Source organism: Acipenser ruthenus, chromosome 28 (assembly GCF_902713425.1).
Source record: "Acipenser ruthenus chromosome 28, fAciRut3.2 maternal haplotype, whole genome shotgun sequence".
Classification (NCBI taxonomy): Eukaryota; Metazoa; Chordata; class Actinopteri; order Acipenseriformes; family Acipenseridae; genus Acipenser; species Acipenser ruthenus.
The window spans coordinates 22,560,797-22,686,185 of NC_081216.1; the positions used below are offsets into that span (position 1 = coordinate 22,560,797).

Consider the following 125,389-nt stretch of genomic DNA (forward strand, 5'->3'; position numbering starts at 1 on the left):
CCATGCCTGCAATTACATTATTCCTTCCTCATAATCTCTTAAATCAAGTTATACTTCAGAAGTTTGCATGAACTCCCCCTCCCCCAGTGCTTCAGCAGTACTGAACTAACCTAGATTAATACCTATGAAGAGTGGATCAACTTCTCTCTTCTCCTTTATAGACTGAAGAACAACGTTGACCTCTCTTGCTAGATGCCCATCAAGAATCACTGTGCATCCAGAAGGGCCACGGGCTCTGCAGAGAGCCGTGAAGGGCAGGGGCTTCTTCCCACTGCAGACCTGGCCTGTTCCGCACTGCTGCCAGCGGGTGTGCATGCCTCCCTGGATGGACGGAGCGACCCCTGCCATCCACCAGGTCCAAGCTCTGGACACAGAGCGCTATGTTAGCGTCCGGTTCAAGGATGGCACCTGGAGCCTGTATCCATACGTGTGGCTTTGGGATAACTGCCAGTGGGCACACTGCTTCTTCCACTTGGCCAAGGCACGCAAGCTTCTCCTGGCAGACCTGGATGTAACCACAGCGATGGAAAGAGTGACGCACACGGAACCCACAAAGGTAAGCAGACGCAGGGGCCAGACATGTGTGGCTTGGTCATTGGTTAGACAAGCGATTTGCCTTGGCGCTGGGTCTGCACTTGGCTGTCTCGCTGTCTGCCCAGTATGTACATTTATTTTAAATTTCTATTTGGCACATTTAAGTCCTTTCATATTGCATGAGAAATGATAACGTTTTACAGTTTTAAAAACCACTCACCAAGCTTGAAAGTCTACAGTCTAATCACAAAGTGTGATGTAATTAATATCTTTGAAATGATGTGGAAACCTGATACAATTATGCTAAATATTGTAGAATGATATTAAGACCACATGATTGTTTAATCGCATAAATAAATAGTAACACTGAGAGATAATGAAAGACCAGCTACACATTAATGGGCTAACCTTTGGAAAATAATGGGGTTTATTCAATTGACCCAAACAGAAGCAGATTGAAATACTGTACAGCTACTGTTTAGACAGTTAGAAATATGTCTCTTAGTGTAACAAAATCAAATGTCAAACCGTGCATATTTCTTCCTGGAAAAAATATGTAAAACATCTGGGTCGGGTCCTAGACCCATAGACCCAAATAAGTGAAAAAGAACTAACCCTCTGAGCCTAGGTAAGCGTGGCATGGCCGGACCAGCACACCAGCGAGTTTGATGCTGAATGGTTAAAGAAAAAGTGCTTTTCCCAGTCAGCCAGACAGCAGCAGCAGGAGGAGCTTTTCCTCAATGGTAGGAATCTGTCATTGAAATTTAAAATGTCGAAAGTAAGCTATATTGCATGCAGATGGTAATGCAACTTTTTTTTAAATATATATATATATATATATATATATATATATATATATATATATATATATATATATATATATATATATAACAAAAAGTGTCCAAGATGAACTTTTCCCTCGGAAAAGGGTCAGGGCTTTTCAGCTTGTATTATGAATTGTCTGTATTCCCACGTACAGACAGTGCCACAATAGACTGGTGCAGTTAAGTCTTGGATCCTTCATCATGCAATTTCCTACAGTTCACACTTTACATTATGCAGGTAACATGATAAAACGACTGTGTTTAATCTAAACTGCATTTAAGAAGTTAGTGTGAAATGAAATCCAGTATGTTTTTAAATGTCTGTAACTAATTAGATTTATTCCTGTTACTGTCGTCGCATGGGACCAGAGTGTAGGAAACACATTTCTAATTACAATGTAGCTAAGTCAGCGTGAGATGCAGTCAGAGGAGAGCTGTAACCTGGATTATGTCATTCAAGTCTCAGTTCAAGTGCCATTGCTAATTTTGTTGAATGATTCAATGTGGTTAGTTGTAAGTATATATACATTTGATGACAGAGAGACTGTATTTGACCTCCCATTTTTAATTAGAACAAAGAGGCCTGCACGAAGCAAACTAAAACAGCTGCAGATGGGATCTGTAAGCTTTTGCAGTTATGTTTTTTGTTATGTTGAGTGGTTTTTAAAACCTGTCCCTACTCCTGGCATTGTACTGTTTAATTAAACAGCATAAGGAGTAAAATGAATCCTGCATGAAGAAAATCCACATACAATACTAATTGTATGCTGTACATATAATCTTTTTTTTTTTTTTTGTAAAAAAAGAATATGATTTAATGTAATATATAAACTCATAAAGCTTTAATTTGTGAGCTGATTAAATGTTTTTGGCTACATCAACAACATTAGATCGGTTTTATAAATATTATTTTATGCATAAAAACAACCATTGAAAAAGATATTCCTTTGAAGCTTCGATGAAAACACATTGAAGGAGTAAGGACTGTCACCAAACCTGCAGGGGAAACATTAGGGTTCTGAAGAAAACTTAACCATTCACTGTATTTCCAGCTTTGCCAAGTGTACTAAACATTGTGATGAAACTGAAAGTTAGTAAAACAATATCACCCTGGGACCATAAAGAGACTGTAAACATCAATAAATAAAACTTATCTGCAGGCAGGAGCAGTTACAGTTTTTTTTTTTTTTTTCAAAATCATGCCTAACGTATTACTGGGAGAAAAACAAATGAACTGGTTGTCGATTTAAAATTCTGCACTGCTACTTAGCTGAAAAACCAGGACATGGTCAGCTGTACAAAAACACAGGCAGGCTAAGGCCCGCAAGCCCGGTGGAGCCTGAGCGACTGAAGACCATTCAAGGTAAGTTTAGACAAGCAGCAGGACCAGTTTACGTACTGAAGGTGATTGACGTGCAGTGCATACAGCAGCTTCTTTGTTGGTGTGCTAGCATTCCCCACAGCTCGCTCCTTCGCCAGTTTTTGCTTGTTTGGGAGACATCGAGAATGCATCCTTTCACTCACGATCGAATAGTGGGGCTTTGTGAACAGTGCGGTAGGGCAGGACATCTTGTATTCCCTTGGACGGCTTCATTTAGTGGACAAATGGAAATTTGCATCTGGGAGAATAATGCTCCTTTCACATGGATGCTAAACCTTGGATCGCATTGATTGCAAGATTTTAAAACAAGTGACTTCTAAAAGACTACAGAGCTTTCGCATTCAGTGATCCCTTGTAACCTTTTCAAAGTATCCCAGAAAGCAAGTTCTTGAGATGTTTGTTGAAACTCATTTTCTCCTAACTGAGTAAGAAATGCAGACGAGTACCTTAGAGTACACCCTTCTACAAACAGTAAGCTGTGATTGACCGTTGCAGGGGTCGTGGGGCTGGGGGTGTAAAATGAATGTTAAACATAAAACAAAACAGGAACTTGGGTCTGTTGCTTCATCTAAGCTTGATCTTCCAAGTTCCAAGCTGTTTCGGTAAGCAATCCATTTCTTATAATGGCACCGGCATTTTGGAATGAACTGCACACCATGTGCAACTATTGTAAAGCAAATTATTTATTGCTGTTGTTATTTTAACTATGTAGATTTTTGTTCACATGGTTATTGGTGCTTTTAATTCGTGTGTATGCTGCAAGGTGTGATAATGTTGCTTCTGTCTTCATTCAAAAGCTGAACAAAACCCCTTAGCTGGAAATCTTCCTCTGAACATCATGCGAGCAATACCGTGGAAAGAATTATTCAGTTTCCTTTGGCTGACACATGCAGGGCTGATTTAGTACAGCGAGGGCCACAGAGGAAATAAGCAAGCTAACCCCTCTCGTCTAGCCTGCCTTGAGGCGAGCAGCTAAGGATTTAAGTGTGCAGTCTGCAGGAGATGGGGATACTTTACTTTACGACAAATCCCAGTCATCCTTCATCGAGAAGGGTTGACGCACATGAAGTGAGCTTGGCAAGCCAGCATATTAGTGAACCTCTGATAACTGGGAGGTCAAACATCTGTTATCCTGCTTTATGCATTAATTCTTCTAAAATATCTGCTCCGCCCATACATTTATTTTTACATCACTGCCAGTACGGTGTGCACCCAGACGTCTCACCGACAGAGGAGTTTGAGGTTCGGTTTTGGGTTAGCAGAAGCCTGAATTGTTTCAACCTTTAGCTTATTTTATAATTATACTGGGTGTTTGTTTGCATTTGAAGTTTCACTCCCAGAGTTTCATTCACTGGACTCCTCCATTTGGATCTGTGAATGAACTTGCTGTATTTATGTTGGCTTGAAGCTTAAGCAAAGCCCTTTTCTGCCAGTAAGGCATTACCACTGTGTTGCAATACTAGAGGCAAAAGCCAGGCTTGTGTTGGTGCAACAGAGATGAAAGTGCTCTGGCTGTCAGTACAGATCTGGTGTAGGAAGGACGGTCACGGTGGAAACAGTGGAACAGGCATGGTTCCTGCATTACCACACATTCCCATTGTGAGAAAGAGATCAGCTTTGACTGCAGTTATTCTACTTTGTGCCAAATAAAAGGACAGCCTGCAGTGTGTTGGCCAAGGCACTTCATAAAAAGGGTTTTGTGTTACTCTTGACAAATTTAGTTTCTTACATTGATTGCTTTCATTTTGTTTTGTTTTTACTGTTTGTTGGGGATCTAAGACTGGTGACTTAATGAATTGACCACAGGTGCTCTCGGTTACCCTCTGGCCTCTTTAGGGGGTCTGTCATTCCAATCTTGGATTCTTCATGTGGAAACCGAATATTCACGTCAGCATGGTGACTGGACTGTTGGGAGCTGCGGCTTAAAATAAACTCATTCTTTCTTACCATCACTGCTTCCATCACAGTTTGTTTTGTTATAAAATTAGGTTTCTTTATATTAATATGTTCTGTGTCATTGATCTAGCCCTGGACCAGCCATCTGAAGGAATTGCTTCTATATCTCACCTGGTAGCGCTTTACAGCTATGTCTAATAAGACACACCTGAACTTGTTACTCTACCTATACACTGTAGCTAAGCAAAAACCTGGAATGGGTGAAACTGCTCATCCCTAGCACTGTATTTAATAAATGTGTTCAGCCTTTGTGTGCAGGAGCTGAAAAGCAAGATACCAGTGACTTCTTCCAATTTCCTTGAGTTAGAAGCAGATGGGATTATTTGGGGTTATCGTGTTTGCTACCTCGGTTTTGCAGATCAGCAGTTTCAGGACTGTGTGGTGTTACTACAAAATGCCTTGGCAAGAACAGCACAAGCTCCTTTCACGAGATAAGACTCTCCCCTTTGCTTTTTATTAATTCACTCAAGGCTGTCAGATGAGTGATTGGACGGCAGTATTTCAGTAAAGTGCAAGACTGTCTAATCGCTGCATTGCTCTATGGTAGCAGAAGTTACTGATCAAGCAGATTGAAAAAAATAATAAATAATACATAAAATGTATTTAATTTTCCTAGTGCATCTTCAATAGTGTTAATAAACACTGAGTGTGTTTACAATGAAACAAATAACATCTTTCTGGATTTATTGAAAAAAAGCTTTGTAAACTACATTGGAAGCCAGAACATATTGCTCAAGGATCTTTTGGCGCTTTGATACACACCAAGTTGAGGCTTTCTGTTACTGCATATTGGCTTGTTCAGTAAAATATCACTTAGTGATTTTTTTTTTTCGTTTTGGGAAGGGGTCACTTTCAATTCACTGTTATTGTTTTCTACTTTTCCATGTATTATCCCTACACCTCTAACTCAATGGGGTAAAAAATATTTTAAAAACTCTCATTAGCATTACAACTTTGCACTTCACAGTATGCTGGCATTTTTATTTTAAGCTTCAAATACACTAAGCCTGTTCATGGAGGGGTTTTTACATCAATAGCAGATGCAAGGCTTCAGCTGTGTTGGCTCTTTCCTGTAGTAAAGAGCCAACAGGGACTAATTTAAGACAAATTGTGGTCCATAATAACCTTAATAAATACAACACAGTGAAGTAATGAGGAATGCTTACCTGCCAGTTACAGCTGTGGCTACTATAATCAGATTGTTCTGTAGAAATCAGTAATACTGTTTTTCTTTTTAGGAGCACACCAGCACTGTGATTCTACTGTTTAAGTCACGCACCTTCCCTTCGTGGTCATGTTTTAAACCGATCTGTCTATGTTTGATACCAGTACATTCAGATACATTTTTTTCGTGGCTACAAGCTCCCAACAATGTGATATCTTATCCACAGAAGCCCACACAATTCCAGATATACAGTAGAACAGCACTGGGTTTAAGGTTCACATTCGAATAGGACAACTTTGAGCCTGCACTTGTGTTGTAACGGTCACACACAGTTTAACATGGGAAGCGTCACATGGAATCTCCTGTGTGAACTGGCAGAAGTAAACGAGCCATAACCTTGGCTCTAGAAACCTGATAGTGTACTTCTATGAATACTGATCTGATGACAGGGTTGTGATGACAGCACACGTAAAGATGCTGTCTAGTTAAATGCAAAGCGTTAGTGACCTGAGCAAGATAAGGAGGATTGCCTGTTGGGTACACTATAGACTATAGTGGTTCCTCTCTCTCTCTCTCTCTCTCTCTCTCTCTCTCTCTCTCTCTCTCTCTCTCTCTCTCTCTCTCTCTCTCTCTCTCGCTCTATCTCTCCAGTTGCAGTGAAGGATTGGATTGACTGATTATTTCATAATACTTCCTGAACAAAAAAAGAAGGACTGGTTGACATAAGGTCGGTTTAAATTAGAAACATTAAAATGTTAGCAAAATTGGTATTGTAACATTCTTATTAACTAGAATTTTCTTGCCGATCCAAAGTGTTTCACACTTTAAGCCCTCTTGCGACAAATGCTGTACATCACCTACAGTATAGCAAAAAGAAATGGATGCGTCCATCTACAGTATAGATTTTATAAGCTCTGGTTGTGAAAGGCGCAGCATTCTTTTAAATAGGTTTTCAGCTGCATCAAGTTCATTAATAGTGGGAGTGAGTTAACAGTGTCATTACAACGATCCGGTTCTGAATAGAGCGTTTGTTTTCGCTTGATCAGTTACAAATGCAGCACGTTTCCTTGGGCGCGTTAAAGTCCACATCCGACTCCATGTTAGTTACTATGTGACTCTGGCTTGCGTGAGGTGGGAAGCAACATTAACCCTTTACGCTGCTGGAGCCCAAGGTTAAATGCAGTCCCGCGAATCGGAGGTGCGTTGATAAGCAAGTTTTCAATAATTCTGCCCTTTTATTCTACTGTAAAACCTTCTTTAAAAGGAGCCCTTTTCACTGATACGATCCAGTCAACTCTTGTTTGTGTAGCGCTTTGGGAAGGTTGGCAAGAGTATCTAAGCCGTTTTCCTGCAGCATTCAGTCGCTGTTTTTGGTGAGAAGCTGCATGTTTGACAAGACATTAAGCATTCTCTGCGCTACGGTAGCCATGCCAACATTTAAACAGCCTTGCATCATTGTAAATGGAGTGTACAGGGAATGTAAACTGTATCTCAGTTATTTCATATTTATTGGTCGGTTGTCCTTTTAGTCCTAACTTAGCCTGTGATGCACTTCCATACGTCATCTATATCTCGCATGTCCAGTTTTGAAAGAAGAAAATATATATATATATTTTGCACCATAGTTGATTAAAGGAAATTCTCCGTTTTGCAAGTGTTACTTCCAGGTAGTCTGTTGTACTTGCACCCATGAGATTTCACCTTAGCCATGCCTTGGATGTCAAAGCATGTTACTGTCTGCATGTTACTGTCTGCATGTTACTGTCTGCATGTTACTGTCTGCAGTCTTTTTTAGGGTGAGCACCTGATTAGTTACTGACAGGTAAGAAATCATTGAAGGGTTGGCATTTCCCCAGGTGAAACAATCTGAAAGTAAGGCATTCATTTCTACCCATGCATGAGTAGCAAGGAATACAATAAATAGACATAAGCTTACTGAAATGCCCCTCTGGCATGCTGGTTTTCTCCACCCCCATGTGTAATGGTGTGGACTTCAGACAAGATGTACCACAGTTTGGAATAACAGCTTCTCCGTGTGGCTGACTTTGTAATTTGTATACTAACTGTAGAAGCTACCCTTTAATCTGATCCAGATGTTAGGCACTCAGTTTGAATCGCAGGCCTTGTTTCTCAGTGGAGCCTGCATTACACTACATTTCCTGCCTATTAATGCCATTGATGTCTATTCTCTATAGGGTTGATGAAATATTCATAACTATGAATAGGATCATAGATAGGATCATGCTGTTCCAAGCCTGTGAGAGCACAGGGTATTGTTCTTGGGGCGATCGTCATGATAGCGTGTGTCTCAAACACGTCCACTGCCAGCTTTAGAGTTGAACTCCTTTAGAAATGACTTGCGCTCCAATAAAAATCCTTTCCTTTTTTTTTATTCCTGTTGACGTTTCTAGTAGCTTTCATTTTTTTTAAATTAGTTTTAAGGAGAGAAAAAATGGTTGCGCACACTGCTCATCTTGAGAACATGTACAGTAATTGTGAGCGTTTTTTACATCATTCATACTGTAACGTCGGGTCCCGCAGGTTGGTGAGTGGGATTTTCTGGTGCTGCATTGAACTGTTGGTGTTCACTGTCTGTCTGTCTGTGTAGCTGCTGCAGACTGGCCCGCTGACTCTATATAAGGTGCAGCCTGGAGAGAGAGAGAGAGAGTTTAGTGAATCATTAAAAATAAATCCAATAACACTTAAAACACTTAAAGATCCTTTTAACACACCATTTTAACTATACAAATAAATTACACTAAGAAGAACTATTTTTTTTTTTTTTTTTGCTTAACACACACTGGATCCCATAAAATAAAATTAAAATAAAATGTTGAGCTCCCCCCTGGAGTCACTGAGCACAGAGTCTCCCACACACCACCGCTCTTGGAAACCTACCGGATTCCTGACCATCATAAAATAATTAAAATCAACCAGGACCCTACTGACCAGCAGCACCTGAAACAACCTCACCAGGTCAGTCAGCCCCATCCCCAACAATTCATTTTTCCTTGTGTTCAAAATGGCCAGTTTGGCCTGTCCATCAATAACATTCATTAAAAGGCTCCTGCCTCTTGTTCTGACACTGTAGGGGATGCCGAAAATAAACAACTCTTTGCTGAATGCCACTCCTAGAGACTGCAGGAGATCCTGCAGCAGATGGAATAGTGGCTCCAGCCTTCCACAATCACTGTAGGCGTGAAAGATTGTCTCCTCCTGCCCATAGAAACAGCACTCGCTACTAATACTGGGGTCAGCTCTGTGAAGAAACCTTCCTGTACTCACTATACAGTGAAGAAGTCTCCACTGAAGATCCCCACCTCTCTTAGACAGTGGTAATTTATACAAAATTCTCCAGACAGGCCTTATGTCTCCCTCAACAGAGAGATGGGCCCTCCACTTAGTGTCAGTCAGCCCCTGCAGCTGTCTGAAATGGGCAGTCTTGACATGGAGGCGATAAAGCTTTTTGCTCTCAATCCTGTGGAGGCCTGATCTTTCTCCCTTTCAATATTCAGCAGACCACAGCTGCTGCTTTCTGGCTCTATTGTTCCAATAGGAGAGATGAGTACTGAAGGGAAGATGGGCTCCCTTTCCTGCTCTGCTCTCCTGGACATCCCCTCTCTCAGAGCCTCTCTGAGCAGCGGAGAGAGAGAATCCCTCAGCCCACTCATAATCCCCCTAGCCAACCTCTCTGAATGCCAGCCTAGCCTCCCAGCTAGCTGAGCTGCACACGACCTGCGAGAGGAACAGGCTCAAACAAATGAACTAGACGGGTCAGGCCTGCCCTGCAAAAAACATCACACAGTGACTTGGACTGAAAGAAACAAACTGGAAAAAAAGGATTGAAGAAAAATTTAAGAAGTTCTTAAGAAGAATTTAACTTAATAACAATCTTAGGAAGATCGTAACTATTTTCTTATGTACGTTCAAGAATATAGTCCCAGGATGGTTGTGATTTTGCAATCCCACTGAAACCTTTTCTACAAACAGCCCCCGTTTCCAGAATTGTTGCATAAAGTACAATACACACATATGCAACTTACGAGTAACTATAGCCAAAAAAGAGTGATTAATGAAGTGCAGTACCCATTACATAGGGTTGCAAACTTAACATTTTTCCAAAACCAGCAGTAAGAGCAAAGTGATGAGAGGAGGGGGGTCGCGGTCGTGGTCGGGCTCGTGCTGATCACAAAACCTGAGAATGCCAGAATGCAAGCTAAGCGATCCGGGGGGGTGGGGGTGGGGGTGGGGGGGGCTGTGTGTAACTTTTTTTTTTTTTTTTTTTTAAATAATAGATGCTCAGTAATCTGATCCCGCTGAGCAGTGAATGGCAAAATACAGAATACATTTCAGTGTAGTTATCAAACTTAACAAACCGATTGAAAAAAAAACAACAAAAAAAAAAGGTTTCTACAGGCAATGAACAGTAACTAAGCAAGATTCACAAGAACCTTTTGCTGTCGGGTCAGTGGTTCTGACCGTATACAATACAAATTCCCTTACAATGGCAACCCTACCATTACAACGTACAGTGTAGTAAAATGCAGTACTTAGTAACTTTTTAATTGAAGCTCCCATTTACAGTACCCATGCATCATTCTGCTGATTAGTGTATGTTTCACTCTGCAGGATCTTAGGAAAAAGTTGGTTTCCTGATAATATTGGGTATTACATCTTACAAGTTCCTAACTACTAGCTTTTAACTTGAAGCATTTATTTAAAAAGCTCCCATCAGTGTCATAGCTAATCTTCATTAAGGTTTTCAAGTCTGGTGTTTGGTTTACTGGGTTTTGAAATGTTGTGCCACACTGAGTTAATGAGAGAGACTCTGAAAATGGCTTATAAAGCTGGATTCCACCTCAGCTCTGTGTAGAAGGGATGGTGTAAAAAGTTAAACTGTAATTCAAAAGGTCAAATTTAATTGGAGATTGTTAGTCATGACTACCTACAAGACATGTAGTAATTACTAAGCAATTATTTGGTAACTGAAGTGTAAATTATAAAGGTACTTAACTGTATAAACTTGTGAACTTTGGCTGATCAATGGAGTATATCGGTGTGGTACAGCTGTTTTACGTGACCTAAGTCTTCCACTGCTATTGTCAAAAGGACTTTTCAAGGACCATTAAATTGGAATTGTCGTATTATGTCCAGTATGCATTTCTTTGATACATACATACATACTAGAATACAGGGATACACCAAGAATTAGTCACCTTTACTATACTGAAACTATTCTAGCTGTAATCTAAACTTTTGCCTGATTTTATTAGTTTTTTTTACTGCTGTCTACCAAGTCTTCATTAATAATACCTTTAAGCTATATTTATATGAGTGTCAGATGTAATGAAGATCTCACAGCAAGCCACAAGTCTCAGTAGGGAAATCTTCCTTGTTTAAGTTTGAATTTCTGATGGCTTTCATTGCAATGGAGTTATTTGAATCATTTTTATATCTGCCCACAGTTCCGCTTTTGAGGCTTAATTGTTTCAATCAGAGCCAGGAGATCTGCACGACCAACTCTCTTCCAAAAAGTGTTTATATGCAATCTGATTTTTATTTATGGTGAAAGGGCAACACCAAACAGTTGGGAATTCATTTCAGCAGGGCTTTCCCTGTGTGTCAGTAAGCAGAAACAGACGTGGTCAGAGTATATCCAGACATTGCTTCATGTCTAACAATGTAGAGCGGGGTGGGGGTAGCAGATCAGTGAGAGAGACATTACCATAGTTACTGCCAGTGTCATCTGCTATCACTGCAGACAGGAGAGGACAGGTGTACAACACAATCCCATAGTGCTTCTCAAAGTAAAAAAAAAAATGTCTGACGGGACTATGGGGTGCATCTGGAATTCTGGTTTTTGGTTCAGTACACACTAGGAAGCACCCACAAACACCAGAACCAAGGGTGCGTTTTCGCAATATGACCAGGTCGTCAGGTCATCTGGTTTTGTGTTTTCATGATGCGATCACTGGACCTAGAGGTCATGGGTCCACGGAACCAGTGAAGAGGGTTTGAGACACGGTTCATGGTTGTAACCAGAGGTATTGTGGGATAGAGGTTTCCTGTCAAGATGGCGACGCAAGTTTTATAACTTGTTTCTGTAACCTTTTCTGAATTATTATGTAGATTATTTAGTTTTTTCTCTAAATAATAAAATCGACACAATTGTGTAAATGTGTTTAATATTTTAATGCAAGATGGTTTGTGTAGATTAAAGTCATGAATAATAATGGGGATGATTATATATATAAGAACATAATAACATAAGAAAGTTTACAAACGAGAGGAGGCCATTCAGCCCATCTTGCTCGTTTGGTTGTTAGTAGCTTATTGATCCCAGAATCTCATCAAGCAGCTTCTTGAAGGATCCCAGGGTGTCAGCTTCAACAACATTACTGGGGAGTTGGTTCCAGACCCTCACAATTCTCTGTGTAAAAAAGTGCCTCCTATTTTCTGTTCTGAATGCCCCTTTATCTAATCTCCATTTGTGATCCCTGGTTCTTGTTTCTTTTTTCAGGTCAAAGAAGTCCCCTGGGTCGACATTGTCTATACCTTTTAGGATTTTGAATGTTTGAATCAGATCGCCGCGTAGTCTCCTTTGTTCAAGACTGAATAGATTCAATTCTTTTAGCCTGTCTGCATACGACATACCTTTTAAACCCGGGATAATTCTGGTTGCTCTTCTTTGCACTCTTTCTAGAGCAGCAATATCCTTTTTGTAACGAGGTGACCAGAACTGAACACGATATTCTAGGTGAGGTCTTACTAATGCATTGTAAAGTTTTAATATTACTTGCCTTGATTTAAATTCGACACTCCTCACAATATATCCAAGGATCTTGCTGGCCTTTTTTATAGCTTCCCCACATTGTCTAGAGGAAGACATTTCTGAGTCAACATAAATTCCTAGGTCTTTTTCATAGTTCCCTTCTTCAAGAGGCAAGAGGCTGTCAGTAACAGAACAAGGTACTGTGTAAACCTTGTGTGTGTAAAATAACATGTAAAAAGTGTTTTGTGATCGGAAAACGGCTTAGCCATCCGATGTAGTGAGAAATGGGAGAGAAAAAGTATAGTTAGATCTCCGTGGGAAGTTAGGTTTTTGTTTATTTTTGTTTTTCTGTAAATAATAAAAATGGCATGAAAGTGCTTAAAATTCAAATTCTGTGTCTGGATCTGCTGAAAAAGGGCAATCAAACCTTAGAATCAAGTGAAATGTTTCACAATATGTGTGTGTGTGTATATATATACATACACACACATTAGGCTCAAACGATTGATTGCTTGAAGTAATTCAGGAAATGTATTTGCTTACGATTGTAAGTCGCCCTGTATAAGGGCGTCTGCTAATAAATAAATAATAATAATAATAAAGTAGATGTTGATCACCAATTAAAAAAAAAGGTTTCACATTACTAACATGAAATACAATTAAAGCACTTGGAACAAACAACCTATAATCCTTATACATAGCAATTCAGTGTAACACATTTGCCTAGAGACGTCTAGAGATATATTTTGCATTATGTACTGGTATAGAACTTCTGACAGACATATCTGTGACATTATATACATAACCAACCTGTTGGTTCATCAATAATACTCATAACTGATGCGACTACATTTTCATCCTCCGCCATTTTTAATGACCGGGTCCTTTCTTGCGTTGTGGTCATGTTCACCGGTTCTTGGTTAAAGGTCGCTTAACCCGGTTCTGTTGTGGTCAAAACGAAAATGCACCCCAAGTAGCACAGAGCAGAATGGAACCGGCGTGTGCAAGTCAGGTTCTCAGTACTTTCAGTGTGCTGTACTTGCTTACTTTCGGGATTATATTTCTAACTGAACTGAACTGTAGAAAATGTATAAATAATACCGGAAACTTGGCAAATTCAACGACAATATCTTCAAATAAGACATTTTATAGTTTGTCGAAATGTTTGTCGTTGAATTTAGTATTTTCTTTTAGTATTACTGCTTTCAGGATTGTTATTATTTATTTAGTAATTAATTAATTCAGGAAGTAGGTGCTCTCACTCCATGATTGTCCTCTAGTGTGAAGACAAAGTTTTAGTAGTCGTATATTTAAGAAAAGTAATGTTTTGGTTTTTTTTGCATATTAACATTTATGAGAAATAACATCTTGCGTGGTCCCCACATAGGGTAACTTATCTAAACTCTTATAACTGTGTGATTTACTGGAGTAGGACGACAATACAATGAGTACTCTTTCAGCGCTGCTATACAAGATCAGGCCATGTTATACCAGGGCCTCTTATAAAAGAGCAGTCTGTCTTCCTGACAGCCGCAATGTCTGAGAGGGAAATAGCAGCTGCTGGCCAGGCCTGCCCCTTCCGATGTTTTCCAATGAAGAATCTGAGCTGGGATAATAAAGTGAACATCAGCTAAAGAAATCCAGATGTGCAGGAAAAAGGTATTACACTGTCAGCTCCCCAGTGTAAACAAGCACTCACGTAGGTCCTGACAGAGATTAAATCATTACAGAGTGGAGACTGAGCTGGGTAGATACACTTACTCCTCCCAGATTAAACTGTACTGGAAAAAAATAAAACGTCTGCAGCGTGGAATGAATCGAGTTACTGCAAGACTGATTAAGACGAGAAGTGGATTGAAAACCCATCTCACACTGTGATCACAAACTGCACCCTTCGGACCCTGATATCATGAAAGCACTCTGCATGCAAAGCACAATTGGCTGGTTTTTTTTTTCATATCCTCGTGGTACAAAATGGATGTCAAATAAAAATAAAAAAAAGTTTTGGGTCCACGGACAGGAAATAACACAAGCAGTCTCCTGTAGCTCCTCATAAATCTGCTGCTAAACTTGAGAGTTCTGTACTGCTCTTGGAGTTGCAGTACAGTTTGTCTGAACTCAAGCACTGGCCCTGAACATTCAATCATCTCCCTCCAGGGCACAGTTAGATCTACTGTGGTTTTTATTTTTCCTCTTAGTGCTATCTCTGCATGCTGGATGTCGTACACCATATGGAAAGACAAAAAAACCCACTGCTCTTTAGATGAAGATATTTAAACAAGATATAATACAGCATCTTATTTACAGAGATGTCTTGTCAGGACAATACAGTCAGCACTTTGATATCCGTTACCCAGATACATGTCAGTCGCATTTTACCACCCTTACATATATGTAACAGATTAATGCAATTATCAGTCACACGCGATTTCCGACTTCGTCACCAGTTTTCTGATACAAAGCCCATTTCTCTTGTTTATCTGTCACAGCCCACAGTTATTTTTTTTTTTTTTTTTTCTCGCATGCCAAATCAGTCTTTCTTTGTTGTGCAATTACACAGCACTTCCTCCAGTTTCACATGACGAAAATGCAGCAAAAACAAAGTGAACGAGACAAGCTATGGTAATGTAAAACAGTTCATCATTAAACAGTTTTAGATACTGTGATGCATTTTTTTAAATCTGTGATCTTTAGTTGCTTTTGTGCATTTTCATTTGCAGCTGAATTCTGACATTAGGGCCTTATCGACCACTATATTCTGCAATTTTCAATACTGACTTTGGATACTGTTTTAATTCTGGAAACTGGTGCTGTTGTTTTTTTTTTAGTGTTTTGCTAAATTGCATTGCCTTTTACGTTTTACATAGTTCTGTGCTTGGGTAACATTTTGATTTCATTTTGCTTTTGGGTCGTTAATGGGGAATTTTACATACTGCTACAATACATACCGGATTTAAAAGTATGTTCTGTATTACAGTCCATGTGTCGTCTCTTTTGGCAAGTGATATTTTCAGAATCATATCGTTCTGAATTAAAATACTGTTGAAAATATAGTACTGTACCAACAAAACCAACTACAGTACATCTAAATGGAAGCCTACTTACTTTAAAACACAGTCCTTTCAGCTATGTATTTTTGACATTGTACCTTTTTTTGTGTTCCCCAAAATGAAATAATCAGATATGCATCACACTCGTTTAACCGTCACTGAAGTCAAAATCTTATGACGTCGGATATGTGAGTGCTGACTGTAGAACCCTAATAGCAAAAAGGATCGCTCCTCTTCAGAATTGTGTTACAGATTTTTTTGTTCATAAAGCAGACAAAGATCTTGGTTGACCTCTTGCTTGGGCATGGGTTCAATCTTATCCCAAGTGCCATCTGCATCGGATAAAATCAAAAGCACAACTTGTTATGACTGCAGACTTTCTTCTCTCAGAAATGATTTAACAGCCTTTCCATGCTAAGGTTTCCCTGAAGGTTTGGGTAATTTGGTAGCACTTTAGACTACAGGGCATGAATATATTACAGCTGTGTAATTAATTTGTAATAATGGGGTAGTTACCAATGGTCTGTGCTCTCACATGATAAGTACAGAGTAATTACTTGTGTAAATGGCATTGTGAACAACATTGTTATATTAAGTTGTTACATTCCATGTAATTACACACTTATTCCACCAGTGCTTTCCATATAAAAGCAGAAATCAATGGTAGTTACCCCGTTATTGCCATCTTATTACATGGTTATGAATGCCCCGTAATCTATGCTACCGTAGATGTTACATACAGCCGTACACCTTGAGTTTGTTCCGCCCGTTAAGAAATTAAGACCAGACTAGCTACGATACATTAGGCAGGAAAGAAGTTTTAACAGAATTGGGTAATAGTCATCATTTTCACTCACAATCCAGTTAAACCATGTGGATAGAAACAATGATCTCCCAATTATTGCTTTTTAATAGAAGTAGGAAAAAACCCACAAGAGATTTCAAATAAATAGAAAAGTACTTGGCTTGAGAAATGCATTCCTTCCAGATTAGTACATCATCTTCAGCTTAGTGCTGCTTTGGACCTGCATGTAATTCATTTCAAACAGAATGAAGGACAACCCAAATGGGAGATTGATTGGAAAAATATGGTTTGGATTAATAGTGTTTTTTCATTAGGTGCAATAAGCTCACTTTGTTTATTTTATTTTATTTTATTTTATTTAAAATAGTGTTAGTAAAAATAAATCTAAAAAAGGTTCTAAACGGAAGAGTGTTTAAAACTAAACAATACAATTCAAATCCTCTTCAGAATCATTTATAGTTGAGAAAACAATATCTATTACCAAACCTACAAATAATAATAACAAATAAAAATAAATTAATTTAGGGCAGGTTACAATCTTGTGAAACCTTTCTTTTAAAGAGATTTTATATATCTTGACAACAATTTGTCCGATGTTTATGAAACTGCATGGGCATTTGTTATGAGATGACAATTCTCATTCTATGGGTACCTGCTGTACTTCTCATGGTACTGACTGAGTCATTGAAGGCTGGCACTTGAATGCTTTGAGCTCATTGGCTGTGCTGGAATACGTTAAGGTATAATGTGTCTGTGATCAGATTTTAGAAAGTTGCCTTTAAGTATCCCAAAATCTCTTTGGATATCTCAGTCACAGAGGATTTGCATTTTCATTAAAAAAGAGCATCACAGTAAGTCTCAGCTATTTCGTGATGTATTCAGCACAGTCCTGTAACAATAGCCCTGGGAAAGCCCTTGGGGACGTGGGGACCTAATGAGACATTTCTGTTAAGGTTGCTACTTTGACTTTGTTTGTTTCTACAACAGACGGCAAATCTGTTTCTAAAACCTCTGGAACAAATCTGTCTTTCTTTCGAGCTCCCATAACATTCAGAAAGGAAGAAATGGGATATGTTCCTTTTTTATCAAAATAAAATGTCAGTAGCTCAGTCACGTGCAGTACGGAGTGATTTGTAGTAAAACTCATGGCATGTTAGTACTGTCTTCTGGCCAACATAAAAAGGGAATTACTGAGATGCAGAAGCTTAAATCTGTTTTCTGGATCTTCTCTCTTCTTTATTCCAAAGGCACACCTGGCAAGTGCAGGACAAAGCAGATGCCAACAACGTGGCATACACCTCCGAGAAGCTGAGTCTTCACTCCGACTACCCTGCCCTGCACAATCCACCTGGGGTAAGACAACCTGGCACTGCAGCCCAGCTGGCTAGCAAACCTGGCACCCCCTTCCCTAAACACACCATGGTGGCACTTGCCTAACCTTTAGTTCAGCACGAGAAGTATAAACGTGCTTTTCTTGAACAGCTTGCAAAGTGAGTGAGTTGTCTTGCTATCAAATACGCTGGATTCAGCCTTCTGAAGTTTAAATGTCAAATATTGTCTCAATACTGCTATAGTTTTAAAATAATTTAAAAACCAAAAAGTTTTAGATCAATAAACAGGCCGATAGATCAGTAAACAGTTATATAAAAATGTTTTGTATCACGCAGATGTTTGTGGTGCTGTGTGTTGTCGATGTATTGTTCTTGCATTGTGCTGTAATTACTGTAGGACTCTATGTCTTTGAAGTTCACGCTGTTTCTTAGGCTCATGCAGGTCCAGTTTCTGCACTACATCAAGCAGGCTGCTGAGGGGGGCGGGAGTGAGATTGTGGACGGCTTCCACACGGCCAACCAGCTGAGGATGGAGAACCCTGAAGCCTTTCGACTCCTCTCCTCCCCCGAGACTACTGTGACTTCCAAGTGCAGTCCAAGAACATAATCATTGAGTACACATTTCAGTGTTTATCCATTGCTTATGTTTCACATTCATGTTTTTGCATTGATATATAGTTTTATTCATTTTGTCTTGATAGCTGTCTAATTCACATTCCTTTTAAAGTGGTTTTGTCTTTGGTGGTTCATCCAAAAACTGAATTTTTCCATTTGATTTGAGGACAGTGAGTGCCATCTAGGGTTGAAGCAGCAACACTGCACCAGACACAAACTTTGGAGTTGATCTAAGCATTTCTGCATACTGTACACTGTCTTTCATTTCTACCGAATGACCCAAGATACTGGATTATTGTGCATTGTTTCTATGAATGAGTAAACGATTAGGAATAATTTGTGATTGTATTAGTAGGATACTGACTCTTGGGGATGAGTCTTGTCATTTAGCATTACACATGTCGCTGTGCTAACATCAAACTGAGTATAGAAGTGCTTCTCTGATTCCTCCTGTAGTGTAGACTGCAATGGCCAGGTGGTGAGGATTAACTACAAGAATGCAACCCAGGACTCCACACTGGACTTGCTCCTCGAACAGGTCCAGCACTTCTACTCCGCTCTCAGAGCCTACGTGGATCTCATGAGCAGGCCGGAGAAAGTGGTCACTTACAAAATGGAGCCAGGTGGGTAGCTGCCCATGGCATGTGTAATGTATTAGGCAAGGGGTGACCAACCCTACTCCTGCTGGAAAGTTTTGATTAGATATTGCACATACTGTACCAGTACTGTACAGTTGGATTTATTGACATTCCATTACTATTATGGTGAATAATTGCATTTGTTTTTTTGCATAGTTTTAGAAATGGCTTACTCATTACATTGTGAATGAAAGATGTGTACATGCAATTAGTAAACATTAGAGTGTAGAAAAATAGGAAGGTAGACTATTGCCTATCAATATTAATAGATTTTTCTGCTTGAATGTTTTATACTTTCATTTTTTTTGGAGGGCTCGAACATCGAATTATGGATTGGTTAACATGCATTGATATATACTGATATATACTGTATATATACAACTCTGGAAAAAATTAAGAGACCACTGCAAAATTATCAGTTTCTCTGGTTTTACTATTTATAGGTATGTGTTTGGATAAAATGAACATTTTTGTTTTATTCTATAAACTACTGACAACATTTCTCCCAAATTCCAAATAAAAATATTGTCATTTAGAGCATTTCTTTGCAGAAAATGACAACTGGTCAAAATAACAAAAAAGATGCAGTGTTGTCAGACCTCGAATAATGCAAAGAAAATAAGTTCATATTCATTTTTAAACAACACAATACTAATGTTTTAACTTAGGAAGAGTTCAGAAATCAATATTTGGTGGAATAACCCTGATTTTCAAGCACAGCTTTCATGCGTCTTGGCATGCTCTCCACCAGTCTTTCACATTGATGTTGGGTGACTTTATGCCACTCCTGGCGCAAAAATTCAAGCAGCTCAGCTTTGTTTGATGGCTTGTGACCATCCATCTTCCTCATGATCACATTCCAGAGGTTTTTAATGGGGTTCAGGTCTGGAGATTGGGCTGGCCATGACAGGGTCTTGATCTGGTGGTCCTCCACCTTGATTGACCTGGCTGTGTGGCATGGAGGAAAAAGTCCTGCTGGAAAAACCAATCCTCAGAGTTGGGGAACATTGTCAGAGCAGAAGGAAGCAAGTTTTCTTCCAGGACAACCTTGTACTTGGCTTGATTCATGCGTCCTTCACAAAGACAAATCTGCCCGATTCCAGCCTTGCTGAAGCACCCCCAGATGAGTCCAATTTTCAGCTTTGCCCAACACCTGGTCGTCTAATGGTTAGACGGAGACCTGGAGAGGCCTACAAGCCACAGTGTCTCGCACCCACTGTGAAATGTGGTGGAGGATCGGTGATGATCTCTGGGTACTTCAGCAAGGCTGGAATCGGGCAGCTTTGGCATGAATCAAGCCAAGTACAAGGTTGTCCTGGAAGAAAACTTGCTTCCTTCTGCTCTGACAATGTTCCCCAACTCTGAGGATTGGTTTTTCCAGCAGGACAATGCTCCATGCCACACAGCCAGGTCAATCAAGGTGTGGATGGAGGACCACCAGATCAAGACCCTGTCATGGCCAGCCCAATCTCCAGACCTGAACCCCATTGAAAACCTCTGGAATGTGATCAAGAGGAAGATGGATGGTCACAAGCCATCAAACAAAGCCGAGCTGCTTGAATTTTTGCGCCAGGAGTGGCATAAAGTCACCCAACATCAATGTGAAAGACTGGCGGAGAGCATGCCAAGACGCATGAAAGCTGTGCTTGAAAATCAGGGTTATTCCACCAAATATTGATTTCTGAACTCTTCCTAAGTTAAAACATTAGTATTTTGTTGTTTAAAAATGAATATGAACTTATTTTCTTTGCATTATTCGAGGTCTGACAATACTGCATCTTTTTTGTTATTTTGACCAGTTGTCATTTTCTGCAAAGAAATGCTCTAAATGACAATATTTTTATTTGGAATTTGGGAGAAATGTTGTCAGTAGTTTATAGAATAAAACAAAAATGTTCATTTTACCCAAACACATACCTATAAATAGTAAAACCAGAGAAACTGATAATTTTGCAGTGGTCTCTTAATTTTTTCCAGAGCTGTATATATATATATATATATATATATATATATATATATATATAGTTTTTTTCAAAAGCAACGTTCTATTATTTATGTGACTTACTTAAAAGCAAAGTATTTAACAAATGCAAGCTATTTTCCTCTTTTACCAGACATATAAATATTACGTATAAAACGTCATACACAGTTTAGTGAGCACTTGTAGATGGGATGCTGATCAGCATGGTTAGAGCCATGTACTAAACACCAGGCACATAGAGAAGCCTGCTTTTGTGATCTCGCAATAGAATGAATAAATAATCACGGGGAAACAGTTAACAAATGAATCAGGGGCAACAGACTCGAGTGCTCTTCAAGTCTGATAGCGTTCTGGCTCCAGCAATGTGGCTGTCATAGTTTCTAGAATAATGTTATACCACTTACTGTGTGTTTCCTGCCATGTGGCTCTGCAGCAATTCAAGCCCTACCCTGCAGGTGTGATTCTGTTCTTCAAAAACTATTATGGTGACCCCTGCATTCCCCTCATTCTGTAAATAGTGACTCTCAAAACATATATTGAAGGTGTGCCGGACTGTGACTGCCAGGGTTTGGATTAGCGAGAGCCCCAGTTCACACTCTAAGGAGATGCCACCTGTATGTGAAAGAAGGGGTTTTGAAGCAAAAAAAATCTCTGCTGTAGTTGGTGCTGCCTAACTTCTTAACATAGCTCTTGCATGACGTTTAGTGTTTGTACAGCTGTACAGCTGTGTAACACTTACTTACCTGTAAAGGGACTTTTTGTTTGTAGACAGGTGATGTTTTAAACCTTAAATAAGGTTGTTAATACCTTTTCACAATGAGACTCTGGTTGGGGCTTCGCTAAGCTGACATCATGAAATGAAAGGGAAGGAAATGAAAGGAATATTTACCTGAACGCTCTTCCTTTGATCTCCAGCATCTCACATAAAAGAAAGTGACTGATACTGCTATTTGCAAACAGGATTCCAGCTGACAGATTTGTTACAATTCAGTCAGTCCCCCCCTCCCTTTATTCACAGCAAAGCAAGAATTTGCTCTCGGGGATCCATTGATGCATATAATCTTTTCTGACATCAGGTGATCAGCATTAGACAGCATACATTTTATTAATGAATGACAAATGGTAAAGCTTTCTATTGTAAAGTATACGGGTGCTGCATAGACACTGCAGAATCAGCTAACATGAATGGCACACAGAGTTATTAATCAACATTGGGTTAATTGCTGCTACGACCTGTTAACTTTCACTGTAATTGTGTCTATTCTGCAGATACAGTTTATCTAGTAGAAACAAATTCAATCCGATACTTTTACCATTAATGTTGTATGAACTGGCAATGGTGTCTTGCCTTGCTGCTATTTTTCTCTGCTTTGATAAAGATATTTAATCTTAATACATATAACGTGTGGAGGAAACAATGCAAATGTTATTTTTTGTATCTGTGCACATCCATGCAGTTCAATGTATAGATTTGTTGTAATGTTGTGATGTAAGCCAGGAATTACAGATGCATTTAAATTTGCAAACATTTGAATAAATAATCTTTTTTGTTAATTTGTTCTGTATGTGCGCTTTAATAAGGGCCCTCAAAGCAAAAAAAAAACAAAAAAAAAACCTTTTTCAAACTTTGAACTTTCAGACTTTCATCTGACAGCCTCTATGCTAACTGATCTCTTGCTAAGTCACCCTCCTCCCCATTTCAATTTCTCTCTGACTGTAAGGCTCAATTACAAGAGGATATCTGGGTTGAGCTGTAATTCCTCAGGCATCTCTACTGGTCCTGGGCTAGTGCAGCACAACGTTGATTGTCCAAACTTCTATTTTACAGAAACCTCCGTAACCCAAACGGCCCCTCAGTGGACTTTCATCTTTTGTGCAATTCTTTTCCCTGCATTCTCCAACCAGCTGTGTATCTCTGGAGGGTAAAAGTAAGATCAGAAGCACTTTTCTGCATAAAAAGTAGTGACATCATGGGCACTTACACATAATTACAATGTTATTATGCACAGTTACAATGTACTTAACGTGTAAATCTTTTTGCATGATATAACCCTCACCCTTTTCTGATGCATTGTGTACTTGCATATATGGTGCAAAAAGATTTACACATTAAGTACATTGTAACTATGCATAATAACATTGTAATTATGTTTAAGTACACATGTATTTACTAAATAACTACTATGTACATGCACAGTATTTAGAAACACTTTGTGCAAAGTGTTACCCAAAACAGAACCTACAGTAAATACAAGTTGTCTTAAAGTAAGTAAATCAGTAGCTTTAAACACCACAAGGGGGCATAAGGGAGAAAAGTCAAGAAGTAACATTAACAATCTAAATGAAAACTGGATTTAATTAGATTGTTCTTAGGGAAATAATCAGTCCATGTTAACTTCCAAGAAGTGCACTAAAATAACCCCTTTCTTAATCCCACAAAAAATACCTGTATGAAAAATATTATTATATAATCATTATTACTATAAGATGTCAATTGTACCGAATATATGAAAATCTGGATCTCCAAAACACATTGAATAGTACCTAGGAGGTTCAGTCAATGTTGGGCAAGTACACACAATATGTCTGCTTGACATACAGTCTCACAAGAAAGAAGAGATGTTGATGTATAAGTGCTGGGTTTATTTGTAGTTCAGAACACATTTCTATGTGAAGAGCTGCTGTTTCCTTTGCAGCAGACCTGTGAGAGAGTGCTGATGGATTTATCTCCCGGTGTATTTTCAATGTCAGCTTGAAAAGGGGATCTTTAGCGTCCTCTGGTTTGGACCACCTCGGAGAACTGTTTGTGCTGCGGTGAAAATACCAAAGAAATGATTCACACAGGACCTCCATGGGAGACTGAAAAGTGTACTCATCAAGGTTGCCTTGAGTGTTTATTTATATGGTTTTGAAATTTGTAGTTTTTTTTTTTTTTTTACCTCTACGCTTTGGTTTTGTGTTACTTTATCATTCGTTTTTAAAACCTGGAAGCTGGGTTGTTGATGGGGTTATGGTTTGCCTAAAGCCAAAGATCAATAACATAAGATTCCCTCAAGCTCCTTGAAATAAAGAAAGTACACAGCATATCATATGCTGATATATATATATATATATATATATATATATATATATATATATATATATATATATACACTATTTTTTACAGAGATATTGTTCTCAATTAGAATATCCATTTTATTGTTGTTCAATTAGAATGTCCATTTTCTGAAAAATACGCTTTTTTTTGTGTGATTTGGAACCAATAATCCAATATCAATACTGAGTATTCCTAGGAAAAAAAAACACACTACTAACATTAGTTTAGTAATCTGAAAAACTACCCAAATTCGTGTAGTAACTACACTGATTGAGTAAAACCAAGACCGATGATAATGCATTTAACTTCAACATCAGGCTTTAAACTAAATAATAGCATTTCACTTCACTGTAACAAAAAGGGTAAGAATTACATACTAATTTGTCACTCAAGGGATCAAGCCTGTGCATGACACAATGGGGCCCACAGAAATCAGGAAATAAGTTAATTTCTTAATGAGCCGCTTAACTAATTGTGATGACGACTAATTGCTAGTCTGACAGCCATAGAGCTGAAGCTCAGCGAAACAGCAGGAGCATGTCTGGTTGGCTGTCTGTCTTTCGCAGTAAGTGACCAGTTTGTTTTTGTGTTAGGTTCTTAATTCCAGAATGCTTTTGTAAATATGTTGTACTAGCAGACTGTTATACCTCACACACGTGCAGTCTCCCACTCATGTGCTTAACGCAGCAGTACACAAAATTGAATTGATGTTGTTTATTTCTGTTTACATTTAGGCGCAGGGACAGTTTTTAATGTTTTTTGAGTTAGTCAATGAGCTGCAAATCTGCATCAGTCGCTCAAGCCACATGTGAGTGAATCTGTTTTTGAAGCCTTTGTTAGATGTTACCTCAGATGAGGTTGTTCAAGATTTGTGATGATCAGGGTTTGTTTAAACAGCCGATGGTGCCACTTGAATCTCTGTTCTTTTGAACTGTATACTGTATTCTGTGAGCGAAAGTTCAACATCCGAGTGCAGTCCTCTCCTTCAGACTATTTGAACCTCCCCCTGCTTTATTTGATGAGCACAGCAAGCATCTTTCCATTTAGAACTCCTCTTGTTGTCCTGTGCCATCCTGCTTTACTGAAACTGCACTGTCTAATTAGTGCAGACCAATACCTTCAGGGTACCTGGCTTTTCCTAGTATGTGAAAATGTGTGTGTGTTTTTCTGAACTGCCTGGTCCCAGGTGCCACACTGGCTACGACATATAGAAGCTTCTGCTGCTTTATTACCTGCAGGTGATGTATTGCTTTAATTGGACACTTGTGTTAAGCTGCAAGGTTAAGGTCCTGCTGTAAGATTGGGTGCCTGTTTACACAAGGTCACTGGGTTTTATTGGACTACAAAATAAACCATTCTCTATTAAGAAGGCTTCTGCACCATGCATATAAACAGCAGCAGACGCTTTGACACAAATACCCTTTAGTGTTTAGCAAAGGAAATCTGCCTGAAATCCATGTTGGCACAACGTTTTATTTCAAAGGCTGTAATTTAAAAACAAACAAAAAAATGTTGTGCAGTCTTTTCAGCTGGCACCCAGGGCTGGTTCAAGTCTTAACAAGGTAGTGACTGTGTACCTGTCACATTCCATTGATGGTTTTATTGTAGCTGAAACCACATGGGGTGGAGCACTTGATCTGCCGTTCTCTTCTCCCCAGATACATTCTTCAGGGAGCGCTGGGTATTTGACACATTGCCATCTATCCTGGGGAGCCTTCTGGCAAGTATTTCTCTCCCACAACCTTCACCATTTTGAATAGGCTTTGTCCAAGAGACCTGAAACCTGCAAGGGCCTACATCTGTTTAGGGGTTCAGTCCAGTGAAGTTTCTCAGTGTTTCCTTTCACACGGTACTTGTACTGTAGTTGTGATGGACCTGGTTCAGAGTAGACTTTGCCAAATGGGTAATTTGTTTTGGCAACAGCAAAGCATTTTTGTGTAATAGCTTGTTTGACAAAGGCTAACATTTAGAAGGCAGTCTACAGTGATTGCATTGCGGTTTATTTGTGTATTTCTCATGAATGGGTCTCCCTTTCTTAATTTACATAGTAAATTATACACATCAGAGGGTGTGTACAGTAGACAGTTATTGATTTGACTGTAAGATCCGTATTGGAAGTGTGTGCACTTATTTTTATATATATATATAGTGTGGAGTAGTGGTTAGGGCTCTGGACTCTTGACCTGAGGGTTGTGGGTTCAATCCCCAGTGGGGGACACTGCTGTTGTACCCTTGAGCAAGGTACTTTACCTAGATTGCTCCAGTTAAAAACCCAACTGTATAAATGGGTAATTGTATGTAAAAATAATGTGATATTTGTATAATGTGAAATAATGTATAATGTGATATCTTGTAACAATTGTAAGTAGCCCTGGATAAGGGCGTCTGCTAAGAAATAAATAATAATAATATATATAAGACACCTGAAAGCAAAAAGCTTTTTTTTGAGTATTTAGCTTCCTCCCCCCTTTTCATTGCAACCTTGTAGTATCCAAGATACACCCAAACCCTTTGATGCTTAAAGAATTAAGCAGGGAAGATCTTCCAAAAGTCTGAAAATTCTTCTCCAGTTTATACTTCAGAAGAACTTAGATTTGGGAAAATCTTCTGAAGAATTCTTGAGATGAAACCGAAGAAGTCTTTAAGTAGAAAGCTACAGAATTCCGCTTGCACTTCAGGTGTTTTTTCCTAAGATCATTCTTCACATGGCCCCAGGTGTACAGAGTCCTCTATCTCCTCACTCAGAGCCCAGCACTTCAGTATCCTGGTTAAGGACACAGTCGGTCATGCAGTTCACATGGATTTATTTCATACTTTGTGGTAGCCTTAGGGAAGCCAAGTACCCAGGACTGATTCTCAAACAAAACACAAGGGCATTTTGCGCAGTGCTTAATGCACGCAGTCACAGTAGATAAGAAGACTTTCCAGAACTTTTAAATGAACTAACACTGTTAACAATAATAAAAAAAGAGTTTCTTTAGATTGCACAGGGCAATACAAAAATGTAATTAACTTCAATTCTAATGCGGATTGTTTTGTAACTGAGATAAAGTGGTCTTCTTCAGTATTTTGATATTTTACTGCATGGTGTTGTGATAGTCAGGGGAGCGCAGGTTCGCATACTGTACTGGCTATGTCAAGTTTGCTGATCTTCACTGAATTAGGCAGTCAAAATCTACAGGGACTGCACTACAGCGGCCCCTACTGGCCAAGTGCCCTGTAAGCTCAAGCACACCCTTGCAGGGAAGCTCTCTGACTGCAGAACTGCCTTGGCAAAGGGACTGAAAACTGTAACAATTCTGGATGGAAATGACAGCTATTACACAGCTGTAATCGTTTCTTTCAAAAATCTGTCATAGAAACACATCTAAAAAAAAAAAAAACTTTAACAGCAATTGCTGGAAAACAAGTTTAAACCCCTTTTTTTAAGGCCCCAACCACCGATTCAGGATGGCATAATGAACAGCATTAACCGCTCTGTTTTCATAGCCACACTATTACACCCTCTTTTTTAAAAAAAAAAAAAGCTTCTTCAGGTGTTTATCTCCATCTCGTGAGCTTACCAACAGTTTTTTCTGCCTTTTGTTCCTAATGGAAAGTTCATGTAATTCAGTATGACAACATACTTACTGATTAAGGGCTTGAACCTGCATAGAGGAGGAATCAAACCTTGCACCCACACCCAGGCACAAGAGGAAGATTAAAATTCCATGAAAAAAAGAAGGGGAAACAACTTCAGAAAGGGATTAAGGCAAGGGAGAGGCAGGTTTCAACTAATTTCAAAATCCTGTACAAGACAATTTGTCAGTGCAAGCCTGTGTTAATTGTCATGGATATACAATGACATGCATTATTCTAGCGGAGCGGTGCAATAGTCAATGCTGTATTGTGTGTTCCACCCACTGCAAGCGCAAATTGTTTAACTCCTTTATCTTCTGCATATACAATCCAGTGGAAATCCTCTATCTTTTAGATCAGTAGAGGGCCTATTGAAAGCCTAAGATTCATGTGAAAAACAGTGTTGGGATTTCTGTCTGTTTTGCACGCTGCTTGTTACACAGCATACAAGTTGCTATGCAGTAGTCTGTTAATATAATTCATATTTGATGTTGAATTCATGTATTTTCTGAAATGCATGTACTTATAATAGGTACTGTGAACCTGGTAAGATGTATGGGGTCTAATAAGAGGCAGGTGGATTCAACCAGCATCAAAGGCAACACTCTTTTTTTCAGTTAAATAAAGACACCATTCCCTTGGTGAGGGGATTGTGATCCCTGAGGGATGAAGACCGGAAAAGTACTCAAGTAGCAGCAGAGACTGCACAAACACATGAATGCTTATTTCTACATGCACTGAATGCATGATGAGTTTTGACACTCCTAAAGATATAAGCATTAATGAAGCAACCTTTCTCAACGCCCAATGGAGTTAAAGTGAATAATGATTGATCACTGGAGAGCATGGCATTCAATCCCCTATTCCTGCTACACTATTACTAATACAAACCAAAATAAAACAATGCATTTAACAGCTCATTTATATTGTACGGTATACACCAATAACAACAAAAAAGTATGCAACATTAAATAAAACTTAATTTGCTAAGCACAATACTAAACATTAACTGACTGAGGCCTGAATGTAGATATGACTGCATTTTTTATTAGCTTGAAGGATGCCAAGACCCTATAAGAGAACAGATAAAAAAAATAAAAAAAACTCTCTTCTAGTCTTTATGTGGACACATGGATGATAGCCTCATACGAGGATGCCATTTTCCCCAAAAAAGTAAGAATTTTCAATGACAATTATATTTGCTGTGTCCAAAACTATTATTTCAGCTATTCTCAACATTCCACGCAGGAAAGTGTTATAATAACCATTTTAAATAAGTAAAAGGACGCTTAATTAGATGCCCTGGTATAGTAAGCAGGGCTGCAAGATCACACATGTTTTTGCTATTACTCCTAATGCAGTCCCCCTAGCTCAAGTCATCAATCACGAGGTAGCACACTTCCAAACACGGATGCTTGAATCCCACCGAAAACCAACCTGATGTCAATCTGCTGTCAGTCAAGGTGGCGATCCCGGCTGTAAAAATAAACTAATCAGGCAATCAAGATCTCGTAGTCCGCTGAGATCAATCTTGTAATATAATTTGGTATAAACTTTTTAGTGCCCCCCCCCCCCCCCCCTCTGAAAGTAGCAATGACAAGAAAGCAAGGTGATACTGAAATTACTGTAGTGCTGCAAATCATTCAATTGATTACAAACTTTGCAGTTTATTGATTTTTAAAAAAAAATTGCTTGTTTTGGAATTGATAAGCAGGTTCACACCCCCATTCTGTAATTATACATACAGTATTGGGTATATAAATATACAATAATTTGCTTTTATATATATTTACCATCAAGTGATATTTATTTTTTATTAATTGAACAATCAAAGCACTAATCAATAGATCACCAAGAATTGTGGAATGCTAACTGATAAATATATTTGAAGAGTCAAAACAGATTGTTGTCTTTGACATCAGTAACGGAACAGTGTTGTGTGACACACTGTTGTTACGGACTGTCCTATCCCATCAGTGAGATGAGGTTAAAGGCTCAAAAGCATGAATGCAGATGAGCCTGGCTCTCTTTGCATTGTGGGTAAGATGCTCAATTGCAGTGTGTAGGGTCACTGCTTCATGGCCAGCCTCCGCCTGTTACGCAAATATGTGATCGAAATACAAGTATGACATCAAAACAGCTGAAGCTACATAACTAAGTAAGATTCACACCATAACACCTACCCTAGGTGAAATTACATAATGTCCCAGTATATTGATAGGTTTTGCTAGTCTGTGCCAACTTATGTACATTAACAAGAACAATTACACGTTGTACTGTAGCGATCCATGTTCTCTATAGTTAATGTATATGTTGTGGACTGATCTGCTTTTTAGAACAAAGTACTTTTCATGAGCACTAAATTCCACTCAAATAACATGATAATGATGATATTATTATGTATTATTATTATTATTATTATTATTATTATCAGTAGTAGTATTAATAACAATAACAATAATTTGTATTTTTGGCAAGATAAATGTTTTTTTCATTGCGTTTTTGTTTAACATTTGCCTTTGGTGAAAATGAAATGATAATTGTTTCCTAGTATGGCAGCGATTATCTTTTAAGTGGATATACTATGAAATTATTGCATATTGTATTGTATGCAGTTCAAGGCCTGTTCTATATAAAGAATGTTTTGCAGAAAACAAAAACTGCCTGATGTTAACAATTTAGTGCGATACAAAGTTGGATTAGCAGCAGGAATGTGTGAGAGGTAAACCTGGATCTCAGTGAGAAGGGGTTGACAGATATAGCAGCAATGCGCTTTGTTCAAATTGGAAATTGATCCGTTTGCAGTTTCCTGGCTCTTTTCCAGCTCTCTAGTCATCGATATGCTTCACCCTGCCAAAACCGCTGTGCTGCTCCAAACCGTTCCTGCTGAATACATTGGTCTTAAAGAAATGTTTCAAATATACAGGGCCCATTCTGAAGTAAGTGCAACGGCAAATAATTTGCCTTGGTGGTTATTGAATTGTGTAGGTTAGGAATGTTTGGTAACACTTTACATGAAGTGTCTCAAACTGTATATTTACATAGTAGTTACTTAAAATTACAATGTTAATGTGCATAGTTACAATGTACTTGTGTGTACATTTGTAACTACAGTAGTGTTGTTGTTTTTAGCTTTGGTGTTTGCAAAATCCAGTGATGATTAACATATAAATCAGATTGTGAATGAAATGGCTGATGCAACACTTGTTTAGTATCATTTGTTCTATTGCATGGTATCAGAAGTCAGAGGTTCAAGCCATAAAAGTAATCTCTTCATTGTCTTTCCCCAGTAACATTTCCTCACCTTGGCTGACAGCCTTTCCATATCCCAACATGCTGACAAGTGCTAGCATTGCATCCTCAAACAAAAGGGACCTTTGTATTATACTACTTCTTGGACTGGATATCGTTGCTAGTGCGTTTCCATTGCAATTGTTCTTCCGAGTGGTTTTCTCTTTAATGACTGATAATGTAATGGGAATATTCATACTTGTGTTATTCACATTGTTTAAGCATTAATGTCCTGTGCCATTGCCTTCGGCTTGGGAGGATACTGATGCTATTGTAGGCATGGAAAGATGCAGGAGATTTTTACTTTCAAGAATTATGCAAATTTATTAACAGGTGATCGATATTATAGGAGTGTTACTGTGGATTATTGGCATAAGCAGATCAATTGTTTATTTTTCTGATTTTAATTGTTTATATATTTACTATAGTGAATCAGGGAATAAGTAATTGGGACACTGCCAGCTAGCTATGAATACTACTGTATCTTTATTGAGCAATATTCCTCAGGGCTAGATGCAGTGTATGAACTTGTAGGAACCATGCTCCTGTGTTCTTATTCACTGCAAGGGCATCAGAATGCAGTAAAAAAGAAGTATAAACCTCAATACAGCTGAAAGCAGTAAAACATACCAAAAATAAAATGTAAATTAATGTATACGCTCTTCATGTTCAGTACATTTTTTTATACCTTTGCATTTTGAGCTAAGAGAGATCTCTGTCAGGTGGTATGGCATAATAATGATGTATAACTTCTTTAATATTGCTTTCGCAGCAAATGTAGCAGGAGCATATCGTAGGTTAGTTTCAGTGTTAGAATAGAAAGGGGTCGGGTTCCGTGATATACCCTGTGTAAGTACTGATCACAAATCTGGTTAATTCACGGTTAGGCCTGTTGACATGGTTTGATACGCATGACCTCATGTATTATCCAACGCAATCCCAATATTTGCGATTAACTTGAGCAATGCATTTGTCATCACGATCCTCTGCATACCTCACTGCATCAGTTGCATGAAATATTATGACAATGTATTAACTTCCACTGGCACACCTTCCAAGCCAGGGGAAAGTCATTAAGGGTCATTTGATTGCTTTTTCAGTGTCGCAACGCTCCGGCGTTCTAGCTGTCTGTGGAAGGGTTAACTTCCCAAGCAACTGGAGGGCTGAGGAGAAACAGAAGCATGTGGAAGGCATCAAGCTCACAATTTTCAAAATGAGCTGCACTAATAGATCTCTCGTATTGCCAAGCACAGCCCTCTGTAGTTCTACAAATTAGACCATGCCCCTGGGAACCGGTGGCTTACAGCTGCTAAACAGATGTTTGCATTTGAAAAAGAGGAAGATCCGTCCAAATAAAACTGGCTAGTTTTAAAGTTAATGAAATAACCATTAATCTGTGTTTCTTAAGAGTACAGTCAGTCGCTGTTAGACACAGCAGAGTATTCTGTCTCTTACCTACATGTTTTGATTTTCTCTAGAAAAAATAAACACCTCTAGGAAAGTACGCCTGCGGCACTGAGGATAGTGTTTCTTTCCTTTTTATTGATCCAGATTCAGCTCCTTGGAACCAAAGACCTTCTCATGGATTCTGCAGTTGAAAATTGTATGCAGGGTAATTATTAGCCACAACCTCAGTTAAGTACGTGGGGTGTACGTGCAGCTGTAACATTTTATTTTTTGGTAATTTCTGCCATCAGCCAACCGCTTCTTTTCAGTCTGCAGGCCCACCATGCAGCCAACCCAGAGCTACAGCATCGGAGGACAACGCAGCTCTGGGCAGCTTACAGTCAAGCCTGCAGGCACCCGGACAGAGTACAGGGGCCACTGGTGCGATCAAGTCCAATCTAAATTTCCCAGCTTCAAATTAAAGTGTGAGATAGTGAGCGGAGATGCCTGGTGTTTGTTTTTTTCACCTGCAATAAAATCTATTTATTTTATGGCTCCATTTGAAGACTTCTTCGGCAAAGGCATTGAAAAAAAAAAGAAAAAAAAAAAGTTGACTATTTCTGTGCCAAGACGTACCACACACAGACACATGTAATCTATCTCTTTCCCAGCTGGCTCATTTATTCAGGCATTTTCATCACTCCACTTGAATGCAACTTCCACGAGAGCAAGACTAAGCGGAACCTTGCCATCAGCTGCCCAATGGGTCTAGAAAGGAAAGGACAGGACAGGACAGGACAGGACAGGTCCAGTGAGATGACATCTCATTTTTCAGGGATTTCCCGAATGGACAATGCAATTAGCTACCATCATGCCAAAGTGAACTAACCAACCACACTAGAGGAAAACATTTTAAATAAATAAAGAACACAGAAACTTAAACAAAATTGATCAAAACCAGCAGAGATATGACACTGGTGGAATTTAGTGTTCTCCAATGTCGTTGGTATTCTGGGCAATAAGTACATGTGACCAGTCGGGTAAAGCAATAGGATAATCTACATAACTGTTGAATTATCTGCAATACAGTTTGAATTCAACTGTATGTGGACCACCGTGGCTAAATAGAAATTATCTTGAACCACCGCTTCTTGAATCTAAGAAAATTTTGACTTGGAATTGTCAGATGTATTTTATTTATTTTTCTACATGTCATTGGTTGTCATCTGACACTACCAACCAAAAAATATATATATATATATATATTTTTTTTAAAAAGAGAAACAGTTTGTGTACATGTTTGTTCAATGGCAAAGAACCTTGCACAAATAACACTGAAAAACAGAAGGCTAACTCACATGGTCTCTTCCTTTTATAGAGTTAAAACCCATCCCGTCATTTCCTTTCAACCTTCTTGGTTGTCCTTGACTGCAGTTTTCTCTTGGAAACCAAAACCCTATGGAAAGAAACTGAAACCAAATGCCATGTAAACCGAGCCAATGATAACACATGGGAAACCTAAAATAACAGGAGCAATACTGCGGTAATGACTGACTTTCTGAACCCTACACATGGCTACAGTGGAGGAGGGCTCATGCACCGCATAAATGGGGCCATTTTCAAATCTGTGTTGCTGAAAGCAGCTGTGCAGGCCCTAATCAATCATACGCTTCCGGATCTGCGCTGCGGTTTAGGAGAGGGATAGAGGAGATCGATGCACTGTTGGTTCTGCTGACGGTTATGATGAGTATATTTCAAATACAGCCCTGTATGGATTAACCTCCTGGTACATTAGCTAGGTCACATGGACTAATTGCAGTTGGACTATTGAAATGAATGACTTGATACCGGGAAACTTTTTATCTGTATCATTCTTTTAAATAATCTCCATGTTCTGAATTGAAGCATAAAATACAATCCAAAGTGATAATAGTGCTAATAATATGGAGGAAAATAGATTTTAACAACTTGTTTAGCACTCCTTAATATATATTTTCTAATTTACTTTATATAAAAAAAAAGAAGAAAAAAACCCACAAACAACATGTGATTGGGTGTTATAATGTTATTACCATGCAGCCACAAACAAATCTGGTAACAGCCATAGCCTCGTCATTTGATGCATGTGTTACAATGAAAGCACAAGTAGACCAATAGAACAGTTTTGTTGCTATGATAGCCAATGTGTCTCTGGTTTTATTTAGTCACCCCAATGTTTTGTTAAACCAGTTATCCTCAACTATTGATAATAATATCCAGTTAGTAACATTGTAACCCACCATGCAGTCTTCCTTCAAAAGGTACCGAAAAAGTTAATTCAATTTGACTTTTCTTTATCTGACGAGGATAGTGAATTCCATTAGGTAATAAATAAACACACAGGGTATAGTTTAAAAAAAAGTCCCCAGATATTGAACACAAAACCAACCAGAGCAATGACAGATAGGATTACAATTTATAAACTACTTTCCGCATGAATTGAACTCTCTTTTGATTAGTTTTCAGTTTACCTTGGATTGATTAGGGGGGCGGAGAGGTTCAAGCTGCTTAACTAATCACTTGTTGTTTTTAAGTTGGTTTAAACCATAGGAAATTCCAACAAACACACTGGAGAGCACTAAAGCAGACAATCCCTGTGCCGTTTTCAGCTCTCCGCTTTTCAACACCTTCTCCTTAGCCGATGACATCCCTCTGCTTCTTATTTTTAGAAAAGCAGACGTCTTTTTGGGTCTCAAAAAAAACCCCAGAATAATGCACACCTAAGCTAACAAAACAAGTAATTTAATCAGGAAGTGCCCTAGGCTGCAATCTTTAAGGAAAGGTGATCAAATGGTCTGTGATACTTGACGCACTGTTTTGTACAATACAGGATGAACATGTGTTGAAAGGGAGGAGGAAGAAACAAGCTGTATATTTTTCTATACTGTATTTCACTCATTGGTACCTCTCCTTGACAAACCCATTTTTTTGTATGTGTTTAAACAGTACCACAGAGTTTTCAAACCCATTAATTCCCCTTGCTGGTAATGTAGAAGGGCGGTCATTCTGTTCCCTGTTAAACTCAATGTATAATGATGAGTTTAGGCCAGAAAATATGGTTCTCAGATAAAATAAAAGGTTTTAAATAATGCTTTGACCCCCACCACCCCCCACTCAATACTGATTATTAACTGAAGGATTGAAGCAATATAGTTTGGAAAACTTTGAGTAAGGCATGTGATTAAGCAGCACTCCTTAAGGCACAAAACCACCAAGCAAAAACTAATTCCACTAATACTGTACCCACCTTTCCTTTGGGAATTGCAATTCCACAACACTGGCATTGCTGACTGCGTGTTGGGGGTCCTTTCACATGATACAAAACCTGCATGTTTTGTAGATATTATAAAACAATGAAATTGGAGGCTGCAAAGAGATATAAAGTCTCTAGCCAATGTGCCTGCAGTATAAAAAGTTGTCAAGTTTCATTTGGAGTGTACACATCTAGTAAAGATTCCCCATCCTGTAATCTGATAGCAAATCCATGCAATATCCCCAAATGCATCTACCACATTCCCACACCATTAAATCTACTGGTCATAGCATACCAACAAACCACCATGTGCCTCCAAACAACATCACAATTGGGCTGTGGCTACAGTACTGTATCTCAGCTTTAACAGTCACCTCTGTGAGAATATGGATTGCCTTATCTGCATGTACAACATCTTCCCCTATATGTCCTGTAATTTAACAGACACCCTGCTTTAATTGTGGGAAGGAATGCACTTCCTGTCTATGGTGACCAATGCAAAAGGTTACTTCACCGTTAACTACGGCCACAAAAACAAAAGAAAATTCTAAGTTATTGCTTGAGAAAACAAACATCCATTACTTAGGGTGACCACATATTTTTTATTGGGATTAATTGTTGGTATGTTCTCATATCGCTGTGCTATCCGAGACCCAAAAATCACAGGGCCAGACTTATCTCCTTTTTTTGTTTAAGGAATAATACAAAAAAAAATTACATTATATAAACACACTTTAAAGCATGCCTACTGTTTAATACCTAGTTTATATTAAATGATAACTCTAGACATGCTCGTTCTAGTATGAAGCAATTCTATACCAAGAAATGACTATCCCTGCTCAAGGCATGTTTATCACACTGTTCTGTCTATTCTTCTACTACCCTCCCTACCTCCCTCCTAATCGTGTCAGTGTGTTCTCCCAATATACGGTGTAGTTGGCAACCTGTGTAGCGTGGATTAATCTAGCACTCAAAAATAAAAATGTTGTCAATTGATAGGGCAAGAAAAAGTTGTGCAAAACACCTTGAACACATGGTTGCATGCAAATGGGAGAAAGGTAAAACAGTTAAGAAATCATATAAATAATCTGAACGGGTAGAATACATAAACTCTTGGGTTGTTTCAAGGGGTTTGTAGATCAATTAGTGTGGATGGTCCCAGATGTAAAGGCAGCATTCCCACTGCACCCCCCAGACTCCATTTTAGGTAACCCGAAGTGCTTAACAGCTAACAGCATGGCCTCCATTTGCTTTAGTGCTAGTGTAGTGGGATCCAAAAAAGCTAACAGAACTTTCTCAGGGTGTATAACATTAAACCAAAGCTGCATAAATGTCCTGGAGCCATTAGCAGAAACCCAGATTGCCTAGGTTCAGTATAATTTGAAAAAAGGTTTGTAATAGGCAATCGCAATCAACAACCCCACTACCACTGTGTTTACTTCTTGTACCTTAAAAGGTTACGTAGCATATGTCTGTCTGAAAATAATTATACCTTTTAGAATGAGAGTCAAGTTACTATAAATGAACCAATTACAATTTGGGAAAATCCGTCAATTTCAGAAACTTGGACAACACAATTGCTGCATCAAATTAGTTCAACACATTTGCCTAAATTTAACGCTGTCTTGCTTTCTACTCGGTCTCCATCAAGTATTCTGTGTGGGGTTTTTTTTGTGTGTCTTGGACAGAAAAACAGGTTAAGCAAACTAGCAGGAGGTATTTGCCTTCAAGTCAATTCTCCTCACACAGCAATCAGCCATTATTCTGTAGAGATGCTTCACTTTTCACACAGCCACACAGTGCTTCATGTACAGGTAAATATGTGAGGTCAGTCAGGGGTGGAATGATTTTGTGTATAGCAACATGACAGCAGATGAGAGATGACTTGAGTGCTACCAAAATATTTCAGCACTTAAGGCATGTCCAAAGTAATTTCTGCTTCCATCCATCTAATGCATCTATTTGAAAGAAAAACATTCATCAACGATTATCACATCTGATAGCTATTTTTCTATGATTAAAAACAGAACAAAATAAATAAATACATTTTATACAAAACTACAAAAATATATTTCACTTTCAATATGTCCCCTCCCCCCTACTTAAATTATCTAAGATTTCCATTTCAAAACTAGATAAAACTTGTCCAAGTCTGATTTACATATTTAAAAAAATTATACATATAGCGAGAGAGTTTGTTTAAAAATACCCCTGCATTATAAGTTAATAACCCCCAAAAAAGTAGCAGGTCTGTGGTGAAAACACAATACAAACCAGTGGTGTATACACTTTAGGAGGATGAAGTTTGGAAAGGGTGTGCTTTAATTAAACTTGTCCCATGTCACCTCCTCTTCTGCTGTGTTGATCCAACAGTGAGGTTATCTTTTGGCTTGTAACTCATAGCAGGAGTTTGTCTATACAGCAAGTGGTTTACAGGCTTCTTATTTTTTCTTGTGGTTGTTTTTCTAGATGACTCATCTGGGGGTGGATTGTGGATGGGCTTCCATGGAATAGGGTTGTAAAAGCTTGGTGCTGGATACGAGTTACCATTATAGTATCCTGCAATGACATGTGATTTGATATTGCTGAAAAATGCTACATATTGGTAATTACACCAGCATTTGACAAAGCACCACTCTGCATCCGACTGATATTTCCTACATGTTGACAAGCCTGGTTATCTGTCACAAAATAAATATCAACTAGGTCTTAAAAAAAAAAAAAAAAAAAAAAAAAAAGGAAACATTTTCAAAATACAGCAAGGTTGTTATATCAAAATTGCGAATGTTTTTCAGCCTGTTAATGAAGATATTTAATAATACGCATGTATTATTTAATGAATGTCAGAGGGGACAAGTTCTGGGTAATCGATATCCTTTATCAAGTTGTGCGAGTTGTGTGATTTAAACTGGTGAGTTTTTTTTTGTTTTTGTTTTTTTTCTCTCATAATTTCAGATAACTCAATCTAAATTATTTTGACAAAGTAGTCTACTGGACTTGGCTTGCAATTTTTTTTCAGAAAACATTCAACAATTTTCTTGAGGCAAGTAATGGTCTGTGGGATAACACCACCATTCCTTGCAGTAAGTGCTAGAAATGTGTCATCACAATATGGCATTGCTTTTCTCCCACAACAGCACAACACAATGCTCAAACCCGTCTGGTGCAGACAGCACAGCCAAGGATCTGTTTTTTATCAGCAAGATGAGCAGTGGCGGCTGCTGACAAGGGCAGAGGTCTGTCAGAGGGTGTCAAACAAATATGCTGCATAGATATTAATAGGAATGGAAAATAGTCAGGATATGGGATACAATCCATCCCCACATGCTGACTGCAACACAATCAGTCTCATTAGTTCAGCATGCATCACAAAGCTTTAGCTAGTCAGTGTGGCTTTTTCATTCGCATCTCAAGCACGGTACACTTAACACACTACCCTTGGGAGCACAGGAAATATTTACAACTGAATTCATAATGTCAACAGGGGATAATGTAATGGAATTGTTGGGTTACAACAATTGTTGTGTATTTAAGAAAAGTAGACAGTACCAGAATATTCCAGCCAAGTTACTTAACATGAGAATGACAACTAGATTTAAGCATGTTTAAATATTACGCCATCTTTTCTCAGACTTTAGAAGCAAGAACAAAGACATCTTTCAGAAAAATTGCTTTTGGAAAAGAATAGGTTATTGCTCAAGGAAATCAGTGCACTACAGATTCCACATTCATTACTCAAATATTAATATAATAAGTGTCTCTGGAGCAGAACATTACCTGTAAGTTTTCCATTGGCATAGCCAAAACTACTGGAGGCAGGTCGTGGTTTGTCCTTAGCACTTTTTAACCATTCACGGAATTTATCACTTGCTTTTTCTCTCCTGTCCCTCAGCTCCAATTCTCTTGAGGCTGCTTCTTCCTAAACATGATTAAATCAATTAGGTTTAGGTGTGAAATCATCTCATTTAAAAAGACAGAGTGTGTTGCTACCCCAACAATAAACCACTTTCCATACCGCTTCCTTCAGTTTTTTCTCCATTTCTTCATCTTTCTTTTTCTTCAGCCACGCCTGGTACTTCTCTCTGGATTTTTCTTCTTTTTGCCTTTTCAACTGCTCCTTGGTTTCAATCTCTTCCACCTCTTTGCTTTTCTTCAGCTCTTTTAGAAGCTTTTCCTTTGACAGATTAAAAGAACCTTCTTGTTATTTTTGTATGCTGCGTTAAATGTATTTTTTTTTTTTTTTTAATGATTGTTGCTGATTTTTCAAAGCTCTGTAAAACCTTAAATCTGTCAGCATGATCTGTTCAATTCCATTAACAGCCAGTGTCTCTCAAGCTCAATTGCATGAAAACTGCTGTAAATGTGTAAAGTATCTGAACTTCATGACCAACTGTTAAACACATAGCCTGTGGCCTCATACACCCAAATACATTATAATTATAAATACCGTTTAAATTAAGTGAATTAAACTGAAGTGTGATTAATCAATCAATCAATCAATCAATCAATCAATCTCAGATGCCTGAATAAAGCAGGAGATGAAATTGAGAAGTTAAAAAAAAAAAAAAAAAAAAAAAAAAAGCTGAAAAGTGGCAAGAATCTGGGATGCACGGCCACGTTGGAGTTTTTGCTCAGGAACCCAAATTGAATAAAGTTAAGATTCAGATTACACCTGAAATTAGAATGTATACCAAATAAGTGAACTTTAACTGCTGGGTTCACAAATCCAGAGATACCAACACTTGAGTGAACAAAACAGCACCTGCCAAGCAAAATTTGGCAATTTTTTTCTTTTTTTGGGGGGGGGGACGACAAGTCAGGATGGTAAAATAGGGTCTGTGAAACTTGATGCAAGTATCCAGTCAAAGTTGAGGTAAAATATATATTTAGTTCCAAGTAAAATCTATTTTTTCTTACCTGTGCACAAGGGCTGAAAAATGTTATACAGCATTCTTTTAATGTTCTTGTTCCTTTGGATCTCAAATGCAACTTGTTTTCATCAGAAAGTCACTCCCTTTTAATTGTTAAAGGTCAAAAAAGAACTATGTACACTTTCAGTTGTTCTTGTTCATTTCTATTTTGTGGCACCTTCCTTTCTCTCCTGTTTTTAGTAATTTTTAATAATAATACCTAAGCATTGAACCTACAAAAGAAGCCACACAAAATACTTTCAGTGCGGGCACACAGAAAGCAAGAGTCCTTGAACTTGAGCTAATCATCCACTGGTTTGGGCTTATTTGCAATACTAAGCATTTAATATTGTAAATGTTTATTTTAAACTCAAAAGTTGACATTTTCTGCTTCATTTTATGTTACCATGTGGAAATAAAATAAGAAAATATAGTGCTAATAAAAACAAACACTAACTGCTTATGTCATGTAAGTTTAATAAAAAAAAAAATGTTTAAACTTAAAAAGGGTCTGTGTACAACTTAAAATAAAAAATAAAAATAAATAAAAATCTTAACATTCGGTTAAGAAAGTTTAAAATGACCTCTTGATTTTCCACTCTGTCTAATGGGAATCAAATGTGCGGTAACTTCTTGTTTTTCAAAAGAAGCTAGTTTAAACATGGGGTGTTTGTCTCCATCAACATCAGGTCACAAAGAAAATGCAGACGACAGGCTGTAGTTACTGCGACGAGTATTTATTATGTCAAAATGTTCTGCAAAGAATATGGCTTTCCAACGCCTTGTACCCTCTTGATCCATAATCTGGAGTTCACATAACTGGTACACAGGTACGCATGCGTACCAATAAAAAAAATGTGGACTTAGTTATTGTTATACAAGATGCAAGCGTACCATAAGTATAGTTTTAAAAGGAAAGCATTTATAATAAAGGCAGAGACGGTGCTCATGGTTTGAAGGTGAGGTATACATGCCTAATTTATAGATTATTCCAGTAGAGTGGGGGTCTACAGGCTTTGTCAAGGTCCGCAATCAACCCCCCACCCCCACCTTTTCTCGCTTGTTGCACAAGTGAAACAGAAAATATATACGTATATTTTAATTTTTCGCCAGCACCTTCCTTTCGTTTCATTATTTGTGCCATTTTCTGCAATGTGAACAGCAGAACTGCACCAGAACTAATTCACAGTACCTGTTTGTGGACCAATGAAATAGCAATTTGCCAAGACAACTGTTTGCAAGCACCAATGGGGTATGCAATGTAAAAACAACCATCTTAATGAAATTGTGCCTTATTTTTGAGTTTTGTTTTTTGTTTTAAATAAACCTTACCAACTGTCACAAATGTGTTAATAGCTTTAAATTAAAAAAAAAAAAAAAAAAAAAAGGGGAACATTTTTATCCCCTGGATCTGCATTGATCCCATCAATAGCCCCAGGGGACTGAGAAAGCAGAAAATCGTCAATCAGTGATTTTTCATCTCTGATTAAGACAATATGTAATTTAAATTTGCATCTTATTTTTTTCTGATTTGCCTGGTGCATTCTGAAAGATTTATGTTGTACCTTGCCCAAGGAAAGTTATCTGTTTCGACATAATAATTATAGCTTTCAAAACGCCAGCTATTTTCTTGGAGACACATAAAAACAAAAAAATGTTTTAACAATACTTTGGCTCTGTGCCGGAGAATGCAGAGAGCTACGTCCATCACTCTGCTGCACTTTAAGTATATTATCACGCTAGTGTCTTGCTCAAGTAGGAGTTACGTTAACCAGGCCAAACCCTTATGCGAAAAATAAATGTGTGTGATCCTTTAGCTTTTCTCCTGGATTCTCATACTGTTCTAGATGTTTTTTTTACAAGAGTAAAACTTTTGAAAAACAAAAAGGGGATGTCAGGAGTACAAACCGAGCAGTATCTCAATCATGATGATGGTTATGGAGGATAACTGGGCTTAAACTTGTACCAAAAGTTAAGAAACACAGTATATGTAAAAAAAAAAAAAAATTATATTTTTATATATATAACTGCAAAATGTCTTTTTTTTCTATTGAGACAGTTCAAATCATGGTGGTGCCTCATTTTTCAGACGCAATAATTTGTGATCTTGGCTGGACTAGCGGGGAACACAAACTAATCCATCTTTGAATAATCCACACACAGCCAAGTGGTCAGGACTAATCCATCTTAACTCTGTTGCTAGATACCTAAAACATAGCAACCAAACACGTACAAATGACATGCATTAAGGAGGCATAAATAGCGCATGGAAATGGCTCCACTGAAGCAGATGTATGTCATTTATAGTTTGACAACATTAGGGTTACCATGTGGCTCCAGATTAACCGGACGCTGTGAGACAGAACGGGATTTCAAACTTGCCCCTAAATTGAAATAAATGAAGGTGTAAATGAACCATCCTTAGCTACAATTAAGAATGGTGCTTAAATACCCGCATGCGCGTCAAATAATTGTATTAAACTAAGAATGAATTGCAGCCAGTCGCTATTTTTTTCTGTTTGTTAAAATTCAAATCGGCCATATTATTCTGCAAATACAATCGCATCATCATCTTGTTGCTCTATCGATAAATTAACTATACGTTCATTAAGATCTGATCAGAAGCAGCTGATCAGTGTGAATTGTTTGCTGCGCCCAACCAATTCCACCACAGCAGGATTAATCTCAGCAAAGATGGAGCTCATTTATACGTGAATTACTTTCAATTTAGGGGGAATTTTGAAATCCCGGTCTGTCTCAAAGCGTCCGGTTAATCTGGAGCCGTATGGTAACCCTAGACAACATGCTGTTCGGGGCAGGTCTTTGACTGTTTAAAGTAAATGCTTAATTTTTTTTAAAATTATTATTATTGTATTTCATACAGTTGGTTATAATTAAGAACACTGCAGCACCTGCTCATCTGCACTGCCTATTTGTTTAAACATGTATCGGACATCATTTGAATAAAACCTGTCCATATTAGATAACAATAACAACAACAATAATCTTTATTTATAGAGCGACTTTAGTGCCGCAAGTTTAAAGACACGTCACACAAGTTCACAATTACAAGACATGCCTCAGTCAGTTAGACAAGACACTTGCATATCAACATACTGCCAAATTCAACAAACGATTCACCATGGTATTAACTTTAACCATGTCTATGCTGCAACTCTCAGTGCAGCTTTGTCAAATTGTGGGGATGGGAGTCACATGGTGGTCTCCGACTTGTAATTGTACGTGGCATGATTAAGCCTTTGTGTGGCTTTCTTTCTCGTACTTTCAGTGTCTGCCTTTTGCTCAAGAACTATTTGTAGTTGCGCAAGGTTTAAATTTTATAAGATTTTACTGGGGAAAGGCAATCAAAATAGGGTGAGCAATTTGAAAAAAACAAACTGTACTGCTGAACTTCTCAGGTTTCTGTGACAGTTTATAAATTACTTGATCATTGGGTCTTGTAAATTATGACATCACAGAAACCCTAGATTTTTTCCTGTAACTCACTGAAGCCCATCTATTATTCTTGCCCTCATTATATATATATATATATATATATATATATATATATATATATATATAAATTCCAATCCCCACTGATTATACTGTATTACATAGCATGATGTAGGATGTAAAGTGTGAACTGCTTCTGACTGTTTACTGAATCCACATTGTGTCCGGGTCCACCTACTCCAGTGGTACTGTACAGTGAATCTGAGTGGGTCATCAACATCTACATTTAGTTTAACAGATCTAGGTCATTCACTGTTATTATGTAGTCTCATAATCTGTTCTCAGCAATCTATTAACAATCCCTTGGATGCAAGACAGCCTTCAATCCTTATAGGTGGTTCAAATACAAATAAATACATTATAATTAAAACACATAAAGTTGTCCATAGAAGTATAAAGCTACACTATATTGGTATATTCAATACACTCATTTGACGTTCATCTAATGACAAACTTGTGACTTGTGTTTTTTTCCTACCTGTTCTTTCTTCATTTGAAGCCAAGCACGACACTTTTCTTCAACAACAATTCTTTTTTTTTCTTCCATCTCCTGTTGTTCAAGCTTTTCTTCCTTAAGCTTCATCTCCTGTAAATTACATTTTTTTTTTTTTTTAAATACACAATAACCAGTAAAACATCTGCGACTGAAAAAAATTCACCTCAAAACACAACACAGGCAAGGCAGCTGAAAGTACAGTACTCAATGTAAACATGCTACAGTGGGTAGAAATGTTTACCTTCAGCGATTTCCTTTGCATTTCCATTCTCTCCTCTCTTGCTTTTCGAACAATCCACTCCTCCCAGGCAGTAAGGCAGAATTCTGAAGAGGAAGGCCTCTCTGGTTCCATATGCCTTAGCTTTAATTCAGGTGTCTCAGACCTATTAGTAAATTATAACAAGAAAACAATTGTTTTATTAAAATAGGGGCTATATACTCTTGTTGCCAAATGTAATTGGAAACCCCTTCTGCAATTAGCAGGTATAGTTTGCATAATGTGTTTCAAACTTAGAAACTAAGCCAACAAGCTCACAACATGGTCTCTGTTGTGAAGTGTAATCTAGGCAATGTTGTGGCTAAACGGAAGTCAGTGGGTATTGTACATCATAACTTACTTTCCACCCTGGACCAGCTGAAAAAAATAAATTTAATTTGACACAGCTATCATAAAAATCGACTTGCTACAAAATAGAGTCCATCGCTCTATGTGCTTATGGGAGGGTAGTGCACTGTAAAGTTATTCCCAAAAATACACTAAAAGCAGTTGGCTTTGTCCATGCATGCATTAGTCATGTTTCTGATGTCAGTGCATTTGTACCTTTGTTCCTTTTCTTCACTCTCTCTGGGTGTGGGATCAGACTGTCTAATCGGTGCTTCAGTGTCATCATCTTCACTCTCAAAGCTGTTGTGATAAATGGGTGAAAGCAGAGAGTATGTGGAGTCCCCTGTCGAGTCCAGATCACAGCTTCTTGCTCGTGTTAGCTTTTCATTTTTTCTGTTAGTTCTGCGTGGTGTAGAAGTAGAGCTCCTGGATTTGGAGAATGTGTGCTGGGTTGGCGTTTCAGACATTGTGGACTTTTAGAAAGGAAAAAAAAAAAAAAACACACACACTATACAACATTACACTTCTACATCGCTATTCATGACCATAGCCATCACCAAAGCCCTTAATTATCAGTTTATATAGTAAAACAACATTATTAATTATAAACTACATCCACGAAAATTATTTGGAGAAAGTAAACATGATCAATATAATTTAGATAATATCAAAACACGATGCATCTCCATTACCTCTGGTCTGTAAGTATAATTTTAGTTTTAAAAACATGGTTGATTGTCCCCAAGAAGTCTAAAATAAGTAGCCCATCATCTGAAATAACTTCAAAGTAGACATAGGAATACACATTCTCATACTGTGAACAACGTTTGCAGACTACTGTTGTCTATTGCATTAAATAAATCGCTGTAAACACTTAGCCTATATTCGAGTACATTCCATGGCATTATCCAGATTAAAATCGACCAGAGTGCATCAGTAGAATTCTGCTATTACTACCACCACACACACACACTCGGAATCAAAACAATGAAATAAAGAAAATAATGATGGGATTTAGTTAACCAAGTATGGTACTGTTGAAAAGTAAAGCGTCCTGTCTTTCCGCTAACAACTTGAAAATGTCTACGCTTCAAACATCAGCAAATATCAAGTGCATAATGGATAAAACAATTTAGAGACGTAGTCTAAACCTGCTTGCAGTAACATTTTTTTTTTTTTAAAAAAACGTCCCTGTTTCATTTGCAAATAGTTTATCTTAAAACTCAAAACTAATCGACACGACTATGCCAGAGAACTGGGGTTCGTTGTGGTCTTAACCATTTCGTGTATGTATGTAGTAATTAACGTCTGGTTCGTTTCGTGTTTACAACATTGCATTTCTTCCACACAAGTATGTGATTAATGTCTTGCTCTCAATCAGAAAAAACAAATTGAGCACATCATGCTTGTTGAAATCCTTTACTGTGCATGTCACGAGTAGTAGGTAGGTGTACTATTAATGTCATCATGACATATACCTGCAATAGCTGCTATACTGTAAAAGGTAAAATGACCTGGATAGTAATGACATCAGTTGTGCTTTGTTTAAGTAAAACTAAACTTAACGTACAAGTATGTTTTTCTTTTATACACATAGTATTCGTTTGATTTACAAGAACTGCTCAAATAATAATGATTTTTTTTTTTCTTAAGGTAACTCGTACAGCACAAACAACAAAACACACACCACCTACCCACGTACCTTTATGTTTTTTGGCACTGTATATTCCACTGTCAGTTTGTAGACCAGTTGAAAATGTTATTTTTGCTTTCTAGAGGGAATGGGATTAAATAACGATAAAGAGAAGCCCTTACAGAGTTCCTGCACTATCTCTCCAATGCTCAGAAAAAGCAGTTTAAAAATGGCTGCCCGCTGCCCGCTCTCCCAGGAGACAACGCGCGCCGAAGGCCGTTGCTAACTGGCAGCCAATCAGATGAGTGAACAGGGCGGTCCCCGCGGAGATGTTACCGTGACAACGCTTGACGCTTACTCCAGGACATTTACGGTGGACGATCTTATTATTATTATTATTATTATTGTTATTATTATTGTTATTATTATTATAAATTACATTATAAGGCTTTTGCCTTTTCTGGTATGTAGAATCTTAATTGAAAGACTTGATTAGTTCTTACTTTTACTAGTAGTTCAACGTCATCCCAGGAGGTTGTGTTTTAGAGGTAAAGAGCGGCGTTATTTAGACCACCGTTGACTGGGCTGATCTAGATACTGAATAAATTAACAAAAGATCTCTCGAGTTAAACGGAGATGCCCAGAAAACAATATGTTGCAACTCTCTAGAACAATAGTAATAAGATACAGTAATTCTGCTGGTCAGCTTTTTTTCGCCTATTGAATCGAACCCTACCCTACTACACGTTCTTCTTTAAACGACGGGAAATTTAAAGTCGGCTTGTATAAACATCACAGATGACATTAAAACAGTAATAGCTGGCTAACCACCGAGGCCAGACTTCAAAGTGCATATGAGAGGAGTGATAAAAGACCACGATGTATTTTAAATCGTAAAATGAAGACGACGCTGAGACACATGCTGCTCGCCAGGGAGCATGGCTGCCTATCAAAGTACCAGATGAAAAATGTTCTGACTTTAAGGGAAGAGAAGCAGCAGTGCTGACGCTTTAGAGTCTGCTTAAATCAAAATGGAAAACATATAATCGAACAGGGGCGGCCGAAGTTATTCCTTCCACCCCTGGTCTTTGTTTCAACTTTTAATTTAACCAATTAAACCTGCATCCAGACCCTGCAGTAGTTAATTATATCATTTTACCTGTTAAACCTGGCGTGGAATAGCCTTCCACAACCGCGATTGAACACCCCTACTAAGACGTTTCATATTTTATTATTGAATGCAAGTACAGTTTACTGAAGCAGTTCAATTATTCTCATATCAGGAATACCAGACTATATAGCAACAATCAGAAACATTTCTCACATAGTTAAAGAGCTATGTCATGAAATTAACATAAGGGGGTCAGTTGTCTAAATGTGCGAAGTTACTGGCACAGTTCTGACCATTTTGGCCTGCAAGACACCACAAACCAAGCAAACCCCTTCTTGACGAACAGGCTGTTCCAATAACTGTCCTCCTCTCCCTCTGCAAATAGTTTCACATAGGTCTCAGCAGAAGAATATTCAGTAAAGCATTCCCATTTCACCTAGAGGGAAGATTCTCGGTGTGATTTTTGACAGCCTTCCATCTACATTGTCAGCACTAATCAGTTGCCCAGCTAGGCTATACTCTTGAGGTTGCAGCTAAAGGTTTGTGTCACTCTTGCAATCAGCACACTGGCATCAAGTAAAGCACATCTTTCATTTTCTTCATCCCGCAAGGACAGTGCCGTTGAATGTATTTATACCAAACTCCTGGCCTAGTAATAAAGTGGGTTTATCGATCTAAGAAAGAAAGGAAGAAATCAATCCACAGCACAGAAGCAAATCAATGGAGTTCCGCATGTGGATTTATTAAAACAAATTGAACTTTTTTTTGGCAATGAGGTTGAACAGCATTTATTTTTTCTCTGTTCTGTTTTGAAGCAGATTCTTTTTCTAACCTTAGCTATTTTCCATCCATCCATCCATTATCGGTAACCGCTTTTCCTATAGAGGGTTGCGGTAAGCCGGAGCCTAACCTGGCAGACACAGGGCGCAAGGCGGGACTACACCCTGGACGGGACGCCAGTCCATTGCAGGGCAACCTTAGCTATTTTAATACATTTAATTGGAAGCTTTTGTTTATTTAAATTCAAGGCAGAGAGTTTAATTTTCTCCCCTCATTGTCTTCTTAAATATTTTATGGATAAACTAAACTAGGATACTGCTACTTTAATGAAGCTCTGGGTTACATGCCAATTAAGATTAGGGCCCCAACTCGATAGGCATTTTAACTGGAAGAAAATATTGATGGGATTTCTAGGCTAATGCAATAAACAGCAAATGAGGAGCAATACTGTATTCAGATTCTATTAACACATGATCAATGACATCTTGAGTGAACACAAGTACTGTATATTTTGCTCAATATTTAGTTAACAGTATGATTTTATAAATTGGACTCCTTGTTTCCATCCAAGTTGATTATATTGTGACGCAGGTGTTGGTGCCAATCATAAATTAGCATTAGTCCGAAACACAAAAACAATCCATTAGTTTTAAACATTAAAATGACAATTCACATTTCGGCTTGGATTTCATCTTTTGTCTTTAAAACAAACTTTAGCTTCCATCAGTCCTTGGAACTAAAAGGACTATCCAGCCTGTTATAAATAAGATAAAACTGGACTTCTATTTGCCTGACATGGTGTGTTTTCAAAAACTTCTGACCTCAGGATTGTGGAAAATGGAAAGTGGTTGCCAGTCTTATTTTGAGGTACAGTACAGTTGATCACACCCTTACCATAGCCAGTCACTGGAACAATACCATGTGGGAAATGTGCATTGAAATTAAATGAGACAATCAGGTATGAAACCATAGTCAAGTGAAAACACACAAACCAAGACATTAAAAGCAATGATATTCTTTTATATATGAATGGTTTGGTTTACAAAAATTACAATATACAGTACATCCATCCCTTCCACATTTATAAACTAGATGTTTTTTGTTTTGTTTTAATATACAATAATTCTGAAATTTTGTGACAATATACAAACCAGATTTACTTACAAAAGCAACAGCGAAAACATCTATAGAAAAAACACAATTTAACAATCCTGCTACTGGCAGCCACAACAGTTCAGGAGGTAGCTTCCATTGTTATGCAATGTATCCCATTAGGTTTATTTTAGTCATTTTTTGTATTTATTTTTTTTTACCTATCAAATAATTTACAACAAACACACACCTCAAATTAGGAATTTATCTTATGTACATTATATACAGTTCACACCTTATTGTCTATTGTACAAAAACAAATTTGGCTTTTTTTTTGTGCTTGATTTTTCTACTTTTCCAGGAATGTTATTAAAAACGGCAAAGGCTGTGACAGTGAGCTTGCTTTAGAATTTAAAAAAAAAAAAGTGTATCAAAGAGTTCAGATACTGTGCTTAAAAAATCAGCTAAATTCAGGAGATGCAACTTGGGAGCACATATGGTATGTGACTGATTTAGAGACTGTACTATTTCTGTGTGGTCCTGTGCATTAAAAGGACTGCTAACCATTCTTACTTCTCATTAGCATCAGCAACCTTGTCATTGGCTCCCTTGTCGTGATAAAAAGCTGTTGGTTCGTTTTCGGTTTTTTTTCTTCCAGATATCCAATTTAAGTTACAATAGTACTGTTGGCAAAAACAATGGCGGTGATGTATAGTGTACCCAATAAATGGTCTTTTCATTAAAAAAAAAAAAAATTAAAAAGCAAAACCAGCCACACCATTTTAGTCATTGCTATAGGCTGCAGTATTGAAGCACTTGATACAAGATCCACTAAAACTGAATTGGAAAGTATAAAGTAAATCATCATTCCCAACATAGGAAGACATTAAAACGAATTATTCATATTATGCCGAACCAGATTTCTACCACATCCTGGGAGTTCAGACCCCTGCAATTGCCATTGCCTTTACAGAAAGTAATACTAATCATTAAGCATTGTTTATTTTCTTATCTTCCAGCTACCGAAGACATTGGCAATGTGATATTGTCAGTGACAGTGTATTAACAACCACACACACACACACGAGACAGTTCTTACCTAGATTTCTATTAAACCTTACAGTGGATACACAAGACAAGCTGCCCTTAAAATGGCAACATTCTTTAAAATGAAATGCAGCCTCTTTTGGCACACAGCACGACACTGGAGACAAATATGAAAATAAAAAACAGAAGCAACAAACACGAGTACACCTCTTAGGCTCCCCTCTACCAAATGCTGACACTAATTAGAATATGTTCAACTTTATGATATGTTAAAGTGCTTTGGCCTGAACAACTCCTCAGATCTAGTTGCTACTAGATTCTCTTTCACCATAGACGTGCGTTACAATGTGTTACACAGGCTAGAGATCAAAGAGCCTACAGTGTATAGTTAAGTCACTGAGAACTGCTACTGTGACAGCAATACAAAGGGAAACTTAGAACATAGTGTGTGTTCAATGGCTATTGCCGACTCGTACAATGAGATTTTGCTGATCTAGCATGTGTTACATATGTCTACAGTGACAGAAACTGCTGGAAAAAATCGAATCGTGTCAAAGCACTTTAATACAGGCTATATTAAATTAATATAAAACATAGTATTTGAATAATTGCAATCAAAACCCTTCTGAATGATTGCAAACAGTAATTTAGCAGCAACACATATGTGTTGTTTCTGAATACAGTATAAAACTGCATTGGACTGCAATTTGGGTTTCTTTCAAAAGGCCAAGTTCTGGAGATATCTCCACAAGGTGTTGTGACAGAACATAACAGAGCATCAACAGCAAAAAATAAGGGACTTTTGTGAATGATGTTTTCATATGAATCGTCTCAGGAGTGAGATGTACTGTAAAAGCATGTGTGACTTCCCCGATCATGATCCCAAAATGTACACTGTTGAAGAATAAACCCAACACAAATTAATACCCCACTTTAACACCTTGCGCTTTCCTTAAAGGAAATTGTCTCGTTCACCTCAATAAAATGTTTATATAATGGTCGATTTCAGAGCCCCCAAAATCGTGTCTATTTTAATATCAAAATGTAACTTAATACATGCTCAGTATCGTCAAGTCACGATTTCAAATGTGCATAGCTGCTACATCTCTAGGCATGATACAACCCATCAGCATAGAACTCCATGAAGAAATACATTATCTAATGTTCATTTAGTTTTTAAAATCATATATAGTTAGGAGGTAGGTACCCATTTCCTCAGCTGAAGTTTTCTTTTTGTCTTGGAATGAAAACAAAAGCAGAAAGAATGTCCCTCAAATTGTAAATAAAAAGCATTTGCCATGGCAACTCTATCATTCTGAAGAAGACACTTATGCCAACAAAGTGAATCCAAGATAGGCCCAAAAGTCGCAATGACTGGGTTAACGATAAACCTTATTTAAAACACAAAAAAATGGGAACCTCGTTTTGTTAAACAAAGATTCATGGCTCAAGAGAAAAGAAATGTATTGCCAAATTCCCTTCTTTATAGGCAAGTCACATAGTGATTACAAAAGTGCTTCCTGTACGTTGGCATATAGAGACACTATATGCGTTTCATAGTGTTTATGGTTTATATTAAGTATCTGAACAGTACTGGCTTTGCTCTAGTTTTTGATTCTCGGAATATTGTACGAATAGTGGACCAGAGGGACGCCGCGACTCTGGTAGAAGCAGGCCCGTCCGCAAGCCTGGACTTGATCCGAACTGTCCGAGACAAAGGAGTCTCCCTCGTCCGCGTACTCCGACTGGGCCGACTGTGTGCCGCAGTCTGACCAGTAACCATCCGCCCGCTGGCAGGGCACCACCGCCAGCACCGGGCAGCTGTGCGACTTTACCAAGTGTTTACAGGGCATGGGCTTGGCAAGCAGGTATGACTCGCAGCAGTCACACACGGCCAGGTTGCCGCCCTGCAGCTGAGCGTAGACGTCGCAGTCATAGTAGAAATCCTGCCCCGCTGAGCATCTGTTCTGCCTGCCGGCACCCGTGCCCACCGACTTGCCATCCGTCCGCCTGCCGCAGCGTTTGAGCCGTCTCCAGTCCTCCTTGAACTGGGGGTTGAAGAAAATGTAGAGCACGGGGTTCAGGCAAGCCGGCAGGGGGAAGAAGATGAGCGTCACCGACTTCATGATCTCCGGGCTGATGGCAATGGCCGTGATCAGAGGGGCGAAGGAGAAGAACGCCACAGGGCAGAAGAAGATGCAGTTGGTGAAGATGAGCCAGGCCACATGCTTGATCATGCTGGACTGCAGCATCTCCGACAAGTCTGTCTTCTCGAGGCCGCAGTAGAGTTTGGTGTAGATAACGGCCATCAGGAGGTAGGCCACCGAGTTCAGGAGGACCAAGGTGACCGTGAAGCCCAGGGAGGGAGTCTCGCCCGTGGGGAAGGGCAGGCAGAGAGGGGAGGAGGAAAACTCGCCCACGTGGAAGAGGGGCAGGCAAGCCGCCACCATGGCGAAGACGCAGACCAGCCCCGCCGCCACCTGGAACTGCCTGTGCCGGCAGCTCTTACCCTTCTTCAGGATGTCCTTCACGGAGACACTGCGCTCGATGGCCGCCAGGGCGAGGAAAAGGATGGAGGCTTCCGAGGAGAAGATTGCCAGGAAGCCTGTGACCCGGCAGCCGACACCCGTCTCCCACCAGACGCCATAGTCTGCGAAGCGGCCCCAGGACACCACGTCCAGCCCACTCAGCATGCCTGTGTATGCGCCCATCAGCAGGTTAGAGGCAGCAATCAGGCCCACAAAAAGCTTGGCGGAGGACACAGTGCCACAGGGGGCGAAGGTCGTGACGAGGACCAGGATGTTAAACACCAGGGCCACCAGGCAAATGAACCAAACCGTGAGGCGAATCATCCAGCTGCCAAGCAAGTGCTTACACGGCTTGAAAGCACCTGTGAAAAGAGATGTTTGAGGTTGATCAAGATCTATCATGTGTTACTTAGACTTTTCTTCATAGAATTATGTATACATCTTCATTTATTTTAAAATCGGTTGAATATATGATCTTACCTGGAGAAGGTGTACAGTGCACAGACAGCTGAATTATTTCCCCTTCATCTTCACGGATTATATCACCTTAAAGAAACAGAAGTATTTAACAACATGAAGATGGAGCAAATGTTTTTTGTTAGAACTTTTCTTCCATGGTCCCTACGCTTAGTTTTATGTAGAATTTTTTAACTCCATGCTGGACTTGAAATATCATTATTCTAAGTTCCTACATGGTTATTCTTTTTTATTTACCAGATTTCAAACTCAGCATCCAAAATCAGCAGTGGCCATGTTTTCAAACCCGCTACACAAATGTTATTATATTCACTATGACTTTACCAGGATGTCAAGATGCTACAAACTTGTTTTAAAGGACATCCTGGCAGCCAGAGCCACAAGGCAACACAGAATAAGTATTTAATTTAATATACTGTTAAACAGAACAATAAGTACACTGAAGCCAACAATGACATGTCTGAATCACTTACCTGTTTTTTTAAGGCTGCCACCCTGTTTACTGGGATCTTCCACATTGGTAGTCAAGTAGGAATCGCATCCACCAAATGTACAGCACTGGTAGGCATAGGGCACTGACAAAGTCCTGTAGAGCCAAGACAATAAAACAGCAATTACAGTCTAATGTTCCAAGTGTTTAATACTGACCATGTGGATGCACAGCTTACCACATTTCTGCTTATTGGCACTGATTGTTCAGAAGAAAACTTCCATTTGGTTTTATTTTTGGCTGGGGGTAGCAACAGTACTTAAAACAACGCTACGTCTGCCAGTGTGTCGGTTAATTTTGCAGTTTCTTTACTGGACTATTAAAAATGAACCGCTATATAATTCAACAAGCTTTTAATTATGGTCAGACTCCCCCCCCCCCCCCCCCCATTTTATTGTGTGGCCTTAAGAAAAATCATTCAACCGCAGTCAAGAGAGAAAATGAAATGGCATGGGGATTTACAGTGGCCTTATATTTCCCTCTTTTTTGCAGCAGTAATATTTTTACTATTGTACTATCATTTTGGTCAAACAAGGAAATTCTTATTTTGCCAGGTTCAGGTGACCTCATTTTTACTCAGTCCCTTTTAAAGGTGATATTAAAAAGGGGGTGACTATGAAAACACATATTTGACATTGCCCCTTTAAGAACCTGGATGCAATTCCAAAGGCACCAAGTGCCCCTAACAGCAATATCAAAATCTCAGGTCTAGGAAATGAGGGTGACAACATTCAGTTGCCAGGTGACACTCTGTACAGTTGAAGCTGGCATTCAAATAAGTATGTGACGATGATCAGACACAAGACCATGTCCCACTGAGGCTTAGCACTTGATTCCACAACATAACTGTCAAACACTTCCACATGACAATGCTATGTGACATTATACACAGAGCTAAAAAAAAAAAAAAAAGGTGAGAAATACATGTTTTTAAAATTCTCCTCTGTTGCTACTTTTGTATCGCTACTTCACCAAGGAAGCCGATTTCAGACCCCTCATTAGGTTTGATTCAGAAAGGAAAAAGGAAAAGGTTAATGCTAAGCTCTACTGACAAGCTACTGGGAAGAATAAAGCACAAGTACTGGAAAACAAAATTATCTTTTCGTTCCAAGTTTTGTTGAGAGGCAGCCATCCAAAGCTAACACTGCAGCAGTAGCAACATATTTTGTTTAAAGCTGCTTTCAGAAGCCCTGCTGGAGTACCTGAGTTTCTGGAGGTCCTTGGCTGCCAGTAACCCTTTCAGCGCCAGATTGCCTGCTAGTTTCAGCTGATTCAGTCCGGTCAGGCCTGCAGTTGGTAAGGAGTTCAGCTCATTGAAACTCAGGTCCCTAAATCAGAAACAGACATCCAAGATTAGAAGGCAACACACCATATGTTTTAGGAGGAAAGAGTCTTCATATGAAATTGCTGTAAACTATAGTAATAATAATTCCATATACTTACAGGTTAGTTAACGCAGAGAGAGATATGAAAGCATCTCTTTGAACTGAGCTGATCTCATTTCGGCTGAGGTCTCTGTAAATAAATAAATACTTACATAAATAAATAAAAAATGGAAGAACTTCGTTCAGCAACTTATTTTTATTAAAATGTTTATTTTCAATGTATAACTTTAAAAAGGCCATGGCTAGGACTAAAATATTACATGCACTGCAAAAATGCATAATGCATAATCATGGCCAGTGAAAAAACACTAGCATGCATCTCTGCCTTGTCCAGCTACGGCTGCGTCTTTGTATCTGTAGTAAGCTGCCAGCATTACATGTTTAAACTACAGCACTGTATTACCAGTATGTACTTTTTTCCTTCTTCTGAAGGGATTGCGATTCTGATCCTTGCCTATAAAATCAAGTCCGAACACTTAAAGAATGCACAGAGATGCACCTGTCAAGATCCACACACACAACTGAGCATGGCACTTCTTATGTCGCCTGTGATTAATACCATCCTGGAGACTTCAGTTCAGACTGGGGAATCCCCCACCCCCACCCAAAATGCTTTAGCAATAAAACAGATCAGGCTGATTATTATTAGAAGGAAGAAGATGTCAAAACTCACAGCAAGCGGAGGGAAGCCAATCCTTGAAATGTGTCTGCCTTGATGTCTTTGATTTGATTGTGCTGCAAGGCCCTGTAAAACGGGAATAAAAACAAAGGAGAGGGAATTTATAGCAAAGAGAGAGACCTGAAGACTTGTTGGGGCTTATTCCCACCATAATCCAAGTGCCTCCAGGGATTCGGAACAAGGCTTTTTATTGGGAGGGTCGTGCGAGTGTGCACTAAACTAACCTCCTTCTGCACTCTGTTTTCCCTTACCAGTTGTCTTTCTACTTTACAGTATTTGAAAATCCATCCCCTTATAAAAGCTTACCATAGTAAAAACACCTCAAAGCATGGTGAAGCATGGGTAAGCATTTTAAAGCACAGAGAGGTATAGTAATAGTAGTAATAAACATGGCAAAATTAACTTATTTATAAGGGGTGATGCACTAGAATTAAAGTATTTGTGCCCATTGCTGTGGTTCCTTGTGGGGTTTAAAACATACATTATATATATATTATATATATATATATATATATATATATTCTGTTCCAGAAACCCCAGCTTTGTCAGAGTACAACTAGTTTCACACAGTCTGGAAATTAAAAATAAATAAAAAACACATTTAAAAAAAAAAAAAAAAATGTCTGCACCACGTCAGTGTTGTTGCTGCTTGTTAGAGTTGAAAGGGATTAAAATAGCCTTAAATGATCAAAAATACCATTCTACTGCTAAATGACTTGTTAATGTCCAGAATAAGAAATTAAGTGAGTGAAACTTTCAGATTAAAATGTACTTAAACATGACAGCAGTGGGAAGTTACTACTGCATACTACAGTACACATCCACTTGCTAAACGTTTGAAAATCAATTCTAATCTACAGCTATGCATATTGCAGAAAAATGTTGCTCAAAGAGTATGTGTGCTTTGTACTTTTTAACTGCGTTAGTTTATGCATCATGTTCATTTTACACAGCATGCAAATTGAAGTCTGTAGGGCTTTCGGCAGTGAAAATGGTGCACCTGTATTCCAGGTGAAGCAGATCTTAACTATTAAGAAAGCAAGATCAAAACTTAACAGCGTTTGACAATGAGATCACACTTTCCAAGCCTTCCTTTTGGCAAAAGTCTGGAATGCGATTCAAAGACCTTCGCATTGGCAGAGCAGTGGATATACAGCTGCATGGGATAATAATGAAGTCATTGGAAACTGCTCTCCATTGTATGCAGCCACCTTGCTGGCTCCCATAACAGATCTGCTTTGATACTCAGAAAGGCACAGGCACCTCTGCTCTGATCTTCCAATGCTGTCGCTGGCAGCAGCAACAAAAACAGGTTTAAAGAACGGGACAGCATGGAATTCCAGGAGACTTACATTTCTTCCAGGTTGGCACAGCCCTGGAAACTTGGGAGATCACTTATCTCGTTGTACGACAAGTCCCTGGGGGGAAAAAAAAACACAACAAAACAAAATAAAAGACAGAGACTTTGAGAGCAACTTTAAAATGAGCTACATCATTCCACAGCTGAGCCAGACCCGATATTCAGTGTAGATTGCTTGCAAAATTCTATAAACACTATATTTTATAGAGCTGCCCTTATACAAGTTTACCACACTGAAGTTAACAGTTTTCCCCATGGTTATAGGTTTATCTATTTTTACATTACATACATCATAGTTTACCATGTTTTCCAATATACGTTACCATAGCTCTCTGGGCTTAACAATGCTTACCTATGTTTTATTTCACTTTGCAATGATTTTACTGTGGGACAACTTTATAAAAGGGTGCAACTAATACGCTTCTGAATTAATTCATCAATCAAAATGAGATTATATATATATATATATATTATATATATATATATATATATATATATATATATATATAAGAATATTTCTTTACCCACTGCCGCACATGCTTGAGTGTTTGAACCTGCTTTTACATTGTGGTACTCCAACAAAAACAAACACACTACAATGAATGAAGCACTAGATAAAGTTGCACATTAACTGTGACCAGTAGCCATCTCAAAAAAGCACCCAGTCCAAATAAACTGCCAAATGATGCATGACAGGATCAAAAAAGCAGCACCAATGCACATTATGAAAGTGAAGCTCGTAGTGCTTTCCTTAAACGGTCATAGATCATGGAAAGAGTTGAAATAACGGGTCACACCCCATATTGCAGGTGTTTACAGCCAGGCTGACTTACACGGTGCGGAGTCTCTTGTGATCCTGACACAAGGTAATGGGAATGCTGCTTATCTTAGTGCCAGTCAAAGTTCTGTGGGAGAAAGTATTAAAATGAATACTATATAAAATCAATATTTACCAATTTAAATCCCCCAAACCTGTAAAGTAACATTAAATGACAGAGCCCCAAACCTCAACTCAGGAGGTATTTAAAAGATTTTTTTTTTTTCTAAGTTTGATTCTCATCACACAGACTACACTGTTGTTGGCTTCTTAAAAAACAGATACATTTCTTCAACATCAAATTTAAATTCTGGTTATAAAAACAATGTTTAAAATAACCCCCCCGCCCCCTTGCTAAAACGTTAGCTGACTTGGGGTCCAAAGTCTTAAACAACTCCTCCAGAGTTTCACTGTAAATTCACTTTCCACTAGTTACTCACAAGCTTTCCAGGTTCACTGTGCCAGTCAGGTTGGGAAACCACTGCACCATGGCAGCACCTCGGACAATCCTGAAACACACAGCAAGCAGGAGGGACATCAGCAAACTTCACCCTTAAAAGCAGGGATGGAAATAAGACCTACTGCATAGCAGTTTCACCCATTCCAGCCTTTACTACGAGCTTGATCAGCCACAGTGGGTCTTATTAAACCCATAGCAAAACCAGGAATGGATGAAACTGCTATGCAATGGGAGTCTTCTTTCGGTCCCTGTAAAGAATTAGAAATTGACCCATTTTAGGATGAGGTTATTACTCATTCAGATCCAGTACTTACAAGGAGTGCAGTTCTGACAAGTTCTGGAAAGCCGTGCGGCCCACAAACGAAAGTGGGTTATCGTACAAGTGTCTGGAAAGAAAATAAATCCGTTTTTAGTTTATTCAGATACATGAATACAGAATATACAGCAAAAAATTGTTGCTTCCAACCCCCCCTCCCCTCTCCCCCCCCCTGCCGCTTGCATTTTCTGGATCTACTCAGACTTTTCTGGGTTTCATATTACAAAATATAAAGCAACATATGTTTTTAATTAGAAGTCCACATAAGTCTTCATGATAGATGTATAAATTGTGAAAATGATCATCATCTTAATTGTAATTATTATAAACTATTTGAGTTTTTAAAGCATTATTAAAATTTACGGCATATGGCCTTACTTTTAAGCACATGGTCTTGGAAAAAAAGCAGGCGTTCCTGTTTGGAGGACTGCCTGGCATTGCAGCACTGCATTACAGACAGTAGAGGCAGCTACGGTACTCAGTGGGTTGTTTTTTGCTAACTTTATAATTATTATCCTATTAGATGAAGTGGGGGCAAATGGGGCCACCAAAACAGGGACCCAGAATGTTTTTTATTGCTGTTGAAACCAGCACAATAATAATAATAATAATAATAATAATAATAATAATAATAATAATAAAAGTTTCACTTACATCGTTCTTAGGAGTGGGGTTCTGTTGAAAGCACCTTCAGGGATCACGGCTATGTTGTTACTGTGAAATCCCCTAGAATTGTAAAATAAATAAATAAATAAATAAATAAATACAAAAACTGATAAATACTGGTTGTACAAAAAGTGCAATTCTACAAATAGGGACTGCAGCTGCCATGGAGAGAGTGTGAAGAATCAGAAGAGGCCAGGCAGCACATTTCCTTTAGGTAACTGGCCGCACATCACACCCAAGTGCCAAGACTCAGCATAAGAGAAACACAAAAGCTGGAGGAGTAGGTCGCAGCAATCAGCTACTATAAGCATTACACTAGGCTTGGGGTGCACTGGGGTGGTGGGGAGGGTTAGTGACCACCAGTTCTGTGCCTGGCACCAACCAGTATTTGTCAGTTTTAGCACTTCAATGTGTTTAAGAAGAACTTGAAGTTTGAGTATAATGTTTCATTTGCAACATTGTGTATTGCATGTGAGATTTTTCCTGTTGGTTTGAGTGTGTATATGTGAATATTTTCTGCTCCTACACAGATCGAGTATTTAAGGTTGTTGACAACTGTCTAAAACTGGTTCTCTGATGAAGGTAAATCATTAAACTTTAGTTTTTTATGGAAAGAAACATTATGGGCCCGATTTTCGAAAGGGGATTCATTTTTGGTGGATCACATTTCATGCATAATTTTCTGCGGTTCTAAATTAATAAGTAATGAGCATTTATCTGCCAAAATAATACTTCTGGTTCAATTGTGTTAGCAAATTCTATATAAACAAATAGGAAATTGTACCAAACCAGCGGAAAAATGAGTCAAAACACAAATGCAAACACAAGGGCAAATTCTTATTTCCATTTGCTTGTTTAATTAGGACAACATAAAACAAACAAACAAACAAACAAACAAACAAACAAACAAACAAACAAACATGGTAGGAATGCATTATGGGAGTTATAGGTTTGAAAGGCGGTATAAAACAGCAGTGTACAAAAATGAAAAGGAATGAAAACTTTTTTTTTTTTTTTTTTTGGATATACACAAAAGGTTTAAAATTAATAATTGATGTATTTCAGGACACTTAATTTTCTCTCTCGACACAGATGAAGATGAGATTTAGTCCAATACATCATGAAAAATTATTTTTTAAATCATGTAAAACTTATTTTTTTTCGAAATACGACCCCATCGCCTGAGGACCGTTCATTCACATTTTTTGAAAGCAGATATCTTCGGCTTGTGCAGAAAACTCTTTACCCAAAGCCGACCTGAATAAGAACAAAATACCAGAACAAGGTCTGACCACCCCTTTGTGTCAAAGTGAGACTAGTTTGAATTATTTACCAGGGTAGCCCCAAATGTGTCAAACTATATACTTTGGAAATACACATTCAAAGTAATTAATTAATAAATAAATAAATAAATAAAATAAAATTGCAGACATGCTTTTAAATAAAATCAAACCATCCGATTTATTTATTTCAGAAGTACTAAAAAGTGGGCTAAGTAATGTTTAATTGTTAAGTCAATATCGTAACAAGCATAATATCAAAACATTCCAAAATCATAAAATAGATACACACGCACAACTGCTTATAACATTGGATCCACGTTGAATGCCAGGGAGACTGACTCGCTGGTAATGTTTTTTTACTGGAGCATAGTCTTATTGACAGTGCTGAAGCAGGCGGAAAGCTAACTGGTGGAAGTTTACATTATCCACTACTTTGGTCTTTACGAAATAGACAGATTCTTAGATCATTACATATTCCGCCACAAGAAACCGTAAGAATAACTAATGAACCAAACTAGCAGATAGAGTCCTGCCGTGTTTTCCGCAGCTTGAGAAAATACTGGAAAAAAAATAATCAGTGGAAAAAAACAAAAGGTGCAAAAAACAGTTGAAATAATGCAATTCGCCAGCAGATCTCCTTTGAAAATAACCCCCAATGTTTCTTTCCATAAATATGCCGTTTTAAGAATGGTCAATTTAATTAAAAAAATAAAGTTATGATGATCACGAAAAAATGAAAAAAATAAAAATAAAAAACCCACATGACAAATCCTAAAAGCAGCACGTATCTTTCTGATTTAGATCAAGTAACAAAAACACCCAACTCATTTTTCTTCATTTCAATAAAATGTTTCTACCTAAGGCTCTGTGAAAGGAAAGAAGAAAAACTGGGTTTTTTTTGGAAGCTTAGGCCCCATCTGGGTAATTCATCAATCTATCATCTTGGGCAAAACTCCTCACAGGTCATCTGAAGAGCACAAAGAGGCTTCCTGACACGAGCAGCTCGGAGACGGAACAGAGGGGAGGCAGGAATGCTCAAGCAGCATTCAGTACCTGTTCCTGGGACTTCCAGTGTTTGTTACTTTATTACTATAGCAATGGCTTTGGGAAAACACTTACAGCTCTTTGAGGTTTGGCAGGGATTTGATTGCTCCAGGAAACGCAATCAGGTTGTTGTAGTTCAGGTCCCTGTGAAAAAGAGGGAGCAAGGAATTACTGAGATACTCCTGAACTGAACAAAGCACTCGCTGATTGTGTGGAGGTTACGATTATAGGTGTAAACTCCGGGGTTTGGAGAGCAGATACACTAGTCAGGGCTTTGGTATGTATTTTTAATCAAAACAGAGATAAAGCTCAATTGTAGCCAGTGCTTATCCAAGTATTGCATTAGTGGTTCCAATCAATTGGTTCACCTGACAGAACAGTGTACTTAGTATAAAATCGCAACATAAATAAATAATTCGAGTAGTTACACATTTATTTGTGCATCACTTTAGCCCCAAGTTCATTCAGACCCGTTTCTTGGTCAGAGGTTTGACACTCCTCGCGCACTACGTTACATAACCACCACGCTTGGGTGACTTTGCCAGGGCAGAAGGATGTTTCTTTCAATTCCACACACCTCAGAGCCGTGACAAAACTAAAAGGGGGGGGGGGGTTCTAACTTTATTGATGCACACAGGGTCTTTCCATCTCCTGTTTGAACTCTGGTCAATCCCTGTCGATGAGTGTTTGTTGTACTGGATGCACGGGTCAGCAAGGCTTCTGTACAGTTGAAGGTTTTATGTCTTTGAGACGTAGAGGGGAGTCCCGGAACGGGAATACCCACCTCCAACATTCCACTCCACCCGCCCCTGTATTAGAACCTACCTACTCGCTTTAGCAGGGGGTTGTATGGGCACACACAGAACCCTGTTAATTTCAAATCATGCGGTAATCATGTCTCTTTCAGCACTCAAGATAAGATTTTTTTTTTATCCAGATAATTAGACTCATCTGTGACTGCTGACAATTTTAAAGCAATGACTTGCTTTAAAAATGTTTATAGGACTGTGTACAGAACATTTAAGGGGGTCTGGACAGCTGCAACCAGCAGCATGCCTTTTAAGCTGTAAAAAAATTCATTTATTTCAAAAACATATTTAATTTGATACAAGGTATTTCTGTGTTTTTTTTGTTTTTTTTTCAAAACAGCATATAGCTCATTTTACTAATGAACTGTCGAGACTCTGACAGCTTTAGTTTCTCTAGCAAACGTTTTATTTTCCACTATGTTGAAAACGTCAAGGCGTTTTCATCCTCTCATCCCCTCAGCAGCGAGAGGAAATGAACAATGAAAGGGAAAGGAGATACGGATCTTGGACGATGTGATATTTATCTTGGCAGCAATTACAGGAGGAAGTTGATATACAAGCTTCCTGTAACAGTAAAGAGGGGGAAAATGGTCTACATATCGGCAAGTTCCACCAGCTCTGGGACAATCCTGATTTTAACAGCAGCATGTTAACATGCAAGGTAGCTCTGCAGCTGGAGAATAGCAGGGAGATGTCATGGAGTCATAGCCTGGCACTGCAATACAGTTTCTAACCCGCTGAAGTGAACTGTCCAGAACCATTTACTTCAAAAGCGTCCCATTTCTAACAAAAACTAAATGTAACATATTAAACCAAAAGCATAATGATTTGAAAGCATGCAGTCCTAACTGGCTGTATGCTTTCAGACGAAGTAATTTAATGTATAGAACCTTCCATAATGTTAGAAGGGACCAGACCATAGTGTTCTGGTATAGACAGTTTGTTTTATTGTAAAGCGCGATGTCGACAAATATACAAGACACGTATAGGATGATAATATTATACACAAATACAAGCCGCTGTGTGTTGCAACATACAAAACAGCATGACAGCTCATGACAGAAACGTTACCGTAATGCATGTATATTATAAAGCAATTATGTATTACATCCACATAATTATGTTTGGATAATGATATAAAATCCATGCACCACTTAACATCTCAGATCCTGCATGCCCGCAAAATTACAATTCTGTCAGGTAATGGGATATGAATTAGACGGAGTGCCGATTGCACAGCAGGGTACTTACAGTGTTTCCAGGTTGTCTAATCCGGCAAAGCAATGGTCTCCTATCCGTTTAATTTTATTGTTATGAAGGTGTCTGAAAGAGGGAACACATTGGGTTATTAGAGCACATTGCATACACCGACATCTACAAGAGCAAGGCTGCCTGTTCGTGAACATCTCTTTTCAAAATGAAGCTTCCTTGCCTCTGATGTTTTACAGCAGGTCAATCTTTTTCTGCTTGAATCTGGCTGTAAACTAGACGCCAGTATCCAGTCTAGCTGGGAAACTCTGCACATTAGGTGTAATTGTATTAAATACATTTTAGCTTACAAACGAAACAGAAGCAATTAGACAGAGCGTCTTTCAGTCTCCATCTGGAGTGGAATCAGGTTTGTGTCATGAGAACCTGTTCCCCAGGTTATTAGCAGCAAGCAGCGATTCCAATCCATTAAAAGCCAGATGGAATTACATGTGACTGCCAGAGAAACATCCACTACACATTCAGCACATTGAACTTAGCTTAACTTTTCAGTATTGCAATGCGTGCATAAAACTACATTTGTGTTAAGAGATGACTGGGAAAAACTGTTACACCACATGCCGAAACCAGGGCAAAATCAAACATGGTTAGCTAGGATGCACAACAATATTTCTAGACGGAAAGTATTAAACCAATGAAGGTGTTAGTATACAGTATATCGTAATTCTAACCTTGGGCTCTGTTCAAAAAACTTTGAGGACTGAATTAAGGATTTTTTTTTTTCATGACTGAGTCTAAATCAAACTGAAGACATTGAGAAATTGTAGTCGAAATGTTTGACAAAGAATTGCTGGCATTAGTAAATGTGAATGCTTTAGCTGAAAAATGTATCTTGAGCACTCACAGCACCACCAGGCTGGAGAGGTTTGCAAAGGCCCGGTCCGGGATGTTTGAGATTCTGTTGAGTGCCAGTGTCAGGGCCTGCAGGAAGGGGAGGTTACTGAGCGGACCGACCGGGACCTCTGTCAGGCTGTTATCATCCAGCCACAGGTGACGCAGCTGCCCGAGACCCTCAAAACTGTCCTCCGGGACCATCGTGATGTGGTTAGCGTCCAGTCTCCTGGGGAAGGGGAGGGGAGAGAAAGAGCATGAAAGGGATTAGCGACGGGTAGTTTATTTGATCAAATACCTTGTTGACTTTTTTCTTTTTTCCATGGATGCTCATCCGTAGATTTTAGACACTAGTTCTTGGGTATCCCTTCTATTTTGTACCTAGCTTTGCAAACATCACCTACTGCATGAATAAAATAGTAACAGTTTGAAAGCAATGACCTCAGAAGGCAAGATTTCCAAAAAATGCATTAATCATTTCGTGACTGTGAATCATGTTGGCACTGTGCAAACTGTGCAAAAATACCTTAAATGGGTCCTGGAAAAGAGAAAACAGTTTTACTGTAGCTGTTAGTTGTTTAATTAAGTGGCACCAGCAGTCATGTATTACAAGTGTACAATACATGCCTTTTTACCACAAGACAGAAAAGAGCACACCAAAGCATTATATTTGGAGAGATGAGAAATTGTATTTCCCCAGCATTATTCTGATGAGTCATTTAGATACATCAGAGCTGCTGCTTTAGAAAACCAAGACATGGCAAATTTAACGCATAGTAAAACCTCACTGCAGTATCATAGCCACTGTGGACCCCTGATCCGATGCACCATTCATTAGGGCTGAGCTGAAGTGAAGCGGTAACTGTGCATTGTATTGTGTGGGTGGGGCTGATAAGGCTTAAAAGCACAGTGCCGCCATGCCTCCTATACCAGTATAATGCCAGTCATCTAAAGACATTGCAGATGTATGAACCCTCATGGTGAACAAACGCAGTTGCATGCAAAAGGCACAGAATCACCCCACCCCCTCCTCCTCCTACATCAAGAGGAAAAAAAATAAAGACCCAGATGATAGGAAAAGGCCTGCAGCTCCCTTAGGAGTCTGCTTGAAGCGACCTGTCTCCCCTGTCTGTCTGTCGTGTTCTTACCCCTCCCTGGAGATCAAAGGCTTTTCCATTGAGTGGTTGAAACCTGACAGAGCTCCACTGATATTGCTATTCATTAATTCCATTTGTCAAAAGACCCCCCCACCCCCACCCCCACCACAGGCACTCAATGTTTAATGCGCACTTTAATCCAGTCTATGATCATAAATTTGTTTTTTTAAATGACATTGAAATCAGGTGTTCTCTCCCCATAGGAATGAAAGCTGCTACTGTGCTGGCAATCCTATATAAACAGACAGAGATGTTCAAGTTTAAGCATTTTAAAGCTGTGAAAGTGGTTTCTACAGATACAGTACCTGGGGGGCTATTCAAGAGATATAAGCGCACAAGTAAATGCATAGGTCTTAACGATGCAACAAATTCTGATATATGCCCCCCCCTCACACACACACAGATAAAACACATACATTACTTTCACTAGTTTGGTTCACTTGGTCACAGACATTTGTCATTTAGTTAATATAAAGTCTAGATAAATTAAACCAGACAATGGAAAAAGTTACATGATAAAAAAGGGTCTCATTAAATTATAGCTGTATTTATCCAAGCTGTAGATTGTGTTATTCTTATATAACTGATGCATACAAGGCAACGCAGGGAGAAAATGCTCATAAGTAAAACTCAATGTGTGTGTGCATGTAACTTTTCACTTACTGTAAAAGTTAAGAAAATAAAATGCAATTTAAAATGAAACACTTTTCATACTAAAAGTACATGTCAGACGGAAGACGATGGAAAGTTAAGAGGCCCCGACTGACCACATTAACATTTCAAAATAGAGATATTCCCAACACAAGTCTGAAGGCACTGCTCTTTTTGGAACCACATGTCTGGAAGCATACGTTTTTTGTTTTTTTTTAAATCTGCCGTGTCTGATTTGAAAGGATGTTTGAAGCCGGATTATCTTTCTTAGTTTTTTAAACTGTAGTGTAAACAAACATTCCTGCTGGGTTATTTAACTTTCCACTCTCCTCAATCACAGCCCTGATCGACCCCTCTCGTGTTCCAGAACACACCGGACTGCAGCAGGCTTCCTTCACACCAGAGATATGTAGGAGTGCTGGAACACAGTATAGCTACTATTTTCTATAGGCAGCTCAGACATCATCATTCTGCCACTGACACTCAGGCATGCAAAAGTTAAGCATTCTACTTAATGCTATAAGAAAAAAAAAAAAATGTAATAGTGATGGAAGAAATTCAAAATGATCACTGCATCTCTACTCTCAAAATGTATTTGGAGAAAGGCAGTTCTATGCATTTACCAGTATGCTAATACTCCCAGAATACTTCTGTACCAGATTCCTAAAAGATTTTTCTCAAACTTAAAAAGACAGTGACACCAGGAGCTCTGTGAAACAAACACAAGGAGAACGTAGGCATAGCATCTGCATCCCTATCTCTGCTCAAGCATCTGCATCCCTATCTCTGCTCATCTCTCATGCTAACTGATCGCTATCAATCACTCCAACTTTGAGACATAATAAATGGAAGAATATTTTCAAAAACAAGGAGCACACCATGAATCACCAGTGCCCCAATCAGTACATCTGCAAGGCAATGCCTGTGGTGTCATCACTGCACCCAAACACATCTTTAACAGCATGGATTCTATTGGCCGTACCAGTTGTGTTTGTATTTATCATTCAGACCCTACTTTCTGATTGCTGTAATAAGTAAAATTAACTTTTTTTTTTTGGCATAAAACACTTTTGATTGTGAGTTCTTTAATATTTTTTGATCTTAGGCCGACGAAAAGAGAACAAAAACTGACACTGGATAAATATACAAGGTAGAACCACTTAACATGCAAATATAGCAACAGGAACTGTTTGTATTAATGATCCAACAGGTTGCCTAGTTACCAAACATGGATAATCCTCCAAATTACTCCAAAGAAGTCCATGCAATTATGTTGCAAGGTTATTACGTGCTGAGAGCAGCGAATTCTATTTAAAAAAAAAAAAAAAATGTTTTGCACATTTGCAAAAGGTACAGAATTAACTGTACCTGAGACCAAATATCTTGCAGTGCAAGTTCCTACCAAAGCAACCTATATCCCTATGCTGGAAAAACAAAAGGATTTTTCATTGGTACTTCCTTGACCCAGGCTTTGCTTTAAAAAGAACATGAAAACAGGCTAAAAACTCAAAGCCATTTTCTGGTCACAAGGAAAACCTATTTGAAAACTTAATATTCAGGTCACATGGGAGGAGATGGTGCAGGTGGCAATGCAAATCAACCACACACAAAAAAAAGCCCAACACATATTTATAAAAAGCATCAGCCATGACTTGCATTCCACGGGACAAAATGAATTATAAACGTTGAGGTTGGTGGGACACTTGATTCTTGCACTGAAAACGCACAGAAATTGAGCTCTGCAGTAAATAGTGTAATACCTTGTAGAAAATCTGGCAGGTTAGTCTAGTTTTCATCAGCTTGCAGACTTCCTACAATTCAAAGCAGGACTACCTGACCAAGACTGCTGCAATCTCAAAAAAAGGTCTACACCCCTCCAAAGGAAAGTTTTGAAGCAGTCAGAACCTTCAGAAATGGCTAAAGGAAGGGACAGTTGTGGAAATGCAGGAAATGGCTACTGAAAACAAACTCCAGTCTAGTTGTTGTAATGTCCTGCACCTGCTCTTTCAGTGTCTATAAAAGGGTTTAATGTTCCACCTCCACAAACTCCTTAATAAAACAAGTTCCAAGTATACAACATTTTTTATTCATCCAGAAAGGAGGCAGGGCTTGTTCTGGACTGTCATCTGGAGGTCATTCCGAGAACTATGTTTAGCTATAAATGCTTGCTTCCGAAAACAGACATTCAAATTTTCTGACATCCAAGGACACTCAAGAGGGGTGCTCCAAAGTTAAAACTCAGAATAGCACAACCTCTTAATGCTTCGAGTTTACGACAAGATCATTAAAATGACTCATTTTTCTTCTTGCAACATGCCCTGTAGCAAGGTGGACTCACGATTGACAGCATGCGCTCATAGGTTTAGTATTATACCAGAAGCACCCTGCCAAAATGCATTACTTAAGCTACAAAGCTTAACCCCTTAGGAAAACAACAACTGCCTTATGGAGAAATCCGATGGAGTGGTAATGGCCTAATGGTTGCTGTCAAACCTTGTGCATCTTCCCATTAAAACAGAATTTAGCAAATTGACTTTTGTTGGCTTGACAAAAGCCAGTGAGACACTATAATAAAGCCAGGTGTCAGAAAATTAACCATCCAGAGGCTGCGTTAAACCGATGCATTTAACGCCTGTCATGCAGCCAGTGGAAAACAAGCCTAAAGGGAAAACAATTACGTTCCCCAGACTTCAGATTCTACCTCACCTTCCGATGCATTTTCACCTGTTAGAGCCCAGCTAAGATAGTGCACACTGTTTATAAGGCATTCCTACGGCTCTTAGCTGGTAGAGTAAAACTACAGGATAAGAAACTGAATACGCAGTACTCGCTACACCAAAGAAGGCACTAGCCAAAACGTTTCTCTACTTGACTTTTACTAATTGAGCATTTTCAAGCTATGGTTGAACTGCTAAAGTGTTCTAGGGAAGTAAAGGGAGGCTGTGTTCCTCAGCACAATTTATAAACTCACTTGCTATAGTCCTCAGGATGGAACTACAACAGCTTGTCTATTCCAAACTAGAGCAAACCATGTTCCCAGACCAGCCAGTATTAGTACAACTACAAACGTATGATCTACAATGATCATGTTACTGTTTCTTTAGCAGAAACACATGCACCATATTCCCTTTGCACAGTTTATGTTTCTCTATATGTAATGGTTTTTGATAATCCCTCATTGTTATTTGTTTGTCTTTTTTGGAAAGTGTGTGGTTTATTCATCTTTCGGGTGTTCCTCTTCTAAAAATAATCTGAATCTCTCCCAAGGCAGGCAGGCAGGCAGGCAGGCAGGCTGGGGATTGGAAAGTAAAGGAGGTAATTATGCTCAGAGTGACAGCCTGTTATTCTTGACACGCACCTTCGAGACAAAACCTTCATTCCAAATGGCGTCAGATACAAGTTTGGTCTGAAACATTTCCTACAAGAGGGTAATTACTGCGTGGGATAGGGAGTGCACTGCAGTTTAGGTTTCATCACAGGAACGGGACTGGGTTTTACGGGTCTGTCCTGGGAAAAGGGTTTGTTTGACTCTAGGTGGGGGACCTCTGCAGTAGCCCTAATGGAATACACTGCATGGTGCTGCATCTATTTAACTTTATAGACTGGTTCGTCAAGGTGTTTGTAATGAAATGATAGGACTTCTAATGGTGATAGGAACATATACACAGAAAATCATAATTCATTCATGTTTGGTATTTCATTGGAATGATTATTTACATACACCTTACATACAGGTTTGGAGTTAATATGACTGATGTATTCAAATCCTCAATGTAACAGGAATAAAAACAGGACATTTGTAATACTTTCCAATTGGCACGGAATAAACACCACAGGTCATTTTAATGTGCACAGGAAAGCAATGTTGACAAAAAAAATGAAGCGTCTGGTTAGTGTCTGGAGTGAGAGCGATACTTACAGGGACTGCAGCGAGGTCAGTCCTTTCAGCACCTTGTTGGGGACAGTCTTCAGCTGATTGTTCTGCAGCATCCTAGGAAAGACAACACAAACCGGGTGAACCAGAGGCCAAACTGACCCTGCCTGTCTTCTACAAAACATTAGGGAGCTTTTACTTTACTTATTAACACTTGTCTTAGTGTAAAACTATCAAGCATCATCAATGAATCCATTAATCAGTTAGACCGTAACATTTTAGGTATGGGACATGCTGCCGCATCCTTGCAAACAGGAAGTTCAGGATATTCTGCCTCCAGGCCCCATAATTAAAATACAGGTTTGTCTGAGAACTGGTTCCTGTTTCAGTGGGGGGTGGAATCTTTGGGACACCACAGCTCTCAATTCTACAGGAAGAGTAACCTCCTGTGAATTGTACCAATTCAGAAACAACACATTGAAATTGATTCAAATGTGATAATTACTGGGTAGCACTTGCCCTTAATCTGATATAATTGCCCTCCAAATCGACTCGCAACACAAATTGACTCTGTCAACACACAACATCTGTGGTCTGGAGAGCTTCCGTGGCAAAAGCACTGGAGGAATGTTCTGCAGAAGACAGTGATCCTACTTCTCATTACCGCAAACAGCTGCGTTAAACCACACAAAAACACTCAAGGTAACCCCAGTAACCCCCTCCTCTCCACCTCTGCCAACCTAAGAAAGGGTTGTATTCAATTTAAGTGGTTTTAGATATTTCCTTTTCTCTAGTTTTTTTTTTTTTGTTGTTGCTGCAAGTCTACCTGATACAAAATCGATTAAATACAGAGCTGTATTTTACATGAGATGTTGTCCTATCTTGTAAAACAACGTGGGTCATTCTTAAACAGGCTGGTGTTGAAATTTTAATGGAATGTACACATAAAAAAAACTACATAGATAAAAAAATGTATAACTGTAACCATAAAGCTGAGGGAATACAAAGCCACATTGTGGCTTGGAACTTGGTTTCAGGAGACCACCGCATGGCATACAAGGTGAGACTTGGGGTTTGATACAGCAAAGTTGCCTCAAACTTGGTCTCCTGGAACCAGGTTTCAAGTCACTGTTCCTGAAAAAGTGGCTTAAATTTTCCCTCAGCTTTATACAGCTAGTAAACAGTGGTTATGGACTGCAGCACTGACTGTTTTGATAACTGTAGCAGTGTGACTCAAACCAGGCTGAGCTCTGAAAGTCTTGGGAAGGTTCAAGGACTTTAGTAAGGTTTGAACAGTCAGTCCCGCCCCTCCAGTGAATGTGTAACGATATGCACTCCAGCACAGCGGTGATAAGGACTTGTGAACAAGCATTGTTTCCATCAGTTGTGCAATGCAAAACAAGTGATAAAGGTAATCTCTTCCTGTTGCACATGGTGTTAAAGGCACATGCTTGGAAAGGGAGAAGGCTTGTGGCTGCAGATTTTCGAGTTAAAATGAAATAACAGATTTTAAGTTTTTGTTTTTTAAATAGATGAATTCCCCCTTGCTACACCTCAATTTTATCAAGAAATCTTAATGATTGTGATGGACACTTGGAATACTTTGAACACAAAACAGCTTATTCACACACTTATATATATATAAATAAATAAATAAATAAAAAGAGGTTTACTGCAAATTTGCAAATTGCTCATTAAGATTGCAAGTGCTGTCATTCCTAAGGAGATCATGTAAAAGCACTAGAGGCTTGGGCCGACCCCAGGTGTTTTCTGTTGAACTGCTGCAGGGGACAGGGGGAGGATGTGGGCTGTGCCTGCGCTAGCAGGCATCCCTCTTGTCAATGCCAGGAGCCGGGAGTGCTGAGAGGCTGGCAGGGGTGCGGCCAGACTTTCGTTGTTACTTACAGGACTTTGAGCTGGTGCAGCCCAGACAAGGCCTCGGGGTGGATGAAGGCGAGATCGTTGCCAGCCAAGCGCCTGCAAAAAAACCCCCAAAAAAACACAGTGGTCATGTCAAGGCTCCTGGGGCTCACAGCACAACAGGAAAAGAAGGAAATGGCGTTCCAATCAACCAAGCAGAAAACTGCATTCAGGACGTGCCATTAAAACACAAAAGCAACGGCTCAAACAGGATTTTTAAGCAATGTATTCCCTGAAAACTGTAAATCAGCTTAATATAAATGTCCCTATACCAGAACACTTCAAAAGCTTTCATCTTTTTTTTTTTAAAAACATAATATAAAAGAGACAGTCATTCTGTTCATTTCAGTCCTTAAGGCAGGGATACACTACAAATACACAGTTAATCTCTGAATGTAAACAGACAGTCACCATAGTTTATGTCCCTGTGTCATCACCCACTTACTGTCCAAGCACAGCTATCCATAACAAAATGGCAGCTACTTTTTTTTTTTTGCTTTTAGGGTGCTCCCACTGTAACACAGGTTTGCAAGTCCTATCTGATTCCTTAAAACCTGGCCTTGCAGACATTTCATAACAGGCTCACCCTAACTAAACAAACAGATTCAGATTGTGAGACTGGTGCCAGTGTGTGTGTGTGTGTGTGTGTGTGTGTGGCGGTAGAAGATGAGCTCTGGAGATACCCATGTGCATTTTTAAATCAGCCTCTGGAGTTCCTGCAAAGCTGCACCCATTCTTAGGAAGAGCTTGTACAACGTTTCAAAATTATAAAAATAAATAAATCAATCAAGAAGCTCAAGGACATGACACTCAGAATTTATCTGAGCATTCCATCGCTGCGTTGGAAAGTTCTAAAGCAGTCATGGCGATGGGGGTTGATTACAGCAGTGCAGGATGTAAGCAGAGCTGCCACGCGATGCAGGGACAAAAAGGCTGAGAATTGCCTATTTTTCCCAACTGTGTGTTCTTCCCCTCCTCCTCCAGCTACTACATACTGATAAGCTGTTCCTGTGTGGTCTCAATTTCTGTTGTGATGATTTGCTGTGGGGCTAATACAGCAAAAGCAGGTTACATACCATAGCAACTGGTACGGTAGCAATGGACTACTTGCCAAAAACGCACCAATACTGCAAGATGCAAATTTTAGGAAAACTGACGAATCAGATGACAATAACAGTTTGCAACACAACACAAGATTGTATAATTGAGGCTGTCCGGGCTTCATAGAAGATAAAGGAATGGGTTTGCTGTACTGCTGTTAAATGGTTAATCACCACTCCATACAAGACAGGAATTTTATTAAAAAAAACAAAAAAAAAAACAAAGGGGGAGAGGATTGTTCCTCCGGGGATTTTTATTTATTTTTTCTTTCTGAAAGTTGAAATGTTTAAAAGAATTGCATTAAATCTGTCAGTGTCACTCTGTGACCGCATTGTGTTTTCACAAACAAGCTCCGACCAAGAACAAGCAAGGCTTGCGTGACTCGGAATGGGAATATTTAGTCTACCTCAAGGCAACTCCTGTTTGTTCAGCCTACTGCAAGCAAGCAAGCAAGCAAGCAGTAAACTGCACTCCATTATACTTCCGTTTCTCCTTGGCCTGGCCTCAATCCAGGGAACAGGATACGACTGGTCCATTACTCTGAAAAGGGTTTGGAAAGCAGTTTGGCAAACTCAGGACGTTCATCCATCCACGGGACTGGAAAGAGCACGCAGTTTCCTTCCTCCTCTCTCCTCTTTCTAAAGTTTCATACCATACAGACATTTGTGGCATTGCAATTTGAATACAAAGGCAGTTAACTCTGAGTAACTTATAAAACAGTTTCCTTTTTTTGGAAATGAGACCTACAAAAATTGTAAAGGGACATATGAAAAAACAGGCCTAGTTATCTGGTCAGGTTTGTTGAGTGTAGTTTTTCTACCTCTAAAATATTAAAGAGGTACAGCGGGGAGTTCAAGTTTCCTTGCTTGATATTAAATAAGGCGTCCTCCTCCCAGTCCACCTTAAGCTGAACAAGTGAAATTTATAGCTAAACCAATAAAACATGACTAAGTACACCTAGTTAAGCAATCCTTATGCAATCTTTGCAGTGCCAGAGCGCTTTCTAAATTGGTTCTTAACTTACTGGACAGAGCAGCAGCTACGCCCATGTAAAAAAAAGCATTGTGCTTGTGCCTCTTTTTGAAAGGTAACTATGTAGAGGCTAGTCAGGCTACAGCACTGCAAACAACTACTTTTTCTTCAGCCAACAATTCATAATCTGTCTGGGGACCAAAGGTTATCTCTGGAAACAGCTACAAGAGCGTGCAGAAGTTCACGTTTAGTGTTAGCTGAAACCGAAGTCCTGGAATCGTGCAGAACTACCAGGAATACTCAGGGTTTTTGGCTGCCATTTTGTTTAATGTTAATAAGATGTGTTCGGAAAAGAAAGATATCTTTTACTATCTATTACCAGCCGAGTACCACGTGTGAGTTTTTCCACCGCATGATTAATTTCCCCCCCAAACATATTTTGATGGTAATATTATCGAAAATGGGGTGATTCTGAAATTGTGGGATATAAAATCAGTACTAACAATGTAAACTAGTTCTGATCTGCACGAAGAGGGTTTTTTTTGGCATTTTAAACAAATCTCCACTACAACACTGAGACCTAGAAGTGTAGTCTGTTACATCGTACAGTTCTGTAGGAAAGTGCACAATGTATTTTACTGAACTATTGATTACTAGCTATAAAAAGAAAAGGCTGCTGCAAAACTATTCTAAAAGGCTAATAGTTTGGTTTTGTGTTTGGCTTGTTCAATTTGTTGTATAAGCAGTAAAGTAAACATTCTCATAAGTTGTTTTGCAAAACCGTCTACTCACACAAAAATAACTTAATTTCTACCAATTTAAACAGATAAGCACATTGCACCTGTTATAGGGTTGTTAGAAGTCTAAAGTGTAACAGGTTTTGAATGTCCCTAGCTGTTAATTAACTAACTGCAAGCATACAATTAGAAGTCAATTTTTTTACTTTTATCCACAGTGTAAATTTCTGGCACTAAATACCACAATCACATGCTGGAAACGAAGTGTGGAACAAAGAGATTCTAGGTAAGAATCAGCAACGAGGATACAGTAATAGAGGCGGTATAGGCTTATGATAAGGGAAAGACATGAATAAATCAAAAAGGACTAAAAAATACAACATAAAAAATAAATAATCACTTATGGAAGTCTGCAGTACAGGGATTGATCCTCAAGGAGTATTGTTCATCTGTGAACAGGGGTGCAAGTCTTACATTTACCTACTGCAGCAAGGAATTAAAAGATGGGGTTTTAGCCCTGTACACACATGAATACCGACTTCCTGCATCCACCAGTTTTTATACTGAAGAAAGAACAGGTACCGGGGTTGGGGCCAATTCCCCGTTTTCAATTCCTTTTTAAATCCAATTCTCAATTTCAAGTTTGAAAGGATTGGAAATTGAATCAATTAAAAAGGGAACAGGAACTGGGAATTGGTTTTAAAAAGGAATTGTACATTTTTTAAAAAAGTAATTGACCCCCAACAGCCCTGAACAGGTGAACGTTTCATAATGAGAAGTGACGATACTACTGCAGAAATTCTACCCCAGTTGCAAAAATCTTTATTTCTAGCCAAAAGAGTGAAAGAAATCAAACTAAGCGACACTTTAGATGCTCTTTGTGGTTTGACTGAACTACACCCAACAGTGCCAAATCGCTATAGCGTTTTCTGTTGGTTGTTTTTTTTCGGTCAGCTCAATAAATAATGGCTCAGGGCACAATAACATAACTCACCACAGGACTAGAGTTGCCAACTTCCATATGGAAACTTTCCTTAAACAATTCAGTTTTCAAAAACTGGAACCGATTCTTGGGATTATTATATTATCTATTGTACTGTATTTCATTTATTTATTTATTTTGTAACCAACATGTATATCACATGCAAAACACTCCCTACCCTGATGCATTGCAGCCATTCATAAACATCAACACTAGAAATCTTTAAGAAAGACAAACACCACCAGCCTGCTACTACTATTCTGGCCTTTGCAGATAACCATCTGAAAGTAATTTTTAAAAAGCCCTGCGAAGCGCTGAGGGCTAATGAAAACGAGCTCAGGTAACAGACCACCAAGGGATTTGTTGTCACAGCAGTTAAAAAGCAACACAGCTTTGCCAGGCTGACGCCATGTTTCGCTGGCTGTAGAATCAACAGCATCGGATGGATATTTGCTGTCTGAGAAACCATTATGAAGAATGACAAGGAGAAGCACTCAAACTGCTGTGGGGCACAATGGACAGTTGCGCATTTGACTGCATTCTGTGGGTAGCAGAAACCACAGGGCACACAAAGCCAATTAACGTTAGTGCTGTCTTTCAAGAAATTGAATGTAATAAAAAAAAAAAAAAAGAATCATCTTTTCACAACATTGAGCAACATTGTCAGTAGCACAGCAAACAGCTAAACCCAAGCTAAAATGTGTATACTCCAGCCAATTCAAGGGCCATTTTGTACAGCATGCTGTAATATTGGGGGTTGCAAGCAGGCAATATTGTATTTTTGAGGAAGATACTTACAGTTCTTCTAAGTATGGGAGGTTTTTGAAGACTTCGGCAGGCAGCTCTGTGATGTTATTCATACTGATATCCCTAGAAAAGAAACAAAAATGGAAATGGGTTAGAAACAGGATCTTACCACACACAGGCTATTCACACACACATCAGCATCAGAGGACTCCCCCCTCCCCCCACAATCAAACAGTGGCATTCTGCTCTATACAGAATGTTAACTTCTGTTTGAAACACAAGCAATAAAAATATCCTCCCCCACCCCCCCAGCCACCATTCCTTAAGGCATGTTGTAACAATCCATTGATACCTATCTGCTGAAAAGCAACCTGACCCCAAATGACAAAAGGAACAATACAGAAGTAACTCTTGTGGTCTCAGATTGCTGTGCAACTATTTTATAATAGTTATACAATTCATTTACTCCACAGAAACAGGGATTTAGAGTTATTTGTACAGTAGCTGCATTTGTCAGGATAGCACATTCATCATTCTGTCATTGGTGTCCAAATAGACATGATTTATTTTAAACCCTTTGTGATGCATCCCACCCCATTTTGCTAATACACAATGCATTGACTTAGGCAATTCTCCTACATGCCATTGCAAAATAATTGTGGATTGCGGATTGTGTTTTCTGTTTTCTGATAGGAGGACTGGTAAGCGTTACTGTCAACAGCATGACCTCAAGTTTAGTTAAATGGACAGTTAGCCATCTGTCTCCCGAGAGAACGCAGTGCAGCAGCCTAAATCAACAAGCAATGAGATAATAACGAAAGCAATACTATTAGTCCAAACAAATAGCGCCCAATTAAAACTAGCTAGCCTCCATTCGGAAGAACACACACATGCTGCTCGGTGTTAAATCACCAACTCCTTACGAGGCTCTGTGACTTGAACAGACACATGATGATTGCCTCCCTCTAAGGCACCACACTAACCCCAAACCTGAAAAGTGTGGAATAAGTAAGAAAAGGCAGATGCAACAGGGACCTGCATTAACACAATCCCAGGCCTTGGCTTAATTTCACACACAGATCACCTGAGGCTCCTACAGTAGCTCCGAATAAGTGGACACAATTTTAATTTGGATGCACAGGACATGTGCTTGCTTGAAAAAGTATGCTGGCAGCCAAACACATGTAAAAAGAATATTAAAAAAACACACACAAAAAAAAAACACATGTAGGGCACATTCTCCAGTAGCTGGTGTAATTAGCACGCAAGATCTGCCTGCATGCAAAAAGAAACGCTGGAATAGATGTCTCCCTCTCTCATCTCCCCCCCCCCCCCCCCGAAGAGATTTACTTTTCCACACGTTAGGATTGCACTGAGACAAGGAAGCCTAGCTCAAATCATTCTTTTAGGGTTGCGGGAATATCTGTATGAAATTCACAAGATGAAATGTTGGTAGTGCAATGGATTTGCCAAATAAAAATACATGCAAAAAAAATCCAATAAAAATAATTCTATTATTACAAATCTCAGGTTTCACTGGGAAGCCATCCCAAGTGCACTCGCCGTGCATGTGTGTCATGCGATGACACTGCATCAGGTTTCCTAGAAATACGGCTAAAAGTTATCTTGCTATTGAACTACAGGGCAGGAGATTTCAATGCGGCTTTCAAAACCAAACAATGCAAAATTAATTAAAAAAAAAAAAAAGCAAACACACACTAGCCGAGTCACAAGTGCGCCCCTACTGTGGTGGCAACCTTGGTGATAGCTCAGTAACATTCTTTTTCACAAATCAAATCCTGGCCGCTCCGTTTCTGTTTTATCTGCAGACGGGCTTTTGTCTTCCTTAAGGATACAGTACAGGAGATTCTGCTCTTAAGAAACCGCAGGCAACCAGGGGGCTGCCTTGTTGCCCGAACTGATGTACATTTATTACCCGACTGATAGAACACAGATCTAGGGCAGACTCTCGTGTTCCAACCACATTGTAAAGGAATTAATTTAACCAGTAAATAGTATTTTCTTTTACACAGTCACTCCAATATTTGGCCATACCGGGCATGCCGTAGATCGAGTCCAAGGTTCAAATTTCACTTTAGATGCAGTTGGCACCTCCAAAATATTTTGCTCCCCTGCCCCCTTAATGCAACACCCTATCATTTAGTACTGTATGGAAATGGATACAGAGATTTTTCTGCATCTAGTGTGTTTCACGATTTAAGAATAAATTACGGATATAACCGCTGGGAAAAATACTCAACACACTTCCCTTTTTTGATGTGTGCAGCATTAAAAAAAAAACAAAAAAAAAACAGAAGCTCGTCAAAACGAGCTAATTCTAAAACCCTACATCCTGTGGCTTGGATCCAGAGGCTTTAAACACTTGCTTGAAGTTGCAGAGTGCAATTGCAGTTTTTATTGGTCTCACCTGTAACCAATTGCTATAATAAGTTTTGGCCTGTGACTCAATGGGATTCTGTTACCCCCCTAATTAACTATTGAGGTATACAGAATATTGTATAGGGTGCTATACAATACAAGCCAATACACTCCACAGTATCTACCTATGAGTGGGTGAAAACCAACCAAAGTAAAGCTTGTTTTAATGAGATGCCTTTCATTCCGATAAAGAATCAATATCAGGGTCTACACAAACACACACTGTATAGACAAGGAACGTGTAAAACTATTTCAAGTTATTATATAATTGAATGGAAAAGACAGCATAGAATGTCCAATTACTATACTGTAAACAGTTGTGTGTTTCGCATTTAAAGATTGCATTGTTTAGAAATGTGAACGTCCCCCCCCCCCCCCCCCAAATGCATCAAAGCTGTGTTTTGTACTGTTGTTATATGTTTGATGGCTCCTGTTGGCATGAATAATATAGGCAATGCAAAACTTGCCAGATATTATGTGCATGATATTGCGCCTGTGTCAATTTATGTACTGTACAGGAGTCTGCATGCATTACTGGTCTGTAGCTTTGTATATGGAAACAGGAAAGCCAAGGTTGTGATGTTCAAACCACAAATCACTACTTAAGCCAGCACTCCTAGACAGTAAAGCCTTGCTGCATGTGGTTGTGCAATTAAGAAATAAAGAGATGCAAAAGAAGATCTGCCCATCTGAAAGCATTATCCAACATTATCCAAGCAAACATTTAAAAAAAGATTGTGTATGCAAGTCTGAGGTTTTCAGAAGCGTGCCCGTCCCTGTGTTTCAAGACGTTGCAGCAATTGTTCGGTGAAAACTGCCAATCCCTGGAGAATGACAGCTGAGAATAACTCCTGTTCCCTCTGTCTGGAAGTGCCGCAGAGCTTTACAAAAACCCTCTGTGACACACAGAGGATCGTTTCATCACAGCACATTTTAAACCCCTGGAAAAACCTCTGTATCACTTGCTTGTTGAAAGATAATAACGTGTAATGCTGTAGACTCCATTCAGATCCAATTAAGACAGCTGGGCCTATGCAACTGAAGCTTCAGTTTGCTTTTCGTCTTTTAGAACCAACCGTTAAAGGCAAACTGACCCCTTTTTAATAGATTTGTGTGCATTAAGTGGGAACTGGCCAAACCATTTTTGTTTTACAATATAACGCCTGTTCTCCTTTACAACTCTGCAAATGTAAATGCAGTCCAGGAGGTGTGATGGTCATTGGAGTCCAGTTCAGAGTAGAGAACAGCTTCATTTGCAGCCTCAATAAGGCATGGTTCCAGTACCCAGGAGGTGCTACAGTAATATGAATATTGCTATGTAGCCGACTTATTTTAAATGGAGCCCAATTACAAAAACAGCATGTTGCTCCTAGACCCACTGGGAGCATTTACTCCACTCCAGCATTACAATTACATGAGCTAATTCCATTCCTCGAATACTCAGTCTCTGCCTCCGAGATGAATGAACATACATGTCAAGTCCTCAAGTCAAGAGGACCGCTTATCGGTCACTATAAAAAACACTTGTTTGTGTGCTGCAGGAGAGAGATAAGTTCATTTCAGTCATTCAAATGCATGGTCTGTGCATGCTGTGCATATTATGCCATATCAGAGTACATACAGTTGTCTTACTCTCAATGAGTGCATTATCAATTGCAACAACCAGTTCACTTGTGCATTAAAAAAGCAGCAGGATGTGTGCGATATCTTTTGGTGAAAAATGTTTTTTTACAAAACAAGAACAAAATTTTAATAACTGGAACATCACTGCCTTTGATATCATATAACCTAATTTAAAAACCTGACAGCTTGATTATTACTTTTCTGCTGCGTAATTAGTTATTTTCATAACTTTTTCTTAACCCATCAAATTCCATTGTCCTCATTTGAGTATTAGGAGTATTTTTAACTAGCATCTACCGGTTATTAACGTTCTCTTTAACTATATTGTTATAACTTCTTAGCAGCAAAACGCAAGTCTAAATGTAACTGTTAATTCTGCATTTATAGCCCTTCAGATGCTTTTATGATGCCTCAGTATAAAATAAGAAAACTGCAACCTAAAAATTATACATTTCTTGCTGTTTTTCCTACCCACAGTGATGATAAAGCTCAATTTTCAACGTGCTGAGCTTCATAGCTGGTATGAAATTTCACTGGTCTGATTACAGGCACGTCGAACTTGAACGTCCTCGAAATAGGACGTTGGGAATATGTTGTAAATATGCCTGTCAATACATAAATACAGCTTGTGTTCTGATTTTTTTCCAATAAATGAATTTGGTACGTAAGAGGTGATCTACAGTAATGAACCACATGGGAGCCTTGACAACGACCAAAACAAAAATAATAATATTATAATTAGCCTGCACAGTACCAACATTAGCATTCGAAATTGTGATATGCCACTTTAAACAGCATCTCCTCAAATTAAATGCTGCTGTTGGCTCAGAACATTGGTGAATGCACAACATCTGGAACAAAGCTTAGTAAATTCTTGAGGACGGAGATAGCTGCTAGATTGGTCTGTGAACAATGGCATGCTCACGTTGGCCTGCGGAATGCATTGTTCTGTGCTGTGCCACTGGTGTCAATGTCTTGTGTTGCAAGTGCTTAGGAAAGTTAGCTCAGGTGCTCTCTGATCATTCTGCCATGAAATCCTCAAAAAAAAAAAAAATACTTACAAATGCTCATCAGCATTACAACGAATACTTTGATCAAATGGACAAACATGTGCTGTACCCAAAAAGATTCTGGTAACCCTTATACAAGTTTACCATGGCATTTTTCCAATTTTACCATGCTTTTCCCCCCGTGGTTGTACTATACAATCGTTCACCATTTTTTTTTTTTTTTTTAAATACCTCGCTATTCTTTCCGATGCTTACCTATGCTTTCTCACACATTGCAATGCTTTTACTGTGGGAATCCTGAGCAATGCCATGTCAGTTCGGTGGTTACATTTTTGCGTTTTGCTTCACTGGCCGCTTCATCCCAGTCTCCCTCTGGAAGTTTGTTGAAGATTTACAGCTGCTGTATCCCAGCATTCCACTTCAGGGAGTGCTCACAGCTTCCCCAGCTCAGTTCTGTTTCCATTTCAAATACAGACAGCACCAGCACATAAACCTGCAGAGCTGCACCCATTAACCAGAGCGCACTTTACACCAGGGTGGTATAGAAAAGGTAAATGACGTGCATTCGGCACCTTAACTGAAACCTACCACAAACATTAAAACCACCGGACTGGTGCCACTGTATTCACTCTAACTCCTGACAGAAGTGTAAGCAGCATGTACAGTATTCAAATATACAAACCTGCATCACAGCTGACAATACAACATGCTATAAATAACGTGTCAGTGCTGCTGGACCACCGCTGGCATATCACAGCTTGATTTGGATGGAGCACTGCACTGCAGCCAGTCTTACAGAGTGGAAAAGTTCTGCTTTTTTGGCCTATAGCCACACACCTACAGTATGCTGTACTGTTGATGCTGAAAGCCAACCTATCACTGAGGAATAGAGAGAGATAGATAGACATAGATAGATTAGATAGATATAGATAGAGATAGATAGATAGATAGAGAGACCCACAACATTGAGAATTGTTTTTTTTTGTAGTTCCTAGTAATTATTTGATGGTTGCCAGAAGTCTTAAATTAATATCAGCTGGTTATGAAGCTATCCTAGACGGGTCACAATGCTATACACACTGGGAGGTAAAAGGCTCTTTTATGCAAACATAATCCTCACTGTGCTTTTAACAGGTCTGCTATCCATCAATGACAATGACTGCGTTTAAAATCAGGTGCTGCAGAAAGTGTGGGATGTATACAGGGCCATTAGGGTCTGGTCTGATTTTTAAACAAACTGTCCCGTTGATAAAGCGCTCAAGGCGGTTTTAAGATGTCTTTCTGACAGCCGTCATTACAAACCAGTCCCCAGGACACAGACACAGAATCCTTTAAGATTAAACTCTGGGAAACTGGGATTAGGCAGCATAGTACTCCAGCAGCTGAGTGCTCAAGACTGCTGGGGGTTGGAAATAAAATTAAAAAGATGGGTGGGGTTTCAGGGTATCTTGGATAATGATTAATCATACCTAAATTGTTCAAATTACATTTCAATTCAGTAAATGAAAAGGAAAACAATAACATGGGTTAATTCAAAAGGGTATAAATTGCAACTTGAATTACGTATCCATTTGTGAATGGAGTGTGCATACAATCAATTTTGTGGATTGCACAATGACTGTCGCAGGTTTGCTAGTTTAAAATGTGGGTCACTTCACTTGTGTGGTCTGGGATTCCATAACTACTGTAGGTTCTACCGGCTAAAACATACAAGTCCAACTGTATTGCTGTATTTATTTTTGTAAAATAAAATGACACTTATTACATGTGTATAGTATTGGGCACTTCAAATAATAACTTTGGATGTCCATTAAAAAGCAGTAGAGACAGCTGTGTGTTATTTACCTATTATTTTATCAACGCTGTTAAATATTAAAGAATTTAGGAAAACTAATAATATTTGGAAACACAAAGATTTGTATTCCAGCGTGACTCCCAATCAACATTAGTTTTCATAAATAAAAACAAGTGTTAAGAAAACATGTTGAGTGGAATCCTATTGCAAAACAAGATCTTGACTTCAGTTAGTAATGCCAGCCTTCTCATTGTCACTGCCATGAACAACAATGTGGTTATGAGCGTCTCAGTAAACACGACCACAGGCAGTGAATTCTAATCAGGTCGAGTTCGCAGGCCTGCAACCTTTGCGGGTCTCTGATTACACATGGGGGCTCGGCTATTGAGCAGTGCAGAACAGCAGTGGCACTCGTGCCCTGAAAGATGTGTGAAAACACGGAGCAATGACTGGAGCCAGAAGTGCCCATACCGTATGATAAAAAACAAACTATGGAGGGTAGGTCTGCTTCACCAAGCCATTTAGAAAATGAAGTGTGCCTCATTGCTCTACCCTACTGCAAAAAACAAACAATTACAATCAATGGAGAAAGAACTCAGGAGGGAGGCATAGAAACTGACTGGGTTCAAACAAGGGGTCAATAAAGGTTTTAATGGGTCAATGACACTTTTAGCTTCATAATGGCAGGTCATTTGCCAGAAGTGGTCGGTCACTCAGTTAAGGCAAGGAGACCGTCTCCTAAGCCGTCTCCTTGACTGAAATCAATTTCTTAAACCTTTAGCTCGCCGTCAATTTCTGAAGACAGACCCAACTGCTTAGCTAGTAAAAAGCAATTTTATAAAAACACGAGTGTTGCAAAAAAAAAAAGAAAGTAGTGTAGTTTAAAATTAGTCTCTTGCTTGTATTTTAATCTGACTGCATCCTTGCCAAGCCAGAAATAGCAGGACTGTGTGATATTATTCACTGAATGAAGGATCTGCGACTGGGAATCAGCTTCAAAGCTAAATTAGGCAATGAGCAGAAAGGGTTTCCACTGTGGGCTGAGCTTTGCACAAGGGGGTAGGATGTTTTTATGTGTCGCCAACCAGTAGCTTCGACAGTTGCCTCATATTACATTGATCGTACTGAACTTTGTATTGCCAACCTAAATTCATAAAACAGCAGCATCAGAGATCCAACTCGCTCAAAGGGCAATGAAGGTTTGCATTTCTTACACATACTGTACAGAGAGCAGAACAGCAGCATTTGAATTCAGTTTCTCCACACAGTCCCAGAATAAAGCAGAAAAAAAGGATTCTACACTCGCTTTAGCATTTAGGTTCAGTTTATCATGTGGCTTATTCATACTGTTGTATAGCAAGACATGAACGCTTTTTGTGGACTTGACAGGTGACTATTTAAAACCAGAGGAATGGGTGAAAGTGCTACGCAAAAGGAGTCTTAATTCCATTCATGTAATAATAATAATAATAATAATAATTACTCACTACCTAAAGCCCCATTGAGTAAAGCTACATTCCAGAAAACCAACAATTAAATGTTATCAGAATCAATGACTTGTTGCACGCGAGGGCTCGTACACAATGAGCCATGCATTCTGCTGAAACGCTTCAATAATAAAGAGTGCGGCTGTTCAAGGTAACTGGGGAGATGGGAGCATGGGGGAAATCGGCAAATTAAAAAGGGCTAAGCACTGGCCTTGCAGGCCTCAATTAAAACATTAACTGGTCTTGTAACACTGCTGCTACTGAAATGATGTCAATACATTGCTTATATCTCAGTACTGGATTAAAATAAATAAATGGCAAAGAAACAAACATGGAACTGAACTTCATAAACCCACATTTATTTACTCTGCCCACAGAACTGAGTTGGCTCTGCTACACCTGTTGAGTTGGTGTCAATAGGTAGCTGGTACAAAATGATATGCTGCAAGTGCATGGTTTTCATTTTAAATCCAGAGTCTAAAATTAAAAGGAACACAGCTGTTTAACCTCACTTGGGCAAATAGTATTTCTGTCTTTAAAAACAGCTCACTAAAACTATAACTGCACCTAGTATCCCAGCAACTACAACATGAAACGCATGCTGAATTTATGTCACATACTTCTGTATGTGCCATTAATTACGAGAACACCTGGTGTGGATAAAGATGTATTATTTATAACCAATAAAAAAATTATATATATATATATATATATATATATATATATATATATATATATATATATATATATATATATATATATATATAAATATATATAATACAATCGCATGCAGATCTGGATCAATCCAAGGGAGTTGCTGTTTCCCTCTCTGTAGTTTTCTACAGTTAGATTGTGTGTGTATGTGTGTATATATATATATCACACACACACTGTATATTCATATAGATTTCAGCGATTGTTTCCAATTGAAAAATAAACATGCATACTTGCCAGCAGTCTACTGCCATCATGCCACACTGTCCACTTCAATCCAAACCTCAAAAAGTAGACATGACTAACTCAATAATGACAAGACTGAAATACCCATATTAAAACAATGAAATTCTGCAAATGGCAGTATGTATCATTATGCGTTACGTTTGCAGTTTAAGTTTTAAAGTAAAAAATATATATATATATATATATATATATATATATATATATATATAAATTTAAATACTAACTGAAACATTATAAACCAATGGCTTGATACACAGTTTCAATACTCTGAACTGCCCCAATAAGAAATCCTGCATTATCCTGCATTATCCTGCAATAAGAGAGTTTAGTAAAAGAACTGCTGCATGCTGCGTTTCAGCTGGTTTTCAAGCCACGCAAGTTGTTTCATTGAAAATCGCCTTCATGCGGTTTGCACGCAGAGTCCGTCATTCAGCTTGGATACAGGAACTCTGATCCCCTGGCTCCCAGTCTGTGGTTCCAAACACTGAGCCACATTTGCTCCTTTTTAAACCTTTCTTCATAAGCAGGAATAGGAAAAAACAGATGTGAACTGGAGTCACTAGGTCACATTGCATTGGTGACCAGGCTTAGATTCCGATGTCTAACTGGCTTCCAGTTGTCCATCTGTTATAGCCCAGTCGCACTCCACATGTGAAACACCCCCAGCCCCTTTATCACCAGCAGGAGATACCCTGAAGAATAAAACGCGTCAAACAGTTTTTGCACAGATTTCATGGGAAACAATGCATGTAACGGGACACTTTGGAAATTTGGTGTAAAATCTATAGCTGGAGGACAGCACACAGCTCTCCATTCAGAAATTAGGCCGGCACAAGGGCCCTTTGTTTACCCACAGACTCGAACAGGACTGAATCATTAAAAGGCAATGTTAGTTTTAATTTGGTTCTGGGCAAAAGTAGCCAATGAGAGTTTATACTTTCAACCCTCCAATAAATACTTAAAACACTAAAACTATTGCACTCTGGAGCAACTGCAATTACAAACACCACAGAATCCATTCATAGCGCGATTTACAAATTAAAATGCATTCTGGTTTCACTCTAACCCAGGCTATGTGAATATAAAATGTAATTTTTAATCTTCATTTATTTAGGTCCACAGCGACACAGAGTACATTTAAATATATATTTTTTAAATGGAATAATCTATTCCAGTGGAATTTTAAATATAACAATGAATCTATGAACTGCAACGATTGTGTGTGCACCCTTTGCTTCACTTTTCTATTTATAATGGAGCATTAAAAAAAAGTTTGTTTAAAAAACCACAATATTTTTATTTTTCTGGTCCCTACATATAAAGGTGTGCAGTTGCAGAACTCCTGCTGCATTTCTGCACAAATCAGAACTGACTGAAAATAGACACTTCACTGGCTGCAGCTGGCCCAGTGGAAAAAAAAGACTCAATAATTGTCTTCTTTCACCTCTGTTAAACACGAACAAAAGTGTCATTCAGCTTAAAACGGACAGAATGCACCAATGGATGGTCAACTAGCCGAGCCGACCGGCTGGAACAACAATAACCCTGGATGTTGTTTTTTTTTCTCTCTCTCCCCCTCGTCTTTGTTTAGCATTTCAAAGGCCTTAATTAAGACCTGCACAACGCACCACCAAGGGTTTTTCTAGAACGGGTCTGGCACACTGTTTAGTAGCTGCAATTTAATAAATTTTTTAAAAACAGTTGAAGGTTCCACTTTAGGTCTGTTTTCCAAATGCAAAAGCATGTTTGTTTATATCTGCCATACTCTATTTTAGCTTGAACACTCTTCATACATCCTGTTATTGAAGTGGGCAGCTGTACTCTATAGGGCACTTGCTTCTTGGTAAAAAACAAGTATGTAGGAACTATTACACACACCACCTTTCCTTTACAATTCTTATGCTATATATAAAATGGTAAAATGTTTCAGCTGTGCATTAAATCAACACTAAAATAGACAGAGGCTGGAGTGTATTTTTATTTTCTTTGTTGATACAGCTCTATCTGGTCTCCATTTAAAAACTCCCTGTTCGGTTTGAAAACAAACAGGTGAAACAAGAGGCGAGGAGGCCCATTGACAAGGGGGGGAAATAAACTGAAATAATGACAAAACTGTAACGTAATCCCTGACTGTCTGTGCAGATCCAAGAGCGTCTAGCAAGAACACGACAGTTGAAGCAATCCCCAGTCTCCTTGTGTCTCTAATGTGATGGGTTTCTTCTTATTCATGGTTCACCACAGTAAAAGGGGTGGGGCAGAGATGCAGGGGGAATGCTCAGCAGGAACAAACACCTAACAAAGCCATCATTCTGGGGAGTCATTTTCAGTGTGTTAGACAGTATTGGGGTCCCCCAGTAAAACCCACAGCGAGTGAGAGACAGAGAGAGATCCCAGTCAGTTACCATGTGGACGACTCAGTGCAGCCAAGCTTGATAAAAAAAGAAGCACTTCCAAGACTTAGTGAAAAGAGACACACACACACACACACTACAAAGCAACAATCCTTTAGTGGGGCCTGCAGATACTCCATATCCTACAATAGTCAACCACAATGAGCTTCTCTCTCTCTCTCTCTCTCTCCCCTCAAGGGGGCTACACTCCCAGTGGAAGACACAAGCAGCACAGAGCAGATGCCAAGGAAATGGACGGATGTCTGCATGCAATGTATGGAAAGGGATTTAACTTTTATTTTTAAGGCTCCATTTGGCAATGATTGGTGTAAAACATTCCCTGGAAAACTTTGTGAATGCTCTGCCCACACGCTGTGCTGGACTACCAGGACTTCATTATTATTATTATTATTATTATTTATTTCTTAGCAGACTCCCTTATCCAGGGCGACTTACAATTGTTACAAGATATCACATTATACATTATTTCACATTATACAGATATCACATTATTTATTTATTTTTACATACAATTACCCATTTATACAGTTGGGTTTTTACTGGAGCAATCTAGGCAAAGTACCTTGCTCAAGGGTACAACAGCAGTGTCCCCCACTGGGGATTGAACCCACAACCCTCTGTTCAAGAGTCCAGAGCCCTAACCACTACTCCACACTGCTGCCCTTCATTCAAGGAAAACCTGCTTTATCAGGCTTGACCATCTTGGCGCTTGCCCTAAATTACCCTTCAGTACCAGCTGGTACTTTTTTGTTCTTTTACTTAACCCTTTCATTGATGTCGGCAGCCCCCCCCCCCCCACCAATATTTTGACTAAATACTTCAAAGCATTTTTTTGTTTGTTTTTTTTCAATCCTAATTGCCAGTTGATTCATAACGAAAGGAGAGGCCTGAATTGCACACACAAGGAATTTATGAATGAGGATTGTTAGCGATGTGTCCTACAGCAAGAGAAACAGAGACAGGAAGGAAGGAAGGAAGGTGTCAGCTTCTATTGCACAGATCACTGAAGTCTATGTAATTTTCATCTTAGTAGATCATATCTGCAGAGTACAAACAGGTCGGGTGTCTCCCGGTTAGCAAAGGGAGATAGTGGATAAGACACAGAGTGCAAATCCAATTTCAAGCTGGCCTGACGGCGAGATCTTATCTGGGATCCGGCTGTTGTTGAGCGACTGAAGACACAGGAGACATAAAATCAAAAAATTGAGATGGCACAAAGAGAATGACAGCAGCTTTAAATGTTCCTTAAGCTGTTGCGTTTACCAAGGCATTAAATACTTGAGACCCTGTTCGTCTGAAACCATCTAGACTTTCATTCTAGATCACACCTGTGTTGTATATATCTGTGTTGTTTCTCCATTAGAAAGCCTATGCACTGTTTAAACCCAATAAACCCTGCGTCTCTACAGTCTGGCGCAATATTATTTTTTGCAACTGACTGTGTCTAAAGCTTTTCTTTTATGTGTTTCTGCTTCAGAAAGCAAGCACCACACACCGGAGACAAATCAAACAGAGATTTTCTGCCACATCCCCCAAGTACTGATTGAATCAGAGTTCAGAGGGATGATGCCGAAATGACCAGAGTGTGGTGCACAGGTCAGAGCGACCCTTCAACCCCTACCTCCTTCCTGCTATTCGAAATGTGTGGGCTGCCTCTTATGCTGCATCCTAACCTGGCTAGACTTTGCAATAGGGTCGGGATTTATTCCTGTTTTTCAATTCCAATTCCTTTTTAAAATCAATTCCCAATGCCTTCAAAGGACTAACCTGGCTAGACTTGGCAGTCGGTTTCAAAGGAATTGGAATCGATATTTTAGAGACACTGGTAATTGTTGTGGTTGTCCAACTGCTTTCATTTGAAGCCAATTTAAGTGATCAGCAGCGACTTCAATTTAAAGTAATGTGTTGCCACTGTGAGAAGCTCATGTTTAACTGAATACTGCTAATTGAACTTTTGAGCAAAACTGTATTGGAATTAATTCATTGATGTTAAAAAGGAATTGGAAATGGAACTGGAATTTAAAAACAGGAATTTGACCCCAACCTTGGCTTGCAGTATCCAGTAAGCTGGCATTGCTGCCCGCTCCTCCTCCCCTCAGAGAAAGGGTAATAAAATGCAGCCGGCAATAAAATCAGAGAGGCAAAATGAACAGCAGCTCCCATTACCGCTAAACAGCGAGACAAAGCAAAAATGTACCAGTCTTCTTTCACTGCACTGCTGTAAACCAATTAACACCATCTAAACCTTAATAAGCTGCCCCACCTACACCACCAGGCATGGCCTGAGGACAGAGGGGAGCCAGGGGGACCAAGCCCCACTCAGCCCCCTGTACAGACACGCAAACAAGGCCAGGGTTTAAGCGGATTTAAAGCAAACAGCCCTATCAGGTGTCAAGCGAGGAGGAAAGTAATGGGTCCTGGTTCACTTTTAATTAGCCTGTAGTCGTAAATATGACATTACTATAACTCTAGGTAAAGTCTCCAAGATCAAACTGGATTTGTTTTATTAAAATGTGTAACTTTTCTTTTTTTTTTTTTTTAATTATAAAATTATTTTTTTTAATTCAACAGCTAATTATTTTTTTTCAAACACCAGTTACATTTCTAAAATGAATTTAAAAAAAATATAAATACTTAAGACTACTTGCTGTACAAGCCCCCAAAAATAGTCTGAGTTGTTTATTTGTGGTCTGGTAAAATTAGTGCGTTTTTATTTTCTGAAAATATCGTGCTGACAACGATTTGGAGCAAACACTTTCAGAACTCACGCCTGCTATTACACAATGAGAGAGGTAGGAAAATGTTCAATCCATTGGTTATTGGACTTTGAAAATGGTAATGCGGCACACGTTACAAAACCACAACAAACCTTCTGGGAAAGGTTAGCTTCCAAATCCTTTAGTTGAAAATGGAAATAAAACAACCTTCTGACATTACCCTCTATTTTTTGGCAATGCAACACAACTGCCTTGTCTCTAGGTTGGGTCATGTAGGCTCCCAGACAGCCAGCAGCCAAGCAGAGTGGATTTTAACCCTGGACTACACTGAGCCAGCAGTGACCCTCTGCCCTACTAAATGCATTAATCCTACCTGAAGACAGGCTAAACCACCGTCTGCTTCAGGGGTGTTCCAGGGAACTCATGCAAAAGCAATTTGTCGGCCTTTATTTGCCACATTGTTCAGATTAACAAGAATAGTAGTTCTTGAAGTTCTAGATTTATGCCGACCCAGCCTGATTGGAATATGAATTTCCTCTCATCAGGGGCCATTTTACTGCTGTAGTGCCATACAGAGACTGTAAACTGACAATAAAAATGTGACTTCTTAAAAAGCTACGAGTATCAGCACACCCCTTATGACACCTCCACTTTAACCTTTGAAGCTGGGACATGCATCGTTAACAGGGACAAAACTAAGCTCTACATGCAATAGCAGCCTGGTTTCACTGCATAATGCATCAAACCTTCAACCATGTGTTTTGATTTATTTACCTCAAGCTCTGCAGAAAGATTTCAGTGACAGCATGACTGTGTTTGACAGCCCTGTTGCACTCAGCTGTCTGCTTGTCAGAGGTGTCCATTACATTAGTGGATGATGCTCCGGGCAGCACCTGCACTAGCTAAGCTAACATACTGACTGTTCAGAAAAGGGTGGCGGGGGGGAGAAAGGGGTCAGAAAGGGCAATTACTGAAAGGAAATATCTCACTGAGCCAAGGAGAATAATTAAAACGTGCGTGTGTGAGAGAGAGAGAGAGATATGCATGACAGCAAGAACACGATCAATGGCTATAGTCATAAAGCATTAGTGACCAAAGCATTTACCTCTATGCTAATGATACCCTTGGTTCAAGCACACTACACATTTCACTAGGGATGTTCACAGAGAGTCCTTGCTTTTCTCTTTTGGCATGAGACACACAGCTATTACCAGAAAAGCACTTTGGCTACTGCTGAACACTTGCCGGGTTTGCCAGCGGTGAGATGCCAAAAAAAAAAAAAAAAGAGCAAAAAGAAAATACAATGCAGATAAGCAGGCAAGCAGACAGACTGCTGCTTTTCACCTGGTAAATAAGTCACAGATTCAGGCTCCAGGACAGCCAATGGCTCATGGTAAACAGTTATGCATTTTAACACAGGAATGAGGTTTTGCCCTTGAAACACCAATGCAAACAGAACATATATTAGAGGCCCTATCAAACATTAACAGGTAGTTCAGTGCAGGCTCCTCATGTTTTTAACCAGACAAGATATTGCCTTTAAGCATACTACAGCAATATTAATACAAACACCAACTAAAAAGTACCCAGGAAGAAAGCATGTTCACACTTGCTAGGTGTATAAATCTTAATGTTCTTCAGCATGTCCTTTTAGATGCCACATACAGGGATACAGATATAGGTATTGAATGTGCACTTTGCAAGATGTCCAATATGCATTTCACTGCAAGAAGCATAAAAGAAAGAATACAAGACCACAACAGAAATCCTGTGGCATGTAGCAAAGTTACTGCTGGAATGTGAAAATGTGATCCTTTTACTGTTGCTGAGACATAAGCAAAAGCATTTACCATTACCTGCCATTTATAAATCTCTACCTAGATGAGACTGTGCACCCTTGTGCAGTTTAATGAGCTTGTTAAGATGCCACATTAGGTTTGAGCACTCCAGCTTTGCTCTCTGGCTTGGTGAATTAAATTAAGTTCTGGTGTGCTCAGTTTTGAGAGGTAAAACCACCACCCCAACTTGCAATGCAAGAGAACATGCATACAAATAAAACTCTTCATAGTACCTCGGGACTGTTGCCAAGAGCATACTGTACTGCAGTTAATGAACCAGTTATTATAAAAACAGGTAAAAAATAAATCACATTTTAAACATTTGCATAAACAGGCATACCATCATCATCATAAAAAAAAAAGGCCTAAAACAAACAATCTTCAGGGCTGGTTTCACAGATCGCGATTAGCACTAATCTTGGACTATCTAATGCTGTATTAATTAAGGCAGTCCAAGATTCATCATAAGGTCTGCAAAACCAAATATTTTATAGCAGACTGCTGGGGAAAAAAAAAAAAAGTTGAAGGACCTGTGGATCACAATCAAGCGTTTCCATTGCAAATCTATAACACCCAAACCCAGTCCTCCCTGGTGCAGCTTTGCTTTAGGAAAACGTGTGGAAGAGACGTCTGTCTGTTTAAGGTCAACCGTTGCTTATAAAAATCTCACGTCCAGTTGTAGCCTCTCAAAATATTTCTGCTCCCATCGAGAGAGAGAGAAAGAAAGAAAAAGAAAGAAAGGAGAGCGCCCTGGCTGGAGCAACCCTAACACCCGTGTCATGTGACAAGTTCCCCAGGTTGTCAGGGGTTGCGGGGGAGGTGACGTTGAAGGATTCCATATGTTTTTAGTTGCCGACACGGTTGTTGAAAGTAGAGCCACATCAGACTCCCCACTGGAGGCAAAGAGATCAGGGTCCAGGACTGGCTATTGAGACCCAGCCATGCAGAAACTGAACTGCTGGCTTCACAGGGTTGAGGAAGGGGGAGGTTGTTTACGTTCATATACAGAAGATTCTTGCTTTCTAGTAGTTTTACAGCTGCGAGGGACCAGGGCCCAAGGAGATCAAGTAATGTGTACTGGAACCAGGATCACTTAGTTCCTTGTCCTCCCTGTTAAACCACAGCGCCACATTCCTTCATTGGAGCAATTAGCCTATCATGTTCCTATGTGAAACAAGCTCTGTTGAATATCTTCACACACTCAAAGCATCGAAAGGGCAAAGACTAAAACAACCCTAGTTGAATTGTTAATTTAGGATATAAAACTTAGCACCACACAATGCAGTGTTTAATACTAAACCAACATTACAATTTGATTTTTTAAAAAGTGTTTTACTTAACGGTTCTCTTTTTTTCTTTTAAAACAAATCTTGTTTTACAATTAACCACACTCAGCACACTTTGTGCTTTCACTGTACCACCAAAAAAAAAAATCTGCCAACTTCCTTTATATTAAAAAAAATAATAAATAAATAAAAAAAAAAGCACCAGAGGGCATACTGTGCTAATCTATTGTCAGGGCCTTGCAGATGCATGCTGGTAATCAAAACAGCTTTTGTACCTGAAAATAATGCAGAGTGACAGCAGTATGAAATAGTAATTATGTGGAATTATCTGAAATAATAGCTATATGATTGTTACCCGAGGGACTCCACCTAGACTCAGTCTTCACTAATGAGCTAAAGTAGTGGCTTCTCTACACGCAAACGCAGCCCTTTAAAGACAGAGGGTAAGGGGTAAGGGGGCAAGGGGCAAGGGGGTGCATCAGCTCCAAGTTACCTCATTTGTCAATGTTGTTTTATAATATTGACTGGAGCCATGAAATGTCACATACAATATTACACCGGTCACAACAGAAACTGTATGCCTGCCACAAGTTATTTAGGGCATGGCAAATTGCTGCAGAAAACTCATCACTTGAAAAAGTGCTTAAAAGAAAGCCTGCAGGGTTGTATCTTACCTGAGGAAAACAAAAAGCAATTAACATGTAAAACCAAACAAGCTTTGAAAAAAGATAAATCATTTACAACAGCACCATTATGTATCAGGGTTTACTTTTTTTCTGTTAATGCATTTGCATTTTGCTGACTCAATGGATAGATGCCAGTCTATCTACAGTATTTAAACAGGAATGGTCTTGGATCTCAGAGCGATATTTCCATTTCAATTGCGCCATCTTCAAAAAGCAGCATCTCAGTCACTAAGAAGCTAAAGCAAGCGATTAAGAAGTGTAGCAATAGTTATCCCTTGATAGATTATAAGGTGGAGAACAAATTACAAATCTCAGGTAATTCACTGATTTATAAATCCCAATAACCCCCTGGCACATTGGGCATTACCAGATGTTGCCACCCTCTGTGCCAGGTTTCACTGCTTTAGTATCCTTCCATTCATCAGAGTGGAAGCTGGTCACTCTACAAGACGAGCTAAATATTACCAGTTTAAAAAAAGGTAACACTTTACATAAAGTGTCTCTAATTATTGTGTATTTGCATAGTAGTTACTTAGTAAACGCATGTGTACTTACACAATTACAATGTTATTATGCATAGTTACAGTGTACTTAATGTGTAAATGTTTTTGCACCATATATGCAAGTACACAATGTATCAGAAAATGGTCAGGGTTATAGATCGGGCAAAAAGATACACATTAAGTACATTGTAACTATGCATAATAACATTGTAATTATGTGCAAGTACACCTCTATTTTCTAAGTTACTACCATGTAAATACACAGTAATTAGAAACACTTAATGTGAAGTTTCATTGATTATAAAAAAAAATGTATTTAAAAAATCCCCAGTTTTGACTGGCTACTGACACATCCTTTGATTTATGGTATTGTTTGCAGCCTCACTGTAACCTTTGCCTATAATAAACTTGTCAGTCATTGGTAATTAGCAGCTGGCATTTTAGACAGGCGTATTTCGCCAGAAGTCCCGCATTCCTGGCCTAAAACAAATAACCCATCTTAACCCTGTTTAGGAGACTCCAGTAAAAAAAATAGCAACAAGAATCACATGCTCTCCCAACATGCAAATATATCACATCATGTGACAAGTCATTTCAGTAGCATATTAAATCAAGAGTAGGCGTAGCGTTCAGATTAAAACAGGTATCGTTTATAACAGCACCGCGATCATACCAGTACACCCGTTTAACACCCCATAAACAAGTGTGCGGGTACTTGAGCAGGCGTGCAACTGTGGAATGCAGTTCTCTCAACTATTAAAGAGTGGATTTATCCCTGACCTAAATAAGAAAATGCTGGTCTCTATTTGCTCATCTTCTTTAAATGTAACTGTGTACGCTTAACGGCCAGCGGATGTTGCACAAGTTCGTTCAAACTTCAGCGTCCAAACCAAACATCATAAATATTATATATATTACTTTCAAATGCCCTGTGCCACCACATAGCACAAGTCAAATGTTCTTTAAGAAGGACACCGCCAATTATTTTGAAAGGAGAACCTTGGTGGTTCGACGAATTGTTTCAATGATATTGTTTCTATTACACCGTTTCAGTGTCATCATCGCTCGCTGTGAATAGCTTACAGTAACCGCGCTCAAACAGGTGAGTGGTGGATTGCGGGTACGCATTGTATAAACGGCACGGTATTAAATACTTTGAAAAGACAAGTCCATTATTTTCAAATCCTAACGCATTTTCAGCGGTCATAGGAATGTATCGTGCATGTAATTGTTTGTTTAGCGGCACCCATAACTTTAACAGATCCAAATAACTTTGCTTTGTGTTTTTTTAACGCCGCCTGTGCTACTAGTAGTAAACACAAACGTGATTTTTTTTTCTTCTTAAAAAAGCAAGATGTTTAACTTTTGCATAAAGATAAACATGAATTTACAGCCAAGCTGCATTAAGTTAAAAGAAACCGAGCAATCTTAATAGCTCATGTAGCGGATGCATCAAGTAAGCAACAGCAATAAGACAGCCGACTTTGTGAATGTCAACATGATTTGGCAACTTGAGTGAATTGCTGAACAGTTTATAATGAAGTTAAAGTCAACTGCCGTATGCGTCAGACAGGGCAGGTAAAACTAAACTCTGCAGTATATATAAATAAGTTTCCCCTGTTTTTTCTTCTTCGCTATCTTCCTAAATAAGACGCTGCTACCGATAGAACAGTTTATTAAAGCAATGGCTGAAACTGATTACACGACAACTTAAACTTGATTTTGAAGCTACATACCGACAGCTGTATTTAATATTTAACGTGTTTTGCACGAATCTTAACAGTTAAGCGGTTTTTTTATTATTATTTTTTAGACATAAAATAAATAAATAAGAAAAACAGAGATGCGCGGTGTGGATAAAACCCCATACTACCCAGAAAACAAAAGTAACTTTGCATTGTTTACAATAGCAACACGTTATAACAAGGGCTTGTGTTTTGATAGAGTTTTGTGGGTACTGTGTTTCTACTTACAGGTAGTAGGTGAAGGCGCTTAGCCCCATTGGAACGGTGGTCAGTCCTTTACCAGAGCAATCTGCACCTCCATCCCCGTCGCACCGGCACGGAGCCGGGCAAGGAACCGTGGAAGAGTCGCCTTGCACCGCAGCGCTTCCACAAATTAGAATCAACCCCGAACACAGGATACGTGCAACCAGCATTCTCAGAGCTAGTTTGTACTACACAGCTCAACAGGCGATCGCTGATATCCTTGGTTTGTTGAAGAGAGAAAGAAAAACAACCGTCCAGTGTTGTTTTCTAGTCTGATATAACACAGTGCAATCAAGCAGGATAATGTATATGTTCTATTTAGAAATTGAAAAAAAAAACGATTAACTTCAATATTTAGCAAAACATAATCCAACTTATTCTTGATTTGTCCTTAAAACCAAAATATGCAAATATATTTAATTTATTGTGAACGACAAGTTCCCTTAAATCCACATTCGGCTGGTACTAGCCTAGTGTCTGCAGCAATATGAAGCTAGTAAACACCTTTCGTTGTTCACGTTTTTCTCTGCCCCATTAAAACAGGAGAAGCAGCAAGACCCCAAACACTCCCTATTCCCTTTTTAACTCAGTTCACTGCAGAACAATACAAATCAGTGTACTAATTTCCTTTTCCTGCGTTTTGTTTGCTGGAAGAGACATCGCAAGCATTCGGCCATGCCACACGTTTCTTCTCCCTTGTACCGCACTACCAGAATTGGCAAGCGCCGTTCCCCGCACCAGCGTTAGCAGCACGGCCTGCTGAATATGAAAACGCCTAATTACATATTAATGACTCTCTGACGTTAACCATTGGCGAACCTGTCAGAGAGGCTATTAATATGCTAGCAGTGTTACACAAAACGAGGGAAGGTGAAACGGGTGGGGGAGGAATGGGGGTCAGTCGCTGGTGGCTGCGTGGGTAGGGCTGGCTTTGGCACGTTTTCCACGGCTTGAGAAGGGTCTTTTTTTTTTTTTTTTTTTTTTTTTTTTTGCAGTGGCTGGCAGCCGCGTCGTGGGTTTCAATTTTGAAAAGCACTCTTGAAATGCTAAATATGGCCCGCAGATTGAACGGCGGTGCAGGCGCTTCAGGCATTGTGTGTCTGTGGCTTGTCTTGTTCTCATCAACTCGGCGGATTTCTGTAGGGGTTCCACTTGCTGTGCCTATTAATAATATTTAATAAAACATTCGGCATCTCCATTGTTTATTTTTTTATTTATTTATTTAGTTTTTTAATAGACTATTTTATAACAACATTTGGTTTGAGGAGTAATAAATACAAAAATAAAAATAAATAAAAAAAATATAAAAACTATTTTTTTCTTCTGTGTAAGCTACTGAGGGCCAATGTCTTTTTTTTTCTCCGTGTCGCAAAATCACCGTGGAATTTTCCCTTGGTGTGGGATAAACCCAAACGGATTTGGAACAGAATGGATACCTGAATCATCTGTTCCACACAGGAAGGCAGTAAATCAAACACCCCACCACACGCACCACGGACCACGCACGCACGCACACACAGAAACTTGTTGGACAGCCCAAATCCAGACTTTAGAAAGGGACCTGATATTATAAACGAGAACCATTAGAAACTCCGCAGCACTGGCACAGGAGCCCCTTGGGGTGTTTCTACTGCCAGGAAGAACATCTAGTACATCAGGCCTGAAAATAAATACTTTTTATTTTATTTACCTTAAGTTTAGAGAAAGGGAAATGGGTAGTTATAGTAAATATGTATTTTGTGCAACTACTGCCAGCAAGGAAATCAACTGTCTTAGTGGCAGCAGAAAAACATCCTAGTAGTAACATCTGTTTTAGCTGCCCAAGTAGTTCAGTTTCCCTTACAGAGGTTTTCTGTGACATACCATGATACTAGCGTAATGTGTAGCAAACGCGTGATAAGGCATAGATGAGCATAGCTAATCACAGGGTAAAGCACAGAATACTCCATGGTTAACCCATTAAGTACCATTGTCCTCGTTTTCTGCAGCGGTTTTAACTGGCATCAAACCTGTTATTTTCATTTTCTCTTTAACTATATTGTTATGATAACTTACTCCCATTTTGTTAACCGCAAAAGTGAAGTCTAGATGTAATGCAGCAAATAACATAAATACAGCTTGTGTTCTGATTTTTAAATTATTTTTATTTAGGCTATTTAGTTTTTATAGAAAAAATGAGTTGGTATTATTATTATTATTATTATTATTATTATTATTATTATTATTATTATTATTATTATTATTTCTTTCTTTCTTTCTTTCTTAGCAGACGCCCTTATCCAGGGCGACTTACAATTGTTATAAGATACTAATTGGTACTTATTGGGACGGTAGCACTGCGAACTCCTTAATGTTTATTTCAAATACGTGCTTATTTCCTTTTAGAAAAGAAAAAAATAGTCAAGACATTGCGCTCGCTGTATCATTATAGACAATGTACGGGGTCTTGTTTTGTGAGTGAATACGAACTGTAGCAAACAACCCGTGGTTATTTTGGATGCAAATCATATTTGCATAATTCGCTGCAGTCGGCTAGGAGTGAATAGGCACTTGTGCACCATGTGCATGATAGATATTTAATAAGGAAATTGCAGAGAATATAATCAATTTACATAGAAAACAGCCATGCTACACAAATATGCATTCTGTCATGGGATTGCTAAAAGCTTCTATTTATACTCAGCGCACTGATGCTTCTGCACGCCAGTTTGTTAACATCTGCTCGTGCTAACCATAGCTTACGAGAGTGTAACGTTAAACTTACTGAGAGGAAAATTGCAATGTAAATAGTGGGGTTTGCGCATGTAAATGCTAGATTAAATTATGTACAATTGATGATTTGAAAATGTCAAACCACTCCGCGGAACATCTGGAACAGATTGCCGTGTACCCCCCACCCTCTCACTCTCTCTCTCTCTCTCTCTCTCTCTCTCTCTCTCTCTCTCTCTCTCTCTCTCTCTCTCTCTCTCTCTCTCTCTCTCTCTCTCTCTCTCTCATTTTGTGCAAGGCTTTACCATACTCCATACTACCATGCTTTCTCGACAACTGTTGGACCACATGCAGGTAACAACGGTGTTCGCGTTAGCCTAAACCTCCTCGAATCTGTTACCTGTATGCTTTAGCCTAAGCCTCCTCGAATCTGTTTGCTTTATTTATTGAGTATTTAATGACCTGGTTTGGAGCAACATCATTGTTTGGGAAGTGCTGAAGTCTGTACCGAAGGGACTATTCTCAGATCAACAGTGACATCTGGTGGTGGGATATTTAACTTGGGACCAGCGATTGTTGTACATAAGTAACCACTTTTGATTAAAATTGATTAAACGTGACGCAGATCAGAACCTGTAAATGTCTGACAAAAGCAGCACCCAGGAAGTGTGAGAGCGATGCTGAAAAGCACAAACACACCAAGTACAGTGTCATCGCGAGGAAGACATGTTAAACAAAACACCAACGCTGACACACTATTTTAATACAATACCAACAAATGTATGTGAAGGTACAAATACTTAGAAAAATACATTAGAGAGAAAACGAGGAAACGACCTAGGTTTATATGGATTAGTGGGGCAATCTCTATGGACAAATAAGAAAAAGTCTCACCTTTTTCACACTCTATTTTGGTAGTAGTTTCGGGTTGTGTGTGTTTCCATGTAATTTTCTTTTAGACTGAGCAATTCTAGTTCCAAATGCAAATAAACTCATTCATATTAAAATCTTAAACCGGGTTTCCATTAAGTTTTTAGGTTGTGTTAAAACACAGCCTGCCTCATTTGGTCCTCATTTGTATTTGAAACTGCCAGTAACTAACGCTGTGGCCAATGCGCATTTTCAAAACTGGAGCTAATTCAAACATCGAATCAGGTAAAATATGGATCAGCTGAGACTGAATAATTTACATTAATGTTAATCGAGTGTGGTGGTAGTAAAACAGTAAAGGGAAGCAAATGACTATGCAAAGAGGGGCACCAAAAACGATAACAGCCCTGGGCCCTCAGTAAACTTAATCCGGTCCTGAGCATCACCAACAGGTACATGTTGCTCTTTACTCCCTCTAGTGGATGACACGAAGCACTGCCCACATGCTTTGCAGGTTCCTTTGAAATTTAACTAGTCTTCCCCAGTGTTTCAACCCGTCATAGTGAATTACAGTACTGTATATGTTATAAATGTGTCTCGGATCCGCTGCAGGGACAGGAACACGTGCCTCCCGTGAGACGTTCAGTTTTCCTGTTTCTTTGCCGCATGCTAGAATGGGTTGTCTTCTGGCTGCAGCCTAGTGGACATTTCTCTACCTCTGGCTTGTGGCTTTAGCTCACAGTCCTACATGTATCCTTAATCAGCAGCCCTCTGCCTTAGGCACATTTAAGATCTAGCTTCGTAAAGCATGTGTAAGCTACATCCTAACTGGTTTTTCTAACTTCTTCAGTTACAAAAACACACACACACAAAACGTTTCTGCCCCAACAATTGATACCTCATACATACATTCCTCTGTACACCTAACAAAAGCAGATTTGTTTCAGTATATCACATCTCATTAGCATCATCTGGTGGTCAAAATCAGGATGTGTCACATTTTTCTGCACAGTGTTGCACGTTTCTCCAGGCACAATAGAAACAACTTTATTTTTTATAGGTTTTATTAACAGTAAAATAACTGCTGATTTATAGCAGATTGTGCACATTTTCAGCACGGAAAAGCTTCTCCACACCCCTCCACGCAACCAGATGGCTGGACAGTTTGCAGCGCGACGCAGGGGTCTCTGCTTTCTTCCTCTCATCTCAGTTTGAGATGGACCCCCCTCCTGGCAGGCTGGCACCAGAAACGACCCTGTTCTCTTCAGAAAATAAAACCTGCTATTTTAACAAATCCAGGGCTTCTAATTCTGAATGTTGCATGCTTGCATCTGAACTGAAAATATTACTAGGCTTGTTTGTTCACTTTTGCAAAAGCTTAGGTAACATCTGAATCACAAAATCTATAGATATATAGAAAATAAAGTTTTGTAATCAATGTACTTACTTATTTGAATGTTGCCATTTTCATCTAGAAACATTACATAATAAAGTGGCAAAAAAAATTGACAAGCTTGAAATCTGAATGAGATCTGTTTTAAAAGAGAAGCAATAAAAACCCATACTTCTATATCTTAATCCATAATGCGCCATGAACAAAGAAAGAACACATGTTTGTCTTTTGTGATATAATTTATTTTGTGCAGTTTCTATTCAAATAAACACAATTTGCATTTCCTAATTATTACATCCCCAACTATGTTTTACAAATAAAATAACAATAATCTTGTGGTCTACTCAACTAATCTAAAGTAACAAATCAATCCATATACCGTTATTAAAATTCAGGATTTTGGTCTTGATACTCGAAAAGTGTAAATAATGTCATCAGAAAAAAAAGAGCAAAAGTCATTTAAAAATTATCTATGAAACCATTTATCAAAATGAAAATATCAAAGTATGAACAGGTGCTACAAAACACTCATTCACAAAGTAAACACAATGGTGGAATTGGATTACAACAAATGGCACTTTATATTTAATTCATTCTATTGGCCTACAATTGCCCAGACTTTCAGTAAATACAAATATTGTTCCAATAATAAAAAATTAAAAAGTCAGAACTACAGAAATGGGAATACTTGAAACATAACAGTAAATGGCTTAATGCCCAGCAATCCAGTTTTATATTAAATATAATTTCTTCATGATGGTTAACTACATTCTTTCAGTTTATCCTCCTGCACGCTAAGCCTTGTATGCCAGATTGTGTTGACTGTCAAGTTGTTTACATACTCCAAACACATTTTTTTTTAGTTGCAGGGACACAAGGATTCCCACCCCTCTGCAACGGGCTGGTCGCTACAGTACTCTGTAAGCCAAATGGATTCACTCCAGCGGTTACCTACAGCAGTATGAGGTTATGATAGACATCGACAAGTTCAGTTACATTTCAGAAAGCAAATTAGGAGCTTCAAGGGTTTTGTTGCACTGTTTTTATAGGAAATACACACAGATTGTCACCATTTTTAAAACTGCACCATGCAAACTGAATGCTACAGGGCCCCTGTAGACACAACAGTGCAAATCTGAAGCCAAATGCTGACCAAACTCACTTAGTATCAGTGCAGAAATATGCAAAAGGGTCTTTCTTTGTTCGTTCTGCCAAAAAATAAATAAAAAGCATCATGTTCTCAAGGCCAGGGAGACTGCTTCCAACAGTTGAAGCTGTTTCTGAATTCTCCATGCTGTCAACACTGTAATCTTTCAATTGCCATGCATTTACACACAAGAGCCAACTGGGGTTTCGATTGAAACACGACTAAACATTATTTCAGCAGTTACAATTGCATTTAAGATATTGTTCAGGGACCGACTTTGCTGAGAGACGGAAATAGAGGAGTAGGATTTTCTACCAGGTGAAATGTATACTAATCATACTTTAATCCTCCTGTTTTCTGTCACAAAACAGTTGATTTGTGTGTGTATATCCATTTACTAAGCAGGTGCAATTCTCTGCTTCCGAGCATGCCCACGCGAGAACAGCTATTTGTATTACTGTCGTAACTGGCATTAAAAATACTCCCAAAAGTAGAAAAAAAATGGAGAATTGAGGCTAGATAATACCCAGTACAGACCATGGGATCAATGCATTACACCGTTAGCAACATTAGGAGAGATGTCTATTCCTCCTGTCTCTCTTCTCTGGGGCTCTTCCATAGCAGGTGAAAGATACGCTCACTATCTGCTTTACAAGGTCTTACAGCAGGAAACGAAACGCACATCTGATTTAATATCTGCATTTCTTTCTAATACATAAAACAAGTGCGACAGACTGGTTGTTATTCTGCTTAAGCCCCTCTAGAATTCTAAATCAAAGCCATCTTTTCCATAAAGCTGCTAGTTCAAGCCTAACAGTTATCTATCACTTAGAGATAATACACGTCCACCCTCATTGACACCTACTGTAATTCTGAAACTAGATATGTTTGGCAAAGGCTCCAGGTGTTACTTCTTTCAATAAGCGATTTGTTTGTACAGATTTACTTATCCCGTTTTGCCTGAACAGAAGTGTTGACAGGACTTGACAACATGTCTATAATCTGTGTCTCTACAATTGGAAAACAGCTACCATTTTGCAATCAAACTATAGCAGAATAGGTCTTTATTTCTCAAAACTGTGGAATTTATAATATATATATATATATATATATATATATATATGGAAAACGTGTTCTTTAAATAATAATATTAATAATAACAATATGAAACAGTGCATTTAAATTTTCAATAAGGGAACGATACGGTACCAAGCAAATAATATAAAAAAAATAAAACACACCACATTGAAAAAGATTAGTGTGAAAGTTAAACTGAAAACAATAAGCTTACATTCAGTGCAGTGCTTGTGATCCCAAGTTCAAATTGTCACTCATGTTGCATAGGAACTGTCTGACTTTAATTACGGAGAGGAACAAAATATTAGGAACACCAATCAGTAATATATAGACGTTGCTTGTCTCTGTGACAAGGCAGTTTCACTCAAAAGGTGCTGGTAGAAGCTTGGTTGGCAGGTGCTTTCATGTCCGAGACATCACTGAAGTAGTTTCATAAGGTAAAGCAATGACTCTATGGGCCATTCTGAAGAACAAAGCTGCAGCATTCCAACACCCCCCCTGTACTTGAGGAGGCTATTTTTGGGTGATATGTCGTAATGTTGTATCAATACTCCCTGGATATCTATGCTGGGTCCCTACTCTAGGTGTTTCTAATTCATTTGTCCAGTCCCTGTGTAACTCCCACACTAATGCCATTATAATTTATAGAATACCGTCGTCTTTATATGCATGTTTTCGCAATTTTCTTGTTTCATGGAAATTAACAAACATACATACATACATACATATATATTACGTACATATATCTCAAATTCTTAATTTGTTATACATTTTTACCAGTTATCACAAATATCCATGGACTGAAAATTCCATAATGCACACACGCACACATACTCACAAACACACGTCACTTAGTAGTAATAATATAAAACAGTGAACTGAGATGTTTCCTGTGAAGAGAGCAGAAGAGAGACCTTTGTGTGGTACTCAGGGCTACTCAGGAAAAGCTCATCTGCTGCCTGCGTTTGGCTGACCTAATCTTCTCGAAGCGGGACTCCATTTCTTCCAACACCCTGGGTGTGTATCGCACCACTAACTTCACTGTCTCCTGGGCTTCCTTGAGCAGCTCCACAGCCTTCTCGTGGTGCTCACCTTCAACACTCTACAGAAGGAAAGAAAGGAAAAGCATGGATCGAAATAAGACTCCTGTCGCACAGCATTTTCACCCATTCCAGGTTTTACTATGAGGTGGATTAGCCAGAGTACAGGTAACAAGCGCAGGTGCGTCTTATTAAACTCAGTAAAACCAAGAATGGATTGAAGTGCTATGGCAGTCTTCTATCCACCCCTGTATTGCATAGACTAGATCAGCCAAAATGTCTTTATAGATGTAAGAGTCTATTAAAGTGCTAGTATCCTTTTGTAATTCTGGCAGAGAGCAGCTGTGATCCAGACGGCACTAGCACTTACTAATATAAAAACAATGGATGATCTTTTTCTTTTTTTTTTTAAATGCAGTATTTGAGTAACTGTGATAGGAACCACAAACATCATAAAATAAATGACCTTGCATTGCACAAATACTGCTGTGTAAGCAATACATTTGACGTCCATGTCGTTAATACTGTTACATGTCCCTCTTCTAAGCCGCTGGCAGCCCTACTCACCACCCCGTTGACGGAGAGAAGCTGGTCCCCTCTCTTGAGACCCCCATGCCTGTCCGCGATTCCTCCTGGGATGATGCGGGAGATGTAGATGGGGGAGTTCTGCTCCTTCCCTCCCATGATGTTGAAGCCCAGCCCCTCCTCTGTCTTGGGCAGCTCCACTACCCGGGGGTGGGAGTGACCCTCGCTGGCAGCGAAGGCAGCCACAGTCGCCTGCAAGGGTCACACACACAGAGGGGTGGACAGCTGACCAGCATGCAACAGACCACATCGGACGCAGCGCTTGCACAGATATGATTTTTTTTTTGAATATTCTTTGTGCATTCAAATCGATATTCAAATGTTCTTTTGAATACAGCACTGGATTACAATAAGGCAACATAAACCTATACTAAAAGTACCTTCCAAAACATTCTTCTGTGCATTTTGTTTCATTATTATTATTTCAGCCATAAGAAAACAACCAACGGTCTAACATCACAAAGGTTGATTTTTTGTTGATATTTTTCTGGCAAACACAGACGTGACCACTGCAAGAAAGGGTTGTCCCGGCACTTATTAATATGAAACCCTGAACGAGATAAAAGATGTGCATGATCGAATTGAAAAGGGCCATAAAATGCTCTCTCAGTCTACTGCATTGTATAGCCGTCAGCTCTCAACAACTGCAGGTCTATTATTACAGAGTTGCCAATAGCTGCCTGTGTTATGGATTGATACCCTGAGAGATCAGATGTCACTGATAGGGGTATCTTTCAGCAGGACTCCAATGACTGTGCACAAAAATCACTTCAAACCCCCTTTGTGGACCAGTAGCTTTTTTATGCTCACAGAACAACTATGGAACCTTATAGTACGCTTTGTGCATATAAACCACTAATATCTGAGTTCATACATACCTTAGCAGTAGCGTTGGCTCTCACCTCTGGACTGCTATTGATATCCACGGTCTCGTACACATGTTCGTACACCTGGGAGATAAATGCGTTTAGTACACACTGCATTGCCACTGAAGACTGGGTAAAGATCTGCTTGTTTGTGTTTAATTCTTCCTCTCTCTTACCTCTCTCACTGCAATGCAGAACTCGCTCTGCAGGACTCGCTGTAAAGCCAGCAGTTTCTGCGGAGGCACCTCTCCGGTCCTCTGCAACTTCTCCAACAGCTCGATGGCCCGAGAGATGTCTGTGGATTTTCACAACAAAACGCAATGTAACGAAGATGCAGAAATGCCTGCCCATTGTCTTCTCAAGCTCAAGCGCATGGGTTTGTCTTTACCATGTATTATTATTGTATGAGTTGGCATCTCCTGAAATCCATCAACCGTAAAATCGAATTATCCGCTACAACGCGCTGTCTGCATTTTCTGCCCAAACTCGCCGTCGAGTTTCAGCAGCAGATTTCATCAGGACCCGCTCCGTTACAGCAATACATACACACGGCTTCGAATAAAGAATTAGGTGCATTATAATAAATAAAATTACAATATAATAAAATATAATAATAATAACTGGACTTCCGGACACGTAAAACAAACAATACAATATGAATGTTTTCATTATTATTATTATTACTACGACTAGTATGACTACTAAATAAACGTACACCGTATCTCTGAAATTTCATTCCACTTTTATTTAAATTCAGTTGATTTTTCAGGTTTTACGGTTGCGGAAGCTTTCTGTAAGTATTTATATGTAATTTTACACACTTATTTATACCTGTATTCAGTTGTAAACACCTGGTTTAGCGACCGTAGCACAGAAATACCAACCCGTGTACACAGCCCTTACTGTAGAGTCTTCTTTTAAATATTAACAAGTTAGATATACTAAATCACCCTAACAGGACCAATATCATCGTCATTATAATACATGTAATGTTTTTTTTGGAGTTTATTTACCTCGCTCCAATCTGACAGGTTCTCCGATCGCAGCCATTTTGTGCCCAGCTCTGCACTGTCTGAACTGAGGGGAGTTGCCACAGTCCCGTATTATAATAAACCAATATAAGCAGGCTGAAGAAAGGTTTTCAGTTTTCCTGTAGCAACACTAAACTCACTCTGTCGCCCTCTGTTGGTTTCAGTGGAGAATTTACACAGGACGGAAATGGAACTTGTTCAGAATGAAGGGGTACAGTATGGTACTATATAATGAATTCGCTTGTTAAGATTTTTTTTTCTTCTTTTCTACAGTGAAATTTGTGAAAACAATATAGAACGACGGATGTGTTAACCCATGGGCTTATAAATTAAAAACCTTCACAATATGTAAATAGTATTAAACTGCAATGGACTCTCTCTCTCTCTCTCTCTCTCTCTCTCTCTCTCTCTCTCTCTCTCTCTCTCTCTCTCTCTCTCTCTCTCTCTCTCTCTCTCTCTCTCTCTCTCTCTGGTTTATAAACGGCTTAAATTGTACGTGCTGCAGGGATGGAAATAAGGCTCCCATTGCATAGCAGTTTCATCTATTCCTTGTTTTACTATGAGATCAGTACGACAGACCTGAGTTTATTGTAGCCTTCTGTGGCTATCCCCGGGCCATTCAACATAAATATATAAATAAAGCAGATATCAGTGACATGTTCTGCTCGAAGTCTTATATGCAATTTGACTTTTTTTTTTTCCTTTGAAACAATGCCATGGAAAATTTCAAACTACAGTAATTAATCTGAAAAGAATAATAACAATAACTTCATCAGCGAAAGTGTGAAGAACTATAGACTGTCTGAAAATCAGACCTGTTAATTACTGTAGCGCGCCATTCTGTGAAAGTCTTATCTGTGCAATGACGCTGTCTGCTCTGTCTAAACGCGGATTACAAGATTATTCTTCCCTGCTGTCAGGATCTAACACAAAGCTATTTTGATTTTAAACTCAATTTACTAATTAGCAGGATACAAATAAACAGAATCAATCTGAAAGTTTCACGTCTCCACACTTTATTTCTACTGAAGCCTGATTTTGTTCAATGGTTCCGTTCCAGTTTTTTTTTTTTTAACATTTCGTTTATTCTGTCTGCATCGGTGTGATGTAACACCTCTGAAATAACACACTTGTTAGCAGACAAGTCATACTTCGTGCGCACATTCGCAAATAAGGTGTCTGTTAAAATATGCAGAGGATTCAATGATTTTAAATGACAACGGGGTATGAGGGGAGGGGGTGCTGCAGTGGCAGTATGTAAAAATGGTCCTGTAACTGTTGTAATGACTTGCCAATAGTATAACAATGGTAGAATCACAATGGTATAAACAATGTAATTAACCTCGTACTAAGTATAGCCTCCATCGTGTAGGTTATGAATCATGCGCAGGAGCGTTCCAGTGGAGGGATACAACTGTCTGCTCCAAATGTCTACCGTGTGCAGTATGTTGCAATGTTAACAGATTTCCAAAAAAACACAATGCAAATGTATATATTGCTTAAATGATCTGTGTATTTGGTTATTTTTAAATGACGCGATTTCTGTATATTGCTAGTTTATTTCCCAAGATGTTTGTTGAGATTTTTGTTTTTATGCCAAGGTGTTTAATTTCTCCACAAGGTGATAATTGCTTCCATGATGAAGTATTTCCATTTGTTTGTCGACCTTGAGCTGAAGTGTGAACTGGTAAGTAGCAATGACTTTCGATAGGTTCATTATACAGATCAGCTGATAGCGATTACTAGTGGGAGACTGCAATTCTTCTGCTTGCACAGCCTGAGGTCCATTCTGTTCTTACCAGCGGTTAAAAAATAAAGAGGTTTCTTTGCAAAATGCATGTTTCTGCTTAATAATTTTCAGGAGATCGTCATTATAACTGGTGGATGAGATTACCACCGGAAGATGATATGGCTGCTAAGACAAAAGGCTGCAAGTCCCCTTGCACAGGAGAACGTTTTCTTAAATGGTGAATTTACATTGAATTAGCGGGAACGCAGATTAGAATTGAGGGAAGGTTGGAGAGCACAGAATGATAAATACAACAGGCCTGTGCCTTTCCCTGATGCACTAAGTGGACTTGTAGGGGTATATGCAGTCCATTTAGCATAAAGGCATTCATTTATACAATGGGCAATTCCAAATTGATGTAGAAAGTACATGCAAAGAGCCACAAGACGCTTAACACTGCTCCTGAAGTTCTGTCTCAATACAGTTATTTGTCTATTAGAAAGCAATGGGAAGCAGGGAGATCCAATACCTAACTGATGCATTCTTTGAAGGTGACGCCGTAAAAGCATGTAATTGCCCTCACAAGAGAAACCTGGCAGGTGGGAACTGACTCTCAGCGGGGGGTTGCTATGTTAACTAGCAGAGACTGCGGTTTGCTGTCATTAGAAAGTGATTTAGGAGGTCTTTTTTTCTGGATAGATTGTGATCTTTCCCATAAATGTTTACCCTTCCTTCTTCTTCTTCTTCTTCTTCTTCTTCTTCTTCTTCTTCTTCTTCTTCTTCTTCTTATTTTCTCAACGAGCAAAAAATGACAACCACTCCAGTCCTGAAAGCACATTAAAAATAATAATCGAAAACAAGTATAAATCTTGTATGGGTTTGTACCTTTTTCTTCTTCTATATTCAAATTTGCCCCAGGAGTAAAAAGAGCAATGTTGATGCATACCATTATATCTCACAGGGACAGACCTGGGGCTAATTCCCCTGTTTTAACCTTTCCCTGTTATCTGAAGGCAGGCAGCAACATGACCTTTGATTATGAGACTAAAATGTGTCCTCAGGGTGGAGGGGTACATCCTACACACCTGCAGCCAGAGCATTGAGATGATAGAAATGTATTTTATTTGTTTTGTAAATTGCCATGTTTCTACTGGTACAGGCTCATACGTTTCGAAAAAATGTTTGCTGCAAAACACCAACACTCGGCCATCAGATGTCACTGTTTCTTCACGAAGTTCACACCCACGAACAAGGCAGCTACACCATTTGGCCAGTGTTGTCACTATGCAACTTCAATAATCAGTCTAACAGCACTGATTCATTTACACATTTAAAATGTAGAAAGACTGGCCAATGTAAAACTGTACTACATTCTTTCAAACACGTGAAACATTCTCTTTGAGTTGTTGCCTTAACCCTAACCCTGACCCTAACCTTAATTAAAAGTAGGGTTTGGGTCCCTTTTTACTGAAGTTCTAGTTTTACAGCTTCATTAGGGAAAGTATGACAGTCTCTAAAATGTGTCTAAAAGCCTTTCGTCAATAAACACAAACTCATTTTGGACTGATCCACTATTGACCAGCAGGAGGAACCATTCTATTAGATGAGACAAACAGACAGCTCTTGAGTTCCTGTGTCTCTGTAGGGCTGGCTAGCCTGCTTGTTAAATAAAATGAGGATCTGTTGAAAAACATCATCCCGAGTCCATTATGTTTTTACAGTCACTAATACAACTCTTCTGTGTTCTAAAAAAACAGGATCAAACGCAACCCATTTGTCATCTTTTTGGAACGCAGGGTAACCGCGTCAAGCCTGTCCTTTGCAACTTTGTGAAGGCTTCTAGCCAACACAGATAAGCATTCAAATGCAAATTTGATACATTTACAAATAGCTTTTCCAGTTCATTAAAATTTGAAGAGAGTCCTGTGTCCTGAGCTAGCTGTATTAAATGATATAGCTGATCATCTCCCTGGCACTAGGGGAGACCGCTCAACCCAGGCATGGAACCGTACTTGACATCTACCTCATTGTGTCTACGCACCAGACTCCAGCTGTTCTGTGATGTAATAGAAAACGCACTGCTGTAGATGGCCAAATAATGTACAAACAGAGTCTTGGAACAAGAGGCTTTCATAATACACATACCAGAAGTGTTCAGCTTTCCTGCAAGCACAAACCCAAATGGCTCTGTCAGCAACACTATTGAGGGCTGGGGTTTTGTTGCATTACCTTTATGAAGGGAGATTTGGGTTCTGTCCTGGAGATCGAACAGGGCTGTTCATCTTTGACTCGCATGTCGTATGAGGCCCGTGTTAGCTATCACTGTTTTTGAGTCCCAGGACTGAATGGCAGGAGCTGTTGAGGTCAGGAGCCAGCACTTCTGACAAGTGCCAGCACCGTTCTTTGCTGTAGACAGTGCCATTGTCCCTCATCTTTTATGAAGAATTAGGTGGGACATGATTGAACTGTTTGAAATCTTTAAAGAAATTGACAAATGAACCCTCGCCAATACTTTAAGCTCAGCACAGAAACTAGCACCAGAGGACACAGATGGAAATTAAATGAAAATTAGGACGGAGGGTAGGAGACACGTCTTTACACAGACAGTGGTGAGGGGATGGAATGTTTCGAGGTTAACCAGCTGCTAATAGCACTACATTAAACTGGCACCAAAAATACGATTTACATTCAGTATTGACACCCTACTGTATGTGCATTTCAATATTATTTCCCTGAGTAAGCTACAGTCCAGTGTTGAAGAGGTCTGTGAAACAAAGATGGTCTCCAGGTATTAAACAGTGCAGTTTAGTGCTGGCGACACATGGCTATTGTTTTTTTTGTTGTTGCATTTTTAAGGTGTTTTAATATGAGTTGTCTGACCCTGTAGGGGTGTGTGAGTTGGGGTCAGTATTTTTATCAGCGAGGATTATAGAGGTCCGAGTTGAATTGCCCTCTAAGGACCACTAGTTTCGCTGGCTCTAATTGGCTTTGATAATTTGGCTAGAGAGGTCAAAGGACGTCAGACACGGAGCGTGAGAAGATCTTGCTAAGCGCTGGGTTACACACTAATAAAGAAAAACTAATATCACGACAATCAAAAAGCAAATGAGAAAAAAAACGCACTCAAAAGAATCACTTTAAAACTGCATACATTTACTAACCATATATGTATATACACCAATGCCACCTACAGGATATTTAAGGCACTACAGTTCACTGACGCTTAAGAACATTCTGAAAAATTCTATAGTTTTATCTATTGAGCCCAAGCGTGCTCGAAAACACAATCCATGCACTGGGAACACCATTGTCACAAGAAGAATGGTTCAGAATAGACTACAGGGAAAGTAGGTGAAACACACATGTGTTATCTAGGAACACCTGCATCCAGAAGGCAGCGGAAACTATTCAGAAGACATAGTCATTTCAGGAATTCCCATTCTTTGAAAACAGAAACAGTAACCTATTCTGTAAGCCCGAGGGGAGGCAAGTCACATCATCTCTCTCTGCTCTAATGAAGCCTGTCTCTGAAACACCTGGGCAAGGACAGGGGAACCCAACCGGAACAGAAATGAGCCAGCAGCCAAAAATTACAAAACCATTTCACCAGGTTTTACGACACTTTGAAATGCAATTCCCATAGTATATTGCAGTAAACTTGTAAAAGTACACAGATCCGGGGTGAGCCATCACAGTCCTGGAGGGCCCTTCCACTTCAGGTTTAACAGATACTATTATTTAATTAGCTACTTCAGGATCTGAATAGAGTTTAATTGGTTCAGTTAAACAATTTAGAACAGGGTTGGAATAAAGACCAGGAGTGATAGGACCAACTTTGGCCACCCCTGCTTTAAATGATCTTTATTCCTGCTATTTGACCTACTTTTACAAGTAGTACCTAGTACAGGGCTTCTCAAACTCGGTCCTGGGGACTCCCTGTGGCTGCTGGTTTTCATTCCAACCGAGCTCTCAATTACTTAACTATACCCTTAATTGAACTGATAATTTGCTTAATTAGAACTTTTTACTTTTACTTTTTACTTCAGCTCTTGAACAGTTGCATATTTCAAGTTAGCTGTAACATTTGATAACTTGAACTGCTACTGTTTAAGAGCTGAAAACAAGTAAGAAGGTCTAGTTAAGCAAATTATCAGTTCAATTAAGGGTCTAGTTAAGTAATTGAGAGCTTGGTTGGAATGAAAACCAGCAGCCACATGGGGTCCCAAGGGCCGAGTTTGAGAAGCCCTGATCTAGTATAATGGCATGAGGAGGGTTTCGGAGTCGTTGAAATCACTAGATAATTGATATTGGAAATTCTTATAGCATTCTGCTTGTCTGGGTAATAAACTGAGTCCCCTGTAAACTGTTCTCTAAGGGAAGTCAATTTTGGTTCTTCAATTGTATGTTAATTCAGGATATGCAAATATTTCAAATGCAACGGTTACAGCTAATCCATAACTTAAAAATGCTCAGTCACACTTGTAAAGTAAAAATATAATTTTTAGCTAATCTGCTGGATCCTGGTAACTTTTCTGTATGTCACTTGGTCTGTAGCAAGCAGCTGTTCATCTATTGCATTGTCTCTGAAATACATGCATATTCCAAATTCTATCCATCCATCCATTATCATTAACTGCTTACTCCTTTACAGGGTCGCGGATATTCCAAATTGAAGTGTAAAATACAAAAAGAGTCAGAAGACTGGGAGGGCATTGATAATAGTGCTAATAACAGGTAGACAATGGATATTAAAACTGTTGGTTAACGCTCTTGGTACCTCTAAGGTCATTCATAAATTTGCCGTGGCGTCAAGTCTCTGTGTGTGTTGCTAGGCCCAGGGGAGTGCCTGTATGTGTGTTGTCTCCACATGTCTCATATCCCCATGGTAACCTGCACTTGTTCAGCTGAACTGCAGCTCCCAGCGGACAGGCCGCACTCCTCCACTGCTGCTGAAAATATAGATGGCTACACTCTGCCTTTTGACAAATGTGTTTGTTCCAGCTTGGTGCTCAGCCTCTCCTTCCTTTCGAGCGATACTGCTAAATAATAAATTATAAAAACAGATCTTTTTTTTACTTTGTACAATATAATGTTTCCTGATGTTTTTATGTATTTCCTGATAACTATACCATGTTTTGTAGAGTAATCCGTTTCTGGTTAGATCATTATCTGCCATGCTTAATAACTATTCCAGCAAAAAAAAAAAAAAAAATCTTCTGAAAAGACTCCTCCGGCTGATTGTGGCGGGGAAGCATATAAACAGCGTCAATGTACTTCCCAGTGGTGGCTTGTCATAAGGGTCGATGGAGGCTATGCCTACGTGTAATTTTGTAAAAATAAAAAAAGCTTACCTTACATCATGTTTTCCAAGGTCTACTGTGTTGCTATTGGCTAACATGTAGTCTCAAAATGGGTAGGATTTTGTATATATTCCACGTGCAATCACCCTCTGTCTGTCAAGTTTTACTATTTGTATTGGCTGCATACGGTGGCCCAAAAGAGAGAGAGAGAGAGAGAGAGAGAGAGAGAGAGAGAGAGAGAGAGAGAGAGAGAGAGAGAGAGAGAGAGAGAGAGAGAGAGAGAGAGAGAGAGAGTTGTTAAAACTTCGCAAGGTAAAGCGAACGAGTTTTGTTTTGTGAACAAGAGTTTTTGTTTTTGTGTAAATTGTGAGAGGTTTCCCTCTTGGTGAGGTAGCCTTTTGTTTTGCTGGTATAATTTGTTTTATTTAAACGTTTGTGTGGACGCCGCTCGTCAGTATTAAGTAAAACAGTTCCGCAGCTTCCGTGTCGGTTGAGGACCGTCACGGCGGCCGACTGTGTATCTGTGTGAGGTATCCGGGACTGGAAAAGAGACTGTATGAGTACGCGCTGCAGGAGCAGCGGGTAGAAATAAAAGGGAAAAGAAAGCGGACGAAAACAACAGTTTGGTTTGCAGGACACGTTTTATTGTAACAGGAAAATAAGCACGTTGTACACAGGGGTGCTCTGGAACCACCCAGGACACTGGCTGCCGGGGTTCGTCCCCACAGTCTGGATACAGTCATCAACGCCGTTGGGCACGTCTTGCTTAGGAGGCGGGCACAGGAGTGTTCATCCAGGAGCTCTTATTCAGGGCCCCATTACATACTCCAACCAAGAGTCTTCCCGGTACCTGTTACCTGTGTTACAGCGAGATTCCAGCAGAGGGAGTCGGCGCTGTACTTACCTGTTACCTGTGTTACAGCGAGATTCCAGCAGAGGGAGTCGGCGCTGTACTTACCTGTTACCTGTGTTACAGCGAGATTCCAGCAGAGGGAGTCGGCGCTGTCCTTACCTGTTCCTGTGTTGCAGCGAGGCTCCAGCAGAGGGAGTCGGCGCTGTCCTTGCCTGTGCTGCAGCGGGACTCCAGCAGAGGGAGTCGGTGCGGTTCTTACCTCTGGGCCAGGGAGCCTGCAGCGAGCGAGGAGTCCGTGGATACTTACCCGTGTTGCAGGATTACCCCAGCAGAGGTAGCGGACTTCTACAGGCTCCGACCTGTAGGGACTTGGTATTCTATACTAGATAGAGAGGGGCGAAGAAGTGAGACAGTTAGTGTCCCGTACAGGGCATTCAGTGATTTAAAGAGTCTCTTGTGTTTGAATATTGTAAATAAAAGTTACTTGCCTGCAATCTCTACGTGTCTGTGCTCGTCGGTGGAAGCCGTTGAGAGGAGTATCCCGCAGGGTACCCCTCCAGTTTGTTACAATATATATATAAGCAATACAAGCAGGTTTTCTAAGCAATACAAGCAGTTTTTGTTGTTTAGCCTCCCCGTTTATTAAAATCAGGAGTCACTGTTGGTGCTTCCCCACTTCACAATCAGCCTTGTCTTTTTCAGAAGCGATTTGTACTTGAACGGCAAATATGGATCCAAGAAGAAACAACAATAGACACCGATAGAGAACACTCACAATATGATATTAAACATGCTGGCAATGAAATATTAGGGAAATGCAGATGATATAAAGTGACTTAATAAAGACCACACTTTGCTTTTATCATGATATACCAGAGCAAACTTCAATAAATAAAGAGATGATGCGCTAACTCAATGACATACCGTTCTTCAAATGTAACAGATTCTGGTTGTGACAAATAAAGGGGTCCACTCCCTCCCCTCAGTGTCAGTGTTGGAAATGTTAATGTGCCTTGTCATGCTCCATCATGTTTTTCTGTTATTGTCTCTGTGTAGGATCTCTGCCTCCCATCTTCCTCCTAAACCCCGCGCTACTCGTTTTAAATCTGGCAGCATTTCAGCGATGTGTCAACCACAAAGGTTGAGGCAGCAGAAGGTGCCAACACATTTGTATTGCTCTACAAAACTGATCAAAAGTTTTGTTTGTTATCCTACGTTGGAACTGAGTTGCAGCGTAGGGGAAGTAGCTTTTTGACAGAGAAAATCTGTCCGTAATGAACAACATTGTGAGGACTTTCTGCCAACAACAAAGAAGAAAAAAAGAATAAAATTGAAATAAGGGAAGGAAACTGCAGGCCGATCATGGTAAAGCATGCCTCAAATGGAATGTGGTTTTCATCACCGTTGTCAACTTTCCTGCTGTTTTGCACACATACAGTACCACTAATCCACACATCAAATCCTACCAACACTTCTGGTCTAGAATTACCACAAGCCTCCATGTACACTAGGACAGTTCGCCTGCTACCTGTAGGTACAATTCAGTGCTGGAGTTGGGATGGCATTCACGTATCCTGACACATGACTGTCACCTTGCTCCCTCTTAGCAATATTGCCTACTGTAGGGCCTGCTCTAACAACCTGCGAATAGCAATCCCTTTTGAGTCTGAACAGAAGAAAAAAGAATCAGCAAGTGACTGGTAAAGGTTAATCTATGAAAGGCTGTCTCCCACAAGCCAGAGCAGCCATATGCGGAAGTATTTCTGCTGTTTCTTCATGCCCTGAAGGATTATCAGCGACCTTTACGTACAAACCAATTGATATTATCTCAGGGATTTTAGGATTATTTCTTTTCTCTAGTCTAGATGTCAACTTGCGTGCTATTGAACTTTTAGTTTTTTGGCATGGTAATCACTTGTCAAAGTTAAGGCAGTAAGTGTGAATTTTAGTCACCTTCCGAGCAAGTAAATGTATATACCATCTCTCCAGCCCCTTTCTGCTCAGATATCAAACCATTATTATTATTATTATTATTATTATTATTATTGTTATTATTATTATTATTATTATTATTATTATTATTATTATTATTATTATTTGTTTATTTAGCAGACGCCTTTATCCAAGGCGACTTACAGAGACTAGGGTATGCATCAACTGCAGTCACTTACAACAATGTTTCTCCTGGAAGACGGAGCACAAGGAGGTGAAGTGACTTGCTCAGGATCACACAGTGAGTCAGTGAGTGAGCTGGGATTTCAACCATGGACCTCCTGGTTACAAGCCACTGGACCACACAGCCTCAACAGTCATTTAAAGCAGTGGTTAAAGCCAATGACTGCATAGAGTCTTAAACCATTTAAATTTTTTTTTTTTTTTTTTTTTTTTATCAAAGGTAATGAAATAAAGCATACAAGGTAATGGTTTGTTGTGCCCTGTGCCGTTTTCCTGTTCCTACACTATGTTTAATTATACATAGTGTAAATATATAAGCATACTAAATAACAATATCAGGGTCAGTAGGGATTGGATGAATTTGCGGACACAAGTCAAATCGGTTCAAAATGCTTCATTCAGGAAAGCAAACTGTCTTCAGGGGAGGAAAGGAGGTATACAGTATTTTCCTTGTTTGGTAAAACCTCTGTCTCACTGTGTCCTATATCCCCCAATTAAAAGTCAGCACCCAGAACCGATACAAGAACCTTATTAGTCCAGAACCATGAAACCTACACCAAATGTTTACAAAAAATGTGAGTATTTGTTTAGGCCAAACAAGGAGGTTTTTAAATTTTTTTTCAGTTCTGCTGATCTGGTATTTCTGGACATAAACAGACAAGAAATATCCATGAAGCATGTATTTACTTTAAAACTTCAACAAGAGAAGTAGGTGGCAGCACATGATGCCTTTTATATATATATATATATATATATATATATATATATATATATATATATATATATATATATATATACACACAGTATGTTTTGCCATGCTTATCATGAATCATCATTGATTCATCACTAATAAGGATTTATTTTAAACCCCCAAAAAACCTTTCGCGACCTTTACATCATGCCGACAGTCACGCTTTAAAAATTCCTGAAATGTGGCGTTTCAAAATCCTCTCTAATTACACAGAACGTTTACAAACATTCTTTCAAATTCCGTCTTTGATAAAAACGTGAGTTTGCACTTCTAGAACGATAAACCATCATCATACTTAAAACTGTCATTCTGGCACACAGCAGCTTATTTTTACGCTGTGTTTGTTTACCCATTGCTGGGAGTAAGTAGCCTTATAGTCTTAGTGGACCAGAGAAGACCTGATCTGCTCTAATCTCTCGCCTTTATTTGCATTCAGTGATGAGTCTGTGCTTGGCGGTCACCTGTGCTCTTGGCACTAACACCGTTCCAAAGACACCTGGAAAGCAGGGCTACAGGTGTGAACTTGCAAAACAGTGCAAAATATTACATCACCCCAATTATGACACACAGGAACTCCATAGAAACTGGCTAGCAGAAATGCTGTCAATCACCAAAAGCAGTATGGTACAGGTAGGTGCTGCTTTAGTATTACTGTCATTTGAGAGGAAGGCTGTCATTAGGGGGCTGGAGTATCTCCGCTGCTTTGAACGTGTTCTAACTCCCATAGCTTCCTCTATCTGAATGTAACCACTGCACTGTGTTAGTCTTAGAAGTGACTACGAAGGCACAGTGTTTTTTATGTATGTTTGTTTTTGTTGTGTAATTTCCTCAAGCTGCAGAATGTGGTGAACGTTTGTTTTTTTTTATTCGTTGAGCAAAACACTGACACTGCATCTTTTCTTTCTTAAATTATCCACCATCCCCTCTGCACCCCCATGTGACCTCTGGATGTAACACCCCCTCTGAACCTAGAGCTAGGTCATGTGTTGTGCTCTGAGAAACCCATGACAGATACTGGAATCCCCTTTTGATGTTAATAACAATGAGAAAATACAAACGTTTGTGACGATCAGATTACAACGCGAGGGCACAGTATATATAAACTCAATCAATAATCTCTCATGATGAAAGGTGTCAGATTCCAAACCTGTGCTGACCCAAGCACTATTTAATTAGTGCTCTCTGACATTAAATACCAAATTGCATGTTGAATGTGGAGTCAGACTCTTTTTTTTTCGTGGTGATTCATTATTGCTCAACTGAGAATTTCTTAGTGCGCCTTGAAGACTCGTACAGACTGGAAACCCCACCCTCATGGGAAGGAATCTCAAAGCTATTTACTTCAGCTCTGTTTCTCAAAGGGAACAATACCAATTAGAATTCCAAAGCAAATAAGAAACAGCTCAAGACTGCTTGCAAGCCCCTACATTAAATGTATGAGTTGTTTATTTATGGTTTGGTAACTTTATTGGGGGTATTTTAAAAAAAAAAAAACTTCTTCTTCTTCTTCTTTTACTTATCTGCCTTCACAGTTTGAGGGTCATCAATTCACAGACTTCTAAGACTTTTTTTTAAAAAAAGGTCTGTACCTAAATGCAACATATAGGTTTTAATCCTTACATTAGCCTAGAGACCAATAACAAATGATGTATCTACAGCCACCTGAACTAAAGGGTCATCTGCCATTTTTCTTACCAGCCAGTTACTAAACCCCTTTATGGATGTTTTCTCATTTACTGCACAAATGCACCCATCTGAACCAGCCAGCCAGTCTGTTTACAGATTGGTTCATTCAGCTTTCACTGCATTTGTGCAGAGAAAATTCATTCATCTCACCTCCATCAACTTGATGTACTGACGTGGAAAAATGTCCATTCCTACTGGCCTTGGCGGTTCTCCCACAGTCTCTAGTTTTTTTTATTCTGTGCAAGGTTCCATTCCCTGGTCACACTGCGCACATGGTATTTATAGCCATGCTTACAGTATCAAGACACTTGAAAGGAAACTTTCAATATGCAGAAAAGGCTGTCATCACATTTCGGTTGAAATATTACATTACTAATCCTCCCCAAAGGTATGTTTCCACCACCCGGGCTGCCAGCTTTCCACCAGGAAGGTCTGTCGAAGAAATAAGCGCACTCTTTTTGTGAGATTCATTGGCTTGCTCTGTCTATGAAAAAGGATCAGTCTCAGTGTAATATGAAGTACAGCCTGAGACTGTGTTGCCTGCGAGGCACCTTCATGCATGGTAATTGAAACAGTTGGTTTAGCCTTTATTGAGTAATAAATCAAGCGTCATACGTTGTGCAGTAAGTATGCGTCATTCTTTAATAAGCAGCCTATGTATTTAGTGTTACCCTGTGATGCACATGCATACACACCCACAGCATGGTACATGTGCATTGGAATTGTGCAGTTTCCCAGGTTTGTAATAAGCATTTACCATGATGTAACATGATTTGTATTGGGCTGTACCATATTACGAAGGAATGGACAGGGCAAGGCATCTTATACACAGCCATAGAATGGCGTTTGAACTTAGCTGTGCAAGAGGGACAGAGCTCAAGCATTGACTTATGTGTGCTACTTCCTTTACAAGGTCTCTTACCGACTCCCCAACAAAGTTTGGACTGTGATGATATTTCTAGACAAAATATTGGTCAAAGAATTGTACTAGTTTCTTTATATATATATATATATATATATATATATATATATATATATATATATATATATATATATATATATATATATAGGTTATGTTATATCACACTTTGCTTTGGCCATTTATACTTATTTTCGAAAAGGTGTTTATATACGCATTATTCACAGCCCCACATCCGGTATGAGACTGAGGTAGATTTTAAGTCACTTATTTATGCTTAGGTTCTTGTTAGGAAATTGCTATGGTTTTGCTCAGCAAGGTACTAATCTGCAGAGCAAGTTGCTGAAGTATTTTTTCTGACACACCCCTGAGTTTTTAAAACCTGTTCTGTGTTTTATGACTCCAGCCCTCTGTGTTGTAGGTAGCAATCATGTTAAATATTTGGTGTTAGCAGTGGGATTACAAACTGCCCCTAGCCCCATAGTCCCAGATTCTTAATATTTGAGTCCATCCTAGTGCTCTGATAGAACTAACCTCCTTCCAATTCTATGTTACTCTATGTGTGATTGGTTATCGTATGTGATGAACAACTCACTAAAAGTATATTTATTTATTTATTTATTTATTTATTTATTTATTTATTACATTTATATAGCACTTTTCATACAAAGTATCACAAAGCACTGTGCAGTATATATATATATATATATATATATATATATATATATATATATATATATATATATATATATATATATATATATATATATACAGGTATATATATTTCCACAACACAATACCTTTGTATAAAGGTCCTCAGGCATGTCACGCACACACAACTGCTACATATTAAATAGCAGATTTAAAAAACAGTATAAATAAAAATTATAATAATAAATATATAATGTTAAAAATGCAGAAATTTAAAAGTTATATTAAAACCCACTAAGATAAGAAAGACGTTTTATAAAAGTATGTTTTCAGTCTTGTAACTGTAACAGTCCCAGCTTCCCTGTGAAAGAAGGGAGTGCATTCCATCATTTAGGGGCTCTGCATGAAAAAGCCCTTCCGTGTCAATTTTGATGACCCTAGGAATAAGCAGTAGCCTCGCATCCTGTGATTTAAGAGTGTGATTTGGATGATACGGGGTCAGTAACTCCTGCAAATAACTAGGTGCTAACCCATTTAGGGCTTTATAGGTTAACAGCAAAATCTCAAAATCTATTCTATACTGCACAGGGAGTCAGTGTAAGGAGGCTAAAACAGGGGTAATATGTTCACTTTTCCTGGTTTTAGTCAGAATTCTAGCAGCAGTATTCTGAATGAGCTGTAAGCGAGATAGCACACCTTTTGGGATACCAGAAAGAAGTGCATTACAGTAATCAATTCTAGATGAAACAAAGGCATGCATTAGTCTCTCGGCATCAGATACATTAATAATTAGTCTAAGTTTGGCTATATTTCTCAAATGGTAAGAAAAAAAATACTTCCGTAATATAAGTGTCATATGATAAATCAGGATCAAAGACGACACCCAAATTTTTCATTTCTAGTTTAAGATTTAATGAGAGATTACTACGGTTGAGCTCATGTAAAGTGGAAGGCAAGTGCATTTTATAAAACTAGGAGATACCCAAATCTGGAATGCAAAGCTGTCTGTTAGTTCTTTGAGGTTATCCCAGTTAATGTGCTTGTGTTAATTTAGTATACCTTTTCTGTGGGTCTTGAAAATATAGCTACAATGTTCCTTTAGAATACCATTTACTTCCTTTATTTTTATCAGTGATAATATACCAAGACATCGCTTGAACAGTGCAAAGTATGTAAACTTCTGCAAACTTTACATTGGATCAAAATCAATTTGGTTCAGGCACCTAACACAGCATACCATCTGTACAGAAGACTGATATCATATTATTTTACCTGGCTGTGCAGCATTCCATTAGTAACACCCGTACCTGTGCTCAGTACCCTGCATGTGTGCAGTGACTCCTGCTTGCTAAAGAGCATGTAGCCTCTGTGTGTCTGGTTTGCCTTTCCTAACTGTTTATTACCCTGTAGTCAGTTTGATTAATTGGTTAGTGCTTACCACGGAAAACACCTGAGGAGAGTGACAGGAGCTCGTGGAACTTCACACCAGGGGCGTTGGCGGTCCATTCCTCCTCCCCTTCTCCGCCAGTCATCAGGAGCTGCTTTTCCACTTTTTCTACTGCCTTCCACCTTGCTTCCTTGCACACCCAGGTGCATCCTTGACCAGCACCTCCAAGCACCTTGGGAGCCCTCGAATAAAATCTACGATGTGTCATTCACTGTGTGCTCAGTGCAGCCAGAAGAACATGTTCTCTTGCTGCAGGCTTCTGGGTACTCAACAACATTTGATTGAACAACAGATGCTGTATTTGTTCGATTTATGTGATTTTTTTTTGCTCCATTGCAAACTTAAAAATATATATATATATATATATTTATTTACTTTTTAAATCAGTTGCACAGGAGTTGGGCAACCTTGACATAATATGTGCATTTAATGCTTTATGTTACAGTTTTGAAACATAAGCAACAATGGTGCAGTTTGAACTGGTCTTCACTGCGAAGGCAGCACTGTGTGCTTGTTCTCTTACAGCAAAGTATGAAACACACCACTGGGACTGTTGCTATTTTTATCCTAGTGTATTGCCCTGGAGAAACCTTAGTAGTCCACAACACTGGTAACACAATGGAAATTGGAAAGAAAAAAAACCCTCTGGTACTGTGATTACCTGTGTGTATCAGTTCATACTGTTGTTATGCCAAAATATGAGACTGTAACCAATACAGTACCAATGTTTCCCCGGTATTATAGCAGCTACCTCGACCCCTTAGTTCTGAACCATATAATGTTGCCATTAAAGATAACTTAGTAAATGTATAGAAACAGTATTTTTTTTTTTTAAGAGAGTGTGAGTTAAAGTTATGTGCATAGATGCCTACATTTCTATACTCAAAAAAAATATATAATCTCATTGTAACAGTGACATGTTTGTTTTCCTTTTTATAAA

At 39.0% G+C, this 125,389-nt stretch overlaps 3 protein-coding genes and 1 pseudogene across 4 annotated transcripts; 1 reads left to right on the forward strand and 3 right to left on the reverse strand.

Moving 5' to 3' along the window:
• The first annotated feature begins 310 nt into the window (after nt 1–310).
• Nucleotides 311–19,373, forward strand: LOC117434532 (gamma-butyrobetaine dioxygenase-like; annotated as a pseudogene).
• An 18,397-nt stretch (nt 19,374–37,770) lies between these two features.
• LOC117434637 (coiled-coil domain-containing protein 34-like) lies at nt 37,771–47,177 on the reverse strand. 2 transcript variants are annotated; one of them, XM_059003088.1, is made up of 7 exons: nt 46,962–47,177; nt 45,476–45,685; nt 44,897–45,038; nt 44,638–44,745; nt 39,752–39,910; nt 39,514–39,655; nt 37,771–38,295 (listed from the first exon to the last, which is right to left on the reverse strand). In XM_059003088.1, the coding sequence occupies exons 3-7, from the start codon at nt 45,005–45,007 to the stop codon at nt 38,078–38,080; spliced, it is 738 nt and encodes a 245-aa protein (XP_058859071.1). In that variant the 5' UTR covers nt 45,008–45,038; nt 45,476–45,685; nt 46,962–47,177; the 3' UTR covers nt 37,771–38,077. The 2 variants fall into 2 exon arrangements, with proteins under 2 accessions (XP_058859071.1, XP_033913125.3); XM_034057234.3 differs by having other exon boundaries at nt 45,476–45,732.
• A 2,605-nt stretch (nt 47,178–49,782) lies between these two features.
• On the reverse strand, nt 49,783–98,974 carry LOC117434997 (leucine-rich repeat-containing G-protein coupled receptor 4-like). Its single transcript, XM_034057814.3, has 18 exons — nt 98,206–98,974; nt 77,529–77,600; nt 72,924–72,995; nt 71,064–71,135; nt 65,350–65,565; nt 64,488–64,559; nt 62,503–62,571; nt 60,089–60,160; nt 59,433–59,504; nt 59,099–59,167; nt 58,675–58,746; nt 57,834–57,899; nt 56,476–56,547; nt 55,861–55,932; nt 55,620–55,745; nt 54,401–54,513; nt 53,931–53,996; nt 49,783–53,812 (listed from the first exon to the last, which is right to left on the reverse strand). Exons 1-18 carry the CDS (start codon nt 98,388–98,390, stop codon nt 52,527–52,529), a joined length of 2,844 nt encoding a protein of 947 aa, XP_033913705.3. The 5' UTR covers nt 98,391–98,974; the 3' UTR covers nt 49,783–52,526.
• A 4,438-nt stretch (nt 98,975–103,412) lies between these two features.
• Nucleotides 103,413–109,085, reverse strand: LOC117434510 (protein lin-7 homolog C-like). Its single transcript, XM_034057077.3, has 5 exons — nt 108,921–109,085; nt 108,084–108,202; nt 107,920–107,991; nt 107,024–107,233; nt 103,413–106,518 (listed from the first exon to the last, which is right to left on the reverse strand). Exons 1-5 carry the CDS (start codon nt 108,955–108,957, stop codon nt 106,354–106,356), a joined length of 603 nt encoding a protein of 200 aa, XP_033912968.1. The 5' UTR covers nt 108,958–109,085; the 3' UTR covers nt 103,413–106,353.
• Between the last annotated feature and the right edge of the window lie 16,304 nt (nt 109,086–125,389).

Coding starts and splice junctions, on each gene's coding strand:
- LOC117434637 (XM_034057234.3), bottom strand. CDS start 45,726: ATGTCTGAAACGCCAACCCAGCACACATTCTCCAAATCCAGGAGCTCT. Junction 45,039..45,475: donor AGTGAAGAAAAGGAACAAAG/GTACAAATGCAC, acceptor ATTTACTAATAG/GTCTGAGACACCTGAATTAA. Junction 38,296..39,513: donor TGCCAATGGAAAACTTACAG/GTAATGTTCTGC, acceptor ATGTCATTGCAG/GATACTATAATGGTAACTCG.
- LOC117434997 (XM_034057814.3), bottom strand. CDS start 98,390: ATGCTGGTTGCACGTATCCTGTGTTCGGGGTTGATTCTAATTTGTGGA. Junction 59,168..59,432: donor TTGTCAGAACTGCACTCCTT/GTAAGTACTGGA, acceptor TGTGTGTTTCAG/GATTGTCCGAGGTGCTGCCA. Junction 53,813..53,930: donor GCACTGTACACCTTCTCCAG/GTAAGATCATAT, acceptor CTCTTTTCACAG/GTGCTTTCAAGCCGTGTAAG.
- LOC117434510 (XM_034057077.3), bottom strand. CDS start 108,957: ATGGCTGCGATCGGAGAACCTGTCAGATTGGAGCGAG. Junction 107,234..107,919: donor GAGCCAACGCTACTGCTAAG/GTATGTATGAAC, acceptor TGACCCTTGCAG/GCGACTGTGGCTGCCTTCGC. Junction 106,519..107,023: donor TTCTCTCCGTCAACGGGGTG/GTGAGTAGGGCT, acceptor TTCCTTCTGTAG/AGTGTTGAAGGTGAGCACCA.